Below are 144179 nucleotides of genomic sequence, written 5' to 3' on the forward strand. Positions count from 1 at the left end.
TTTAAGAGTCTATTCATACACTTTGGGGGTTGATTTCTTGTTGGCAAGCGATCTCGCGATCAGTAAGTGAATTAGATCTTCTTCGACTTTTGTTAAATATTTCTAAGTTCTTTCATTTCTACACTCTTAAAAGCTGATTTTTCTTTATCCTTTCCAATACCATTACTTTCATTAACATATGGTTTCCCTATTTATTTCTCTTTCTCTCTCTCATTCAAGAGTGTGATCGCTAGCTAAGTATTAGTTGATGGAAAAAGAGGGTTCTAGCAGAGAGGTTGGGATAGAGGCTCTCAAGTTTAAATGACGTAAGGTGTCAGCCGTTAGAGACTTTCCGCCTGGATGCGGAAGGGGGACTACATCAGATTTCGAGTTACATAGGCAGATCGCAGCCGATCAATCTAGTCAAGGCAAGTATAGGTTGTTCTTCGATAAGTAGTGGATTTATTTTGAATTAATGGCATATGACTAATGGAGTATAATGTTGAATATAGGTTCGGGCGATTATGAATACTTAGTACTCCAGGTGATAAGGTGTGTACTTTTACCCTATGATAGCTTGATATAAAGCCGAAGGTGTGTACATACACCGCACACATGTTAGATCGGCAAATCTCGAAATGCTGAAAAGTCGAAAAGCCGAAAGTTTGGCTACGATAGTCTTGCGAGTGTGCAAACACTCATAAGGGGGAAATCAATACGTTGACAAAGGCCCCATAAGCAATCTCATAGATCTGAGCCATACTTAGGCCATTTGGGCTGGAATGGGCTAAATGGGCCCGACAGGTCGTGGGCCCAAAATAAGCGAATTTGTTGATTTGGTAATAAGTGATGAACTAGTCATGTTGGTTACATGGCTTGGAATTGATTCAGGCCAGATGGGCCATATGAATGTGATTTGGGCCTAATGGGCCATATGATGAGATTGGGCCCAGTGGGCCATATATATGTATGTAGACTTGTTTGGGCTTTGTAAGGGGTTTTGGGCCTAGTATCTGATAACTACTTAAATAGACATAAAACGTAATTAATTAATTAATCGTGACTGTGGACAAGTCATAGGGTTAAAGTATGGCAACGGGTATATGCATGTCTAGGATTGGATCTAGGGAGAGCTTGGTACTTAAACGGTCTTAATGACTCACCTCCTACTCGCTGAAATCCTACCTGGCGTATAGTATCTGTTCACTTTAGCCAACAGGGACTTGTTAACGGGCTGAGATAGGTAATAAACCCATAGTAAAGAGAAATTACCGAAATGCCCTAAGGGTAAAAATGACTAAAATACCTCTATGTGTTGAATGAAAGATTTATGGATGTTACATGTAAACCTATTGCCTTCATATGATATTTTGTTTAGGTTGCATATGGGTTGGGAATTATAGAATGGAGGAAGTATTGAGGATCGCATGGTCGCTTGACGACCGTGGATCCACCGCTGGCTATTAAGCCCAATATTTGATTAGCAGCTTGCTGCAATGAAGGTAGTGCCGCAACCGGGCTACCATTGATGTGTATCGGATGGGTGGGTTGATATTTATATCCCCACATAATGTGTACCGGAGGACGGAGTTGGTGTGTAGCGGTTGGATTATTGGGGTGGGTTGCACAGCATTGCATGTATCATATTATTGTGATATTGTTGCAATGTGGGCTTCGGCCCAACTGAGGCTAATATGGGCTAAGGCCCAAAGGCCACCGTTATTGAATTGGGCTCAAGCCCAAAATGACTGATGATTGCTTTATACTCATTGAGGGTTGTACACACTGAGTTTTTGAAACTCGCCCCCCTCCTTTTAAATTTTTCAGGTGATCCTCAGTAGGCGGTTCGACGGATGGAGGGACTCGGAGGTGGCCAACTAGCAAAAAGTTTAGACTTAGTCTTTTATGTAATTTTTAATATTTTGATTTTAAAGTTTTTTTTTATTTGGGGTGTAATAAGGCATTTCCTCTAGTTATTATTTCAAATTAGGATTATTATTATTTTTATGATTTATATTTGTTAGAAGTAGAACATGGTTTTTCGAAAACCATAACTGTTTTTTTAAATACTACGTTTCTGCAACTCAATTTTTAAATGACAAGTTTTCATAGATCATCTGTTTTAAATGAAGCTTCCGCAACTGATAAGAGATTTTACAAAGTAATTATTATCATATAAGAAGGAATAGTCTTTTTTTAATATACACATCGCTTTGAAAGCAACAAATGCAAGCTGGGATTTTACTCAAGGTTTTTATTTTAAAGAAGGGTTTTCAATGAAAACAAGGTTTTCAAAAAACACTTCAATGTGACACGCCAGATTCGGCCATAACGTCTAGGCCGGGTATGGGGTGTTACACCAATGTTGCTTCATACTTCTAAGGCACAAAAACTAGTATTTTATGTACCAATCTACTATCAGAGAGACCAATCCTGAGAACCTTTACCTTGCTCACAATCTCTATCAACTTGTCCGAGTATTCTTTGATTGACTCAGACTCATTCATCTACAGCATCTCGAATTCCCTAATCAAGTTCAACACCTTTATGCTCTTAATCCTCTCATCTCATTGGTAGTTAGCATTGAGGTAATATCTTGTCTCCTTTGCTAATCCAAAAACCATAATTCTATGGAATATGGCTGGTGAAACAATAACATAAAGGTAAGCTTTTGCCTTTGCCTTCCTAGTGGTTCTTTCCATGTACAGTTTGATCTGGTTAACAGTTGGATTGTTGACAAATGAAGCCACATTATAGTCTTACTTGACAACTTTCCAATAATCACAACCCTCCATGTATGTTTGTATTCTCATAGCTCATGCTTAATAGTTATCTCCATCAAACACAAGTGGGGCTAGGATAGACAGGTTGCTTAATTCTAATTCCATTTTTCTCAATTCCTCACAAGTGTATTTATCAATTTTTCTCTTGGGATTATCACAAGGCTTCTATTACAGGTCTCTCAAGAAAAAGGGCTTCGATACCAATGTTTCACTAGAGATCTAACTAAAGCATATAAAGCAAAATTGGGGAAGGAAAAAATCATTAACCAAACTGCATTAATATATACTTAAAACATACTAACAAACTTAGGTTCCTACTCCCACTAAAACAACCCACTAACAAAGAAAAATAGCAACTCTTTTAACTCTAACTGAAGCTGAAAATATCATAAACAAACTCCCTAGAAACTAGGACTTCAACTAAAACTAACTTAATGACAAAAAAAACAGTTTGCAACCCTTGAGACACTAACAGTATTATTTCTTCATTTCCAAAATTTGGATCGTATTGTTCAAAAACGTTGATTATTGTCCTTTGTTGGTTTGTATGGAAAGCTCAAAATGAGTTGGTTCTTAATAACGAATGAGGGATCCTATTAAGGTTTGGTAAAGAGCTTTCAAGTTCTTTTCTAACTCAATAGTTGTTAATAATGAACAAGCTCAAGGCTCTGAACATAGTGTGTGTTCTAAGCAAAAACCACTTCCAAATTTTATCAAAATCAACTGTGATGCCTCATTGGATATGGATGGTGATACAGCTGGTATTGCAATTGTCTGCAAAAAATAGTGAAGGACAGGTTGTTGTTGGGAAAAAAATTAGTTCTCAATGCTAGGTTTATTGACTTGGCTGAAGCATTTGCGATATGTGTGGCTTGTAAACTGATTCAAATCAAAAATGGCTAAATGTGATTGTAGAATTCGATGCCAAATGTGTTATTGAATAAATTAATTCCACTACGACTAACTATGCTTAGAGGACAGCGACTATGATTGATGATATTAAATATCTTGCTTCTCTTATTCCATTTATCAAGTTTCTGTATATTGCTAGAGAAGTTAATGTTTTAACTGATCACATTGCTAAAAAGTTAAGATAAGGATGTTTTCCATTTTATTGGGTTTAATCCTTCCCATTTGAATGGAAAAGTTTCCTGTAATTATGACTCTAAATATTTTTTCAGTTGTTAATGAAAAAAAAGAACTACAAATTTTTAATTCATAATTACTTAAAAAAAAAGGAAACCAAGTAATGACTTTTCTTGTGGCCCAAGTCCAACCAATTTTTGATGTCTATACAAAATTTCTATTTAATTATTACTTTGGTACATGTACTATTTTTTTCAATTTGATTCTTGTACATTATTCTTTTTATCATTTTATCACCTATACTTTCATTTTGAAAATTTGTAAATTTTCAAGACTTCATTTTCTTCTAATGCACCAAATTGTTTCAAAAATGTGAGTTTCAAGACTTGCACATTAATCGAATAATCCCTAGACAACATATCTCATAATCTACCATAAAAATATAAAATAGTTTCATCTTCATTCATCCTCATGTTTTTTAAATTTGGTAATTAAGATTTGCAGCTTGGAAATTCGAATAGTTGCATTCCCTTCATGATGGTTTTGCAAGATGGTTCATACTTCTTTTGTTCACTCACAAGTGGAAATCAACTTACATTGCTCCATGTCAACTCCATTGAATATAGCAACAAAACTTTAGAGTTTGCCTGAGCAACTCTTCTCTCATTAGTTGTGTACTAATTTTTCTCCTTGGCCTTTATTATACCACAAGTTTCAATAACTTCAGGTCAAGTCCATCCAATCTCAATTGCTTCCTATGCAACTTCATCAATAGACATTATGAAAACCCCCGTTCAAGCTTTCCAACAAGCAGAGGTTGAGGAGCCAACAAGTAGTAGAGCTCGAGTGATGGAACTTCCTTCTTTCATGGCCTTCATGGTAGTAAATAGTGCTAGGATCGTTTTCAAACACTTCCTGAAGCCTACTCTAATACCACTTGTAAAACAACTAGTCTATTTTCCACTTAAACCAAACTATTGTCTAACCATGTGTTCAAACATGAGTTTGAATAGACAACTAATAGAAATGAAAACAAAAAAAATAAAGAGAGATTTGAATACAGTCGTTTGTTAACACAATTCAGAAACAATACTACTCTACAAAGTTTCACTCAATGAATGGTTATTCAACAATCAATCAAACTACCTATTGGCTAAAGCCCAACATACCTTTACAAAAAGAACAAATTGCAACCCTAATAGCTAGTCCCAACTTCTTACAACCACTCACCCAAAACTTCACATACAAAGGTTAAATCTCTTACAAGGAATGCCTACTAATTTAGTGCAAAATTACAAGTAAAAAATAGCAGAAAATAATAATGCAATACAACGCAACACTCTTTCCAAAACTTGCATCTTTACAAGCAAAATAGTTGATTGTTCATAGGCTTAATATGACAGTTGCCCTTTGCATATTTTGTGGAAATAAAATCATCAATATAATGCATAAAACCCTGCATTATATCCTCCAGTATTTACCCTAACATAAAACCATATCAACCAAGATAAATCAACTGATTAATTACCAAAAATGGCTCAAAAGATATAAGCTAAGTCAATCTCTAAGATTCTTCAACCATCCAAAATCAATCACCATTTAAAAAGGAATATTGTTAGACTTGATCCTGAGCCTGGCTAGGCTAGGGTCGGGACAATGTAAAATTTTAGGCTCGTTTTTTAGGCTTGAGTCGAAAAATGAACCTAAAATTTTATCCAAACTCAGTCCAGACAGAAATGCTAAACTCAAGCCTAGCCCAGCCTAATCATATTAATTTTTTATATATTTATTTTATATAAAAATAAATTTAAAAAATATAATACATCAAATACACTAAAAATATTAAAATAAATATTTCCCAACAAATTCAAAATACATTAAAAAAAAGTCTTTATACTTAAATAACACTAAGATAGTTGTAGCTTAGCAATCAAATGCCTCTAAAATAGTACAAAATTAAAAATAAAACAATAGTTATATGATATTCAAACAATAACAATAAAATAATAGCAATATAATAGAAAAATAATAGCAAAATGGCAACAAAACAACATCAAAATGGTAGGAAACAACAAAAAAATAGTAAAAAGTAGTGAAAATAATTAGGCAAATTTGGGCCGAACATGTGCCTAAAAATCTTACTTGAGGCTTAGTCTGTTTAGAAACAGGCCTTATTTTTTATCCAAACTCATTGTTCATGCCTATATTTTTTGTCAAACTCTTTTCACTTTTTTTATGGGGGGCTCGACCCATGATCTGGTCTAAATATTATCTAAGATAAAACATTATGATTCCAAATAAAGTCTTCAAGTCAAAATAACCAGCTTGATCCCCAAGCACAAAAATAAGGACATGATATTTGAGAAGATATTACTGATCTTTCTTCCTTTCCAAATTCGATCAACATTGTTGAGGATGAGAAAGAATGTTTGATACTCATTTTCTTATAGAGATAACAATAATGGAAGACCAAGTTAAAAAGCCAACATCTCATAACTTAGGTTGTCCTGCAGGTCTTGTTTAAACACATGTTTAAACAGGCAGTGTTCAAACATGTGTTTGAGCAAGAGTCAAGTTAGTTTTAGACATCCTTGGTCCTTACATATATTATTTTAGTAATTGGAAGAGTAAAGATGACACCGATTTATATGAACAAAGAGAAAATAAAATTAAGAGAGTGTAAAACAACAAAACAAATGAAAAAAAATGAATAGGATCAAAGTGAGCGGGCATTTAATGTTTTTTTGTGTAAAAGTTCAAAGACTAATTTTTTATGAAATTGGATGTGGAAAAATTAGCTACAAAATTCTTGGTTTTTCCTTGATGCAATTTATTTTTATATGAATTTTTTATTTATTGTTACATTTTTTTACAATTATTGTTAAGAAAATTTTTAAAATATCAAAATAATTTTTTAACTATAGCTCAAGGACCAAATTAGCTATTAATCCTTTGACTTAAGGTGCAATGTTACGGTTTTAATGGAAGTAGCCAAGTGACAAAAATGTAACAATTTGATAATGTTAGTGACTATTATGTAACTTTTAAAAGTTGAGTGATCGAAATATAATTTAAACAAAGTTTAAGGACAGTTAGTGTAGTTTACCCTTCATAATTTTATGAATTTTTTTTAAAATTTTATAGTATTTTTGGAATATATTTTTTTCATTTTTATGATTTTTTTTATATTTTAAAGAAATTTTGAGGATTTTTTACACGTGGAAGTATTTGATTGAATGGAGAGTTTTTTTTAAATGGAAAATATAGATGGATAAGGGGGCATACAGAATGAAATTATAGGAGCTAAGCTGATAAAATATAATACAGTGTACCAAAATGATAATTGAGCTATATAGTATAGGACTTAGGGACAAAACATTGTTTTTGGGGGGAACATAAAACATTGTTACTTGCTCGTTTTTTGCTAAGTCAAAAAAAAATGTTAATAAAAAGAATGAAAATATCAATACAAGCACCAAAAGGCAAAAACTACCTAAGCTAGATAAGGAGCAACATCGTATATGTGTGTCATATGACTTAATCATTGGTGTGATTCTTCTATTATCATCTTGGGGACCCCTTTAGTATTGAACTAGTTAAATTAGTATTATTATCCCATCCGATCTGTCGAATTGTGAGGTGATACATTTCCAACAACTCAATTACTAAGAAAACCATCAACAACCCTGAAATCTTGGTGGCTTACAATACATGAGAGGGATTCATTTGAATTCCCTATTCGTAGTGGGGGTGCTATCTGAATTCTTGTGTTATTTTTCAACGATAAGGGTCTCCACTATTGGCCCTACGTACCATTAACATCGTTCATGTCATGCTAGATGCCGAAGTCACCAATGGAGAAAAATAGACGAGGAAATGAAGTGCTTCACTTGTTGAGGAGAGTTGCCTCAAAATACAATGCATGGGTTTCAAGGGTTAGGATTCTATGGTTCTGAATGTTTTCTCAAATGCGCCAATTTACCCAAATTTGTTTCCAAAACGTCTAATATTACAGCCCAACTGTGTTTCTATATTATTTATTTTGGCTCAGCAGATGGCACATGATAAAAAATTTGTTATTAATTACCAAATCAAACCATATTGGGTTGCTTTTTAAGTATAAGCAATGCTTAGATGTAATGTGAAGCAGGGGACGAACAAAGGTAGAGAGAAGAAAGTAACAAGTATTCATTCCAGCGATCAAAGTTACAAAGGAAAAGTCTCATATGGGACTAAGAGGGTTACCAACTAATTGTGAACTTTAATTCAAAGTAAATCTAATAGTACAAACAATGACTAACCCAATTTTATTTGGCTGTATCCTTCTTTCTCTGACAGCTAAATTCAAACAAGTTCCCTCCATTCAAAGAATTGGCTCATTTTTATGAAAAAAATCTATTCCTTTTGGAACTTTTTTCTCTCTTTTTTTCTTCTTATTTATTATGGACTGACATTAAATCTTCCCTCAACTATAGTAATTGTTGAATTTGGCCTTTTATAGAAATGCATCCCTTCTTTTTTCCTTGGAGAAGTCTAGGACTTGATTACCCCTAAAGTTACAGGCTGAAGAGATAAAGAATGCTTAGCGCCACCGATATGGAGATTGTGAACACCAGTTGGGATTCTTCGAACCCCAGACCTATCCACAACACTTAAAAACTTGCACACATGAATGTTGATTCCTACTCGTCGTTGTGACCTTGCTGGAACATGCACTTTGGCAAAGGCCACCAGCTGTTTTTGTGGAGCCCAATGCCCAGCAGGTGGCTTCGAGAATACAAGCATGGTGTGAGTACCCTCCTTGGAACCCGTATTTTTCACGTCTACTTGAAGCCCTACCGAGAGCTTGTTGCATCTCACATGATTTACTTTGATCGCCTTCCCTGAAATGGTAGCATTCCCTGAATGGAGGTGGCCATCAAGAGGGACCGTGACAACTTTGGGTGCACTAGCAATGGTATGAACAAAGTTGGTGAAACTCAATCCGTGACCGAACGGATACACTACTGGACCTTTGTAGAACTTGTAGGTTCTTCCAGGGTAGTTTCTGTTTGGGCTTGAACGCATGGCCATGTCCGTCATTGGCAAATTTGAGACATACTCTTGTGGGTACCATGTCATAGGCAGCTTACCCTCTGGATTGGTTGTGCCATATAATACATCAGCTATGGCAGCTCCACCAGCTTGGCCTGGATAACCAGCCCACAAAATGGCACCTATTCGAGGGTCATTCTTAGCGAAAGACACATCAATAGGCCCACCCGACATCAAAACTAGTATGGTTGGACCCTTCGACGCCATGGCTACTTTAGAAACAAGTTCCTGTTGCCGGCCTGGCAAAAGCAACCCTGTCCTGTCTCTGAACTCTGCTTCAATCGATTGGTCAAGCCCCATTACTAAAACCGTAGCTTCTGCTTGACGAGCAGCATTGATTGCCCCACTAAATAACTTGTCATCGTTGCAAGCTACGTCTGCACATCCCATTTGATGAATTGTCTTTGCGTAATTCCCTATCCCTTGCAAAGGAGATGTGTATGCACATGCAACACCTAATTAATGTTCCAACAAGAACAACAAAAAGTTAATTAGGTGACCCCTTTAGACCCATTCACCAATAGAAATGAAAATAATTATCGTGAGAATTTACCAGCATAGTTTCCAATCATTGTAACAGTAGCATTGGAGTTAGGTCCGATAACAGCAACCGTGCGGTGACGTAAATGAGATAAAGGCAATGAAGGACCACGATTGTTAAGCAGAACAATGCCTTGTCTAGCAGCTTCGAGGGCGAGCTCTTGGTGAGCAGGTGTGCACACATCTTTTGGCCCCAAGTTCCCGAATGGTTGTGCAGACGGTTCACCGTCAAACATGCCGAGTCTCATTTGGACTGTGAGCGTGTTTGCCAAGGCACTGTTAACATCAGCCTCCTTCAACAATCCTCTTGTTACTGCATTTTCAGTGTATTGAGCCAAAAAAGGCCCACAATCCAAATCCAGACCTGCAATTGGATAAATCTTCTTTCCTTCAATTATTGTATGTTAATGACACTGCAAGAATATAGTCACTTTTGCCATAATTTGAGCCAGCTAGTCGAAAATGGAGCCTAATGATCACATATTAGTACCTTTTGCAAGTTCCTTCTTTATATATACCATTGGTTTTGAACAATTAATTAATAGACCATGAATTGGTAAATCATCATTGCCTAAGTTGACTTACGCCGCAATATAGAATAATAATAAGTGTACCAAAATAAGGGTAAAATAAAAAGTTACTAACCTGCTTTGATGGCATCTGCAGCAGCTTCTTCAGGTGTTGATGTGTAATGTTGGGTATTATAAAACACCCCCACTGAATCACAATCTGAAACAATGTACCCATTGAGATTCCATTGACCTCGTATGGTTCTCTTTAGGAGATTAGGGTCAGCACAGGTTGGAACACCATTGACTTGATTGTAAGAGCACATAACGCTGGCTACATTACCGTCCTGTACACACATTTTGAAGGGTACATCGAATGTATCCTCGATGTCCTGCTTGCTTACCTGCTCAAATGTGTGGAAACCCACGTGAGAATTAAAAAACGAAAAATAAAAAAGATTGCTTTTCTTTGTTTAATTGTTCGGGTTATTATGTTAAAAAAAATAAGAACAAAAAGCAGAAGTGTTTGCTGATAAGAAAGCTCTAAGCTAAAGACAAACAAGTAAAGAATCTTCAGCCTTTTGCGGCACATTTTACATTTTTTTGTCCAAATATCATCTTAATTCAAACACCGAAGGACTGCAATGATACAATATTAATATTATAAGGACTTAAAACATTTTAAAGTTTTTAACAATGAACCTCGAATCTGGGTTATAATTAAGGATGTTTGATGGAATTAAGCCGGTTTCATATTTGCAGCAATAAAATTCCCGAGTTGGATCCCCCACCTATATCCAAAACTGGAGCTACACGACACAAAATTAACTAACCTTGGCATTAAAGTGGAACCTATCCACTCCATTCCAGTTATCCAGGTCATAGGCCGTAAAGTGCTTGCAACAAGCCGCCACCTTTAACCGGTCACCATTATTTCCCTGTAAGCCCTTCACATAGCTGGCTGCATATGTACCAGCCAGCACCGGGTCTTCACCTGGAGTCTCCTGACCACGACCCCACCTTGGGTCCCTGAATATGTTTACATTTGGGCTCCAGTATGTTAGCCCAGCCGCTCCCCCATTGTACATCGCCCTTGCCTCATCTGAAACAACCTGCGACATCGGTTCCCAAACTTCTTTTATTAAAAGTGAAAAATCTTAAAGAATACAACTTGCTTGAATGACAATGATTCTACGACAGCAAGTTGATAACATATTCTTTTTCATGCCTAATCTTGATATTCTCAAATTGATAACATAGAAACACTTCCCTACAATCACAATTGACAAATCTAGTAATTTAATATCAAAACTAAAGCCATATATTTTAATAGCGCTACCCTAAAATTATTAAAAATTTGTAGGCATTGGCACACATATACAAGTTGCACACCATACATTCAAGGACCAACCAATGAAATTGTAAAGATAAAAGGTCAAGTGAATTTAGCTTAAAAAATTTTTAATGTATCAAATCTAAATTTTTAATGGTATGTGTGTAAGGCTGATATGGTTTTGTATAGAAAGTTAAGATATGAGTGGAAACAGAAAATTATTGCATCCACTTCACACTTGACAGGAACAAAATTGAAAGTTTTATCTTTACGTAAAATAACAAAAAGAAAATATATCATGATAAAAAAGCTGCGATTCTTAATATTATACCAATTTCTTTATATTATTATAATAATAAACATTTACTTCAGTTTTAAGTTGGTGATAGGAAACGAAAAAAGAAAAATGTTACCCTTCCGATGGCTTCCCATAATGTGGCATTGAAAGAAGCAGCGGTCGAGATTACTTGAGGGAAGCTGGTAGCCCCAGGGAAGGCTCCACCGAACTTGGTTCCAGGTCCCACATTGGAGACGCCATGAAGAGCTTCGGACCACCATTCGTACCCTTTGATCCCCAGCCGTGGAACTGCTGCAGCATTGTTCACCAGCAGCCTAAGCTTCTCTTGCATTGTCAACCTTCCGAGAAGGTCCATCACCCTGTTCGGTATCGGCATCGAGACCTTGCAAAACGGCAAGCTCGACGTCTTGGCATCTTTGGAGTCACAAGCAAATGGATCGCGGGCTTGGGCGAATGCACCCAAGAGGAGAAGGAAGAGAATGATGGTTTGAGGTAGTGAGGACATGGTGGTGGTGGCAATTCCCGTTTTCATTTGAGAAATGGACCAATGTGGATATTTGTAATGGTACTGAAAAAGAAGAAGAATGTATGGCATTTATATAGGTAAAGTTTGTGCCAAGAATGGAAATAGTGATGCAATGAAACTAACTTTGATCATTACATGTCCACATTAATTGTTTGTTAACTGCTTAAAGTAAAGCATATTTTCTTCTCTAGCAGATTTTTATTATTAAAATAATAACAATAAAAATAAAAATAAAAAGAGGTGTGGTGGGAGATTAAAGTGGTTGATCATAGGTTAAATAATTTAATTATGAGTTGAATATTGATTTGGTGAAATGTTTGAAAGAGGGTGGGTTTCCAACGAATTAGGTCCCATATGAGGGAACTATAAGTGTAATCAGGTGAGGTAGATCATCTGATTGACTTATAATGCCCTTCACATATACTAGTAGAACAAGATTTCTAATGTAGAAAACAAAAATATCATGTCATCACCAAGCTGGAAACCATGTCTATGCGGTGGGTCTTGATATGAAGTCAACATTTTTTTCATTATATTTAATTGATCACCTAGATAAAATGTAATATTTGTCAATTTAGCCTAGTAAATATTTGTAAGTAGTTATAAATTTGTTGTGAAAGAGTTTGTTTGACAGATTAGTCAACAAGTGATATTGTGAGTTGGGATCGAATAGCTTGGCTTTGAAGAGAAGTGAGGAGCCGGTAGTAGGCTGAGAATACCCATACTAGACGGTGAGATGGTGCATTGTTGTTTACCAATGGGAACAAACGACATTACTTCTTAAGACAATAACATTCTTTTTTTTAAATAAAAATAAAAATGTTTTTGGAGAAATCCAAACACTCATATGTTACAAATAACGTTTTTGATATATTAAATTTTGAAAATTCAATTTTAATATCTTTTAAAATAGTTCTACCTAATAATATAGTTAAAATTTTAAATTAAATATTTTATAACATATGTCAAATTAAAATAAAAGAGAGAATAATTCCGATAAATTAGTAATGTAGGATGATTAATACTAATTAATTTTTAAAAAAAATATTTTTTCCCTTACTACTTAATTACTCCTCTTTATTAAAATATAAGAATTTTCATAATTAAATTAAAAATAAAATGATATGAATTTATTTGATTGAAAAAACATAAACTTAAATAAAGTATAACAATTTAAAGGATATAAACTTATCTTTGAATTTATTACGAAAATGGTATGTTTTTGTTGAGTGTTTTTCAGAGTGTATCCTTTAAAAGGGTTAAATTGTGTATTGTGTATTTATATGATATAGTTACTGTACATGGACATGTCGTCATAGATAGGTCCCCATGTATGCCAACGCGTACCCTACTTTAAGGATAACACGTGTTTTCTAGAAGCGGGTTTGCCTACATGATGGTGCGAACCCACATCGTGCAATCTCATAAAGTATGCGAACACCTGACGTGTGAACCACGTAAAGTACAAGTCAGGACCCAATCGAGTAATTGGGTAGTGGGTCGGTAATAGCACGTACCATAACAATTTATCCTCCACCTAGCTCAAAGAAAAGTAACAATGTGGCTCTTCGGATAACTTGACTTCGCGAGGTGAGAGATTACTAAAGGAGAACTGTATCACGTACGCTTTTTACTTTAGAGTGTCACATACACTTCACCATGTGTTAGGGAATGGTACAGTTGTATACAACTGATTGTGCCTTCATTATCAGATACTTAAATCGTTAAAGTGGAAAACTCTTTTAAAAGGAGGTTACCTACACCTTAAAAGTCAAACCGTTTGAGCTTGAAAATTTTTAATATAAGCTACTATTGGGGAGAATAATCATGTTTTAGAGGTAAATTTTTTAAAATTTCCAAATTATTTTTGTGGTTTTTTCTGGGTTTATTTGGGTACAGTGGTTAGGGCGAGGGGAAGTCATCGTGTTATTCAAGGCATCTGGGGTGGTATGGGGAATGAACCTTCATAACACCATGAGATAATTACTTCGGCCGAAGCGAAAACCTTTGTTTATACCACCAAAGAGAAAGAAATGAGTCATCATTTGACTGCTCAGGGAATTCAAATACCGAACTTTGCCTACAACTTCTCAATCGCTAAAGGGTCGAATAGATTAAGTGACATTGCCGATGGAAGTTTTCTACTTCTTTTGCACGTGCTAAAGGTAGGTTTTGATCTATCACTCCACACATTCTTCTGCCATCTTCTTGATGAATACAGGATAGCTTTGGGGCAATTATCTGGTTTTTCGTAGTGGGTCACAGTGGCCTATTTCCTCGAATGTAATCGTCGAGAAGAGATGCCTTTGATCAATGTTTTCTAGAATCTGTATCAACTCAAAGCTTGCAATCGAGGAGGTTCGGTGAGCTTATTTTACTTTTCTCATCGTGAAGGAGTGAAATCGATTATCTCCAATTGGCCCTCGAATCTTCACCTAAATCGTGATAAATATATACGGGTCAAATTCAAGTTTGGAATTGGTTTTGATTTTCCAACCAAATGGTGGATACTTAGTAAGAATATGTGCTTGCGAAAACTAGATATTATATGTGAAGCGAGGTGGGCTCAATGTTAAGTGTGCCCATATTGTAGTAAACATGTAACTATTTTCTATGTATTCGAAAGATGAATAAATAAATTACACATTTCACTGTTATGTCTTTTTTATTATTGTCTTTCATATTTTGCATGCATAGCGAAATTTTGACAAGCAAATATTAGTTCATCAAACTGATGATAAGTGGCACTGTAAGAACGTTTACATTACGAGAAAGACAACTTACTTCAGTAGATAATCTAAACGAGTCTGTAATCCTGTAAAAGAATCAAAGTGAGCATTTGATTCAAATACTAAAAACGATTATTATGTCGTCTACAATTCTAATTGAGGAGATGGTTAGTCTTGGCTATAGAAGCAGTTGATTCCACTAGTAGAGACATAGATGTATTCATTGGCAAAATGATACATTGGACCGGACCCAAGATGAATTAATTTTGAATCCGTTTGTGAATTAATTCACTTGTGACATTCATGGTGTGATTTACCTAAATCATGAGTTAGTCACTAACCATGCAGATGTAACTCATGAGCTTTGATATAAGTGGAGGCTTATGCTCTAAAGATGATCAAGAGGATAACCGATATGTTAGGTACATGACTTGTGTATGGCATGACTTTACTAGTAACAGTGGAATTCATAGCTCAATTAAAGATTTAACGATATCCTCTCATTGGCTTGATAAATATGGAACATGGTCACAGGTTGCTTGTGCTCGAACAAACAATTTATCATAATCATTTGTTGACAGTGATCATATTAATCATTAAGAAGACACAATGGTGACAATGAAATAAAATAGGATTGTGTTGAGTGAACGGATTTAACTCAAAGGAATCAAGGATAACATATGAGAGTAACACACACATGACAACGTCATTGGATAAAGCAGTTGGATGAATTGCTTTCGTAAAGAGTATCTAATAAGGAGTTTTCAATCATGGTACTTATCGTGGACTAACTCCACAATTAAGTGATTGCGACTTATCGGAACGATGCTTCTAGACATAATTGTAATTACTAAAGCCTCATTGTGTATGTCTGATTAGTCCCTCCGCTAGCTAAACAAAGGCTCGATCGAACTGCATTTGAATTAGAAAAAAAAATTTACAACTTTGGAAATAATTTAATTGAATCAATTTATTGATGTGAAATTAAATTGGACGGTCGTAAGAATTGTCCAACTAGAGAATTTCATTAAAGAATTTTTTAGATATTAATTTGGAAAATCTAAGTGATTTTTGGAAAAATTAATTTTGATCAAGTAGAATTAAATTAATCAAATTAATTAAAATTAAAATGATATTTTTGGAAATTAATTTTCAAGTTAGAAAATTGACCTAGTGTGTAATTGAACTTGAAAATTGGACCTGAGATCGTAAATTGGGCTCGGGAGCCCAAAATCAAAACCAAGACCCAAAAACTGGTCGAACCGATCTTGGTATGTAAAACCAAGCTGGACCGGACCGGTCGGGCCATCACTGGTCCAAACCAAACCAACTCGGGGTGTCGGCGACTGCGACTGCGGCATTTCGGTGGCCAAAAAATGATCGGCAGTGATGGGTCTTCGGTGGTTGAGCAATGAAAGAATTACACTCCTACTAGGACTCTATCAGATAATTTGATTTCAAATTAACTATTCTAAAAATAATATTATTTTAATAGATTTAATATTAAATTTAAATATTTTATTAATTTAATATTAAAGTGATTATCTTAATATTAAATTTAATTTAGTGTTTATCTTGTGGATAAATATTCTACTAATTTAATAAGATTTAATATTAAATTTAAATATTAGATTAAATTTAATATTAAAGTGATTAAGTTTAATCGTAGTTGAATTCTCTAAACTCTCCCTATATAAAAAAAGTATTGGGCCATTATTTACACACTTGAATTCAAGAGAAAGTTGTAGAGATAAATTTCTCTAAAGAAATTATTTCAGAAAATTTATAGAGATATTTTTCTTATTTACAACTTGGCCTAAAAGTTTAGAAAAATTATGAAATTACCCCACTGGTAATTTTTGTGAAAAATTTTCTAACTTGAAGCTAGCCCACACTCGGTAGACGTGAGCTTGAGGATAGTGAAAAAGACTATTTGGTCGAAGCGTTCATCCTGGTCAAATTGAAAAGGTACAATTTTGATCAAGTGTTTATTATTTTAGATATCACAACCAAGTTCTTATTTTGGAAAAAAAAATTAAAACTTTGGGTTTTCCCTAAATTTATTTTTCGATGCGTTTTCCAAACTTGATTTTCCAATATTACCAAGGTCGCATAATAGATTTGGAGGAAGTGTTAACAGTTAGAAATGTGTTTTAGCACTATCTCGTAAATTTCAACCATAATTGATAGCGGCCAATTGATGGTAACAATGGTCTTCCAAGTTCTTCGTATTTAACGTGACTGTATGGAATCGTTTGACATAATCCTGTAAGGACTCTCCATCCTTTTGTTTCACTAACATCAAACCTATAGGAGTGCTCAGTATTGTCCTATGGGCTCCAAATCTTCCCAAGAACATCTGACCTAGCTGCGAGAAGATCTGAATGGAGCCTTGTGATAAAGACAGATACCAATCTTTCACACTTCCCCTAAAAGTCGTAGAGAAGGCTTTACACTTTGCTGCATCTGAAGCTCCCAACACATTCATACAATCATTATACTGCATGAAATAAGTTCTAGGATCTCTCCTACCCTCAAACATCTCTTTCAACACTTTAAATTCAGATGGTAGTCTCACAGCTGCTACTTCTAAAGATAAAGGGTTGTTAGATCAAAACAATCAGTCCATGTCTTGCACATTAAGGTGCAATGCTCGTACATCTTTACACAAAGCATCCATCTCATTTTGCCATGGCTTTGCATGTACCCCCACCTCTTAGAGAGGTGTGACATGATCTTGAAGATCAGAGTGATCGAACTATACATTTCTTCTAAATTCTTCATTTTGCCTTAGTTGAGTCATTTGTTCCTTCATCAACCTCAGCTGCTCTTGCAAATCAAACCATTGTTGTGGCGATGCTCCCTGATCAAAGAAAAATAATGGTCCCTAACTTAAAAGAACATTAAGATCAAAAGAATTGGAAGCATCTGCCTGGCCTAAGTTGCCAAGATTTTCTAGTCGATCAACAAACCAACCAGCATAAAGGTCCACCTCACTAGGTGGATCATTGGTGCCAGACCCTCCTGCCTGGCCTGATAGGAAACTGCTGGGAAAATTCTTGTTGGGGTGAGTCATTTTAGTTTTCTAGTTATTTAAAGATCGGAAGTTTGTTCACGCTTACTGCACCAAATTGTTGACTACACGCTTACTGCACCAAATTGTTGACTACTTTTTAAAGTGTATCCTTCAAAAGGGTTAAATTGTATATTTATATTATATGACTATTGTTCATAGACGTGACGTCATAAGTAGGTCCCCATGCATGCCAACACGTACCTTACTCTAGGGTTAACACATGCTTTCTAAAAGTGGGTTTCCCTATATGATGGTGCAAACCCACATGATGCGATCTCATAAAGTATGCAAACACCATGACATGCGAACCACGTAAAGTACAGGTGAGGTCCCAATCGGGTAACCGGGTTGTGGGTCGATAATAGCGTATACCATAACAGTTTTCTATAGTGAATATCGGTATTGTCTAACTAATTGGCGAAACCACCATAGTTTTTTAAAAAATATTTTTTATTGGTGCTTCCTAAGACAATGGCAGCACCGAACTGAAATATGATAAACCAAAATATTCAGAAACCTAATATGAAACTTTCCTTTTTGATTGAATATTGAAAAAAAAAAGAACTTAAGAGTGTCGATACTATAAGGAATAATTGCTTCATAAACTCTTATTTTTTTATTTTCTTTTTAATATACTTCCTTGCACCAATCATCTCTTTGTTGCACCATTTCCATCACCGTACAGTATAATACCCCATTTTTTTGTTTGTTGCTTCGCTCCTTATTTTGTCTCCATTTCGATTCAATTCCTAGGAAATCAATTAGAAAAGCGCTAAACACACACATAAAAAAATTACAGTCTTTGTAATTATTCCCCCTCTCTATTTCTCAAGTTTTCAATTTCACCCCACTCAGGATCTCAACTCTTCTTGCAAGCAAGCCCTCTTCTTTTGTAGAGGGAGGAAAAAGAAGCAGTGCTGTTTTACATATACTTATTTTTCTATATTTAATGATAGGGGTATACTGTTTACAAAAATGTTCTTTAATTTGTTTGGAAACAGGGAGGCTCGAAATTCTTTGTATTATATCTCTTCCTTATTATGTTTTAAGTAACTTTTATATTGGGATTTATTGAATGAGATTTTTTAGAGATATTAAAAAGAAAATAATAAGTAAGGAAGTGTTTATAAAGTAATTATCTCTTAAAATATATATGGTCCCACAATACCCGTACTCTTAAGTTTTTTTTTTCAATGGTCCATCTAAAAGGGAAAGTTTTATATCAGATCCTTAAACATTTTGATTTATCACACTTTAGTTCAATGTTACCACTGTGTCAAGTGATGCCAATAAAAAATCTTTTTTTTAAAACTATGCTGGTGTCGCTAACCAATTAGGCAACATCGATATTAACTGTAAAAAATATCTCATTTTCGTAATTAATCTGTTTCCCCCAGGAGTGAAACCAAGGGAGTTGGCAGGGGCCCCGCCCCACCCCAAAAAAATAGAAAATTTTTTATTTAGACCTTATGAAATTTTTAAAATTTTAAATTGATAAAGGTAAAATTGTACTTTGCCCCCTAAAATGATAAAATTTTGATTTAATCATTTAAAAATCATAAAGATATAGGCTATTAAAATAGCGAAATTATATTTTTACTATCGTAAAAATTACAATTTAATTTCAACCCACTTACAAAAATTTGATGGCTTTACCCTTAATTTCCCATACCATTTCTATATTTAATTATTTTTTAAAAAAGACCCAATCATTTTCATTTTATATTGTTTATATATTCTGTTCAAAGTGGAATAAAATGGTGGGTTAGGTTATATTGAGTTTAGGTCCCTTAACAAAACACCAGCAACTTTGTCTCTTCACGTAATATACAGTAAAACATTAAATTAAACCCTCATGCTGCATCATCATTTTATTAATTATATAGAATTACAAACATTAATTTTATATTTTGATGACTATCTAACGGTAAGTAGATATTGTGTAAGAATTCCCCATTTAGTATTGTGCCCCCCCTCAAGGTAATTAGTCTTTATCACTTTGTTTAACACTTTATGGAATCTGACTTTTACCCACTTAATTAAGCTTCTCTATATATTTCATTTCTACATTTAAACTTCCTTAAATTATTCCACATTTACTTCAACGTAAAGTATAGAGTCATAAATCCTTCAGTTAAAAACATTCAAATGAGATTTACAATTTTGTGATCTCTTGCATATCATTTTCTTGTTTTTCTACTCATATTTTTTCATTTCTCTTGTAATGTAATCATGGATTCTGTTACATTTTTGTACTATGTGTTTTTTTCAAGTTTTGTTGAATTTTGTCTCTTTATTATAATTTTTTTTTTATTTCTTTGTCTTATTTTTTAAATGCGTATTTTTGTTGTTGGCTAAATTTTTTTCAATTAATTTCATCAAATTATTTGATTTTATTTTTTTAAACATTAAATATTTTTTCTACATAGAGCAAAGTTTTACAAATAAATAACATATTTTTTTCAATTTTACCTTTTTTTTTAATGTGAAAAAAAATGTATAAGTACAAAGAATATTAAATTATATATGTCACATCATTATATTTTTTTTAAAACATATTAAATTATTTAATAGAATTAACAAAAAAAAATTGAATCTTAGGGCAAAAAAATCACATTTCGGAAAATAAAATTATCAAATTAAAGTAAAAAAATTAAATTCTCAAAAAGAAATACATAAAAGAATATCAGAAAAACAAAAGGAAATTTGAATTTGAAAAAGAACCCGTCGTGAGGAAAAAGAAAGGGATGTGTGTGGGGGGGGGGGGGAGGAATCAGCTACGTTTGCGTGTAAATACAAGGTTGTTTTTATCCTTTTAAGATCATCACAACCATAACACATAAAGCAGAGAAGTAGTTAGAAAGTCTGCTGAGACAGTTTGGTCCAAAATTGCATCATCCTTTTCTAGCAAATCCAGATCACACACCCCCCCCCCCTTTTCTTTTTTGCAAACTAGCATTGACAATTTTCCCTTTAACCACCTCTTTTTTTTCCAACCTTTAATGCAAAAAAACAACCTTGCTTGCATTTGCTTCCTAAATGTAATATGTCAAGTTTGGCTACAACGAACCCCATTTCTTCCCAAGTCTTTACATACAAGGCAACAGGAAGAAACTTGGCTCAATGTGATCCCCTAGAGTCAAAAAAAGCAATGAGAGAGAGAGACAGCTAGTAAGGGATGCATTAATAATGACTGCTAAGCTGTTACCAAAACAAAACAATTTTGAACCTAAAACTATGGATCACTAAAACCCATGGACCCATTTAACAAGTTGAAAGAAAGGATGTTTTAGGGTTTACAGCAAGGCTGGGGTTGGGGGGAAAGATAAAGTGGATAACCATATGACATGAGAGTATGCTCTTTTTTTTTCTTTCGCCAACAAATCACATTAGCTTCTACTCTTTTTTTTTTCTTTTTTTTTGGGGGGTGGGGAAGGGGGGAGGGGGAAAATGCTTATCCATATACTAGATTTCAGGGGTCACCATCAGGCCAATTTGCATGTTATTTAGGCGAGGCTGGGAGAGTGAGAAAGCTTTTAAAATGGATGAGTGATTCAAGTTCCCATCCCTCCATCCTCATTGGCTATACACTTTATTATCCCATGAGACAATGTGTAATTTAATGAATTAGTTAAAGATATGCTCCTCTTGTGTTGGATAAGTGGTGGAAGTAACTGGTTGAAACTACACAATGGGTTAATTTAGTTAACCTACACTTAAAAAGAAAGTAACACTTTTTCATTTTCATACCAAGCAAAGTCTTACTATTTAGAAAAATGAAATGAAAATTTTCATTTTTGGAGCTTAACAGAGAAAAAATATTGTTTATGTCATTTTTTAAATTAATAAATATTAATTCTATTAAAGTTTAGTATTAATTTATTCTTTTTGCTTGTATAGAGGTTAAATTAGGGGTGTGTTTGATTTGGCTCGATTATATCTTTTAAATTTTCCGAATTATTTATGATATTTCAATTTATTTTTGTTCTTATCTTCTGATACTAATTTTGGGGTTGAATTTTTGGATCGAATCAAATCTTCAAGGTGGAGATTATTGGGAATTATCCATATTTATGGAAAATCAAAGATATGGGTATCAAATAATGGAAAGTCAAAGATATGGGTATCAAATATTGGAAAGTCAAAGATATGGGTATCAAATATTGGAAAGTCAAAGATATGGGTATCGAGATATTGGCATAATAAAATCTGAGATATTTGCAATATATGGTCCCTAAATTGTAAAGTGACTTTGCAAGTTGATCCCTGAACCTCAACTATAAATAGGCATAACCATCTCTCATTCTATATCTCAAACTTGCCATTCTCTACTTAAGGCATTGTTTTCTCTCTCTCTATTTGTAAATTCTCACTTGTATTTTGGAGTGAAATATATTTGGTAGTGCCCAAGGACGTAGGCAAAATTTGCTGAACCTCGTTAAATTCTTGTGTTCTTTATTGTATTATTCTGCATGAATTGTGTGTGTGATTGTAGTGATTTATTGTGCTATTAAATTACGATTGAGGGATATTCTGGCTAGGAAAGACCTGGTACTTAAGCGATCCTTGTGATCCACCTCTCTTTCCTGGGAATTGAACTTAGTGTGATTTTTTAGTACAATAATTTTACTCTTTTACACGCTTCCGCACAACAATTGGTATCAGAGCTAGATTCGTACTTGGGGAATACGATCGTTCACGGCACTGTTCACGTACTGTAGTTGGGATTGAGGAGAAAAAAATGGAAAAGTCATCGTCAAAGACTACTGTGACCAATGCGAAATTTGAAGTAGAGAAATTTGATGGTACCAATAATTTTGGTATGTGGCAATGTGAGATCCTGGATGTCTTATGTCAGCAAGAGCTGGATATAGCCCTTGAAGAAAAACCTGACAAGATGGATGACAAGGAGTGGGCCAAGATCAATAGACAGGCATGTGGAACAATTCGCCTATGTTTGGCCAAAGAGCAGAAGTACTCTGTCATGAGGGAGACATCAGCGAAGAAGTTGTGGGATACACTGGAAGAAAAGTTTCTAACAAAAAGTCTTGAAAATAGGCTTTATATGAAAAAGAAACTTTATCGATTCACGTATGCACCCGGTATGTCGATGAATGACCATGTGAACTCATTCAATAAAATTTTAGCAGACTTGCTAAATTTGGATGAGAAATTTGAAGATGAAGACAAGGCATTACTGTTGTTGAATTCTCTTCCTGATGAATATGATCATCTTACCACCACATTGCTTCATGGGAAGGATATAATCACATTTGATGCAGTCTGTAGTGCGTTGTATAGATCTGAGACTCAAAAGAAAGATAAAAAAGATCACAGAGATACAACTACAGAAGTCTTAACAGTAAGAAGTCGTTCGCGCAGCAACAAATCTGGTAGAAGGAGTAAGTCCAAAGGGAGACCTGCCAAAGATGAATGTGCTTTTTGTCGTGAGAAAGGGTATTGGAAAAAGAATTGTCCTAAGTTACAAAAGGGTAAAGCTATTTCTGATGCATGTGTAGCGGAGCATGATGAGGAGTCAGACTTTAGCTTGGTTGGCATGGCAATGGCATGTCAAACGGATGAGTGGATTTTGGATTCAGGATGTACTTACCATATGTGTCCTAATAAGGACTGGTTTTCTAGTCTTAAAGAGCTAGAAGGTGGAATTGTTCTTATGGGAAATGATAGTGCTTGTAAGACAATGGGAGTGGGTACAGTCCAATTGAAGAATCACGACGGCTCAATCCAAGTCTTGACAGATGTTCGCTACGTACCTAGCCTGAAGAAAAATCTCATCTCATTAGGTGCCCTAGAATCTAAAGGGCTCACAATCACTTTGAGAGATGGATTACTAAAAGTAGTAGCTGGGCAACTGACGGTGATGAAAGGCACAAGAAGAAATAACTTGTATTTTTTAAATGGAAGTACAGTTATTGGATCAACATCAACAGTTTCTACAAAAGATGTAGATTCAGAGGCTACCAGATTATGGCATATGCGATTGGGACATGCTGGTGAAAAAGCTTTGCAGACATTGGTGAAGCAAGGCTTATTGAAAGGTGCAAATTCTTGCAAAATGGAATTCTGTGAACATTGTGTTCTGGGCAAGCAGAAGGGGGTAAAATTTGGTCCAGCAATTCACAATACGAAAGGAATTCTGGACTACGTTCACAGTGATGTGTGGGGACCTGCCAAAGTAGCTTCTTTGGGAGGTATGCACTATTTTGTTACTTTTGTTGATGATTATTCAAGAAAAGTATGGGTGTATCTAACGAAAAGAAAAAGTGAAGTTTTGGATGCATTTCTGAAATGGAAGAAGATGGTGGAGACTCAGACTGGTCGAAAGGTCAAACGACTTCGATCAGATAATGGTACTGAGTACAAAAACGATCCATTTCTACAAGTATGCCAAGATGAGGGCATTGTGCGACACTTCACTGTTCGGGATACACCACAGCAAAATAGGGTGGCAGAACGAATGAATCGAACTATACTGGAGAAAGTTCGATGTATGTTGTCCAATGCTGGATTGGGCAAAGAATTTCGGGCTGAGGCAGTTACATATGCTTGCCATCTAATTAACCGTTTGCCATCAGCTGCAATAAATGGAAAAACTCCTATGGAGATGTGGACTGGTAAATCTGCTACTGATTATGATTCTTTGCATGTATTTGGTTCCATTGCATATTATCATGTAAAAGAATCTAAGTTAGACCCAAGAGCAAAGAAAGCATTATTCTTGGGTATAACTGATGGAGTAAAAGGATATCGTCTCTGGTGTCCTGATACAAGGAAGATTGTTTTCAGTAGAGATGTGACTTTTGATGAATCAACCATGTTGAAGTACAAGGATTCACAAAAGGATGACAAAACCAGTAATACTTTGCAGCAGGTGGAGCTTGAAAAGGTTAACGATGATCCAGCTAATATTGAAGGGACAAATGATGAAGAGGTTCCTACCCAAGAATCTCTACAGCAACAAGATTCAATTGCATATAGAAGGCCAAGAAGAGAGATTTGTAAGCCTGCTCGCTTTGATGATATAGTGGCCTATGCACTTCCAATTACAGATGATGATGTTCCTTCTACTTACACGGAAGTAATAAGTAACCCTGATGGTGTAAAGTGGAAGCAAGCAATGAATGAAGAAATGCAGTCTCTTCATAAAAATAAGACCTGGGAGTTGGTGACACTACCCAAGGGAAAGAAGGCAATTGGATGCAAATGGGTATATGCAAAGAAGAAAGGATTTCCTGATAAAAATGAAATTCGATACAAGGCTAGATTAGTAGCAAAGGGTTACGCTCAGAAAGAAGGAATAGACTACAATGAAGTGTTTTCTCCAGTTGTGAAGCATTCGTCTATTCGGATTTTACTAGCCTTGGTTGCGCAATATGATCTTGAACTAGTTCAGCTTGATGTGAAGACCGCGTTTTTACACGGTGATTTGGAAGAGGAAATCTATATGACTCAGCCAGATGGATTCAAGGTTGCTGGAAAAGAAAATTGGGTTTGCAAACTGACAAAGTCGCTTTATGGATTGAAGTAATCTCCGAGGCAGTGGTACAAGCGATTTGATCAGTTCATGAAAGGGCAAAAGTACACAAGAAGTAAATTTAATCATTGCGTGTATTTTCAGAAGCTACAAGAAGGAACTTTCATATACTTGCTCTTATATGTTGATGATATGCTAATAGCATCTAAGAGCAAAGTTGAGATTGAAAGATTGAAGACTCAACTCAATCTCGAGTTTGAGATGAAAGATCTAGGAGAAGCTAAAAAGATTCTCGGCATGGAAATATGGAGAGATAGAGCTCATGAGAGAGTTATCTTGTCTCAGAAGCAGTATTTGAAAAAGGTACTACAGCAGTTTGGCATGAACGAGCAGACAAAACCTGTAAGTATCCCGTTGGCTTCTCATTTCAAGCTTTCTGCACAACTATCTCCTTCGACGAATACGGAACGAGAATACATGTTGCAAGTTCCGTATTCTAATGTAGTAGGTAGCTTGATGTATGCAATGGTGTGTACAAGACCCGACATTTCACAGGCAGTTAGTATAGTGAGCAGGTATATGCATAATCCTGGAAAAGGACATTGGCAAGTTGTGAAATGGATTCTACGGTATATTCATAAGACCATGGATATTGGATTACTGTTCAAGCAGGATACTACACTTGGTAAAGGTGTTGTTGGGTACGTTGATTCTGATTATGCCGGTGATTTGGACAAACAAAGATCAACCACTGGTTATGTGTTTACTCTTGCTGGAGGACCAATAAGTTGGAAGTCTACACTGCAGTCTACAGTTGCGTTGTCAACCACAGAAGCTGAATACATGGCTGTAACAGAGGCTGTAAAGGAAGCTATTTGGTTACAAGGTATGGTTAAAACCTTGGGATTGGTCCAGGAGCATATTAATGTGTATTGTGATAGTCAAAGTGCTATTCATTTAGCAAAGAATCAAGTCTATCATGCACGTACAAAGCATATCGATGTACGTTTCCACTTTGTGCGGGAAATTATTGATGAGGGGAAAATTCACCTTCAGAAGATTAAGACTGCAGATAATCCCGCAGATATGATGACCAAGGTGGTAACAACAATCAAGTTCGAACATTGTTTGAACTTGATCAATATTCTGCATGTTTAACAGTTGAAGAAGGCACTATCAAGTGTTGTTGACAAAGGTAGAGAGAATTGTGTGAAGATAAGATTACTCGAATCAAATCTTCAAGGTGGAGATTATTGGGAATTATCCATATTTATGGAAAATCAAAGATATGGGTATCAAATATTGGAAAGTCAAAGATATGGGTATCAAATATTAGAAAGTCAAAGATATGGGTATCGAGGTATTGGCATAATAAAATCTGAGATATTTGCAATATATGGTCCCTAAATTGTAAAGTGACTTTGCAAGTTGATCCCTGAACCTCAACTATAAATAGGCATAACCATCTCTCATTCTGTATCTCAAACTTGCCATTCTCTACTTAAGGCATTGTTTTCTCTCTCTCTTTGTAAATTCTCACTTGTATTTTGGAGTGAAATATATTTGGTAGTGCCCGAGGACGTAGGCAAAATTTGCTGAACCTCGTTAAATTCTTGTGTTCTTTATTGTATTATTCTGCATGAATTGTGTGTGTGATTGTAGTGATTTATTGTGCTATTAAATTACGATTGAGGGATATTCTGGCTAGGAAGGACCTGGTACTTAAGCGATCCTTGTAATCCACCTCTCTTTCCTGGGAATTGAACTTAGTGTGATTTTTTAGTACAATAATTTTACTCTTTTACACACTTCCGCACAACAATTGGTATCAGAGCTAGATTCGTACTTGGGGAATACGATCGTTCACGGCACTGTTCATGTACTGTAGTTGGGATTGAGGAGAAAAAAATGGAAAAGTCATCGTCAAAGACTACTGTGACCAATGCGAAATTTGAAGTAGAGAAATTTGATAGTACCAATAATTTTGGTATGTGGCAATGTGAGATCCTGGATGTCTTATGTCAGCAAGAGCTGGATATAGCCCTTGAAGAAAAACCTGACAAGATGGATGACAAGGAGTGGGCCAAGATCAATAGACAGGCATGTGGAACAATTCGCCTATGTTTGGCCAAAGAGCAGAAGTACTCTGTCATGAGGGAGACATCAGCGAAGAAGTTGTGGGATACACTGGAAGAAAAGTTTCTAACAAAAAGTCTTGAAAATAGGCTTTATATGAAAAAGAAACTTTATCGATTCACGTATGCACCCGGTATGTCGATGAATGACCATGTGAACTCATTCAATAAAATTTTAGCAGACTTGCTAAATTTGGATGAGAAATTTGAAGATGAAGACAAGGCATTACTGTTGTTGAATTCTCTTCCTGATGAATATGATCATCTTACCACCATATTGCTTCATGGGAAGGATATAATCACATTTGATGCAGTCTGTAGTGCGTTGTATAGATCTGAGACTCGAAAGAAAGATAAAAAAGATCACAGAGATACAACTACAGAAGTCTTAACAGTAAGAAGTCGTTCGCGCAGCAACAAATCTGGTAGAAGGAGTAAGTCCAAAGGGAGACCTGCCAAAGATGAATGTGCTTTTTGTCGTGAGAAAGGGTATTGGAAAAAGAATTGTCCTAAGTTACAAAAGGGTAAAGCTATTTCTGATGCATGTGTAGCGGAGCATGATGAGGAGTCAGACTTTAGCTTGGTTGGCATGGCAATGGCATGTCAAACGGATGAGTGGATTTTGGATTCAGGATGTACTTACCATATGTGTCCTAATAAGGACTGGTTTTCTAGTCTTAAAGAGCTAGAAGGTGGAATTGTTCTTATGGGAAATGATAGTGCTTGTAAGACAATGGAAGTGGGTACAGTCCAATTGAAGAATCACGACGGCTCAATCCAAGTCTTGACAAATGTTCGCTACGTACCTAGCCTGAAGAAAAATCTCATCTCATTAGGTGCCCTAGAATCTAAAGGGCTCACAATCACTTTGAGAGATGGATTACTAAAAGTAGTAGCTGGGCAACTGACGGTGATGAAAGGCACAAGAAGAAATAACTTGTATTTTTTAAATGGAAGTACAGTTATTGGATCAACATCAACAGTTTCTACAAAAGATGTAGATTCAGAGGCTACCAGATTATGGCATATGCGATTGGGACATGCTGGTGAAAAAGCTTTGCAGACATTGGTGAAGCAAGGCTTATTGAAAGGTACAAATTCTTGCAAAATGGAATTCTGTGAACATTGTGTTCTGGGCAAGCAGAAGAGGGTAAAATTTGGTCCAGCAATTCACAATACGAAAGGAATTCTGGACTACGTTCACAGTGATGTGTGGGGACCTGCCAAAGTAGCTTCTTTGGGAGGTATGCAGTATTTTGTTACTTTTGTTGATGATTATTCAAGAAAAGTATGGGTGTATCTAATGAAAAGAAAAAGTGAAGTTTTGGATGCATTTCTGAAATGGAAGAAGATGGTGGAGACTCAGACTGGTCGAAAGGTCAAACGACTTCGATCAGATAATGGTACTGAGTACAAAAACGATCCATTTCTACAAGTATGCCAAGATGAGGGCATTGTGCGACACTTCACTGTTCGGGATACACCACAGCAAAATGGGGTGGCAGAACGAATGAATCGAACTATACTGGAGAAAGTTCGATGTATGTTGTCCAATGCTAGATTGGGTAAAGAATTTTGGGCTGAGGCAGTTACATATGCGTGCCATCTAATTAACCGTTTGCCATCACCTGCAATAAATGGAAAAACTCCTATGGAGATGTGGACTGGTAAATCTGCTACTGATTATGATTCTTTGCATGTATTTGGTTCCACTGCATATTATCATGTAAAAGAATCTAAGTTAGACCCAAGAGCAAAGAAAGCATTATTCTTGGGTATAACTGATGGAGTAAAAGGATATCGTCTCTGGTGTCCTGATAAAAGGAAGATTATTTTCAGTAGAGATGTGACTTTTGATGAATCAACCATGTTGAAGTACAAGGATTCACAAAAGGATGACAAAACCAGTAGTATTTTGCAGCAGGTGGAGCTTGAAAAGGTTAACGATGATCCAGCTAATATTGAAGGGACAAATGATGAAGAGGTTCCTACCCAAGAATCTCTACAGCAACAAGATTCAATTGCATATAGAAGGCCAAGAAGAGAGATTCGTAAGCCTGCTCGCTTTGATGATATAGTGGCCTATGCACTTCCAATTACAGATGATGATGTTCCTTCTACTTACACGGAAGTAATAAGTAACCCTGATGGTGTAAAGTGGAAGCAAGCAATGAATGAAGAAATGCAGTCTCTTCATAAAAATAAGACCTGGGAGTTGGTGACACTACCCAAGGGAAAGAAGGCAATTGGATGCAAATGGGTATATGCAAAGAATGAAGGATTTCCTGATAAAAATGAAATTCGATACAAGGCTAGATTAGTAGCAAAGGGTTACGCTCAGAAAGAAGGAATAGACTACAATGAAGTGTTTTCTCCAGTTGTGAAGCATTCGTCTATTCGGATTTTGCTAGCCTTGGTTGCGCAATATGATCTTGAACTAGTTCAGCTTGATGTGAAGACCGCGTTTTTACACGGTGATTTGGAAGAGGAAATCTATATGACTCAGCCAGATGGATTCAAGGTTGCTGGAAAAGAAAATTGGGTTTGCAAACTGACAAAGTCGCTTTATGGATTGAAGCAATCTCCGAGGCAGTGGTACAAGCGATTTGATCAGTTCATGAAAGGGCAAAGGTACACAAGAAGTAAATTTGATCATTGCGTGTATTTTCAGAAGCTACAAGAAGGAACTTTCATATACTTGGTCTTATATGTTGATGATATGCTAATGGCATCTAAGAGCAAAGTTGAGATTGAAAGATTGAAGACTCAACTCAATCTCGAGTTTGAGATGAAAGATCTAGGAGAAGCTAAAAAGATTCTCGGCATGGAAATAGGGAGAGATAGAGCTCATGATAGAGTTAGCTTGTCTCAGAAGCAGTATTTGAAAAATGTACTACAGCAGTTTGGCATGAACGAGCAGACAAAACCTGTAAGTACCCCGTTGGCTTCTCATTTCAAGCTTTCTGCACAACTATCTCCTTCGACGAATACGGAACGAGAATACATGTTGCAAGTTCCGTATTCTAATGCAGTAGGTAGCTTGATGTATGCAATGGTGTGTACAAGACCCGACATTTCACAGGCAGTTAGTATAGTGAGCAGGTATATGCATAATCCTGGAAAAGGACATTGGCAAGCTGTGAAATGGATTCTACGGTATATTCATAAGACCATGGATATTGGATTACTGTTCAAGCAGGATACTACACTTGGTAAAGGTGTTGTTGGGTACGTTGATTCTGATTATGCCGGTGATTTGGACAAACGAAGATCAACCACTGGTTATGTGTTTACTCTTGCTGGAGGACCAATAAGTTGGAAGTCTACACTATAGTCTACAGTTGCATTGTCAACCACAGAAGCTGAATACATGGCTGTAACAGAGGCTGTAAAGAAAGCTATTTGGTTACAAGGTATGGTTAAAACCTTGGGATTGGTCCAGGAGCATATTAATGTGTATTGTGATAGTCAAAGTGCTATTCATTTAGCAAAGAATCAAGTCTATCATGCACGTACAAAGCATATCGATATACGTTTCCACTTTGTGCGGGAAATTATTAATGAGGGGAAAATTCACCTTCAGAAGATTAAGACTGCAGATAATCCCGCAGATATGATGACCAATGTGGTAACAACAATCAAGTTCGAACATTGTTTGAACTTGATCAATATTCTGCATGTTTAACAGTTGAAGAAGGCACTATCAAGTGTTGTTGACAAAGGCAGAGAGAATTGTGTGAAGATAAGATTACTCGAATCAAATTTTCAATGTGGAGATTATTGGGAATTATCTATATTTATGGAAAATCAAAGATATGAGTATCCAATTATGGAAAGTCAAAGATATGGGTATCAAATATTGGAAAGTCAAAGATATGGGTATCAAATATTGGAAAGTCAAAGATATGGGTATCGAGATATTGGCATAATAAAATCTGAGATATTTGCAATATATGGTCCCTAAATTGTAAAGTGACTTTGCAAGTTGATCCCTGAACCTCAACTATAAATAGGCATAACCATCTCTCATTCTGTATCTCAAACTTGCCATTCTCTACTTAAGGCATTATTTTCTCTCTCTCTCTTTGTAAATTCTCACTTGTATTTTGGAGTGAAATATATTTGGTAGTGCCCGAGGACGTAGGCAAAATTTGCTGAACCTCGTTAAATTCTTGTGTTCTTTATTGTATTATTCTGCATGAATTGTGTGTGTGATTGTAGTGATTTATTGTGCTATTAAATTACGATTGAGGGATATTCTGGCTAGGAAAGACCTGGTACTTAAGCGATCCTTGTGATCCACCTCTCTTTCCTGGGAATTGAACTTAGTGTGATTTTTTAGTACAATAATTTTACTCTTTTACACGCTTCCGCACAACAGTTAACACAATGAACTTTATTTTATAGAATTTGAACAGTAAAGTTTTAAATTCTCTTTCATAAAAATTTCTTAAAAAATAAATTTCTTTAACATGTATTTTCATAAACCGTCCAAACACTTAAGTTTGCATCGTTTTTTTATTTCTTAATTTTTCATTTGCTCAACCCTAGATTAAATTGATCAATTTAATAATAGATGGACCAATTTGAACCAATCTTATAATAGATAAAACTTGTGGTTACAACAAGTGTCGAATGCAATAGTAAAACACACTAGTGGTAGATGTTGGGACTAATTAGGGAGCTAACTGAGGAGGCTAATTAAAATTTCAAATAATTCTATGAAATTAATAAGAATTTTCAAGAACTTAAAAATATTTAATTAAATTTTTCAAAAATTATAAATAAAACACTATCATTCGATACACTCAAAATAAAAAAATAAAAAAATTGAAGCAAGATGGCGTCTTAAATTAAAACCTGAGGGTTACTTATGAGATAGAAAAGTTGTACATGGACCCATGCGTGGGATTCAGAAATGCAGTGATGAGTGGTGACTTTGAGTTTAAGATATTATTGGATGAAGATATCTTAACAACAACACCAACATGCATTTATCTTGAGGGGATATATATGCTGTGCAATACTGAAATTAATCATTAGTCTCTACTTCCACCGCATCATGCCCAGCCACTGCTGTCTTCCTATTCACGTTATCTGTTCCTTTTATACTTCTGATAGATGTTTGCTTTTACTTGTTTTTAATTTCATCCTCCAAACCATTCAATAATCAAATTATATGACATACGTTTCAGTAGAAATCCTGAAAGAATACAATGATTTGACAGTGGATTAAGTAGAGGTCTACGTGTTTACCTCAATTTACTAATCGTTTATGTGCAAATCCATACTGTATGAATTAAGTATTTTTATCTATCTAATCAAAAATTATGTTTATAACTTGTAAATCAACTCTACTGATCCTTCTATTCCTCTTATTCCTTATTTTCTACAAAACAAGGACAGTAGGAAATTGGGCTGCCTTTCGCCTTTCTTACCTTCACATATTAGATTTCTAATGGGCCTATAATTTGGATTTTTAATAGCACCATTAGTAAAACTTTTTTTTTTATTTTTATTTTGTTACACTCATATAATTCATGTCATAAATTAAAAAATATTTTAAGTATTTATTTATATCCATCGTTTAATAAAATTAATATTATATATCAAATCGATGTGAAAATATGAATTAATTTAGTAGCTGAATTATTAATCATGTAAAATATGAAACTATTTTAATTTATATATATAATAATATTTCTAATTCTTAAATAATGCTAATGTGATTCTCGCGCATATTTAAATTTATATGTGAAAGATGTAACCTATTTTATTTATACAGTACAGCGGGGGGTCTTTTCGTCAATTTCAGAATATAGCCCAGAATTTTATATCTGAGTTATAATAATATATTAGTGTTGGTGTTAATTATTTAGTCAACTCCACCTAATAAGAAAAACTTTATTTTTATTGATAGGGAAAATATTAATTATATATGTGTTAATTTCTGAATTTTATCTCTTCACTATACGGATTTAATTTTGCATAATCCAGTTTCTCCATTTTTATATTATCATTTCTTAATTTAAATAGTTAACACATTAATATATATTTAGATTTTTTTCTTAAAAATATTGCTTGCAGTATAATATATATATATCAACATGATGAGTTAAAAAATAATATTTTTTTAAAAAAATTATATTATTTTAATTAAAATAACTAACAATATTAATTATTTGGACTAATTAATAATGTTATAAAAATATTTTTACCTCATTGTCTCGTTGGGTTCAAGTATTTAGATTTAAAACCTCTCTTTATTGAAAGAGAGAATTTTAGTCTCTAAGAATAACTTTTTTCACCTTAGTCTCAAATTTTGATAACTTTTTCTCAATTTAGTCTCTAAATTTGTAATCCGTTAAAACGTAATGTTGCAAAACTCTATGATTATGCCATGTCATCACTTGATTTTTTTTAAAAATAATATTTTAAATTTCTTTATACATTTTAATGATGTTTTTGTGTTTTAAAATTTTCAACACTGTTTGCTGAAATTCAAGTTTAGAGATCAATTTTAAAAAAAAATGACAAATTCTGAAACTAATATAAATGAAAAACTAGAGACGAAATTAAAAAAGAATCTAAATTTAAGAGCTAAATTTTGATTTATCCCTAAAAATTAGTCTTCGCTGGCTAAAACCACACTTCAACAAATGCATCACTAAATCAGCAAATTGGATTTAATATATGTAGTGATTAAAAAATAAAACTAACTAAAGTGTATTAAATTGTAATTTAAATGCAGTCATCTTTGCATGTTGATTTTGTTTATTGGGGAGTCATTCTTTTTTACATGACTACAAGTAATTAGTTTTTAAATTTCAAAATATCATATAAACAAATTTAATAAAAGATTTTTGTGTTAAAATTTTTAAATCAAAAAATAAATTAATTAAATTTTTAAAAATAAAAATATAAAGACTAATTTTTAAATGTAAGAAAATATTAGGGACTTGAAAGTTTATTTAATTTTTAAATTTTTATTACACTATAATTTAACATAATATATATATATATTCATTCTTAACTTTAAATAAATAACAGCATAATTTATATCGGAATTTTAATAATATATTTAGTTTTATACTATTAGGGTTGGTGTTAATTACTTAGTCAACTCCACTTAATAAGGAATAACTTTTTTTTATTGGAGGGGAAAATATTAATTATATATAGCTCAGATTTTGGATTTCATCCCCTACTAATTTAATTTTTATATTCTAATTTTACATAATTTAATCTTTCTATTTTATAATATTATTTGTTAATCCAAATAGCTAATACATTAATATAATTATTTAATCCAAATACTTAACACATTAACATTTTTTTTTCTCTTGAAAACACTATTTCTAATAAAAAAATTCAAGCCTAGCATCAGGGGTGAAGTAAAAAATTTTGTTTAGGGGCAAAATAAAATTATAAAATTTGAGGGCTGACAGCAAAAATTTTCTATTAGAAATGTTTAAATTAAAGTATAATTTTTTCATGGTTTAAAAGGACTAAATTGAATATTTTAATTTTAGAGAGGAAGCTATAAAACAATTTTTTTATTGAACCAAAGCGGGGCAAGGCCGCTTGTCTGCTCCCTTTTGGCTACGCCCCTACCTAACACGATGAGTTGAAAATAGTATTTTTTAAGAAGAAAAAAAAGTCAAAAGTAGATGATAATATTAACTATTTGGACTAATTGATAACGTTATGAAAATAAAGAGACTAAAACAAAGAATATATTTTAAATTTAAACATAATAGAAGTTGAAAATAGTAATTTTTTTAAGAACAAAATCTACTTCATTTTAATTGAAATAGCTGACAATATTAATTATTTGAACTAATTAATGACATTATAAAAGTAAAGAGACTAAAATAGAGATTAATTTTAAGTTTGAATATAATAGAAGGATCAAAACTATAATTCTACCTTATATGTATCATTGTCTCTGTTCTTTCTTTTTGGGGAAAAAAGTGATAAAAATTAGGGATAAAGCAATATTTAGTTCTTAAATTTAATTTTTTTTATTTTGATCTTTAATTTTTTTGTCCACATTAATCTCATAACTTGATAGTTTTCCTCAATTTGATCCCTAAATTCGGATTTGTTAACGTGTAATGATGTGTCATTTGAAGATTGTGTCACACTATCACTCGAAATTCTTTTAAAAAATTAAATGTAATTTTTTAATAATTTCTTTTAATTCTATATAAAATTTTTAAATTTTGATATACCGAATTCCAAATTTAGTAATTAAATTAGAAAAAAAAAACTGTAAAATTACAAAATAATATGGATAGTCTTGGCTGACTAAAACCACACTTGACAGCAAATTGGATTTAATAGATATAGTGATTAAAAAATAAAAGTAAGTAAAGCGTATTTAAATGCAGCCATCTTTGCATGTTGATTATGTTTATTGGGCAGTGAAGCAATTAATTCTCTTAATTGTACGCAGGGATGAAGAGATGTAGGACTAGGGAAGCCTCAAAACATTTGCAATGATCAAACAAAGTTGTTCCCTGTAATGATTTCGACATACTTGTACAATGTTGTCCAACCATGGATTCAACAATGGCAGAAGGACAAATTACAGAACCTAGAACTAGCTAGCTGTTTGTTTATAGTAAGCTTCATTATTTAAAACAACCAATGAGGTACCTTAATTTTTCTCTCCACCTTCTTCTCCTTTATAGTATCCAAGCTTGGTTTCCATCCCTTCCCTGAATATTGCCTGTTCAAAAACTCCGGCCTACCTTCCACCGTTTCCATCAAAAACTCCGTCAAACATTGAACCTCCTCCTGCTTCTCCCCACCGTTTTCCTTCTTCTGCAACGGCAATTTTTGTGCCATCTCTAGAATATCATTCGCAGGGCATATCCTAGCGAACAAAGGGAGAAACTTGGAGGACGGTGAGACCGATTTCGACCTCAACACCGAGTTCGCACTAGACAGCACACGACGAGCTTCCTCGGACGACAGCGTTGTCGGCTTCCCTCGTTTGACGGGCAGCATTACGTAAACCTTTTTCACGTCGAGCTTGTGATCAGCTGGCAACGGAACCGGCCTCTTCTGGTTCACCGCCTCGTGGAACTCCACCACCACCTGTTGAGGATGCTCCAGCATCAGCTCCGCCGCCGTCAACGGCCAAATAAAATCCTGCACAGACCCGTCCCAAAGAATGACCTTCCCGGCCGTATCCGACGGAGGACATGCAAGAGCAGTAACGTAGTTACCCATATATAACTTGATATACCGATAAACAAGAAATTGAAAAGCGACTTTCAATGACGGTATAAAAAAAGAAAACAAATCTAAAAGAAATGTTTGGGTTTGTGATTCATGTGAGTGTGATTAAGAAGAGGAAAGGACTTTTATGCAGGAATGTGATGGAGATGGAGATGGAGGTGTTTGTTAAACGGCTCCATCTTGTGAACCATTTTATGGTGGACTTAGTGGAAGATTCATATAAATTTGGGGTCGTTGGCTTTTTGGAGGGACTGCCATTTTCTTTTCATCTGCATCGTTGATTTATTTTTATTATAAACAAAGATTGATCAACGTTGATGATTGCAACAGACATGTGGGGTCCCCCCTGGTGTAGCTCTACCGTATCTGACGTAAATACAAAGTCAAAGAAACGGTTCAACCGTAACTATATTATTATTATTAACCCCAATTTTCATGCTTTAATAAATTATGAATTACGTGAGGGGAGGATTTCAATTAAAATTACACCACCCTCTCTCTATGTTTTTCCCCGATAGGGCTGCAAAAAACAGTAGCATAATCTCTATTTCTTTTTTAATAGTTTAATTAATATTATATTTTTATTTTTATTTTGAAAAATATTAACTATAAATGAAAATTTTAAAATTTATAATTAAATTGTTAATGTGATAGTAAACTACGTTGAATTGGTCGAACTGATTCCACCGCATAATTCTAAGAACTTGGGGAAACGATGGGGAGGCATCGTATATCTTCTTCTTCTTCTTTTTTGATACAATATCTAGAACTAGGTATAACCCCTTCACAACCTTTAAGAGGAGGATAAAGGTACTTTAACACATTCAAACTCACGTCCTTTTATACTAATAACAATACCAATACTAATCAAACTAACACTTAGTAAACTCTATTTTTAAATCTTAAATATAAAGGCAATGGCATTTACTTTGATTAAAATAAAGACAAGGGGGGTTTAACGTGAAGTTGACAATTGGTTTGGTGTGGTGATTCCTTAATTTGTCGGATAAAAAACAATAATGGATAATCATAAAATAGAGTGCAAAATACAAAGATGTCAACACTCAACAGCAAATAAAGAAAGTAAGGGGTGAAAGCAACAGCTTAACTTCGTGAACGTTATGGTATATGTACCAAATCGGCGTTGGAAAATGTTACTAAAATGACCAAAGATTAAATGCTAAGAAATTGTTATGCAAATAAAATATAGATGATCTCTCCATCACTGTAAAAAATGTGTTTTGAGTTGGTTTGAATCAAAACATGGCTTTTCTTGAATATATGTGTGTATATATACATAAAGACAAAGAAGTGTCTAACTTGTCAATATGGAGCAAGATGGAAGGTGTTGGATTTTAAATTTTATTTATTTTGAAAATTAAATCTTATAAAACAAGATATTGAGTTAAGTAAATCAAAGATAATTTTATGAGCTTTTTCTTATCTTTATATGACCCTTAATTGTGGGTCTAAATTGGTTTTGATCATTCGTATTTAGGTCTAATTAATTAGAGGCTTTAGTGAGGGGCTCATCTAGGAATGTATAATTGAACTTAATTTAACTAGAAGAATAAAAGAGAAACTTTTTTCCCAGAAAATTATGAATACTAATGGATTTCATTATTATTTTTTACATGTTAATAGATTTGGGTTCAGAATATTTGGCTCGGTTTTGAATTATGGTTTGGGTTTAGAAGTTTTTATTATGAATTTGGATAAATTTAATATAATTATATAAAGTCGGTGAATTCAATTAATTTGGTTATTCATATAAAAAAAATTAGCAATATGTTTTAATTAAATTTCTTTTCTTACTCAAATTAGGTTGATTAATTCAATTATAATCGGATTTTAGATTAGGATTTACAATAGAAGTAAAAGGTGAAGCTGAAGATAATCTGATTTTACTATTCGCAGGTGTTAATAAAATGATTTGAGCTACTCTATATCTTTTGCGCTTGTTAAAGAGAGTAAAAGGTGCAAACGCTTTACACAAATTAATTTGAGCTACCCAAATTAATTTTCCAACTAAAGTAGCTTGCATTTTTTGTATTTGTTAATACATAAAGTTGGAGCTGTAAAGATGCGAGTATAGAAATTAAAGAGTTGTACTCAAAACTTGATGAGTCGTATCTGGAAAGATGTCAACTCAAAACTTAGTGAGTTGTACTTAGGAATGTGTAAGCTCCAGAGTTCATGCAAAGGCATGAGCTTAAAAATTAGGGAGCTATACCTGAGGAGGTGTAAGCTCAAAACTTATTGAGTAGAATCTGAAAAGGTATAAACTCAAAATTCAGTGAGTTATACTGGAGAAGGTATGAACTCAATTTTTAAGGAGTTGTACTTGAGGTGTAAACTAAAAAACTTAGTGAGATGTTCTGAGAAGGTGTGAACTCAAAATTTAGGGACTTGTATTTGGGAAGGTGTGAGCTAAAAATTTAATGAATTATACCAAGGAAGATGTAAGCTCAAAACTTAGTAAGTTGTGCCTTAGAAGATGTAAGCTCAAAATTGGAGTTGTACCTAGAGAGATGTAAGCTCAAAATCTAATGAGTTGTACACTGAAAAATGTAAACTCAAAATTTACTGAATTGTACCTAGGATGGTGTAAGCTTAAAATTTAAGTTGATATAAGCTTAAAACTTAATGAGATATACTTGAAAAGGTATAAACTCAAAAGAGGTACATCACTCATTTTTATAATACAAACATACCTTTCGTCGGGCTATGCTTAAAAAGTTTGACGATTACTATGAGTGTTCGTCGATGAGGTACATTTTACAATACTTTAAGTCGTGCAAAACTGATCACTGAGAAACTAATGCACGATACTTTAGGTCACACAAAATTATACTTAGGAACTTGAGAAAAGTATATCAGTAATTGTTTATGATATATAATTATACATTTTATCCTTACTTGCCTGAAAAAGCAAAAGGGCGCTCTCTAACTTGCTTCAAGACACATTGTGCTGAACTTAGCGAGGTGTGTATGAAGATCTAAGATTGCCGAGCTACAACATAATATAAACCACCGAGAATTGTAAGCATCACAAATAAATAAATAAATAAATATACAATTTTAGCGAGGTGATATATGTATGCGATATGGGCGATATAGGCATGTATATATTAGCAAGATGTAATATATGAGCTTGCAATGTGCATTTGGTATATATATACAAGACTAGTCACAAGCATTTGGCGAGCTTACATGGGCTCGTATAAAAATATACAGGGGCTTGCATAAGTTAAAAAAACATAAGCTAATATATGTAATATATATTATGAGCTATATGCAGTTTCATGGAAACTGGCGATGTGTTACGCGACTAAAGAGCCAACTGGCAAGGTGCTTTGAAACAATTTGACGACGAGTTGTAACAAATGTAGAAATCTGGTGAGTTGTTATACAAGAGTTGGAATGCTCACGCGAGCTATAAGTAATTAATGTCCGTACAAGTTATATATATGGGGCACTTGCACATTACCATGTGATATAGCAAGTGTGCATGGGTACTAAATGGCGAGGAATTGTAAAAGGTAATCGGATGAGGAGTTTGCTAAGCAACTTGGTGAGATACTGCCAATTATAAGAATTATTGAGGTATGCTCCTTTACTAAGTCACCAAGAATAGTAAGAATAAACGTCGCCAATGTACATACCTAGTACAGTTGTCGCTCACCAATATATACTACACAAACTTTGCCAATGATATTTACTTGCCACATGCTAAGGTATAATGTTTTCATGATATAAAACATGATGGGGCGTCTAAATTTAATATCACTATCTAACACGTTGTGAAAGGACAAGATTCATATTTGCGAGTTGTGCAATTCCCGTATATATTAAGTGAGAGCACATGAACCGATACATGCATGTATGTATACATATACACATGTCTTATAACAGCTAAGTGTATATATATAGTATACGGTGCAACTCACATACATACAACATATGTGTGCAATATATAGCTCGTCAAAAAAGCTAACACTAATCACATGAACCAATGCCTAGCTCGCACAATGAGCCAAAGAAAGGGGTCAATTATGCATATATAGCTCGCACAAACCCAGTATATATGCGTAGCTTTCATAGCTCACATATATGGCTTGCCACACCATGGAGCCAATATTTATATATGGATTAGAGAATGGCAAGTAGGTATGCCATAAACGAGGAGGAAAAGAAAATAAACGAGAGTGATCTTAACTTTAGGAAAGGATTTCATGTTTTCATCTGATTTTGGAGATTAATTCTGTTGATACACAAAATGAGAGACGGTGGTTATAGGTGGTCCACCCGACTGATTAGCCACTGGTTAGTCGGTCGGAGTGACCAAATATAGAGGAAGAGTAAAGAGAGAATAAGAAAGAAGAATCTATGTCCCATGTTGTTGGGGGAGAAGGAGCTGATGAAATTTATCTGGTTGCCCTTAGACTGGTGCTCCCATCATCTAGGGTAGGGTAGCTGTAAAGGAGACGACGTCTCCGTATGTCCTAATGAGATTTATTTGTGGATATCAGTATTGTATTACTTTCATAACCAAAATTGAGAGGCTACAAGGATTTAAAGAAAAACAGTAATTACATGAAAGAACTGGTCCTAGATTTCTTCTACCACAAAATTACAGGTTCAAGTATATTAAAAATCTCCCAACTTTTGAACAATGAATTTGGGAAATCTGATGAAGGAAGCCTAACCCAACAAAGAGCACGAGCATGGCTTCTCAAAGCACTTCAGAAATTGGTTCCAAAACAGGAGCCCAGGGCCTGTAATTCCCTTGCCGGCACCCAGGGACAGCCAAAACAGGATCTACTTGCCTCTCTTCCTCTCTCAACTCAGGCAAAACCTTAGCACCACTTTTTGCCCTTTTCTTTCCGCTACAAGCAGCTTCTATGATCGCCACATCCACATCCGTAACTTTGCGGTTCACCCTTTGTATAGGAACCAAAACGTAAGCTTTAGCCGCCAGCAGTTCATCCTCAGCTCGCATAGGGACGACGCGGCGAGTTAGTTTCAGCTCTTCCACGGAAGAGATGACGTGACCAGGTTCGTCGAGCATGAGCTCTGCTGCCTTCACAGGGAGCTTCACTTTCCTTAGCTTCCCTTGAGCATCGATTACTTTGGCCATGTCCGAAACCTGGATAAAACAGCTAGATGTGCAGTTCCCCATGTTCAAGTTGAAATTGTTTGGCTTTGTTTAACTGAAGAAGAATATGTAAAAGAATCAAAGTGGTATTTGGTAAAGGGTATGGAATATGAGAGTTGTGAGTAGTGAGTGGAGAGTGATTTGGTATATATAGGAAGAGACGGAAGCAGAGTCAAAGTGCCCACAAAAAGAATCAGTGGTAAAACTATAGGAGAAAGACGACACGTAAGGGGAAATGAACAAAGTGGAGAAGACGCTGCTAGCTAGTTGTAGAGAGCGCAGCCAATTGCAGCGTGTTTAATACGTGCAGCGTTTACCTATTGGAACGTGGGAGCCTTTGACTTTGAAACTAGCCTTTGTTTTGTGGTTCAGCCTTGCTGTCTTTGGGAGTAATTCAACTATGACTTGGTATCTTACGTTGTTTGAATCACCGAACTTTGATACTATTACTCTTAACAACGAATAATAGGAGAGAATAATAAATATTTTTTTTCCTTTTTTCTTCTTTAAAAGATTTAAATTTAACTAAAATTATTAAAAATAAGAAACAAAAATGTTATTTATCATTCTATTATTAAAAATAAATAAAAATAAGGTAGAATCATAAAATAACTTGTTATAAATTCCTTTAAGTTCAAAAGAAGTTTTAATGAAATTTTCTATTCATTTTCTCTTACTTGAAAATTAAATAAAAATTATACTTATTTTTTATTTTTAAATTTTTAATATTAAATTTTTTTTTGTAAACTTCTAAAACTCTTTCACATGTTAGTGGTGTTTTAAGGAGGTATATAAATATTTTTTAAAATTTTTAATTTTTAATTTTTTTAGCATTTAAAATTATTTTTAAAAAACCTCTCACATTTCAGTGGTTTTTTAAGGAGGCATATAAATATTTTTTATTTTATTTTATGTTATTTTATTTACCATATAAAATTATTTTTGAAAATCTCTAAAGCTGTGCCACGTGTTAATGGTCTTTTAATGAGATATATAAATATTTTTTTATATTTTTTATTTTAAATTTATTTTTTGAAAATCTCTAACGGTCGCCGTATGTTAGTGGCTTTAGAGGCTGAATCCCTTACAAACTAAACAAGCTTAACTTTTTAAGCTTGTACTTTTGTTATAGGATTAAACTATAAATTGATATTTAAATTATACTATATTTTAATATTGGTAGTTAAAATTTTTTTGTCACAAGTGATACTTAAATTACATTTTTTTTTTAAATTGGAGTCAAACTGTTAAGTATATTTCAAAAGAGGATTAACCTGCAATTTGGTATTTAAACTATACAATTGTCCCATTTTGGTACAAACATTTTTTTTGTTGGTCACAAAGTCCTTTTTTTTTAGTTGAGTCATTAGTTGAACAATTATATCTATTTAAAAAAAACTAATTAAAAATTGACATGTGCAAAAAAAAGATAAAAAAGTATTATTTTTTCTTATATATATATATATATTCTTTTTTTCATTCTTTTGAATTAGGTCGGTGGTTGAATTAGTCAAGCCACCAGTTCTTAAAATTCATCTGGTTCAATCAAATAAATTATTAAAAATTCATAAAAATAAAAAATTCAAAATAGAGAAAAATTAGTTTAATTGGATTTTTTTATCTTTACTCAAATATTGGTCTGTATTGGTTCACAGGTTAATCGGTTCAACCCATATCTTTGTACTAATACCATAACCGATTTCAGGTTTAGTTCTGCAAACACTGATTTAGATCGATGAAATAATTTTTTTATTCTCATTAATTAGAGCAAGTAGGTGGTGATGTTCAAAAATAAAATTAATCATTGGTCTCTCAACTTCTGAAGGACAAATTTCGAGCATTGCTAATATTACCAATTTGACTATTGGTTCAATTCCAAAACCATTAATGTCAATATAAATTATTAATTTATTATATATTAAGTGAAATTTTATTGTAATGAAATATTTTAATTATATTTTCATTAAAAGTAATATTTGTTATTGTTAGTTGTTAGTATAAAAATTATAAAATATTATTATATAAAATCAATCGTGTTAAATAATTTTTTGTTAAAAATATAACATATTACAAGTTATTTATGTTGATTTTTAAAATAATTAAATAGATGAACTTGATTTTTAGAAGTTTGAAAAAAAAAACTAAAGAAAGAAAAGGAAAGAAACGAAAAAGATGCCAGTAAATTAAAAAATAAAAAAAAAAGATAAATAATTTGATAATTCAAATTCTGTCATAGTTGTACTTAATATATATTTAATGATTTAGGTCAAAAACTCATTTTTCAATGTAAGTATCGAGTTGACATATTTAATAGTTTAAATTTATTTTTATCAGTTAAATGGCTAAAATCATTTTGGATCGTATTGAAATCGCATCACTAAAATTCGCACTATAATTACCACCTATATTTTTTTAGGGAAACTAGAAAAAAATATTACTATTATAAACATTAAGGAAAATTCAACCAACTTATTTACTTGTTAAATCAATTTTATTGGAGTTAAACTTAGGGTGCCCTGAAGTAAGCTCCAATCTTACATATTCATGACTACATCAACAAGTCTGATATTATTGTTTCTAATTTAGATTTTATTTCCAATAATCTTGGTAGATTCATAGTGTAGAAGTACCTTATAATGTTTGAATAAATGAACCATAAAAATTAAAGAGGTTGTACACAGTTGAATTCGACTTCATGACTTGTATGATATATCTCTTGACTTGTAAACTTATGGGACTCTCAATAAGAGCACGTCAACACGTTAAAATCAAAAGAAATTTAAATCACACGAAAATAAATTGAAAAAAATAAATAAATTGAAAAAAATAAATTTGGATTGAAATCACAAATTAATAATGATGATGGTTTGATTCTGCTTATCCATCCAATAGTCAACAATCACAAAGTCATACCTCCATTGTTAAACAAGGATTGAATACATCAAACTCCACCCACTAAAAACATGAATTGAAAATGGAAAAAGAAGAGCCCATGAAAACAGAGGATTCCTGCACTCAAAATATTGAAACACAACAAAACCAGGGAATTTGTTAGTGCAAAAAGGGGATGGGTTAGTTTAAGCTTTTGGTTAGTGCAAAAAGGGGATGGATTAGTTTAAGCTTTTGGTTACCTTAGAGTAGTAACGCCATAAATAAAACCGTTCCACAAGACATAGTTTTGGCTACAATTGGAGTTTCAGACAGGCACAATTCACATCCTCTTTGCCTTGAATTTGGCTTTGTATGTCACGCCACCTATATTCCTTTGAAACCATTAATTAGCGTGCTTTTTAATTTTCCTTCGTTGGGCGTTGGGACTCAATCCTGTCTAACATGCCCTCCAATACTATATTTAACGAGTGCCAAGCATTATGACCTTTAAGCAATGTCGAACTTGATCACTCAAAATTTCACAAATACTGCTAATTACTTAATTCAAACTGCTTCAGCTTTAGGTGTTTCAGTAAAAGAGATAGAGCAATCATGTCAACAAAATTTTCTCATTAGAAATGCACTGTACAAAAATGCTGGTCAGCTCATTTCAACCTTCTAGCTACCAACTAATATGTTTTCCAATTTTCTAGCCCACCCAAACTTTACAAAATGCTAGATAGCATATTAGTCACAATCATATTCACATCACTAACTCTCTCCGAAAATGAATGACCCTGGGAAAATTACAATTATTACATGGATTCATTCAATCAATGTTGATGCAGAAGCATCCTTGCCCTCTGTTGAAGTTGAGTCAATGACCTAATACAAGTGCCCTCCTCGCATGTCTTTAAGCGTGTAAGGCTGATCAATTCCCGAATAAAAACTACCATTTCGTCAAGGCTACTTTGCATTGGCAACTTGTCTTCAGATCCCTCACTTCGGTGTTTCCCGTATACAGCCTCAAATTCTCTAGACTTACTGGCAGCTGTTCGTAGTACAGAGTCAGGAAGACCTGAAATGATTACCAGTCAGGTGACATTCATCATAGCAGATGCTAAAATATTGCAATTCAGTAGATTCTCTATAAACAAAGATCTAGATAAATACAACAAAACACATCTACGTCTTTTTGTCCTAAAGGTTCTTAATAACAGAAGATATTGATTAATGCACATTTCAATTATATGAGAATATGAACTAAATTCAAGGAAAATTCAACAAAAAGCTAAATCTTTTCCTAGTAGGTGAGATATGCTCCATGGAATCCTTAAAGCTATCATACTCTAAACACTCTAAACACCACATCCTTCAATGGACTTCGAAGGTCCTTATAGTTTCAACCCACAGTACACATTACTCAAGTTAATCTCCATATTATATTTATACATATCAAAGCATAGAAGCTAATGAGGGCCCATTTCCCACAAGTCCACATGTAGATCCTCAGCAAAGAGAAAATAAAGTTACAAATAACTTTACCAGCTATTCGTGCAACATTCACTCCGTAACTTTTTGGACAGGCACCAGGAGTCAACCTGTAAAGAAATGTAACTTCTTCAGCTCCTTCAACTCCATTTCCTACTTGGCACGCCATGTGACAGAGAGAGACCTGTAAAATTTTATTAAAGACAAATAATAAATAACTTGAGGAAATTGAACAGACACTAAAATAGCCACGAGCCCTGCATTTTACAAATTTTCACTCAACAAATTGGCAGATAAGACTTCAAACTGATGCTGTACAACTCAAAATATCTCATTCTCTCTTTGCACCTAATATAATTTGCCAATTATAAATGCTATAAACTTCAGTTTAAAAAATATATTATCCAACAGAAAGCAGACACACCTTGGAATTGTTCCTATAGTCCACAGCTAAACGGTGGTAGTGTGTTGAAAACATCCCTCGGCACTGCACCTTGTGTACAAAATGTTCAAGAACCGATTCCCTGTCAAAGATACTGAGTAATGAGAAACCATAACTAAGTCAAAAGTACCAGATAGATATGCAAAGGTGTTTAAATAGGAAAGCAACATACGCAATGGCTTGTCCATCAGAAGTTGATGTTCCACGTCCAAGTTCATCTAACGCCACAAGTGAATGTTGAGTTGCAGAGGACTGCATTAACCATCATGAATATGTTTTCACAGATATTAAAATTTTAGAAATAGCATTTAGCGCATCTACAAAGGAAAAGATTAGTTTGGACAAGACTTAAATACTCTGGATAACTGAAATAAATAAAACACTGTTTCTGCTCATGTAGATTGTGAAATTGCACTGGCTTGTGCCAGTGAAAACAAACAAAGATGTGAGAGATGACAAGAACAGTTGTGAAGAAATATCAATTACGCCTCTTTTGAATTTTTTTAATTTTTGAAAATTCAAAGTAACATAGATGGATGTGAAAACTTTCACATATAAGACATTTGCTGCAATCAGGACATAGACATATAGGGGTTGCTTTAGATCAGAATGAAATAAGTTACCAGCATTAATGCAGTTTCTGAAAGCTCTGTTAAAAATGTACTCTGTCCAGCCATAATATGATCTTTGGAACCCATCCGAACAAAGATTCGGTCAACAGGAGATAGTTCAAATTGTTCTGCAGGGACATCAGCTCCTACCTGGGAAAAAGGCAACATTAAGGCCAATGAACGCAATGAGACACTCTACAATGAGCAGGAAGCAAAAATTTACCTGAGCCAAAATCACAGCCAAGCAAACTTGGCGAAGAAGAATTGATTTTCCACCCATATTAGGCCCAGTAAGAAGAATAAAACTTGCATGGCCAGAACCAGCAATACTGATGTCATTGGGGACAAATGCACCCTTGCCTAAAGAATCACTTCTGAGAATAGGATGTCCTAAACCTTTTGCAGAAAAGCACGGCACTTCATTTGAGCATGAAGAGCCCAAGACACGAGGACGACATGTAGGACCTTCATAAAAATCACTTGCTATTGCTAGACTGATCAGTACATCCAGCTCTGCAAAGTTAGACCAGTTCAGATATGCTAAGTAAATTAATCTGTATTGCATTATCTTTTATAATTTCTGTAACTACATGCAGTCTCGGTTCTAAATTAAAGTATTTGGCTAAAATATAAGCTTAGATGTATGCACTATATCCAGGGAACAAAAAACGTTTAAACCAAACCAGCTCTAAAACAAGAAACTACTGGATTAAATTGGCAAAAAATGATAAATAAATAAACCAAGCTTCAGTGCAGATTGCATAAAAGTGAGCAAGCATACCTGCTGTTGTTGAAACTAGTTGCCTCCATTTATTGTGATCCTCGCAGAATCGTCCAATTAACCTCAGAAGAATGTTCTTAAAAGCCGTCTCCTTTTCAGATTCAGCTAGCGAGAGTTCTCCCAGGAACTTCTTGATAGATGGAGTCCAATACCGGAAGAAGCCCTATGCATGTCAAGCAGGAGGTACACAGCAAAATTATGAGTACTTCATTGCGCAACTCAGGCAACGTACAAAGCAAAACACTTAAAACAAGTAAATAACAAGCATAACACATCTGCAGCCTCTGGCTAGATACAAACAGCCTACTTGAAAATTGCAACTGAGGAAAGCATAATCCATCTGCGTAACACATATGACCAAGCAAAAAGCTTGCTTGCAGCTGTTATAATCAATACTTGATAACATGACAGCTTTGTAACAAAAGATATCTACCACCAATTGGATAAATATATCTTAAGTTTAATCCAAAAAGGTAACCCCAATGAAAGCAAATTACCTTCTTGGATGAACATAACTCATAATCTCGAGCGACACTCCCGCGCAAGCTTTCTGGCACTTCCAATAGATACGAATCTTTTCCAATCGTGACATAGGTTATCTATGGCAGATATCAATCCAAAGTTTAGTAAAACATTACAAGAACTAAACAACTACTTATATCATTGGAACCTCCAAGAACTTGTTAACAAAATTCTTACTGATGAATCTCCAAGTAACTTCTGCTGCTCCTTGAGGTGTTTTGTCAAACTAGATTCAATCTCCTTAACTCTTTCACATGCTGAGTCATATTCCAGATCAACTCCTTTGTGAGGTATTATACGTCCAGAATTGTTGGCATCAACCCAATCAAAGGCATCTTTGAAATGCTTAAGAATGGAATTGATATTTGGAAGACCTTTACCTGTGCAGCGTTAAAAACATAAGAGGCCAGATATCTTTGAGTAACTATATAAAAAGATATACTTCACATTACCAGTTGTTAACAAATGATGAAGCTGTGTAGATTCCACATTTTTCAGAATAACACTAAGGGAAGAACATGCTTGAACCATTAATTCACAACCTCGTAGTGCTGATATGAATTGCTGAAGTTGCTTCTTTGCCGCATCTTCATATAAAACAACTGTATGTGCATTTCTTCCATTAGCCTCACTGCATTCAAGCACAACAACAGTTTAAATATTATTAAGGAATGCTCAATATATTCTCCACACAAGATGAATGGGATACACATGAATGAGCTGCATTTTCATCCAAGGTTTACCTGCTAGCAAAGATCCGTGCAAGTAGCCTCTCCATGTCAGGAAGCCTGGACAATGCCTTTCGAAATTCAAGTGCATGTGATAAACTTTCACCCTAGATAGAAGAAAAGACAACATTATACACAAAGCAGTAAATATCAGCAAAAGAGACACTCTGATGAAGACCTAACACTAATCAAAGATTAATGGAATGCTTGAAAGTTGTGTAATTAGTTATTCAGGCAAATTCAACTGAATGCTTGAATCAATGTTGATGTAAGTCACAACTATAATGGAAAACTCACCTTTAGGCCTGCTACAGCATCTTGCCGTTCCTTAATCAAATCAGTATGATATAATGGTCTAGCAAGCCATGTTCTTAGCAACCTTTTCCCGAATGCTGTTATACAGTGATTTAATTGTGCATAGAGCGTCCTATGCATATAAAAGAACAGACTAAGCATAAGACTGGCACTTGCAAGTAAAACAATTAAGAAAAACCTACAAGTGTGTGCACACATACCCAGAAGAGTCTCCATTTCCGCTGTTTTCAAAGATCTCAAGATTCTCAAGGGCAGCAGCATCAAGAAGCATATAAGGTGTTTGCGCAATGCGACTGAAGCCAGAGGATGGAAGCAACTCATACTTTGCAAATCTAAGTAATGTCACATCTAGAAAAGCCTGTTTTAGGTAATAAAGAGTGCCTCCAAGAGCTGAGAGTGCTAGGCTTCCATTACCACCAGCTCTGAGTAGACTGGAAAGGATAGGTGGAAGGCAGCCCAGCTCATCATCCTCATAAGTATTAGCAGCATCTGTACCCACATCAACAGATCCAGCAGCTGATTGATCATTAATACACTTGTAGATAGTTTTGACTTCGTGAACAGTTTTGTTTGCATCCCAAAATTCTGTGGTAGGGACCAATTCATTTACCAAGGGAGTTCTTGTATGTCTCAGCATTGCCCTCTCAGTTTCAAGACTGAGCAGGTTAGTGGGTTTTATAATTTCTACTGGCCTTAGCTCAGCCAATAGACAACACAACGCACTGCACTCAGAATCATCCTCAAACTGGAAAGTGGAAGCAAGAGAGTAGATCAGTTCTTTTCAACTTAAAAAAAAAAAACAAGAGACGATAAGAAAAAGTAAATCTCATTGGATAAGGACACATACTATTCAGAGGAATAAGACTAATGATTAGATCTGAACAAAGAAAGGATAAAAATTAAGCAATTATCATGCAAGGAACAATCCCCACCTGTCCAATAATAATCCTGCTAGTTGCAACATCAACAGCACACATGCCAAAAACCCACTTCTCATTCTGGTTTGGTGAACGTTGACAGCTTTCAGTAACTGCCATGAGGTAAGAAGGGTCAGGACTTGATGACAGCATTTCTCCATCAGTTAGGGTTCCTCTGGTAACCACAGCACATATTTCACGCTTGACAACCTAAACATATTGAAAAACATCAATAAGTTATACAGCTCCATATCATCCCATACAATTAACAAATTATGGAAAAGAATTCTAAAAAGCATACTAGAAAACAATGGATATAGGGTTAATAAAATGACAGAAACAAGCCATCATATGACCTGGCCAGAATCCAGATGGAAATGGCTAATGGTCCTCAGCATCACATCTAAGAATACTTGTACATTTACAAATGCTATTAGGACCATGACAATTAGATATTACACAAAAAAAATGCATGGAGAAAAGCATACTTATTAAATTGCCAATCTAGGGGAAATGTAAAATATGGAAAACCAATAAAAATAGAGCCAATCTTCTGTAGTATCATGCATAGTACAACATACCTTATCCTTGGCACCTTTCTCTTTCCGACGAAGCTCCAGTTGTTCAGGAGTTTCCGTTTGCTCTACTACAAGAACTCGATAACCCTGTTTGAGTCAATAAAATAAAGTAAACTTTCCTCCATAGAACAGATTGTGCTTATCAAAAAGATCTAACCATGGCAAAACACGCATGGAAACTACAACTTGGAATAAAAGCACATCAGACAAACCTTTCGAGCTAATTTCTCCACATTCATAGAGAAATTCTTCTCAGGAAATCCACAGTGAGGTTGTTCCCCCTAAAATCGATAGTAAATGTAAGAGGAATAGTGAAAAAAAATAAGACCATGAAAAAGGAGACAGTTTATAAACATGGGGCTTCTGCCTTATTTTCTATCTTTCTCCTGGCTGTGAAGATGGCCTAAGATAAGATAAAAAAAGGCAGTCCACAAAAAAATAAATAAAATCAGTTTGAGACTTTGAGTTGAAGGAACTTGGATAGGACCATACCCTCATGTATTGCAAATTCAGTTCTTTTGCCCCAACATGTGCATCCATTTCAAAAAGTTCATAAAATTTACCCATCTGCTTAAACAACAATGATATGTCAAATGATATCTCAAAGTACTTGAGAATCAAATGCCCCTTACCTGGCAACCTGATAGGCTCTTTAAGAAACCAGGAGGCAAGTATAAAGTCTTTGGATTGTAGTTTGCATCTCCAGGACGCTTCCTATTTGCATCTCTACGCACCTCACTTTAAGACAAAGAAAAAGAAAAAAATTCAGAATAAAAATACATGGCATTGGATATTTACATCAGAACTAACAACATGCCTCAATATCCAAAGAAATTATCTGTATGGCAATGCCATAAGCCCACATTTACTAAATAATTGGTAATCTAATAGTTCAGATGGCAGGTGTACCAGTTAGTTCAAGATGCCAGATGGCAGAATTAGTAAAATATTGCAATTTAAAGAAAGCCTGGATGCATGTTTTCAAATCCTCAAGATATAGTAATTTAAAGAAAGCTAGATGCCATAAACTTATATTTTTATGGAATCAATGTTACAGAAGGAAAATTAAAAGAATGAAGCAAGAATTTACGGTCCAAGGAAGTGCAACTTCTCCGCTTCACGCTTCCCAAACCTCTCTAACTCATCAGCCACCAAAGCCTTGTCAGCAGCAGTAGATGCCTTATCAGCTGCAGCAAAACATGCTCATATTCAGACCTCAAACCATCCATTCAGGTAAATTACATAAGAACAAGACAGACAGGAACATAATCTGCTATATATCCAATATTTTGAACGACATACTAGTTAAAATATGCCAGAGCAGAGTAAATTTCCATGTAAATTGCACCAATAACAAATAAACCACATAGTTAGAACATAAATAGAGGGACATTGATAAAAAGAGGAAGAAAAAGAATCCTCTTAGAGGTGATAATTTAAGGAAAATAAATAACAAAACATTCAATATAAGAGGAATACTTATTTTTCAAGGAGAAAGGAATTTCGTTATCTAATTTCCCGTTTCAAAAACAACCAACTAAAAAGGAGTGGCACACAAAAAACCCCGTTACTTACTTTCAATCTTCTTCACCGGTTCCACCGAAGGCACCTTAAACTCTTCCTTAGTACTACCATTCGCACTGGTCTTACTCTTTTTACCGAACTCCGGTTTTGCAACGCCATTCGCCTTCCGTTTCTTTGATTCAGTCTTTCCACCGCCCTTTCTTTTCGATATTTTCATTCCCACCTCCTCCTCCTCCAGTTCTTCTTCCTCCTCTTTCTCATCCTCCAAATCCATATCTTCCTCATCAGCATCCTCGCTCACTTCCTTCTCGGCGTTCTTCCCCCAATCTTCATCACTAGAATCATCATCGTCGCTCTTTTCGTTCGCACTATCCGCCACGTCATCATCCTCATCGTCAATCACCACTTTCTTAAAAGCCAAAGAACCCCCTCGCCGCAACCGCTTAAACCTTCCCGTGGTTTCTTCAACCCACTCAATCTTCTCCTTCCCCAAATCCAACTCCTCTTCCTCAGAATCATCATACTGAATCAAATGCTTACCCGAGACCTTATCGAAAGACTTGACAACGCCCTCGTACCACGCCTTATCCAAGGGCCAGTGAACCCTTAGCCTCTTGTCAACCACTTCATCGCCAAACGTTATGTTGAGGGGAGAAGAGGGAGTGGGGGCAAGCGATTGGCCAATGACAAGGAGAGGCTTTTTGAGCTTGGGTTCCCCAGGGGAGGGAGTAGTAGGGATGGGACTTCTACTTGGATTAGGTTTAGGGCCAGGGATTGGGTTAAGTTTAGAGGTATGTTTGGCAAGAGGAGGAGGAGGAGAAGGCGATGGAGATGGGGAAGAAGAGTTTTTCTTGGAGAAGAAGGAAGTAATCTGGCTCTGTTGATTAACAAGGGGTGATCTGCCATTGCTTTGACGACGCGACGGTGCCATTTTTACCGATTAATGATTAAAAATTGAGAGGCGGGTGGGAGGGAAGTTTGGAAGGTGAAGTGTGATCACTTTTCTGTTCGAAACGGAAGAGTAGAAATAAGGGAAGAAAATAAAGAGTGAAAGATGGCGGGATATGCCGGTAAAATGTCCTCAACGGGGTTTTCTTTGGCGGGAATTCCACCAAATTTGCTGGGCAGTGTGTGCGCTCTCTGAACTGTAATTCACATCCGCACTCTCTCTCCATTCCTTAATTTTATTTATAATTTTTGAAAAAAAAAACAAACAGGCCAAAATTATTCAGAATTAGGCCCTCAAAACCCAAACATATGGGCCTAGCGATAAATTATTAAAAAATCATAAAATTAGTTCGGCCAATCTTGAAAAATTCACTCAAAAACCATTTAGGAGTCAGGGAAGATAGATTGTGGGATTCGCCTGATGGACGGTACAAGATCAACACTGATGGTGCAGTACGTATAGGTTCAAGTGCTGTGACAACAGGTGGCGTCATTAGAGATGTCAGGGAAGACGTATTGTTGGATTTTCTAAAGTTATCGGAGTATGGTCTGTTTTAGAAGCTGAGCTGTGGGGAGCGCTTGAAGGCTTGCGTCCTGCTTGGGGGACTGGTTTGGCAAGGGTGATATTAGTAAATAACGTTGCTTTTGTATAGATGATCAATGGGGAGGATCGGGAATTGCATCATGAGCCAGTGGTGCGAGTAAAAAATATGCTTCGTCGGACATGGGAGATTAAAGTCCAGCATGTTTACCGAGAGGATAATGCTGTAGCAGATCATATGGCAGCATTAGCACGAGGTATGGAATGGATTTACAGATATATCGATCACCACCGGTAGAACTTATGAAGTTAGTGACTGAATAAGGTTGAAGATGCTGTAATAATTCTTAATTGCTAATCTATTACTCTCTTATTCTACCAAAACAAAAACAATGTCTTTCTTCTGTCCGGACGAACCGGTGTTTTAGGTGGTTCCAACAATAATGGAATTTTGAGAACGATGATAATAATATAAAAGAATTAAAAGAAAAAAAAAACATTTTGTTTTTAATGAAATTGCCTCTCTTTTTATAATTAGAAATGACCAGTTATTAAAAGTAAGAAAAAGGGGCTAATTATGGGACTATTTCTAAAAGTCGCTACGCCCTTCTGCTACTGTAACATCAGGCATGGGGCATGGAGGCTACGGAAATGCTTTAACAACAGGTATGGAGCCTCATCTTGGTAAAATATCCGTTGAATGCAAAAGAACCGATTCTATGTTCCATACCCAGAAATGGAACAATGTTTTGACTGATTCTATGTGAGCTTCGTACAATATGTATCATGCACAAGCACGGTTGATTTGAAGGGTAATAATAAAATTATAGAATCCCAGAATTACAAAACACATTTTAATTAAATAACAAATTTATCGGATGCAGAACAACTAGAAAATTATGCGAATCATTTCAAATGTAACTGTTTTCCAACACAACGCTAAAAGTGGTTGATTCATATATAACACCAGAGATTGGAGAAGTTAATAAAGTAGAAGAATTCCATACCTCTTTTGGGGTTCTATGGAGCAATCAAATATTAGTACTAACTAATTCATCTTTGTTTCTTTAGACTTGACATTAGGCTTCTTGGGTACTTCATCATCCTGGGATGAGCATTCAACTAATTCATCAGGGACATGGTTGGGATCATTGTGTTTGGTAATGAATTCCTTCAATATGCACTTCCTTCTTCCATTGAAAGATAGACTCTCTTTTGCGTTCACGGTATAAAATTCAACTGAAGCTTTAACCTGGGGTTAACTGCCTCCATCACCACAATCTCTACAAATTTTGTAGGCAATTATAAAGCTAGAACTTACCCATGTCAAACACAAATTCCGACCCCATATTCATGCAATCAAGATAATTCATGTTGGATACACACTCACACCTAAAGTACAGGTGACATAGCTGAATACTACTTCTGCGCTCTCATATTCATCATAGGAGATAACCAGTCAAATAGTGGCACATAGAAGAGCATGAATGCATGTAATGCGTACAGCTTGGCTAGATAATAATACTTTCCAACAAACAAAATAAATACATTCTCAATTAAGTTAACCTGGTAAAAACAAATAAGCCAAAACAAAATTGGATACCCCTACTGCCTAAGGAAGATGAACAAAACCTTTCAAAAGAAAAAGCATGGTTGCATCAGGAGAAGTGTATGCCAGCCTTGTTGAACATAGAGAGTAAGGTTAAAAAGCTTTCCTGACTAAGCTTGGATGCTCTCTGCTCCTCAAATTTTCCTTCCTTCAACACACTTATAACCTTATTTTTAAACTCAGACACTTCTCCTTCTCCTTCTGCTTCATCACATTCCATATCCATGTCATCATCCATTCCATCTTCCATTTCCATACTCTCATCCCCTAATCTTGCAATCTCCATATCATCATTCCCACTCAAAGAAACATTTTGTGAGCCTTGCAGCGCCTGCAAGGTCTTATAGTTCTTCTCCAAGAGTGACAGTACGTTTTTCTGCTTGAAAATGGAACCCAGTGTCTTATTCTTCCTTATGAAACAAATCCTTATAAACCCATCCCACTCCTTATGATTCACTTCAGGGCGTGGTTTCCTCGGCTCGATCCTTACTACAGAAGAATCAACCTTAGGTGGAGGCCGGAAATTGTTCTTCCCGACTTTGAGGAGATGGAAAACCCGAGCATAAAATTGGGTATTGACGGAAAGCCGACAGTAAAGATTATCACCAGGCTGAGCAACGAGTCGCATTGCGAATTCTCTCTGGAACATAATAATAGCACACCTAAAAGCAGGCTGATGAAACAGTAACTTGAATGTAAGAGGAGAAGATATTTGATACGGAATATTCGCCACACATATATCAAAATAGGGCAAATCCGTCTTCAGTACATCACCTTGAATAACCTGAAAAAAAATTAAGCATTTTATACAACATTGTCAAATCCCCAATTCTAGAACATTTAAATTCATCAGGTAATTGACTATTAAAGCTCCTAAAAGTTGAGAATTTGGTCAATTTTTTTTTATAAAAAAAGAAGAAGGGATACCTTTAAGCGATTAGAGAAAGGAGTGCCTTGAAAGCGGCGTTGAAGTTCGAGGACCATACGAGGATCGAGTTCGACGGCGATGACCATTTTACCGGTTTCAAGAAGCTTCTTGGTAAGGTTACCAGTACCGGGACCGATTTCGAGGATGGTATCGGTGGGTTTGATGCCGGCCTTTTGTACAATAGCGTCGACCAACATAGGGTTCTTAAGGATGTGCTGGCCTTTGGATTTGTGGAAAGTGACACCACCTTGGTAGTGATTGGAGGGGCTCTCGGCCCTTTTTGCTTATCTTTCTTCATCTTCCCTCCCGCCATCACAAATATCACCTATGAATGTAAATTGATTCGCAGAGGCAAGAGTGGGGAATCACTCAAATCAGTACGAAACTCGATTTTTAGGGTTTTTGAGTTTATGACTGCAAATATATCTTTTATTAAAAATATAAACTACAAATCTAGAGCTAGGGTTTTGATTGGCACAGGCCCGCTCTATTAGCCTATTAGGCTTGCAATTGGCCCCGATAGACTAATGAATGTGAAATATTAGCTATATTTACTGGCTAAATTCGCCGAATATGTCAAATTTTAAAATATATATATAATTAATATTTTAAATTTTTTATTATTAAATATCAAAATTATCCCATCTAATTTATATTTGATAAACTATAAAAATAGTCTTTTTTGTTTAACTCAGATTACATTTTAATCATTTATATTTGAAATGTTATGTTTGTCATTTACGTTATCGTTTTATTACGAAGTAGTCACTCTATCGTTAAGTTTTATTACCTCCCTAACAGCGATCCTACGTGGCAATCAAATTAAATTTTTTTAATTAAAAATATAATTTCATCTCAGAAACTGGGCATCCAAATTGGCATTTAAAATCTATCTGGATTGCCACGTAGCACTATTGTTAGAAAGGTAACAGAGTTTAATGGTAGAGTGATCATTTTGTAACAAAACGATAACGTAAGTGACTAAAACGTAATATTTCAAACATAAGTGACTAAAATGTAAATTGAGACAAACAAAAGTGACTATTTTTGCAATTTGCCCTTTATCTTAAGCATATATGGTAAATTATTTTTTGATTAAATTACCAAAAAATACCATTTTTTTAAAATTACAGGAATAGGCTAATTTTTGGAATATTTATGGGTATGGGTCGACTGGAAGCGTTTTCCCCCCCCCCAACGGATACTTTTCCAACAACTATTTTAAATAGTCATTACCCCCAATTAAAAAAAACTATAAATATTCATTTCTCATAAAATTCTCTCAAATTCTCAAACCACTCTAAAAAATCTAAATTATATTTTCTATTAAATTTTTATTAATGTTTTCTAAAAATATTTTTTAAGTTAATTTGTATTCTATATAATTAGCAATGGTCGGTTTTCTAATCTGTCATTATGACAATCACATTTTTGTCATTCAATTACAAATGGTAAGAATAATTTTTAATAAATTTCAGTTTTATTTTTTTTTAATTTCATTATTATATATTAACTTAATACTTTGTATTTTTTTACGTAAATAGGCGGAAGATCGAATTTTACAATGTTATATTCGTAATTTACCCAGTCTTCCATCAACGTTGATTGAACCATACTTGAGGAAAGTCGATTTTTGGCACGTGGCCCTTGCAGGACGGGTGTGTAAGTTGGACCCAAAACTCGTAAGCGCGTTGGTGGAGAGGTGGAGACTCGATATGCGCAGATTCCATCTTCCATGCGGCAAGTGTGTTATCACTTTGGAGGACGTGCATTTACAGTTGAGGTTACCTGTGGATGGGTCAATAGGCACCAGGTCTATTTAGTCTGATGATCGGCGAGGCGTATGTGGTGAACTTTTAGGCTCAATTCTAGAGACGATTTACGGAGGTCAGATCGAAATAGCTTGGTAAAGAAAAACATTCACGGCGCTAGATGAGGATTTGACTAAAGTTGAAAGAGAACGGCATGCTCGAGCGTGCATCCTTCAGATCATCGGGGTTATCCTGATGCGGAACAAGTCACCAACACTCATCCATCTAAAGTGTCTGTTGAAACTCATAGATTTTAAAGGAGCGGGCAAACTTAGTTGGGGGTCTACCGTGTTGGCAACATTGTACCGGGATATGTGTCGGGCAACGCAACTAGGAAAAATCAAAATTGGTGGTTGCATTTTACTATTGCAATCTTGGGTGCAGTATCGATTTCCATTTTTACGTCCTCGAGCGAACTACCCGTATGTATTCCCACTCGTAATAAGGTAAAATTCAGTAGATATTTTAATAATAAAATTTATTTAAATAAATATTATTATGCTAACAAGTTATTTAAATAGGTGGAACCATGGGCCAAGTCATGTTGGGTTACCTACTGAACTTTAATATATACAACTTCTATTAAACCAATTAGGTATCTATTTATTTAAATTTGAACTATATAATATTAACATAGTCGATTTCTATTAATGTTTTTATCACATTAATATAGTTTGAATGAACACCATACAAGGATTCGACAATTCGAGAAGTCATCCCCAATGAATTCTTTGTGAACCCCAACATCTAGCATGTGAAGGTCCCATTGGTAGTGTATGTGACCATTGAGATGCACGATATTGATAAAGTGTTCCAGCAGTTAAGATTTCAGCTATCGATTCTCGTGGCACCTCAAGACCTTGACAATCTGCATCCTATCGACTTGCAACAGCAGAATGAAAATTGGCTGGTATTCCACTCCCAACATATCAACATGTGGAATAATCTGTATGATTTCTTACCTACTCGCGAACCTATTATCGTTTTGGAGTTAGCATGCGATCTAGAGTACATACCATGGTTTACGATCCATGGCAAGCAATTTTTGTACGGAGAAGAGGCAAGGTGTCATCATCCCCATACGAGTACGCCACGATACCTCATTTAAATCCAAGGACTGACGAAGTGGGTCCATCATTAGCGCCCAAGCAAGAACTGACATTGACGGCTGCAGAACCAATGCCCACACCACCCACTAGTCAATATGTATCGTCTTATTCTAATGTGTATTCTAACACTATCATCTTTACACAAGCATCATATAATGCACCACATTTTTCTGCTTCTAGTCCTATGTCAGGTTGGAGTGTAGTACATCTGTCCCCGATGTATTACACACCTATGCCATCGGCACCTTTAACGACAACGATGTCGATGACAATGTATAGGCTGTCTATGTTTCAGGCACTGACGAAAAGTCTGCTCATTATTCCATCGATGTATGGGACTTAACGTGGTTATGCTTTTTCATTGTTTGTGATGTAAATACCTCTAAGATCTTTGTTCTACCAAGTTGGGTCATCTTCCCAACCACCTATTCCTAGACTGAAGGATGCATGATGGCAACCAAGAATGCAAGGACCGCAATCAACCGAAGGCGAAAAAATGAGCTATCAAGACCACAACCTCACTCAAAGACACAATCGTCGACCACCCAGATGTGGCACAGATTTTGACCGACATTTGGACTGATTAATTTTATCATTGTATTGAACGTTTATATTTATTTGATTATGTTTTTAAAGGAATATTTTTATCATTTAACAAAATTAAAGTTGATATTCTTATCATTTCACAAAATTGAAGTTGTAATTTGTTACCATTTCACAAAATGAAAGGTGATATTTGTTATCAATTCACAAAACCGCGCATTTACATATTACAATGGAATTGATATTTGTTTTCTACTTTGCATCGTCCTTGGTTGGTTTGACCTGTCCTGAATATCCATATTTTTTAATAAGGTACTTTACAAAGGATTAATCAACTTTAGCATGACAGGCCGATGGGACTAGCTGATTAGCTCAGCTAAATTACAAATATGTATATATAGTTATACTATATTAAATAAAATAGTTATGTGAAATAAATTGATAGCTATGAAAACATTTGAAATAACATATGTCTATTTTACATTTTTCCTTAACATATATGTGTCTATATAAAATCGTTATGTGATGAATTGTTAAGTAAAGTGTATATGTGAATGCACATTACATGAGGGAACTATAAAGTTTCATATATGGATATGAAAATAGTATAAGTGAAATATGAATGATTTATAGTAGTGGAGTTAGAAAAATTTTTTGGGGGGCCGAAATTAAATTGTATATTATTACGATAGTAAAAATGTAATTTCACCATTTTAATAGACTATATCTTTATAATTTTTAAAATATTAAATCAAATTTTTATTATTTTTTGGGGGTCAAAGTACACTATTACTAATTCAAAATTTATAAATTATAAAAGGTTTAAATGAAAAATTTTATATTTTAAGGAGGGATCGGGACCACTACATGCCCCTTGGCTCCACCACTGATGATTTATATACGAAGAGAATTGGAATTATGATTATATTTGTATTTTGAAATTGATTTGGAAACATGAGTTATGAGCTGTGAAATTTAATAATGTGATGAGATTGGGATTATTATGGAAACATGAAAGTGTTATATGTATAATGATTAAATTAAAGGATGATGTGTATTTTCTCTATAAATTTGGTAAATAACAATTGAATATGATTAGCATGTCAATAGAAATGTATACTTATTAAATGACACATGAAATCTTATATAGCTAAATTTAACATGAAAATTTTAAATAAATAGAACATTATCGCATAACTTTTAAAAATAAAAAAATAAGAAAGAAAGAAAAAAAAACAAACAATAAAACTTAAGTAAAAATTTCAAAAACCTCAAAACTAGATTTTTGGGCGTATCACTTAATAATTAAATGGAAGATTTTTATACTAAAATGCCTAATTGATATAATCTCGATAATTTAGAATAACTTAAAATTTTAAGTCAATTTAAAATGGTTATTGTAATAACATGGAAAATAATATATTTAGTACCTCAGTATTAAAATAAGTTACAATATCATCAGTATTAACCTAGTTCAATGTATATTGAATAAATAAATTTAAGACATTACTTTATGAAATATCATTTTTATCCAAGGAAAAAGCCTCATAATTCATATTTTTTTTTTCATGAAATTTTTTGAAAGTAAAAAAAAAAAGCTCAATAACCCAAATATTTTTATTAATATTATTATAAATAATATTAAAAAATTGCCAACCTTCAAACATAAAAATAATTTCATTATTGATTCCGATGATATCTAGTCTTTTTGACACAATGCTTAAAATTACTCGTAATCTTTTTTAACTCATAAATAAGAGAATAGTGAGCTATTAAAAAATTAAAAATAAAGTTAAAAATATATCACTCTTATCTGTTGAGTTAACATTACTATTGCAACAAAAAGTATATTTTATTAGTTCAATCACAATAAAACGTATTTTTTTTTCTAATTTAAGAATTTAAAAAGTTACTGTATAAAACAGAAAAAATACAAAAAAGTTAAGAGCAAAAGTAAATCTTATAGAAAATAATAATATATGTTTAGCATTGCCTATGTTAAGTGCATTGATAATTCAAAAAATAAAATCACACATTTTCTTTAAAAAATGCATTTCTTCTGACCAGTTGAAATTAAAATGTGACAATTGATATATTAGTATTTTATGTACATTTTTATATCATATTTTTGTTCACAATAACATATTTATATAAATCATAACGTTCGTGCAAATATTCTTATTAGTTCATCTTATTTTCTTTGTCATATTATTTATGTATTTTCTTTTACCGTGCCAGGTCGGTATTAATTTTAGATGGAACAGTCATGAATCAACTATTCGAAAGTTCCCTTAAGTCCTTCAACCTTTAAAAAATTTTAAAATACTTTTTTCCAATAAAAATATTGATTAAAATATTAAACTACATGATAATTCACGTAAATACCATACAAAATACAACATAACAATATTTATCTTATATATCACCTCAACAAATAATTTAAAAATTATAAAATATTTTAAAATTCAAAAAAATATAAAAAAAAGTTGATAAAAATTAAAAAAATAAACACACATATATATATTATCATACGAGCTTTCATGTTTAAAAAATTAACATTTAATTATATTTCTGTTAAAAAAACAAGAAGTTGATTCTTTTTTGAAAAGATAATGATCAAATTTAACTCCTTTTTAGGGTCAACTTTTTAACTCAATAAGTATAAAATTGACAAAAATTATAAACATTAAGAGCCAATTTTTTAACTTAAGAATAAGTATCAAATTGACAAAAATTATAAACATTAAGAGCTTAATTTATCATTATGACAAAAAAACCTATTTGACAAAATACAAAATACTTGACTGAATTTGGTATCATACTCGGTAAAAAAGAACTTAAAACCTAAACTAAGATCACAATGATAAAATAAAATAAACCTAAAAAACTAATTTCATACATTTATAATTATAATTTTTTAAAAATATAATTATTTTCACATATGAATTCTAGTTATAATAAAAGTTTCACACATGGACATTTAAATAACTTAATATTTTAAAATTCCAGCATTCGCAGATCACTCCAAAGTCCAAATCAGGACAGAAATTATAAAAACACAGCAGCAACATCAATTAGCAATTAGAAAGCAGCATTATTTTTATATTAAAAAGAAAAAAACCTAAAGGCAATGTTTTCTCAAATTAGATGTGACATTTTCTCTCTCTCTTATAACTCATCAAGGATATGCAGGACCTATAAATGAACCAATATTTAGAACAGAATTGCAAGCACCCCTTTTCCCCTTTGTAACTCCATTCATTCCTTTTTATCAATGTTCAGTAATATGCCTAAAATTGGTTTGTTTTACAAAATTGGACCCATGAGTTGTAAGAGATGTGAACTAAAATTTAAAAAATAGAAGAAAAAAAGAATACCTTTACAGCTTCCTACAACCTTGACAATGTCTTGGTAAACCAGTCTGATAGACGCCTCATCTTTGAAGATAGGTGAGCACTTCTAGCGAAATAACTCTCCGCATTTGAAAGCATTATTTTTATGTCATGCTTCACTCCTTCCAATGTTCGATAATAGTTGTTCTCTAACCTAAGCCGGATGAAATCGGGATACAATGGAACTGGAAACCTGTGAGAATTCCATTTCAAAATGTTACCTTTAAGTTTCAGTTTTTATAGGCTCGAAGAGATTCTATATGGAAACAAAATGGTCAAATTCGGCTATTAGCATCTATACTAACAGTAAGGTGCAGATTTAGTGCATGTACTCTAATTTGATCATTTAGTCTCTATACGTTTCGAATTTTGAAATTCCAATCTTGATCTAAATTCATTATGTTAAAATTTTTTTATTTCCAAAACCTTATGCTGTAAATATATTATCATATGTATAATGCTATGTTAGCTTGCTATTTTCTCATAACACTCATAAAAGCACCACCTCATTTTAGTTTATGGATTTAAAAGCTACTGTTTGAGTCAATACTTTTAAAATTCGAAAAAGTATAGAGACTAAAATGATAGAATTAGAAAATAAGGACTAAATACACCGCTTACGCATGGTATGGGACTAATAGCAAACTCTGACCTGATGGATGGAAATTTCAAATTTCAAAAAGTACAAAGACTAAAATTGATCAAATTAGAGTACAGGACTAAATCCATAACTCATGCTAATACAAAGATTGATGGCAAAATCTGACCAAACAAAATGTACAGAAGATCAATTAATATCTATTATGGCAATTGCTCCATTCCTATACATAAAGTGTGTAATAATGCATGCCAGTTATCAAAAGAAGGGTACAATCTTCACTCTCAGTCGCAGCGTGGCACTACTACACTTTTCCTATTGATTAGTTTCAGGCAATAATAAATGCCAAATATGAAGATAAACTCAAGCAAACAAATGGAATTAACCAGTGTCTAGTGAAGTTTTAGATAGTTTGAATACCTGAAATCACAGTTCTTTTCAGCTTTCCTAATTAAAGAGATTTTTAATATAGCCCATAAACCAATAAAAGACATTTCGTTTTAAGTGAAGATATGTATATGAGCATGCATAAACACACAAACCCCATTTGGTAATATTTCTAAAACAAGTGGTAGGAAGAGACCGTATAAACGAAAAGAAATAAGATGGATAGTTTTGAAATGGGAATTTGGACCTGTTAAGGAATTCTGACTTCTGAGCAGCTTCGTTCAGTTTCTGGAATCCATAAAAATCCTGCAACATTTGAAATGCAGAAATAAAGTAAAAAATACCATTTTCTTCTACAATTTAAACAAAATTTTCACAAGCAAAGTCCTTTAGAATTTGAGGAACGGAAGTAGTTAAAAGAACCTGATCTCTGACTACTGAACGCTCTAATTTACCAAAAGCAGACAAGAGCCTATCCCTGATTTCAGAACCAATATGTGGGTGCTCCCATGTAAAGTTAGGGTCATGCAGTTCCCAAGCACTGTGCCGATACTTACAGCCATCTTTGTAAATAACTTCATATTTTTCCCAAGGACTATCAGGGAAATCCATAGATTTGGGCTGTGAAGTAATGATTCTACCATCCCACCAACTTCCACCCTCCTCATCGTGGTTCTTCCACCATACTAGGCATTTATCCCTAGTAGTCCATTCTCTGCTCATTGCAGCATCATATCTTGTCTTCTCAACAAGAAAATCAGGAAGACCTATCAACTCAGGCAAGGTCAATATAAATACCTCGCCAAATGCACATGATGAATGATCAGTAAATCTAAGTGTGATTTTACAGCAACTCTCTCCAGAACCTGGAACGTGGGAATAAGCAAGGTCTACAACCCTGCAAATTTCCACCGCACTCAGGTGTCCCCTTGAGCTCCATGGACCAGTCCCCTTCATGAAACCTTCTTCAATGCACTCTTGATGCCCCTGCAAAATAACAGAACCAATATTCAAGTCTTGTGAAATACTAATTTTCAAGTTTCTACTAAAAAACATGAGGGAAAAACAACAACAGAGCAAGCATGGCATACCTGTCTGAAATATACAACTTCATCGCCCAGCTGAGGTATATAACGATAACCCTCTTCCTGTTCCGACACCATCAACCATGATAATTTTCTAACAGAAGGATTTGACTTCCTTCCACTTGAAAATTTTAAGTCATTGTCATGGCCACCGCCCCGCTTGGTTCTGCTGGATCTTGATCTGTCTCTATGTTTGGAACTTGACATCCATTGTTCAGATGCAATACCATTATATGTTTTCAAAGAGGTTTTTTCTTCATTTTCTGATGTCCCTGCTAATGAATGATCTACTCTTACCCTCAAGTTATGGTTCCAAGCATTCTGCTCTAGTGAAGTTGCCTTCATCTTCATGGACTGTCTTCTGTTAACTGCATCAGCTGCTGCTTCGGTAAACATAATTTCTGAATCATGATCGTTGATGACATTTAAGCCTTCGGAATTAGTTGTATCTTTATATGGGTGTTCCCCATCATACATGTTCAACTTCAAACCTGAGTGCAACAACTGCAGAGAACTTGATCTGTCCGAACCTTCACCCATTTCTTGCCTGCTGTAACTTTGATTTTGTTCTGCAGGCAAAGTGTTTCTGGGCCTCACATCATGTTCATTGCAGGTTGGACCATTAACTACAGTGAGGGACTTCTGTTTGGAAGGACTTCCCAGGTCCCCTGAAATTGCCTTTGTCCTTATTCTTAATTTCACTAATTTGAGTGGGGTAATCTCGTTTGATTCATGAGATTGTTTAACCTGATTTGTTTGCAAAGAGTCATGATTACCATATTTATCACAGCTAGACTGATCCATATCTCCCTGGTTGAGGCTGATATTAGAGTAAGATGCTGAAGCACTACCATTCAGTTGATGGTCACCTAAGGACAGTAAAGATTTGTGCACCTCATCAGGAGCAAACTCTTCCATCATCCCTCCATCCAGATCTTGCAATGTAGGAGCAGTTAACTCTCCCTCTTCCCTGCAAGACAAAACATATCCATAAACATGGATTTCATGTTAAGAGTAAAAGTTCCAATTCATCCTAGATTTAACATACCTATTCACAGCAATAATCCTGTTTCCATTGGGGACATCACTTGGCAACAAATCTCCTGACCTTGAACGCTTGGATGTCCGAACTTTAACCTCTCCCCATCTGATTTTGTTATCCTTTTCCCCCACAAATTTCTCTAAATGGTCCTCAGTATTTAAAGATTGCCTTGTATCTTCCAGATCAATCCTGTCATGCTCAGAGAGCTCCACATCTGCAGTGGTTAAGCCAGGGTCTTTGGTGCGGTCATTTTTATTCTCATCAAAAGCTCCTGAAGATCCAGATGAAGGGTCTGGTATATTGATATGATTGCCAGTGTTCAATCTGGTGGCCTCTGAAGCACCTGGCTTCCTAGAATCACGTAACGAGAACTTTAAGACCAATCTCTTCCTGTTCACAGTATCTGATTGAGATTTGGGGAGCTCATGAGACCATACTACGCCCTCAGACTTTTGTTCCTTCTTTATAGACTTCAGTTTTACATTCTCCAAGTGTCTCTCAGTTTCACTGTTTGAAGAACTTGAATCCTGAGACGACTCACTATTTGATGAATCACCTTCTGAGTCCACTTCATCATCTCCATCCGTAGATGTCCCAGTGATTCTAGACATAATGCTTCGAGCATTACGTGCAGCAGTTCTCTGAGGTCTCAATGTCTTTCCCTTGGAAGACTTTCTCTTTGAAGCTTTTCTGCCACTTTTTGATTTTTTAGTTTTACTGGTTTTGAGTATAGTTCCATCACGCTCATCCAAATATCTCTTTTTGACTCGCCTCCCTGATGAAGTCTTCAACTCAGACTGAAAATGACAATACTTAGTTTAGAACATAGTCCAAACAATAATGAAAACTGGTAGAAGGCTAATCCCACTTACTTCAGGGCTGCATTTTCTTCTTCGTGATCTGCGAAGGCCGTCTTTGTGACTGCATTCAACCTCACTGTCTTCTTCACCGCTCTCTGTGCCTCTAGAAGAGCTGGAACACAATGCCCCCTGTTCACCTTCTGTAGAACATTCCTCAGCAACATTGTACTCCGAATCAGTGTCATCACTGATAACTTCGTTTTCAGGTTCCCAATACATGGCATCCATGAAATCAGGTAGTGGTTCCATCACTCTTTCCAGATCTTCTAAGAGTGGCATTTCAAAATCCTGGCCTAAACTGATATCTGGACCAATAGCCAACTTTGTGGAGGATGGATGCCACTCAATACCCAGCGCACCAAGTCGCCGTTTCTGGTACATACTCTGATAAGGTTCTGGGTACGGAATCATGCCTGGAATTTCCATCAAAATCATTTGCTAAATCATATTAGGATAACATATTAAACAATCAACAGAAGCAGGAGTTATAGTCATACTGGAATCACAAATAAGATCTTGCATGTTCCTACGATGCGGAGTAGACTGTGTCTCCTGAAACAAAGTTATATGAATAGCACATCAGTTGCAAAATGATGAACAAGCATTGCATAGAAACAATAATGCTTCAAATCTCTCCTGGTTGTCTATGTATTTTGGAGCAATACATACTGAACTTTCTGGACTACCATGAAACCTACCACCAGTTAATTTGACATGGAGTTGCGATATACCTGATCAAGAGCATTTCCAGCAGAATCCCAAATAAGGGGGCGATAGTCTCCAAGAAAGAACTGCCAGAAAAGCATACACAACCTCATAAAGCAATTACATGACACAACTAGTATTACAAGGAGAGAAGGGGAAAGAAAAAAAAGGATAAATAGCTAAATAAATAAAGAGGCAAAGGGGAGATTCAGGCTCTACAAGTAAAGTTTTCAGCTACCTGATCATACTTGGCATCCTTTTGAGATTCACCCTGGCCAGTGTTAAGCAAATGTATCTGGCCAACTTCATCTGAAAGTACAATTGACGTTCCATCCCTATCAAAGAAGGGAAAAATGTTACAGCATCTTCACAAGAAAAGCTCTTGAGATTCAATAAAATAGTTCAGATTTGAAGTCCATACAACAAGAACCAAAAAGATTTTTCAATAAAACCATCACTGGTGAAAGCTACAAATATAAACCACCCAACATAATAAAGTATTCTTGGTCAGCTTCTTGCATTCAAAATTCTAAGCACATGTGCACCTCCCTCACAAGGACAATGTGTCAAAGTCAAAAAGTTATGGAGACATCATAAAATACATGATTTAACATTTTGACTGTCCACAACTTTTTCAATAGAATATCATGGGTGATCAATCACAAACAGACTAGAACAGCTGGAATATCAAGCTAACAAAATTGGAATATCGTACAATTAAAGAGGCAGAGCATATCTAATCCAAGTTTTGCTTACTGCAAAAATTTATGCGCTGAGAAACTTTCTAAAAAACCTAAGCCAGCGTTTTGTGTTCCTCATGAGGCATAAACTACCAGAGAACTAAGCATCTGATGTGAAGACAATAATACTATTGAAATATGTATATATTTTAAATTTATTTAGGTAAATAGATCTTATTAGGAAGATAAATTTTATTCATATTCTAGGAATATTTTTATTTTATGTTTTAGTAGTTTATTAGAATAAGGGAACTATTTTCCCTTATGTTTTAGTAGTTTATTAGAATAAGGGAACTATTTTCCCAATTAGGATTAGGACTGTTTTCTCTATTTAAGTTCAGTTCTTTAGTTAATAATAACAGAACAGTTTTATTAAAAGCTCTCTTGAAAACTTTCATGGCATCTGAGTTAGGTCAAATCTCTAGTAACATCATGGTTAAACCTTGGTGCGATCACTGCAAAAAATATTGGCACACTCAAGAAACGTGTTGGAAGCTCCATGGAAAACCGACAAATGGAAGGAAAAAGAGTGGCAATGATCGTGGTTCACAATCAGGGGATAGCAGAGCTTTCCAAACAACTAATGGAAATTATGAGAGCCAAAGTTCTCTGGAAGGGTCTCCATTCACTAAGGAACAATTAGAGCATCTACACAAGTTTTTTCAATCACCACAATTTTGGATGAATTCTTCTATTCCTAACTTATCCAATAATCCGTCTTCCTCTTTTGCCCAATCAGGTATTGATTTTTCTATTTTTCTCAATGTCAAGCCTTGTAAAACAAACACGTGGATCATTGATTCTGGAGCTAGTGATCACATGACTAGTAGTCATTTTCTTTTTTCAACTTACACACCTTGCGTAGGAAACAAAAAGATCAAAGTAGCAGATAGGTCCTTCTCGGCAATAGCCGGGAAAGGAACTGTTAAAATTTCGTCTTCCTTGGTTTTACATGATGTTTTACATGTGCCGAATCTAGCTTGTAATCTCATATCGGTCAGTAAATTATCCCAGTCCTCAAATTGTCATGTTATATTTGACTCTTCTATGTGTAAGTTTCAGGACATGGTCTCGGGGAGGATGATTGGCAATGCTAAAAAAGTTGGTGGAATTTACTTTCTTGAAGACGACCATCTAAGTCAACCAACAACTACTTTATGTTTAAATTCTGTTTCTGATTTTGATAAGGTTATGATTTGGCATTATAAGCTTGAACATCCTAATTTTTACTATTTAAGATATTTGTTACCTAATCTATTTAAAAATAAAAGTCCTTCTTCATATCATTGTGATTTTTGTGAATTAGCTAAACACCATCGATCATTTTTTCCACCTCAAAAATATTAAGCCTCCAAACCTTTTTCGTTAATTCATAATGATGTTTGAGGACCTTCAAGAGTCTCAACTTTTTCAGGAAAACGTTGGTTTGTCACATTTATTGATGATCATACTCGAATTTGTTGGGTGTTTTTATTAAAAGATAAGTCTGAAGTTAAAAATGTGTTTCAGTCTTTTTATGCTATGGTGGAAACACAATTTGGTGTGAAAATAGAAGTATTTCGGACTGACAATAGTGGAGAATTTTTTAGCGACCAATTAGGTGTTTTCTTAACCAAACATGGAATAGTCCACCAAAGTTTTTGTACAAATACACCACAACAAAATGGGATTGTAGAAAGAAAAAACCGACATCTTTTGGAAGTAACTAGAGCCTTGATGTTCACTAGTCAGGTACCGCGTTATCTTTGGGGCGAAGCCTTGTTAACAGCTACATATCTTATTAATAGAATGACCAGTAAAACTCTAAACTATAGAACTCCTTTTCGTCTCTTTAAAGATAACTTTCCAAACTCTAAATTAATCACAGATTTATCCCTCCGAGTTTTTGGGTTTAGTGTTTTTGTTCATCTTCACAACCAAGGTAAACTAGATCCTAGAGCAAAAAAATGTGTCTTTGTTGGCTATGCTTCTAATAAAAAGGGTTAAAAATGTTATGATCCAATTGATAGGAAGATTATTGTTACCATGGATATCACATTTGTTGAAACACAATCTTATTTTGATTCTAATCTTCAGGGAGGGAATTATACTAAGGAAGATTCTATAATTGATCAAGAAAAGACTAGGAATATACAACATAGAGATTCTAATAATGGGGAAGGCGAATTTATGATTAACACAGAAATTAATGATGTTAATGTTAATGAAAAGGAGTATGAAGGTGTAGAGTCTGATCATGAGAATAAAGAACAAATAAAGGAGTTAATTGTTTACTCAAGAAGAAATCGAAATCAAGAAAGTGGAATCCACCAGATTCATCACCAAGAATCCGACCCGCAAGATCCTGTCAAAAATCCAGGTAAAGCTCATAATCCAGCCAATGAATTTTCTAATTTAAATATTCCAATTGCCAAAACAAAAGGTGTTAGAAATATCGTCAAATATCCCATGTCTAACTTTGTATCCTATAAAGCCTTGTCTTTGACATTTTCAACCTTTGTTTCGTGTCTCGATACTATAAAAATACCCAAAAATGTAAAAGATGCTTTACAGGTTCTTGAGTGGAAGGAGGCTATTTTAGAGGAGATACGCGCTCTTGAAAAAAAAAGTACATGGGAAACAATGGAATTACCTGTAGAAAAAAAACAGTGGGCTGTAAATAGATGTTCACAACCAAATTCAAATCAAATGGATCTTTAGATAGATACAAAGCCCGGTTGGTGGCTAAAGGGTACACTTAAACATACGAGATAGATTATCTTGAAACATTTGCTCCAATAGCCAAACTAAATTCCTTTAGTTCTTTTATCAATTGATGTTAATCTTGATTAGTCTTTACAGCAGCTAGATGTGAAGAATGCTTTCCTAAATGGGAAACTTGAAAAAGAAGTTTACATGGATCCTCCTCCAGGTTTTGAAGAAAAATTTGGAACTCGAGTATGTAAACTCAAGAAATCTTTGTATGGTCTCAATCAGTCTCCTCGAGCTTGGCTTGAACGGTTCACTCAAGCTGTTAAAAAATAAGGTTACTCACAAGGGCAAGCTGATCACACAATGTTCTATCGACATACACAAAAAGGTAGAATAGCAGTTATTATAGTTTATGTCGATTATATCATTCTTACAGGAGATGATGTGGATGAAATAAGGCGTCTCAAGGAGCATCTAGTATTGGAGTTTGAGATCAAAGACCTGGGTCCTTTGAAATACTTTCTTGGAATGGAAGTTGCTCAATCAAAGAAGGGTCTTGTGGTCTCTCAGAGAAAATATGTAATTGATCTTTTAAAAGAGGCTGGGATGAGTGGTTGCCGCCCAGCTGACACAGCAATCGATCCAAATGTAAAATTCGGAAATAAAGAAGGTCGATTAGTTGATAAAGGGCAGTACCAAAGATTAGTTGGTAAGTTAATTTACTTATCACATACAAGGCCAGACAGCTTTTGCAGTGAGCTTAGTGAGTCAATTTATGCACTCTCCAATAGAGGAATATGAAGAAGTAGTGTTTCGAATTCTAAGATACTTGAAGAGTTCACCTGGAAAGAGCTTATTCTTCAAGAAATCCGAACACAGAGGAATTGAAGCTTATACAGATGCAGATTGGGCAGGCTCAATAACAGATAGAAGATCTACATCAGGATACTGTATATTTGTTAGGGGAAACCTTGTGACTTGGCGAAGCAAAAAACAAAGTGTTGTAGCAAGAAGTAGTGCAGAGGCTAAGTTTATATCAATGGCTCAAGGAATTTGTGAAATGATGTGGTTAAAAAGAATTATGGAAGAGCTGAGGAAACTAATAACTTCACCAATGAAGTTGTAATGTGATAGCAAAGCTGCCATTAGTATTGCTCACAACCTAGTCCAACATGACAACTAAACATGTTGAGATTGATAGACACTTTATCAAGGAGAAGATTGAAGAAGGCCAAGTGTTCATGCCATTTGTTCCTTCAAAACAACAGATTGCTGACATACTCACCAAAGGACTCTCTAAGACAAGCTTTGATTTTCTTATAAGCAAGTTGGGCATGATTGATATATATGCACCAACTTGAGGGAGGGTGTTGAAATATGTATATATTTTAAATTTATTTAGGTAGACAAATCTTATTTCGGAAGATAAATTTTATTCATATTATAGGAATATTTTTATTTTATCATTTAGTAGTTTATTAGAATAAGGAAACTATTTTCCCTTATGTTTTAGTAGTTTATTAGAATAAGGGAACTATTTTCCCAATTAGGATTAGGACTGTTTTCTCTGTTTAAGTTCAATTCTTTAGTTAATAATAACAAAACAGTTTTATTAAAAGCTCTCTTGGAAACTTTCAAATACTTCAGCTAAGCATTCATATACAAGCGTACAATGAACTTGGGTACCATATCAACAGGCCCACATAGCCAAAACATTGAAACAAAAACAATAAATAGTTTATTCGCTAATATAACCAATCTGCTAAGAGCATAAGTGCAGTCAAGGATCATAAAATGAATGGAGCCAAACCAAAGTATGAAATGATACAGGGATAAAGAAGTAAATGTATGGCTACGAAGGATCAATGCAATAATCCTTGTCTTGATATATGAATTCTATATTAATGTCGTCTCTCCAACTAAAGAAAGCAACAAAAGAAATTAAAGGGCGAACATTTTCACTTACGGAGAAAACTTCCCATCAACCAACTTAAAACGCCCAATTTCATATATCCGGATGGGTATGCCCTCCCATATCTGGAAATATAGTTCCCAAAGAAAGTAATAAGTAAACAAATAATTTGGCAATAAGTCAAGAGATCAACAAGAACAAGAAACTCACATCCCAAACTATTGTTTTTCCATCATATCCAGCACTCATTGCAATTCGAGGATTGAAAGGATGGACATCCAAAACATAAGACTGCAAAAAATTCAACACCAAAGTTAGGAACTAATTAAAATAGTAAATTTTTTCCAACAAGATGTCAACCAGTTGACAAGGAAATGGATGTCTGAGAATACCACCAAGAAGCATGTGAAGCAATATCGGAACAAAAAAAATATATATATATACATATATTTGAAGTGTGAGCCAAACAATATTAATTGCAAGACATTCATCTCAAATCAGTGAAGAAAATCTAATTTTAGGTAAGGAAGTGCATCATGTTAATTGAGAATACTTCAACAGTTCAGATTAAACCAATGAAGTTCACTCAAGTTATCCTCTGAATTAAAAAGAAAAATACTATCAACTGAATTTAGAAAGAGGTGAACAATAATGAGGAAGAGTTCTGGTCAGTTGTAACCTAAGAAGGAAATCATCTCTCTCTAATTGTTTTGTCATTGTCAAGAAGAAAGAAAGAAAAAGGAACAAACAAATCAATACGATGATCATATGAATCTATTGAGAAGGGCAGGAAAATGCTAGACACAACTTACTGATGCAACGTGACCAGTCAAAGAATGTACCAAACTACCATCAACAGCATTCCACACGCATATTCTGCAATCTGAAATAACAACAAATAGTTCCAAATTAGCAATTTTAAACCAGAAGCTCAAAAAGAAGCAAAGAGCATTACATCACAACCTCGACAATATAAACGGTAACATTTGATATTTTAAATGAAAAAGAGAAAGAGAGAAAGCATAAAAGCTTTAGCAACTATACAATTGCCTAAAATTACAGAAAGTCTAACGATTAAAAAGAAAACACAGCTAGTACCCAGTAAACTAAAAAAGCACATAATCTCAACAGAAAAAACCTGATGAAGGTTTTATATTTTTTAACAATAGTATCTATTAGCATTTGGTTTAAGTAGAGTAGCAGGAAGATTCAGCATGCTACAATTTACTGCAGAAAGATTAATATGAAGATAGGTTCCATGATACAGTTTTATTTATGGTTAAAGGGACTTGGACGCATCTCAAGATATGTACATTGCCTCTTACAACTTCCAAGTACATATATCAAAAATAGGAGTCTACACACACATTACGAACCCCAGCAAAAAGGTTAATAGAGTTTAACTATAAGAACTTTAAGAAATAATTATAATGACAATAGCACAAGACCATTTCAATCATAGAGTCTGCAAATTGCTTTGCACAAGACTATGTTTTCCATCTTCCTTGTACTTTTTTCCTTCACAAATTTTCATAGTTAATTTTAAGATGATAAATCATGACTTTATGAGAGCAGAACAAGATTAACAGATGCCTTTCAAAGAAGTATTAGCAAAAAGAGAAGTGCACTTCTGGAGACCCTCTTAAGATGCAATTCACAGTAATTTCAAAATAATTAAAACAACACAGACAAATAATATAGAGCGTATTCCTTACAGACATTACCAATAAAGAATTTTGTGATGCCATTGATTACCAATAAAGATCAAAGGACAAACACTAAAGGACACCGATAGAAACATAATTTACAGTAATATACAGGACATACAGAAACCAACACAAGAAAAGTCATTATAGACATTATTCATTTTGATGGAATAAACATTTTAACTTAATGCTAAGTCTGCTAATTTTTAGATAAACTTTAATGTTTACAAATCACTCCTTTACCCATTATAGCTGCTAGAACAAAACGATTATCCAGGCTCCACACAATCATATTGACACCACGAGGAGTAGGGAGAACTCCCTGAAGTGGCCAACCTCGAGGAGGTTGAGGAGGTAGCGGAGGAGGTGGAACCTTAAGATGATAAGCCTTTGTCCAACGTCCTGCTTTTCCCTGTGGAAGTGGAAGGATTGTAAAAGGTATCAAACTTCATTTAATTTCGTATTGTTGAACTTCATTACGGCAAATGAACTTCATGGAATTTAAGTTCAGCATAACTCCAAAAGGATATATCTCAGTTGAAGGCATTCCCTGGAACTTGATTGTGGTTTATCAAAACAACTTACATGAAATCTACGTGATCTGGGAATCCATATTATTGCACTACCATCACGAGAACAGGTAACAATGTTGTCCTGACAGAACCTAAAAACATTAAAATTGAAGGAACTGAATCTAAGAAGCTAAACCACAATATTGAACACTAAATGATAAATGGCTGAAGAAAAAAAACAACTGAAGAAAACTTTAAGATACGATATATAACATGACTTAAGAAGAAGATATCACGGACCAGGAATTTTTAAATTTTGGAAGATTGTCCTCCTTTATGATATCAGACATTGAGGATCTAGAAGGTACAGCACATCCACTGCAAACAAAAACAGAAAGCTGAAATGATATTTTGTAGAAAACAAGGATAAAATAAAGTAGAAACAACATAGCCAACATTCTAACTGACCAACCTAAATTGAACGTAATTAACATCATTTTCATGGCCAGCCAAAACATCCAGCTCATGAACTGGTTGTTGTGTATCATCTGTATTAGGCTTACAGGCACTCCACACCTGCAAGTATCTAGCTCTTACTAAAGAAATCAAAATCATATAGATTTATTGAAGTTAAAGAAATTTAAGTGAACCAAAACATGCACTTGACAAATTCACATTGTTTTAGACGCACCCTGGCAAAAGTGTCAGAGCTACCAGTGACAAAAACTGTCCCATTGACGTTAAATGCACAACATAATATTTGATGGGTTTGTGGAACATTACTTGAGGAAGGTCCATTATTAGATGGAAAATTGCCACTCCCTGCAGAGAACTTATCAGTTGCAGAGTAAGTTCATAGCATATACAGTAACAAAACAATCAAGAAGCAATTCTCCAACCAGTGGCAGCTTCAGAAGGCTTCGGCAGGTATATGCGTGGGCTACAATGTGAATATCTGGCCTCCCAGATTCGGCAAGTCCCATCATCAGATGACCTACAAATGTTAGCACAGAATATAATAAAATTGAAGATCAACTGAAGAGCCATACATTTGTGATTCGGTGTTCCTAGCCAAGTATGATCGAATAAAGTGTCAACAATAAAGACACTATCAAGAACTTTCAGAAAAAGCTTCTTAAAATTAGAAGAAACACCTAAACATAAATGCTTCCACATGAAACAAACATAAATTAAACCTAAATAGAAGACTATGGCAGATCAACTGAGAGAAGCTACAACAGGAAACTGCAAATGTGGAAACAAGACTCACGATAAAAGCTGGAAAGCAAAGGCAGGCCTGGGATTAAATGCAATAGCAGTAACAGCTGCCGTATGCCCTCGTAGAACTGAAACAGGTAACCCATCTGGCAAACGCCACTGTAGATCATAAAGAACAATTTAGTTATCCAAGAGTAGAAAGGAGCATCTTGTAAAGCACGGTTAAGCATTCTTACAACTCGAATCACAAAATCATTTGAAGCGGATGCAACCAAAACATTATTTGAACTAACAGCCAGGTCCGTTATGTCACCCTAAATTGCATGTAACAAGAAAATTAATTCAGCTATGTAGAGAAAGAAATATAATATTACAGGCTAAACTGATAGATTAAGAAATCATATGTCAAATAAACAATATGAACCCACCTCATGTCCACGGCAGCTGGCCAAGCAAAATGCAGTTTCCATAGACCAAATTTTGACAAGGCGATCATCGGAACCAGTAATGACATATCTCCCGGAGCGATCAAATATGGCTGTAGAACAAAAACAATTTAATCCATTATCTATTGAAGCTTGAGCAATTGTACAAATTACACATAATCTTGGCTTAACATAGAGTTTCATAAGGAGAAAAGGATAAGAAATAGAGTAACATTAGTTCTCCTCCAGTGAGAAGAAAAGCTAGTAAATTTTTTTTTTATTATCTTAATAATAAAATCGCATTTAATTTACCACTATAGATCTTCCAAGTGGTGAACTCGGGGTGTAAAAGAACATGGAGGAAAAAACATGGCTTAGAAAGAGTTTTCATTAACTAAGATCTTAAAGGAATTTTATAGGTGCCAAAATAGCATTATAAATTAGGGGAAGTGGCAACGAACAGAACATCAAATAAGAAAAATAATTCTTCACAAATTTCAGGGAATGACTAGTTCACACAAAAATGAAAACTATTCAACAACATATGAAGTCAAAGTCTTTCCCCCAGGTATTTGAAGTGCCAAATGCTAAAAACAAAAAAATACCACATATAATATTACATGCTATACTCCAAAAATAAAATAACAAATATAATCTCCAAAATCCTATTCTTAAAAAAAAAGCAAAATTAATTAATATATGAAATAGCGTAACTTAGTAAAAAGGGTCACAAGTAAACTCATTAATATTTGAAAGGAATGAATGGCTGCTACAAACATAAAGGATAGTTTCAAACTGTGACATGGACAGACAATTTGAAGCAAAAAAAAAAAAAAAAAGAGTAAAAGAGACAGACATATATCATCTTCTTTTAAAGAAGAACCCTCATGCACTATCAGACATGCCAGGAAATTGACTACACCAATTTTTACTAATGCTGTCAAATTTCAAGGGTTTCTTTAGATTCTAACAATACTACCATAGGAGGAAAATCTACAGAATAAAATTCTCTAAAAGCAGACCCTAACTATAAGTTCAGTTGATCGTACCACAATAGACAGCATTCCGGTGCCCTCTCAACTTCTTTATGTTCTGCATCTTTTGCACCATCGTTGATGGTTTAGCAATAGCATAGCATGCAGACCGAATAGAGGGAGCTCGGTGGTGCTTCCGGAAACCTCCCCCAATTTCTCTTATACTTAACCCTCGAACTTGATCAGCTTGCATATGAGGCCAACGAAGATAGGCAGGCATAGGCTTACCTTGCCTATTCCTCATACTCTTGTCAGCTACGTAATAGAAAGGTAACATTACGAAATTAGAAGACAGATTATTCAAACATCCAAGGGCATAAATCAAGGAAGTGAAACAAATGGATAGAGCACTACTTTGATCATGTTTCATCAAAAAATAACCATCCCATTAATGTTCTTAACATATTTGACCAAAAAATATCAACTACCTTAATTAGCAATTCCTGTCTGCAGAATATAATCTCAATGGAGAAGTTGCAGGGGGAGGGGGGAAACAGACAAAGCATAAAGCAAATTACTATGGAAGTACCACATACAATTCAAAAGTGAAAAGGAACCAGATCCCAATAGCGTAGGGACATCAGCAGCATTTGGAGGATGGGCATCTCCTACAGATTTGCTGCACAGAGTACAGATTAGTTGCTTCAGAAGCTTTACCAAGTGATCCTGCTCAATATGAGGATACCTGCAAGTTATACGAGGCAGAATCAGTATCATGGATATTAAACCAAGATCAAACAATTAATGAGAATATATAAAGAAAATTTTGCTTCAAGGAAATCTAATCTATCATGGCAGATTTAAATAAGATGTGGAGTTAAATATAGAAATTCCCTCTATCAACTTGTTAATCTTAGTTTCACTTTAGATAACTTATTAAATAATCAATTAAAGGAAATCAACCATGTCTAATATCTTTCAGGTTTCCTTAGGGGAAGGCTATTCAAGACCTGTACTGTTCATCAAAAAAAGAAGAAACAACTAACCAGCAGGGAAGTACAGATTTGAAGGAGAAAACATATAGATAGGTGCATTAGGTAATACAGTATAAAGCTAGTATAACAGAACCATGAAGTCCAAAACTCTTGTTTAATGTTGATGATTAACACCGAATAATATAAGAGGCAGGTATACCTCTCAACTAAGTTGTTATAACTTAATGGGAATGAGATGCCATCATCATCACCGTTTCCAGTATGTTCACCATTTCTAGAAAACCAAGCATGATATCTTCTTGGTAGAAGCTGGTGTTCCAAAAGTTCCTTCGAGAACTGTTCAAAAGTTCTCTGGCAAGGACCAGCAGACAGGAATTGCATTATCAAGAAGTAAATTTCTCGAAGATCAATATCAACGTTAGTCTCAACCAGAGCCTTCTCCGGCATTGCAGTCGAGGCATTTAAAGGCGCCTTGCAAAGAGAAGACGCAGCAGCAGAAGATGAACACTTCCAGTCCATGTTTCAGTGCAACCCAACCTGAGGCATCCAAAAAAAATCATGCAAAAATGAAATCATATGATAGGATATTAGTTGAATAGCATCAGAAGTCATTGCCAGAAAAGGAAAACCCTAAAAGACTCACATATCGAGGATGTTCCACGTAAGAGACAGGGCAGCTAGTACTTCAATTCATGGACAATTACAGCCTAATTCTCACCAAATTTATCCTTGTAAATGTTGTCACAGCTGGAATCTAATAACGTATAAAACTAATACATAACTTTTCAAGGATATGCAACCAAAAAGAAAAACCTAAGACAAGTAAAATCCTAGGAGGTCTAAAAGGTTATAATTATAAAAATAAAAATAAAAATAAAAAAGCTTTCTTCTGGTAAAATTAAAGGCCCAGACTTCCTTAGCCATTTGCATGAGCAAATAATTCGACAAACGGAAGAGTCGGAAGAATAAAAAAAAAAAGAAACAGCAAAAACAAAGCTAGCCTCAGAAAGGAAATAAGCAGCAAAATGGAAGGTATTAACACAAGAAAGGACATCAAAATTAAAATTTAAGGGTTCAAGATCCAATCTAAAAGCCACGTGCAACAAAAAGCAGCAAGGGAGAATCTAAACCTAATATCGAATTCATTATCTAATTGAAAATAGAAACATCTGATTACCTTAATTAAAGTCCGTTCAGGTAGCAAACATCGAAGGAGAACTTTCTTTACTTTGGCAGCACTGATTTTGAGATTGAAACACGAAGGAGAAGTGAAGAGTTGAGAGGCAAGACAACGAGAATCGAGAAGTAGCCAAAGAGTTGCATTATGAAAATTTGGGTTTTAATTACTGCTGCTGCTGTTTGTCTCCTGGGAAAGTTAAAAGGAACCCCCTCATAGGATTAAATGAAAGGAAATGGAGGGATATTAAAAATGTAAATTAAACCAAAAAACATTGTTCGAGAAAAAGAAAATTTTAGGACAAAGCTTGAAGCTGTATTAATAAGATAAAGAAAATAATAATACTAGTAAAGTAATTGAACAGGGGAAATTAGATGCTATTTGGGGTGCTTCGAGTTTTTTCTGATGTCAAAAGACAAACCAGCCCCCGTGTTGAAGACGGCCGAGCTCAAATGGCTTTTCTAAGGAGATAGGGTTATAACAGACTTTTCATACAGGAAAAAGGAAAAATGAAAATTGCTTTTTGAAAAATCAGAAATTGATTTGTTAGATATTTATTTTTGGATATTTAGTAGCATATACTATTTTGTATTTCATTTTTTTTAACAATCTCATTATAGTTTCTAAGTATATTTGTTTTCTTTTACACAATATTTAAAACTATTCATAAATAGGAAAATAATGCGCTTCAGCGCACTCGAACCCATGCTATGAGCTAAGATTCAAATGAACTAAAGTAATTATTTTCCATCTTCCGACTCAAGCTATTTCATATTTCTTTATATGATTTAACTACCATCATTTCACATCTTTATTGTTGTTAAAAAAAAAAGTAATGATACCAACAAAATTAAAACTCAATTAATAAGTTGTTTCAACTTAAACAATTAAAATATATATACCTTAATCGTGATGAATATTCATTTATTTTACAGAAGTTGGGAAGTTATAATCTCTTTATTTAATCTTTATACCTTGTGAAAATTGATGGGTTCAATGATCTGTATGAACATAATTAATAAAAATTAACGATTTAATATTTTTTATACAATAAATGCGTTATAATCAAATATTTAAGTTCATATATTTAATAACAAATTGAATAATTTTTTTAATTTTTATAAAATGAATATTAAAATTATAATCATACTTAGAGTTTATGATTAATGTGTTAAAAATGTATAAGAAAAGACATACCATATTTATCAATTAACTTCTATTTTAACATCCAAATAAAATCGACTTACATTGTTCCATAAGAATTACAAATGGATTGGTGTTGTTCGCTAAGCACAAAATTTCATTTTCTAAGGTTTAAAACAGAAAATTTTCACCAAAGCTTAAAAACTCTTATTTTCCATGAGGGGTTGGCATTAACGAGCATCACTATATGATTTTCTCTTTGATTGGAGGAAAAGTGAAGGGCTTAACACCAAAATTATTTGTAAATTACGATACTTTGTTTAATGGAGAAAAATTAATCTTAGCACCTCAAATTCCTCTTAAGAATGTTATATAAGGATAGTTTTTCCAAATGACTATCAATAAATATGATTTAGCCTTCAATGTGCTATACAAAAGTTTAATTACAGAACCTTAAGGACTAATCCCCGTCAAACAATAAAAAATGTGCATGCACAATACGTGGATTCTCTTCAATCACATTGAAACCTACGTGGGAGTAAGACAACACATCTTTTAGTCAATTCAAAAACACAAATTAAACGCCTTCCGTGACACATTTGATAATCTAGTTTCCTATTCATACTATGACAGAGTCGCAAAAAGGTGTAAATAGTTTGACATAAAAATCTCCTACTTCAAAATACTTTCATATTGAAACTCTGCCAAAATTTTCTCCAAACCTCTAACCTCGAAGTACTCATCTCCTAAAAACGCTCTCAGACTCTTTTATAACCCAAATTTAGTATGATATCAACAAATTATCTATATTATTATAATGTGTTGAATTAAGTTGGTAACACCCATAACTAGGTTTTAACTTATTTGTAAAATTACCAAAAGATTATTCCTTTTATAAAATAAAAAATATGTTTTGAGCGTATTTATGTTATTTTATATTTTAATAAATCTAGCAAAACACATACACATAATAAGAATTACGGGATTTGAATTCAAAATACAGTAATTTTTACTATTTTAACTAAAACTATATTTTCTTTTTATATTAATTTTATTCGTAAACTTGTTACATAATTTTATTCACACGTACATAAACAATTAATAATTGTTCAGTTTGAGTTTAAAAAATACATATATATATAATTTTTTATTATTTAAAATAAAATTAAGTCGAATTGAATAGTATATATAACTAAATCTTTTTCAGTTTTATCAGTTTTTTTAAATATATTTTAGAAAATTTCACTAATTTGAAAAATAAAATGTTTATATCAGTATGAAACTAATTAAAAATAAAATTTAATTCAATTAAAATAATTACAATTTTTTAACTAATCAACTGAAAGCGAATCTAACTTTGAATGTTTTGTAATTTGTTGCCAAATCGAAGAAAAGAAAGGTAAAATAGTTTTAAGAGCCAAACAAAATCAACTTACATTGTTTTGTCATAATTACGGATGAAATGGCGTTGTTTGCTAAGCAAAAGATTTCATTTTCTTCTGGAGCTAGAAAAATAAAAAAGAAAACAGAGAAAATTTTCATCAAAGCTTAACAACTGTTACTTTTTGGATGATGGGTTAGCATTTAGCTTCGCCCAAAAGAATATCAAGGTTTCATTCACCACCATTTTGATTAATTAAAAAATTGGTTTAACCATTTTTACACAAAGGATGGTCTTAGCATTCAACTTAAAAGGATGGATTCACTAAACAATTATCTACAAATATGATTTCACTTTCAAATTATTAAACAAATTTCTAATCATAAAATCTCGAGCACTAATCATCTTCAAACAATAAAACAGTGTATGCACAACGCGTGGATCCTTATCAATCACATTGAAATTCACGTGAGAGTAACATAGCACATTTTTCTATCACTTTAAAAAACACACATTAAACGCCCTCTTTGACATTATTGGTAGTTTTGTTTCCCATTCATACTATGAGGGACTCCCAGAAACGTTATAAATAGTTTGACACAATCATCTTCTACCTTAAAATATTTCCATATTAAAAATATTGTCAAAATTTTCTCGAAACATCTAACCTCTCAATACTCATCTTCTCCTTAAAAAGCCTTTGGTATTGCTCTAAGAACCACCTTTCTCTTTTATAAAAATCTAGCACGACATCAATAAATTGATTGGTTGATATTTATTTTTGGATATTTAGTAGCATATAGTATTCTGTATTTCATTTTTTTTAACAATCTCATTATAGGCTCTAATCATATCTGTCTTTTTTAACGCAATGCTTAGAACCACCCATAACCTCCAACTCATAAATAAGAGAATAACGTACTTCAGCATACTCAAACTCATGCTATGAGCTAATATTCAAATGAACTAAAGTAATTATTTCCCATCTTCCGACTCAAGCTATTTCATATTTCATTTATATGATTTCAGTACGATCAATTAACATCTCTCTTCTTGTTAAAAAAAATTAGTAACGAAACCAATAAACTCAATTAATAAGTTGTTTGAACTTAAACAATTAAAAAAATATATACCTTGATCGTGATGAATATTCATTTATTTTACGGAAGTTGGAAAGTTATAATATCTTTATTTGGTCTTTATACATTGTGAAAATTGATGAGTTCAATTATTTATATGCACATAATTAGTAAAAATTAATGATTTAATATTTTTTATGCACTAAATACGTTATAATCAAATATTTAAATTCATATATTGGATAATTTTTTTTAATTTTTATAAAATAATAACAAAATTATAATCATACTTATAGTTTATGATTAATCATAAGTGTTAGAAATATATAAGAGAAGACATACCACATTTAAATCAATTAACTTCTATTTTAACATCCAAATAAAATCAACTTACATTGTTCCATAAGAATTACAAATGGATATTGGTGCTGTTTGCTTCCATTTTCTAAGGTTTAAAACAGAAAATTTTCATCAAAGCTTAAAAACTATTATTTTCCATGAGGGGTTAGCATTAACAAGTATCACTATGTGATTTTCTCTTTGATTGAAGGAAAGGTGTAGGGCTTAACATCAAAATTATTTGTAAATAACGATACTTTATTTAACCACATTAGAGAAAAAACAATGTTAGCACTTCAATTTCCCCTTAACAATGTTATAAAATGATAGTTTTTTTCAATTGACCATCAACAAATACAGTTCGGCCTTTAATTTACCAAGCAGAAGTTTAATTATAGAACCTTAAAGACTAATCCCCATCAAACAACAAAAATGTGCATGCACAACACGTGGATTCTCATCAATCACATTGAAATCCACGTGGGGAGTAAGACAACATATCCTTCAGTCATTTCAAAAACACAGATTAAACGCCTTCCATAACATATTTGGTAATCTAGTTTTCCATTCATACTATGACAGAGTCGCAAAAAAGTGTAAATGGTTTGACATAAAAATCTCCTCCTTCAAAATACTTTCATGTTGAAACTCTGTCAAAATTTTCTCCAAACCTCTAACCTCTCAAAACTCATCTCCTAAAAATGTTCTTGGAATCACAAGAACTACCTTCCTCTTTTATAACCCAAATTTAGCACGTCATCAACAAATTATCTATATTATTATAATGTGTTAGATTGAGTTGGTAATATCCATAACCAAGTTTTAACATGGTTATAAAATTACCAAAAGATTATTCCTTTTACAAAATAAAAAATATATATAATTTGAGGGCATTTATGATATTTTATATTTTAATAAATCTAGAAAAACACACACACATAATGAAAATTATGAGATTTGAATCCAAAACACCATAATTTTTACTATTTTAACCAAAACTGTGTTTTATTTTTATATCAATTTTATTTATAAACTTATTACATAACTTTATTCACCGGTACAAAAAACAATTAATAAATGTTCAATTTGAGTTTAAAAAATACATTTATAATTTTTTATTATTTAAAATAAAATTCAAGTTGAATTGAATAGTATATGTAACTAAATCTTTTTTCTGTTTTATCAAGTTTTTTAAATATTTTAAAAATTTTCACTAATTTGAAAAATAAAATATTTATATTAGTATAAAAATAATTAAAAGTAAAATTTAATCCAATTAAAATAATTACAATTTTTTAACTAACCAACTGAAACCAAATCCAACTTTAAGTGATTTGTAATTTGTTACCAAACCCAAGAAAATAAAGGTAAAATAAACTTTAAGAGCCAAACGAAATCAACTTACATTCTTTCGTCATAATTACAAATGAACAAATTTTCATTTTCTTCTAGCGTTAGAAAAATAAAAAAGAAAACAGAGAAAATTTTCACCAAAGCTTAAAAACTGTTACTTTTTGGATGATGGGTTAGCATCTAGCTTCGCCCAAATCAATATCAAGGTTTCATTCACTACCATTTTGATTAATTAAAAAATTGGTGTAACCATTTCACACAAAGGATTATGTGTAAGAATGATATTAGCATCAAACTTAAATGGATGGATTGACTAAACAATTATCTACAAATTTCATTCTACTATTCATTTATTAAACAAATGTCTAATCATAGAATCTCGAGGACTAATCCTCTTTAAACAACAAAACATTGCATGTACAACACGTAGATCCTTATCAATCACATTGAAATTTACATGAGAGTAAAACAACACATTTTTTAACCACTTCAAAAAACACGCATTAAACGCCATTTTTGACATTTTTGGTAGTTTAGTTTCCTATTCATACTACGAGGGACTTCTAGAAAGGTTATAAATAATTTGACACAAATATCTCCTACCTTAAAATATTTCCATATTGAAAATTTATCAAAATTTTCTTTGAACATCTAACCTCTCAATTCTCATCTTCTCCTTAAAAAGCTCTTGGTATCGCTGTGATAACCACCTTTCTCTTTTATGATCAAAATCTAGCACGGCATCAACAAATTATATGTACTATCGTAATGTATTTGATAGAGTTAGTATCTCCGATTAGCTAGGTCTCAACTCAATTGTAAAATTAGCAAAAACTTATTTCTTCTACAAAGTAATATATATACATACATATACATATTTATAATTGAGGTTACTTGTCTCTTTATATTTTGATAAATCTAAAAAAATGCATACATATAAAAAGATTTATGGGAGTTAAATCCAAAATATCATAAATTTTAATATCTTAAATTTACTATTTCAACCAAAAATATATTTAATTTTTTTTATAAACTTATTATACAATTTTTTTTTCACTGCCGTTATAATTGTGCCATAATCTAACAACTATTAATAGCCTATATTGATCTTTAAAAAACATACATACATATGTACGTATATGTAGTCTTATTATTAAGAATAGAGCCCAAGTCCAATTGAATATTGTATATAACTAAATTGATTAAAATCATTTATTTATCAGTTTTCTTAAATTTTTTAAAATATATCTTTATTCTATAAATTAAAAAATATTCACTAATTTGAATATAAAATATTTATTTTAGTATGAAAACTAATTAAAAATTGAATTTGGTTGAATTAAAATAATTGTAATTTTTTAACTCATAAATCAAAATCGAATTCAACAAAATATATATTATGGGCTGACTTTTTAACGGTTAATTGACATGTTTTTCTAAGAAGTCTATCTAATAGAAATTAAACATAAAGGATTGTCACTCCTCAAAATAGTGTCTATTGAGTGTATATAAATAGAGGGTCTATGATGCTCACAAATCACAATTACAATCAATTCTATTTTTCAGAAATTAAAGTAAGAGCTAGGGAATTTATCGATTTTGTTAATCAAAGGAAATTCAAAAACTTCATTGTATCCCGGGAGGACATTTGTCTTAACCCACTAGCAACTTTGTGTGGAGACAAATAGTTCTCTTTGAAAAATATTAACAATGTGAATGGCTTAATTAAATTTTTAATTATTTTATCCTTTGATAGTGTTAATCGATTTGTTATTATAATATTAAAATTAATCAATTTAATTAATTTAATCTCTTTTTAAAATTTAAATTTAAATTTTATATTTTCAATTTAAAACCAAATCAAATAACTCATCTTTAATAATTGTCTACGAAGCTCAAATTTCTTTTGTGAAAAAAATAAAAAATAAAATAAAATAAAATAAAGAACACACAGATTTTTACGTGGAAACCCTTTCAGGAAAAAATCACGGGCAGAGGAGAAGAAAATTCACTATGTCGAATTCGAATTAATTACAAGAGAAATAGACTATGTCTATTTATAGGCTTGTAAAGTTATATTCTAGTAAGACTGAAATACCTTATTCTACTCAATATCAAATAGATGGAATTTAATAAGGTTTAAAAAACCTTATTCTAAAATAAAATAAAAGAAGTGTAATTCTATATGGATTCTTCTTTTATTTTATTTTACCACTGTATTTTATTTAAATAAGCACTCCACCTTGACACGAATTCTCAATGAACAAGTTCTTCATCGCCAACTCTCAACGAACAAGTTCTTCACCTCTTCCATAAAACCCCTTAAGGGTTTAACTTCAACAATGAACACCAACCAAGTCTAAGCAATGCTCAAACTTGGTTATAGGAAGTGACTTAGTCATCATATCTGCAGGATTTTCATGAGTACTAATTTTGTTCACAACAATATCACCACGAGCAATAATATCACGAACAAAATGATACGAACATTAATGTGTTTTGTTCTCTCATGAAACATTTGATCTTTTCTAAGAAAGATGGCACTCTGACTGTCACAAAATATTGTGTTGACTTGAAGGTATTCATTAAGTTCACTAAAGAGTCCCTTCAACCAAATAGCTTCTTTACAAGCCTCAATAATCGTCATGTACTCAGCTTCAGTGGTAGATAAAGTAACTGTAGATTGCAAAGTGGCTTTCCAACTGATTGCACAACCTCCGATTATAAAGACATAACATTTGAGAGATCTTTTTCTATCAAGGTCTCCAGCAAAATCAGCATCAACATACCCAATGACTCCATCTCTAGTTCTACCCAATGACTCCATCTCTAGTTCTTCCAAACTGTAAGCAAACATTATTAGTACTTCGTAAGTATCTTAAAATCCACTGAACTGCTTTCCAGTGTTCTTTACCGGGATTCGCCATGTATCTGCTAACTGCACTGACTGCATATGATAAATCTGGACGTGAACAAACCATAGCATACATGAGAGATCCCACTGCACTAGAGTATGGAACATGTGACATGTACTCAATCTCATCATCTAATTGTGGAGACAAAACCGATGAAAGTCTGAAATGAGCTGCTAAAGGAGTACTAACAGGCTTAACACTCTGCATATTAAACCTGCAAAGAACTTTCTCAATGTACCCCTTCTGACTTAGGTACAATTTACTTGCTTTTCTATCTCTGAGAATCTCCATTCCAAGTATTTTCTTTGTTAGTCCTAAATCTTTCATCTCAAATTCTTTACTTAGTTGGGCTTTGACCTTTCTTATCTCTCCTTTATCTTTTGCTGCTATCAATATGTCATCAACATAAAGAAGTAGATACACAAAAGAACCATCACTGTTTTTCTTAAAGTAAACACAACTGTCAAAACTACTTCTTTTAAAATCATGAGAAGTCATAAAGGAATCAAATCTCTTGTGCCACTGTCTTGGTGACTGTTTCAAACCGTAAAGGGGCTTTTTCAGCAAGCAAACATAGTCTTCATTTTCTGAGACTGTAAAACCCTCTGGTTGTTGCATGTAAATATCCTCCTTAAGTTCTCCATTCAAAAATACAGTTTTTACATCTAATTGCTCAAGCTCCAAATCATGCATGGCCACAATACCAAGCAAAGCTCGAATCGAACTATGCTTCACAACTGGGAGAACACATTTTTGAAGTCCACTCCTGGAATTTGACTGTAACCCTTTGTAACAAGCCTTGCTTTATATCTGGGTTCTTCAACTCCTGGAGTCCATTTTTTCTTTTTAAACACCCATTTACAACGAACAATCTTCTTACCTTTAGGAAGTTTCACAAGATCCCATGTTTTGTTTTTGTGGAGTGATTCCATCTCATCTTGCATAGTAAACATCCATTTTTCTGAGTCTTCACAGCTAACCGCCTCAGAATAATTAGATGGCTCTTGATTCGCATCTATATCTTTAGCCACATTTAAAGCATAAGCAACTAGATCAGCCTTGGCATACTTCTTTAGAGGTTTAATTTCTCTTCTAGTTCTACTTTTGGCGATAGAATATTGTGGTAAAGAAGCAACTCTATTCTCAATTTTTATACCGGCTTGAGAAGTTGACTCTGTATTAATATGATACTCCATATACTTTTGATTTTCTTTATTGGAAAAGTCTTTAAGAGATAAGTTAGGTAGCATAACAATTTCATCAAAAACAACATCTCTGCTAATCACAACTTTTCTATTTTCAGGACACCATAACTTATACGTTTTTACACCAGCTTTATAACAAAAAAAGACGCATTTAATGGATCTCGGTTCCAATTTTCCATTATCAATATGAGTATATACAGGACACCCAAAGACTTTTAAATTAGAATAATTAACAGGATTACCAGACCATACCTTTTGTGGGGTATTTTTCTCAATGGCAACGGATAGAGATCGATTGATCAAAAAACATGCAGTAGAGGCTGCTTCTGCCCAAAACGACTTCGGTAAGTTGGCATTTGACAACATACATTGAACCTTCTCCATGATCGTTCTGTTCATTTGTTCTACAAAGCCGTTTTGCTGTGGAGTATGACGAACTGTCAAGTGTCACACGATCCCTTCTGACTTGCACAATCTATTAGACTTATCAGAACAGAACTCTAAGCCATTGTCTGTGTAGAGGTATTTTATTTATTTTCCCGTCTGTTTTTCAATCATAATTTTCCAATACTTAAATGTGGATAACACATCGCTTTTCTGCTTTAGGAAGAACGCCCAAACTTTTCTGCAAAAATCATCAATAAAGGTTAGCATATAATTAGCTCCACCTCTCGAAAGCACTCTAGATGGCCCCCATAGATCAGAATGAATATACTCCAACGTTCTCTTCATGTTATGGATTCCTCTAGTGAATCGAACTCTCTTTTTCTTCCCAAAAATACAGTGCTCACAGAAATTTAGTTTGCAAATTCCTTGCCCATCAAGAAGTCCTCTTTTGCTCAATTCTACCATGCCATTCTCACTCATATGCCCTAGGCGCATATGCCAAAGTTTAGTAATATCATCATCTGACAATGAAGAGGAAGCGACAGCTACATCACCAATAACAGTAGAACCTTGCAAAATATATAACTTGGCAGTTTTTCTTTGCCCTTTCATTACAACAAGGGAACGTTTGGAAATCTTTAAAACCCCACATTCAGCTGTGTATCTGTACCCTTTTGAATCAAGAGTACTCAACGAAATTAAATTTCTCTTCAATTCTAGAACATGTCGTACCTCACTAAGTGTTCTGACAACTCCATCAAACATCTTAATTTTAATTGTTCCAACACCTACGATTTTACACGAAGCATTATTTTTCATTAAAATAACACCTTCAGGCACTATTTCGTAAGTTTTAAACCAATCTCAATTGGGACTTATGTGGAATGTGAAGCCTGAATCAAGTATCCACTCCTTGCTCACTTTAGAATTGTTGACGGAAGTGACTAGAAGTTCACCATCGCTGTAGTCTTCTACAACATCAGCTTCACCGAAATTTTCTGGTTGTTTTCCCTATTGATTCGCAGCCTCCCTTTTAATCTTATTCTGTAGCTTATAACACTTAGATTTAATGTGCCCTTTCTTCTTGCAGAAGTTACAAGTTTTACCTCTGTTTGAAGACTTCGATCTACCCTTAGATTTACCGCGAGGATTCCGGTCCTGTGTCATTCCATGATCATCATCAGTATTCCGATCTTGTCTCCCACGAACAATAAGACCCTCTCCTTAAGAGTCAAGTTTAACCACAAGATGCTTCATCTTATCATACGAGGTCAAAGAATCATAAACCTCATCAACTGTGAAAGTCTCGCAGCTATATAGAATCGTGTCTCTAAAGGTTGAATAAGACGGGGATAATGAACAAAGTAAAATCAATCCTAGATCTTCCTTATCATACTGAACCTCCATGACCTCCAAGTTTGAGAGAATTTCTTTAAACACTGTTAAGTGTTCGTGTACCGACGCACCTTCCTCCAAATGATGAGCATAAAGACACTACTTCATATGCAACTTCCTTGTTAGAGTTTTCGACATACATATTTGTTCTAGCCTCTTCCATAATGCAGCGGCGGTTTTCTCTTTCATCACATCCTGCAAAATTTCTCTGGACAAATGAAGATGTAATTGTGTTAACGTCTTTCGATCCTTACTCTTTTTCTCTTTATCTGTTAAAGTCGAAGGTATCTTATCTATCCCTAGCAGGGCATCCTTCAGATCCATTTGCACAAGAACTGTTTGCATCTTAATCTGCCACAACACAAATCTGGTATTGCGATCCAACAGTAGAATTTCATACTTCAAAGGCGCCATTGCCGTGATCGAGATGAACAACCTAGAAGCTCTGATACCAATTTGTGAAAATAAAATAAAATAAAATAAAGAATACACAGATTTTTACGTGGAAACCCTTTCAGGAAAAAATCACGGGCAGAGGAGAAGAAAATTCACTATGTCGAATTCGAATTAATTATAAAAGGAATAGACTATGTTTATTTATAGGCTTGTAAAGCCATATTCTAGTAAGACTGAAATACTTTATTCTAATCAATATCAAATAGATAGAATTTAATAAGGTTTAAAAAACCTTATTGTAAAATAAAATAAAAGAAGTGTAATTCTATATGGATTCTTCTTTTATTTTATTTCACCACTGTATTTTATTTAAATAAGGATTCGGGTCACTTAATTCTAACATCTTTTAATTATATGATCTTGAATTTTTCATACTAAGCTAAAAGCAAAGAAAATTCTTTACAATTAATTTAATTAATTAATTTTATCTTTCATGCCAAACAAAACACAAAATTATTTTCATTGCTTCTTTACCCAAACAAAAAATTAGAAATTAATTTAATTAATTATAAAGAATTTTTTCTTTACTTTTAGTTGAGTATGGAAGATTCGAGATTATATAATCAAAAGAAATTTATGTTTCATAGACAATTGAAAAATATGAGTTATTTGGCATTGATTTCGTTAAAGATGATTTGGAAACATAAAATAAAATTTTACAATTTAGAAGGAGATCAATTTAATTAATTTCAATATTATAGCAACAAAGCGACTGACATTATCCAACGATAAAATATTGAACAATTTATTTAATTGATTTTGATGTTTTGAAATTTTAAATTTCAATATTGAATTTTCTTTTTAGAATTTTTGACAAAAGGATAAACAAGTACAAATTGACAAATTATTAATGCATTATTTTGATTTCTACCACATTTTCACTTTAATCCTTAAATTCTTTTTTACTCGAATTAAGACTTAAAAAATTTCGATGACCAAAATGAAACCAACTTAGAAGTTGGGTGACCAAAACGAAATTGTAAACATGATGTGGACATGATTTGACATGTACAATCAGCTAGGGATGAAGCGAAATTTTTTTTTGAGGAGGCTAGAATTGAATTATAATATTTTAAGAGATCAAAATATAATTTTACAATGTACTAACTTATAATGCCATTATTTTTGAAGGGACTAAATAGAATTTTTTTCATATTTAGGGGGTAAAGTGTAATTTTACCACAAAATAAATTATAATTTTACTATTTTAAAAGGGACTAAACTATAATTTTTCATTTTGAAGGAGGCCAAGGTCCCTACTAGCCCCTTAGCTTCACCTATGTAATAAGTTGTTAAGGATTTAATACTTGGGCGACTAAATTGAAAACTTCCTAAAAGTTAAGTATGAATTTGCAATAAATTTTTTTGTATGACCAAAATAAAAGCGTCCTAAAAATTGAGTGACCAATTAAATAGTTTACCCTGACTTTTTCAATTTAATCACTAAAATTTTTAAAATTAAATATTTTAGTCATCGTTGTTAGATTTTAATAGAAAGATAATGTTTTTCGTATCCTAGTCTTTTCGCCTTTTTTGCAACATGTGTTGAGGTTAGATTCTTAGTACTAAGGGTGAGTAAAACTCGATTTGATTCGAAAAAATCGAATTTCAAGTTAATCAAATCAAGTTTTTTTTTTGAGTTAACTCAAATAAGTATTTCGAGTTAACTCAGATAAGTAATACAAGTTTTGAGTTCGAGTCAAGTTCAATTTTACAATTCAAATAACAAATTAGTGTAAAAATCCCTTTAGTCCCTATCAAATTTGAAAATGAGCATATTGTTCTCTTTTTTAACAAAAATTACAAAAAACAATTCAAAATAATTTTTAAAATTTACATTTTTTAAAAAGTATAAAAATTTTTAAAAAATTATAAAAAATATATAAAGAGAGTAAAATTTTTAAAATTTTCTAAAATAATAATTTAGAGACCTAAATAAGTTAATTAATGATTCAAGTTTATCATACTACAAATATCTTATTCTTTTCCTTATTTTGCTTTGGAAAAAATTTCAAATATATAGTTTTAAATTTATGTGTTTTAATATAAAATTAATTATACCGTAATAAAATTTTAATTTAACATGTTTATTTTTTAATTTAATTTGATTCAATTTGACTTAAATTTTATTTCATTTGACTCAATTTAAAAAAAATTCAAATCGAGATAATATGATAAAATAAAATTCATCAATTTAATTAACTTGAATTTTTTTTCACTATTTGGATCGAACGCGTAAAATACCCTTTTTGAAATTTTGAGTAAATAGGACTGCAAGAACGTGTTGAATGCATAGCTGGCGGTGACACCGAACGCACTCCTTGTTTCAAAAGCTAACTAGTCAAAAGACTAAAATACCCTTCCATCTCCATTACCGTACTATTTTTTAAAATTATTTTTCAACTAACCTAACCAAAGCAATGGTAACCAGAAAGAAAAACTAACCAAAGCAACCAACCCGTCACTCCACTCCTTTGCCTATAAAAACCCTTTCCCACATCCTTTTTAGACCTTCTTTCGTTTCGCTTTTGGTAGCGTGCGTGTCTTCTACTCTCGCTCTCTCTTCGCGTTCCCTTTTCCATCCAGCTAAGTATTCTCAGTTTTCTTCTTCCTTCCTAGCTTGCTTGCTTGTCTCCGTTTTTTTATTAAAAAATTCTTCGTATAGATCTGGTTTAGATCTAGGGTTTCTTTTGGTTCTTTGTTACTGCTCGGCTGTTTATGTGCATGTCCGATCTGCAGTTCGTAAAACCGTTTCAATGATTTTAGATTTTCTATGAACTCTATCCTCATGCGTCGAATCCGTATTCTTCACTCGTTCTCGGTCGTCTTCCTTTACTGGTTCTACGTTTTCTCATGAATTAGCATCTCTTTGTTCATCGATCTTCTTATCTTGATCTAACCCGACTATTAAAAACTTCAAATCTCTAATTGCCATTCAATTTGTTAATTCCAATTTAAATACTCTTCCCGGATATAAAAAAACTTTTCTTCTATGGCTGCTGTGCAAAGGCCAGCGAGTTCTTCTGATTCCGACGAGAGGAAAAGGAAGAGAATGCTGTCGAACCGTGAATCCGCGAGGCGGTCGCGTATTAGGAAGCAGAAGCAGCTCGAGGATTTGGTTAATGAAGTGAGCGCATTGCAGAAAGATAACAGCCAGCTCTCCGAAAAGATCAACGTCACAACTCAGCGCTACGCCGAGATGGAATGTGCCAACAACGTGTTGAGAGCTCAGGCAATGGAATTGACCGAGCGATTGCGGTCCCTGAACTCGGTGTTGTACATTGTTGAAGTCAGTGGGTATGCCGTTGATATACCGGAGATTCCAGATCCTCTGATGAAACCGTGGCAGATCCCTTGTCCAGTACAACCAATTATGGCTTTGGCCGATATGTTTGAGTGTTGATGGAATAAGTAAAGCTGTCTTCCTTGTTGGAGCTAATGTGAGTCCGTCCTTTTGTTGGAGTCAGTTTGTGCTGTTAATTAGATTTATGTAAGGGTGTCCTAATGTTATGTGGAGTCTGCTGAATTGGGATTTTTGGTTTTGTAGAAACCCTTTGGTGTGTTTCCGTTTTCTGTACTCGTGGATTTCTACTATGGAATGTTAGTTTTGGATTTCAATGCTTGCACTTTTATTGTCAATTTCTTTGTGATTTATGTGTCGATTTTGGAATCATAAACATTGTGTTTAGCTGAAAAGCTGCTATGATTCTTCAGTGTCGATAAGGGTTGATCCATGCCATTCCTTGGTAGAGTAATTGAATATTCAATAGTCGAATGTAGCAGGTTTTGGTTGCATCGGCACGTACGCACCGTTTCCATAATAAATTGAAACAGTCATTTCTCTTTTCTGGGTAAACGAAAATTCCGATTTCTATCAGTTGTATTGGTTTGTTCGATTGTATTGACTGTAACATTATGCATGAATAATATAAAAAATATATAAATTTATTTTTGTTACTAACTTCAATTTTTCTTACTATACTAACTTTAAAATTTAAAGTCTAATTAAGGGAAAGTAAATTTTAAAATTTAAAGTAGATAAATTAATAAATAAAGAATTTATATAGCAAAAAATTTAATTAAAAAAATAATTTTTAAAAGTTTCATGAACTTGATATTATTGTAGATTGAATAATTTAGTTGTTTAAATTGATGATTATTATATATAATTAATCAATATTTTTATATTTTTAAATATTATATATATTAAATATTGATAAATTTGAAAATAAATTGATATTAATATACATAAATTCTATCTATTAATACAATACTAACTTCCTAGACTCACATGGGAGTTTCTTCCTTCAATTGTGTGAATGCTGGAAATATTGTTTTGTTGATAGAGATAAATTGGTAAGGGTTGGGATGATGGATCCATTGCTGTTTCCTACCGACTTCTAGAAGGCTTTTGTATTTTGTTGACTGATTCAATCAAAAATGGGTGACCCAGGTTTGGAGGAGGAATTGGCATATTAATCACGTTTGATTGATCCACCCTCCATTATTTATACGATACGTTAGGTCAACATAATAAAAGCTGTTGCGTAGGCACAAACAACATAAGGCAAACCTTAATTAATACTGATATAACCTCTATATCTATAACAACCCATATTACCTATCAATTGAGTCTTAATTCTTATCCCTGAATTTATCCGTTATTGGTATCTTTATATTAACACTGTTAATTGTGCTAACGTAGCATTGCTAGTTAATTCGATGTTGGCTGTCACATGACAAATATAAATTAAAAAATATAAACATATAAATTTGCTTGCCATGTAGCATCTTGATATATTTAGCAACACCAGATTAACTAGAAATTTCATGTCAGCACAAACTAATAGTGTTAGCGTGAAGAGACAAACCTGATTGGCCGAATATAAGTTTAGGGAGCAAATGGAAAATGAGGGGCCAACTTATATATTATATGATTATGTGGATGTTTTTATCTTTTTATATTTTTATAAATCAATAAAATTTTGTCTATAACGAGATTAAAACCAAGGACACCATAAGTGTAAAGCTTTTTCATTTACCATTTTAATCGAAACAATTTTTTATTTTTATACGAAACTTTAATAAGTATATTTGTATATATTAATAATATTGTTGATTGAGTTAGAGTCGCAAATGAACTCGATACCAATTTAGGTTTGATGATAAAACTATAATAAACAATTGTATTCATTTAGTATTCTTAATATAATATGTTTGTATTTAAATTTCATTTTATTCACAATTTAATCTATTTTTATTATTATCTGTTGTATATTATTTAAACATACTTTTATGTTCTAAACATATAATAAAATTTCTAGTATCCTTTATAAAAATATTTTATTTTTTATATAATAAATCAATAAAAATTTATAATCCATTTACAATAAAAAAATCTATTAATATAATTAAATAATCAATTAATTTTTATTTATTTTTTAATAAATATATTTATTACCTAATAAATAGATAGATTTTACGGTTTGCTGTAGAACCTTCTTTTCATCATCATGCATCTTAATTTGGATGACTGTTGCCAGTCCACGCGCCGCGTTGAAGTTGGAATAAATATGAGATTAATCGGATCAATAAGAAAATGATTTGGCTAACGCTACAAAAAGATTGAGTCTTTATGTGCTTTCTTTCTTTCTTACTCTGACTTTAAAATGAGAAATTCAACTTTATTAAATATATAAAACCTTATCTATGGAAAGATAAATGCATTCAGAACAAAGGAAAATGTATTATAATAAAGTGTCCATTTAGATAACATGATATTGATAAAGTTTCATGATATAAATTTACGATTAATTTTTTATGCGTTTAATGGATTAAATGTATATTCTGTCACGTTATATTAACGGAGACCTAACTACAGCAAAACAAATTTTTAGTGGCTTTTTTTAGGCCTATAACGACACTTATTAAAGCGCCACAAAAAACACTGTTATAATTAAAGTCGCTAAATTTTGCAGCATTTTATCGTTAAAGAACATAACCTTTAGCAGCGCTTTTCTCACAAATGTCCTAACAAACGATGAAAAAAGGACCGATCTTTTAATACTCTAAAATTATTTTGAGCAATTGTTTTCTTGATCAACCTATTCTCTTGTCCTTGCTTTGACTTTCGGCTTCTTTGAGTGAATTGGCTTCCGTTACACTACCTTAATCTCTTCATTATGCCACAAGACTAGAACTTAAGTCTAGCAAACCATGTGGCTTTATGTGATTTCTTAGCATCAAATCTGCCTAAGTTAGCTTAAGTCTCGAAAGATGAGAGTTCTCACAAAAAATTCTCTAAGGTATTGAGATATAGTGGAAACAAACTCAAAAGACAAAGGAGCACGAAAGAACTAAAAATCCACAATAAAGCAATGCACACCAAGTTCATCTACAATTGAGTTTATTTGAACTCTCCAAATCCAACTATACAGATTGAATTACATCAACAATTGAGATTAGTGTCTATCTACAAGATGAGAGCATTAGGGGATTTAAACTCTATACATTTTTATCTTTTAAATTTTACAATAATTGCCCTGATAACTCTAATTTTACTGAAATATTTTACTAGGCCATCAACACTTCAAATAAATAGATTTATCCATATGTTCCACAAATTGGACAATTCAATTGGATTAAATGCACTCCATTAATCAATTAATCTTCATAAGAAGCTTTGTGCACATTCATCTCAAGCTTTGATCCGCAATCCGTGGCACTTGTTCCACCTTGTCTTACTCCCTTATTGAACCTTTTATCAACATATAATGTTTGGCAAAAAACGAAAATTCTAACAAATTGTTTTTTTTCCTTTACTTTTCTAAAAATATTTCTAACAATTTTATTTGATATAAAAATTCTTTTGTTAAATATATATTAATAATGATTATATTTTTAATTGATATAATAGAGATATAAACTATTAATTAGTTTACGTTTTGGTCTCTCAAATTTTAAATGTTACAAAATGGTCATTAAACTATTTGAAAGTCTTTATTTAAGTCACTTGGCTATTGATTTTTCTTTTTAAATTCTGACGAGTGAGCTCTAAGCACTAATTCAACTATCAATACAGTGGATTAGTACTTATTGACAAGTAAAACATACTTTTAAATTTAAGTCGATTTGATGATCAATGTTAAATATTACAAAAGAAAATTGTTAAAATTTTAATTCGTAATTTTTTGGCATTTGAAGTTGTTTCATAAAAAATATATATATATTGTAGAAGAGAAGGAGAATAAGAGAGCGAACAAAAAAGGTTATACAACAGAAATTTTAACAGCCTAATAACTTAAATAAAAATTTTAAAATAGTCTAATAATCATTTTTTAACCTTTTAAATTTGAGTGGCGCAAATGTGTAATAATTTAGTGATAACACCGTTGGCTGCCAATGTCGAAACCGAAGCTTGCTGCAGCACCTGCTGGCTGCCGCTGAAGGTCTTGATGCTATTGTTTTGTTTGGGGATATCACGATCCCGGGATCAAGATTTGTAACAAGAAAAAGAAACCTATTTCATGAATTGGCATTTTGGGGTGCTGGGTGCGATCTTAGCTAATAACCCTTCCTTTTTCTCATCTTGCATACTGTTACATATTTAATCACCTTAACTATAAATATTTAAATATAGCTGGCATCATCAGGCAGTCCCAAGCACTATGTTAAGATTGCATCTGCAAACACCACAAAAGTTCATGCAATCCAATAAAAAGAATACATTCAGTTTCACATAAGAGTAGTCTTACACCCATATTCATCATCTAAAACAGAAGGATCTTCATAAACTTAAAAAAAAAAACCCATAGTTTCAATTATCATAAGTTTTGCATTCATCTGTCTCGGGGTTGTCTTGGCAGTAATTCTCGAGAGGATCGTTATCTTTCAGCCTATCCCTGGCGTGGCTGGCTGCTGCACTCAGTTCTTCCACCTCGTCCCAAGCAGCCACGCACTCTCCGCTGGCCGGGTCATCCGAGCACGCCTCTTGTGCTTCCTTGATGCTCTGCTCCACCTTCTCCGATAAGCGATCAGGTGCAGCTCTCACCTGCATCCGCCTGGATTCCAACGGGGACAATATCCTTTTCCATGGCTGGTTAAGGTATGGGACCTTGATGGGGCTACCCTTGGTAGAGTCTGGTAGGCTGGCGATGGCTCTTGGGGTTACGAGGTTAAGAGTGAACAGGGTCGCCATTGTAGTTCTTGTTTCGTCTGTGATGTGAAGAGTGAAAGGGTGTGCAATGCAATGCTTTCCGGAAATAAAACGATAACAGGAAGAAGATCTTTAATTGGGAACTCCAATGGTCCACAAATTTCTTATCATCTTGGAACCAATAACGTATTTACACGTTGCTTGAAATTGGAGATATTAACAGAAAAAAATTTAATCTCACAACTTTATTCCTCATCCATTTTGGGTTTTACTTTAACCTTATAAGAGTAAATTATTTAATTTAAAACAAATTAAAAATGAGAAATCATTATTTGGGCTACTAACTTCATAATAATTCTCTAGATTTTTTTTTGTCTAAGTTAATCTCTAAATTTAGTAATTATTCAGCATAACTTAGGCCGTTATTTTCATATTGGGGTTTAAATTTTTTTGTTCAAGTTAATCTTTAAACTTAACAATTGTTCCTATATTGAGATCTAAACTTGAGAATTGTTCCATGCTGAGATTTAAACTTAAAGATTTTCAAAGAAATATTAAGTATTAACTTGGACAAAAAAAAATTCATGTTCCAATCTAAAAATAATTGTCAAGTTTAAGGACTAACTTGTAAAAAAAAAAGTTTATAAGCATAAAATTTTAGTAAAATAATTAACTTGTGATAACAATTCAATCAAATACTTCTAGTAAAATAAATATGCACCAACTCAATAAAAAAAACCAGAAAATAAATATACAATTACAAGCATGGTTTTCTAAACTGAACCAGACTAGCCAACCGAACAAAGAACCAACTAAGATATTGGTCCAAAAACACCTTTAGACTAGTTGAGCTACAAATTGATATGGCCGATTGAACATGGCTAAAAACCAAATGAATTGACAATTGAACTGATATTTTTATTTTTATAAATTTTTAATGATTTATTTAATTGAACAATCCAAACTAATCAAATCAATGATCGAACCAATTCGACCACCTAATTCTAAAAACCTTAATTATTAGTAAAAAAATTATAAAATATTACTAAATATAGAAAGTAAACTTAAAATGATAGTAAAAATGTTAATGATTTATGAAAATTAAAATAAAATAAAAATTAGCTCCCTCAAATCAAAATTGACAAATAGTTTTAAAATTTATCCCTAAATTAGACTTTAATTACATTTTATATTATTATTAAAAGAAATACAAAAACAGAAGCCAAAAACATGGCGGCTCAGGGGGCACAATATCAAGAAACTGATTGGATTTGTTAAGCAAATATGTGATCATCAAGAACTCAATACAACAATTTTATTCCTAAAGGAAAAAAAAAAAAAAACCAAAACCGAGTTTGCTCATCTTGCATACAAGAGCCAAATGCAGGGATCGCAAAGATCAAAATACAGCCAGAGCTGCCCACAAATTCACAAAACATAATAACATTTATTCTTCTGCCACAACACTGATTTCACCTTTCTCAAGCATGTCATAGAATGCTCTCACTTTCCTCTGCTCATTCCAGTGATGCATCTTCCAAAGCCCACCAGCGCAAAGACCGAGTGTTATCCCAATAACTATCTCCTTAACGACACTCGGTCCTTTCAAGGTGGCATGAGCAATCCTAGATCCGGCCATTTCACTTCTCTAGTTGTATCTAGTAAACCAAGAAGCAAAAACAAACATTTTCAGTTTCCAACAGTACAAAGTATGGGAACGAACGACTCAATTTTATATGAAAAACCAGAAATGCAACCAGCAGAGGTAACAAATGTTCATAACCAATAGTGATAACATAATGCAATTAACAAAAATTTGGGTAACATAACTGGCAATTATCCAAACACTAAGTCAGCACATAGAGGGACCTATCCAATTTTAATTTATAACAGAACATATGGCTTTACAAGCAATGATTTCAAACTATATTGCTCCAACCAAGTGGAGGGAAGATGAATGGCATATGCAGATTTGTTCTCAAATATTGTTCCTTTTCACCCAAGATGGTATCTAGAATCTTATACACATTGCTTATTTCATCTATATGCTTTGGGACCGACATAGTTTGCACTTACATATTTCGTTAAATAACTTCCATGTTAGTTCCATAGCGATTACAGGCTAAAATCTAGGACTAGACCAACTCAGATTATTGCTTGATGACAATCAAGGCATTGAAACCTGACTATAGTGTCTTCCCTATTTAACGATAGGACAATTCAAAGCCTTCAATTACTACGTTTTACTTGTTACTTAAATTCAACAGCAGTTTTATGCTGTGTAAATCACATAATATCTCTTGGGTCTAAGCACTCAAATCAAAGACGTGTAGCTCGAGATTCTCATCTCTTAGTTTTCCAAACAAAACAGCCAATCCCCTTTCAAATGCGATTTCGAATCTCGGTTGGGTGTTCGAAAAGATAATTCACCCATAATTTCAAAGCATAAATGAGATAATCGTAAAACGAAAAACAGATATTAATTTAATAAATTTCGAAGCTGTTAGATGCCTCAAACGGATCTCAAGATCTTAAAGGACAATAACAATAACAAATAAAAAAAAATTATTTCCCAGTATAGGGATAAGATGGAGAGGGTTAAAAATGGAGGAAAGTCGTCAAGAAACCCCAGAGAGGAAAACGAAAGGAACAACGGAAGAGAGAAATTAGGGTTTACCTGAACGAGGCTGCGATGAAGACTAAAGGATCCAATTGGATGGGGATTCAAAATTGAAGAGGATTGGGAGCTTCAACGACCTATAATCTTCTACAACATTATTTGGAAATTCTCTATTTTACCCTTGTCAAATAGTGGGCTCAGTTTAGGATGGGCCATATATCCAACATCTCTGTTTCTTTCTCTAAATATAGCCAATTATTACTATTGGTTAAAAAAATACTAAAAATATTATTTCGTACATGGATTTTTTTACTGCATTTTAAAATAAATGAAACCCATAATTTTTAAAAATAAAATATTTACATGATAAAATACATTGCATTTTTAAGGGATGAGAGATACACATGACCATAAAACACAAATAAAAAATATTTAAAAATAATGTCAAGTTAACTTAGAAAGTCATGACAATTTATCAAATTAGAAAACTAAAGCAGACCAATAAAAACCATCAAAGATTAAGAAGTTGTCAAGTTCAAGGACCATATCTCTTAAATTTTTAATCTTGATCCAAATAATAGTATTTAATTTGATCATTTTCATTTTTTATATACTTTTCAAATTCTAAAATTTCATTCATAACTCAAACAATAAATCTATTAACTAGACATTTTTGTGAATATTATATGAAAATAAAAAGCATATAATATGATAGCAGCATAAGATTTCAGAAATTTAGCGCACAATTTGATCAAAGCAAAATACATATTCGCTAAAGACTTCACCTATATTTCAAGGTTTAATATTGTCATATAACTAAAATTAAAATTCATATTGGCACTCAAAGAGACACAAAGCAGGCAAAATCATATTTCCAATTATCTCAAAATAGTAAATGTAGACAGCCATGTCATTGATGGCAAAGTTAGCTAAGGAACAAACAGTAAACACCAGGAGGCCTATTCATCACTATCAGCAGTAGCAGCTAGAGGCTGAAGAGCTTTGAGAGGATTCATAATGACACCATCGATAAGTCCATATTCTTTTGCTTCTTTTGCGCTCATGAAGAAATCACGGTCGGTATCCTGGTTAATCTTCTCCAAACTTTGGCCGGTATGGTAAGCAAGATACCCGTTTAAGTTTGCCTTATGATGCAGCATTTCATTTGCCTGAGATTATCATTCAGGTCCAATCGTTGCATTATGGTTTAACAACTGAACTAAAAACGAAACTACATGCTAAGCAAGCTTAGTAAAAAGACATGTTTGCTAACGCTTGGTTGTCTTGTATCATAAACATCAAGACGCGAGATACAATTGAATGTATTCGATATATCACACGGGCTATGAACCATGGAAGGCAAAAACATAAAATTTAAAAAACATATGAGGTTTACCAAGAAAAAACCATACCTGAATATCAATATCAGTTTGACCACCTTGAGCTCCACCAAGGGGTTGATGTATCATTATCCTTGAATTGGGCAAACTGTATCGTTTTCCTAGAGTTTTGAAGAAAACAAAGGGGTGCAAGCATTTAGTAGACCAGAGGAAACAACAACAAACATCAGAGCTATAAATGGTACAAATCAAAAGCCTTGTATACCTTTGGTTCCGCCACTTAGCAGAAAGGCTCCCATGCTGTTCATGGAAAAATAAAAATATATCCATTACTAAAAAAAATAATTGCATTCACATGAAAACAGAAAAATTTAACCTCTGAAGCATCAATAAACATCTTATTTTAGAATTGCAAGTCAAATACAAAAAGTCTACGATTACCATAAATCAATATCATGTTACTTGTTCGAGAAACTTTATTTATCATATAATTAACACAAGCAAAGATTAAACTAACTGTGGCTTTGAAATACAAAGGTCAGACACTGAGGAGGGGAACATAAGAAGTAAAACAAGTCTTATCACTACACCTCCTCTATCTCCAATAAATTGAAGTATTACAGCCCATTTAGCCAAAAGAAAACATATATTACACATATTGTTATTGATGTTCCATATTTGAGATTTGAGAATATAATGACAGCACTGTAAGCAGAAACAGTTACATCAATGAACTTGTACCTAGCTGCAAGTCCAACACACACAGTTGAGACATCGGGCCGGATATGCCTCATGGTGTCAAATATAGCCATACCTAATATAAAAAATTCAAAACCACGCAAGTTAGACAAGTCAATCCCTAGCTTTCTATTCAAAACAAACTAGATCAATTATAAATACATCATTCTTATTAGATAGATACATTACCAGCTGTAACTGACCCTCCAGGGGAATTGACATACATGACAATGTCCTGTTGACAAGATTAAAATGCACAAGTAGTAAATAAAATACATGGTGGCATTGAAGGTTCCTAATTCTTTTAGGGAAAAAAGGGTGAGAATGAGTAAGCAATAAGCATAGAACCAAAGAGACCTTCTGAGGATCAACGGCATCAAGATAGAGAAGCTGAGCTACAATAATGTTTGCCATATCATCATCAACGGCTCCACCACAGCGAACTATTCTCTAACGAATGGAAACAACCAACCAAAATAAGAAGCTGAAACGAGAGGACAAAAAACTAAATTTGTTAAAGCCAAAATTCACATCCAGGCCAAATCCTCACATGTTGAAAAAGTTGGCTGACAACACTTTGAAATCTCTCTTGCACCATGGGAGGTGGCCCCTGCCCTTGTGCATAGGCAAGTAAGTAAGGTGATGCCGGGACTTGCAAATCATCCCTGCATAGTGACAAAGTAAATTTTTTGATCTTTTATCACATATTTGTCCATTAAGAAAAAAAGGGTTTTAGTTCCATACGAGACTTTTACCTTATTGACCAAATTCCCTGTCGAGAAGTTGTCGGAGGAGCCCAAAACTCACCTGTGTAAACAGCTTTTGGCTGATAATTCACCGCATTCTTTTGATTACTGAGAAACTTCTTCAATTTCCTGAGAATAAAAATAAATATTTTACTTTCAAAATTGGACCACCCATGTTGGACCCTCTAACGTTAAGACAAAAAGAACACGGGTTCTATTCAAGATTGGAAATTGGAAGAACGGAAAGACTACCTCCAAGGTCCCAGAATGTCGAATTAAACAGACTTTGAACTTAAAGATGTTTACATCAATTTCCTAGTTTGGGTAAAAGAAAGATGGAACAAAAAAGAAAATACCTGGGACGAAGGGGATGGAAAGGAAGAGACAACTTATTAGAATCGACATTGGTGCTTGAGTTCGGAGAGAAGAGGAAAGAACTGAATCGAAGAGACGAGGGCGATGTCGAAAAGCACGCGCTTGCCATTCTTTATCTATGAAACCAAAACTGAAGTAGCAGTTGACTTTAGAGGCGTGAGGAATGGGAGGAGGGTTTGTCAGGCGCGGTGGGGTTGGGAGGCCGATAAGGGTAGTGTGGATGCCTGTAGAGGAGGAGCGGTGAAGTGGAACAACAAACTTAAACAGCGACTTCCTTTGAATATCTTTTCCCCAACCCAAGATTAATCTTCTTGTTTGACCCGAATTTGGATTACGGACGGGTTACGACCCGTAAGCCAACCGAATACTTTTCATTTTTTTTTAAACAAAAATACTTCTATCATTTCACTACTCCCTAACTTGGGATAAATTAGTAATAACCCAAATATAAAATATTATAAAGTAGTCACCAAATTATTAATAAATTTCATTTTTAGCCATTTAACTATAAAAAATTACAAATTAGTTATTAATTATTTAATTTTATCTTTTTTGGTCATTATTTGGCTAACTGTAGTAACTTTTAACATTGACATAATAGTAACTTTAACCCTCAATATTTATGCATGTGTCAATTTAATTTTAATTCTAAAAAATATAACCCTTAACATTTTACATATTATGTAATTTGATATTTTTTTATATATAATTTTGATTGAAATAATAAAATTGAAATAGTGAAAATTCTTGAAATAATATAAAAATCAAATATAACTTCAATTAAAATGAAAAAGTTAAAATATAGAAAATTGTGGTATATCGCATTCAAATCTTATAATTGTATTATCTAATTATAAAAGGACAAAAAAACATTAAAATAATACTTGTGAAAAGAATGATCTTTTAACAATTTTACAATTAAATTGAAATTTGACCTCAACTGAGTGTAACTCTTGATATATATATTTGCTTGATGAGATCCATAGGCTTTTAGAATTAGGAATAAAGCAACATTTAACCTTTGATAACATTTTTTAACTTACTACTTAAGTTTTAAAATTTAATAATTCTTTTTAATTTGATCCTAAACTTGATTCCAGATTGACGTACTCTTAAAGTGCAATATTCTCACTTAGAAAATTTTAAAATTTTTATGTAAAATCTAGAAAATTTTCAGGTGATGAATACTATTTAAAGATTAAATTAAAAAAGAAGCAGCTAAGAGCCAAGTGGAGAAAAAAATTCAAAGGGTGGGACTGAATATTGCTTTATAGCTTAAAATTATTAAGCCAAGAAAGAAAGAATTTGTAGCCTCTCTGGATTGGAATGGAGAGGAATTCTTTTATTTATGGATTATACTAAAATAAACACAACTAAGATTTTCTTGTACCTGTAATAATTACATTAATATTACTCCAAAAAGAAGTTTGCATTTGGCTCTATTTTCTAATCCGTCCCTGGGTTGAAATGGAACATAAATGTGCAGAATTTACCACATGCACAAGAGGGAAGTGCTGGATTTTCAGCAACACTAGCAGGTAGTTTCAGCCATCTGCTGTTTTTGAATTGCCTTGTAGCACTGCAGACTACAAAGAGGTAGCTTCGACTTTGAATCTCGATATTTGTATGGGTTACCACACGATGGACCCGCACAGTTCTCTCGAGGAGCAGGGTAACTGGATATTCATACCAAAGACATTTCCAATATCAGAAAACTAACATTTGTTAAATTGAATCAACTTAAAGCATTGGAATGGGGAAAATACCTAGAGGGTTTGGAGTTAAATATACTAGGGAAACCCAAATCCCTGGGAAATGTTACTGTTGTTCCTGCAGGACCCATGACCAATCTGATGGTATTTGATGCAAGCATCTCCGCTTTAACAGCCTTCTCCTATACATACATATATGTATGAAAAGATTAGAACAAAATGGTATTAATATACGACTTGCCAAAAGCAGAATTATATTTTGGCGAACTTTTGTTTTCATTCCAACTTCGAAATACCTGTGCCATCTCTTCCTGACGCTTTTTGATTTTTTCTTCCCGCTTCTTCCTGCTAGAGTCTTGGCCAAGTATTTTTCTAATAGCCTCAGCCTACATCAATTAATTCAAACACACTCAATTTTTGCATTGTAGTTCTAAAATCCATATGCAAAGACATTGTAATCCCGAAGCAACAGAAACAAACCTCAGATTCCCTATTGGCCTTCTCAACTTGCATCCTTCGTCTCTGAGCAGCCTCTGCCTTCTTTAGCTGCTGCTCCACTTCCGAGAGTTTCTCCTTTTGCTCTACAGTCAAAACAACAATCACTGTAAAAAAGGGAGGAAAGCAAATAAAAAATTGCATAAAAGGTTATGACAGAAATAAATGCTCACTTCTTGATGGGGCAGGTGGTAGACCATTTGGAAACTCGATTAAGCTTGAGCCAGGCGCAGAAGAGGCATCTTTGCTAGACTGAAGAGCCCGTTGACGTGTTGTGAGAGTTATTTCCCTCTTACTCTCCATTGATGGCTCAACAGATTCTTTCCTTTGCTTCCTTTTCTTCTTACCTTCAAGCTCACTATCAGATACTGGTTCATCTTCCTCCTCATAATCGGTATCCTCAGAAACCCTATCTGATCTATGCTTCCTTTTCTCATCTTTGGCAGAACTTGAAGTGCCAAAGTTTTCTACGTTGGAAACCCTGGAGAGTTTTTTCTGTTTCTTGCCTGGTTCATCATCATCTTCCTTATATGCTGGACTAATCTTCGAAGTTTTAAGTTTTTCCAAGTAACGGATCTCATCATCATTGTCATCTTCACTGAATTCCCCATCAAGTAGACGTCTCTTAGGGGCCCGCTTGCTTTTACGAACCGTGCCGGAATGGTCTCCTTGTTTACCAGAGGCATTCTTTCCAGATGTCTTTCCCATCAAAGAACCCTCCTTCCCAAGTCTAAAACCACCTTGGGAGAAATCTTTCCAGGGTACACCTTGCAAACCACTCCTACCTGGAGGTGAGTGCCCATCATTGCTACTTCCCTGCATTAACAACATAATTAATAATAAGACAAAGCTCACTAATACATAATCTTCCATACGAGTATTAAGACTTTGAAACGGATCATTTATCTCACAGAATCTTCCAGATAATGCTAATCTATAAGAACCCCACATCAAATAACAAAAGAGAAGACTTATTTCAATATAAATTTGCTATTATTGAACCAAATGCTCACTACCTGGAGACTGTTCTTCCTTGCATAGGACCCAGTCCCTGGCAATCCATTAACTGTCGAGTTTGCATGAATTGTGCGCGTAACTCCACCAACCTTGAGCTTAACCTTTTTAACCTTGCTTTCATTATTATCAATAACAGCTTCTTGTGTTGAACTCTGAATCTCCGCATCTCTTGACTCTAATTCCGACCACTCTTTCTCCTTGGTACTGCTTTTCCAATTAGCAGGGGCAAGTACACCCTTGCTAGAACGCTTACTATTTGACCCACTTCGCCCTGGCTCATTGTCATAAAATGCATTGAACCCTCCATCTTGTTTCTTTCTTTTATGGGATTTGTCAACTTCAAAACCAATGTCAGGAGAAATCCTAGAAACATGTTCATTACGATTGAATTCTTTCCGCTTCGAATTAGCATCGACAACAGCATTCTCATCACTGGAGACTTTGCTCACATCATCCGAAGGTGGTGTCGATGACAATGGAGAGTGATTCTGGCTTTCAGTATAAGATAGCGAATCAGGACGAGGCCGACGAGAACTCCTCTTCTTCCTCACAGCATTATTTGCACCGTTAAACCGACTACCCAACTCTTCCATGGTGGTAAACAACTTTACCAGAAGGATAATCTAGCAAGACCACTAATCCTAAAAGAAGGAAAATGAAAACATGAGATTTAAAACGCATAGATCCCAGAGCATAACAAAAGCAACAACAATTCATCACGGGGTCAAATCAGATCAAACAAGATAATGGAAAGAAAAAAAAAGGCTCAAGAATCTCATAAAACATCCTTAAAATCCTATAAAACACAAAATGGGATCAAAATTAAACACATCCCCTGAAAACCGGTTGAAGCATGATCATCAAGCTAAAGGAGTTTCACCAATGTAAGCAACAGAGAGGCCAAACAATCAATGACTTCAAATTTCATAAGCAGTTGATCAAAATATCAAAGATTACCCCAAACCCAAAAGATAAATTCCAATAATTCTATAAAATTAACCCACAATTCAAAATGGGTCAAATCAAAGCAAAGCCGAGATTAAAAAACACCCAAAATCACAAGAACCAACCCATCAAAAACCCCTAAAAAATCAATAATCGAAAAGTAACCAGAATTCAACCCCCATTCAAACCCATAGATCAAATTAGCAAATAGGCACGAATAATCGACCATGTACCTTCTTGAACTAACCGTGCAGAAGAAACCGAGGAAATCAGGGAAGAGAAAAAAAGAGAGAAGACGAGGAAAGAGAGAAGGAGAAGGCGGAAGGTAAAATAGATTAGGTGGGAATGTGAAAAAGAATAAAAGGATTTTCGTAGAGAAGGGGAAAAGAAAGAAAGGGAAGAGATGGTAATGGAAGGGTTAAAAAGAAAAAGAGGCTTTAGGGTTAGAGAAGGATAGGCAGATGTTGTTATAGTAACAATTATCTGCTGGTTCACCATTATTTTGCTATTGCCACACCACCCCTGTGTTTTCCTTTTTATCGTTTGGGTGTGGGCTGGAACTTGGAAGGGTGGGTTTTGAGATTGATTTTTTTGGATATTTGACTCGGTCACTCGACTCGCCGAACCGACTCAGCCCCCTCCCCCTCTCTTTCTCGCGCTTTTCTTTTTTCTTTCATTCCGTTCGTCCTTCTTCGTTTCTTAGTCTTAACGATTTTAATTTTTTTTTTACACGGTTTACGCTGCAAGAGCGTGCGTAGGTTAAATCCCTGCGCACAGAAGGATATATGATAGTAGGAGTCCATTCTTTTATTTTTAGCCGTACTTTGTGTTACGTGTCTCTAAGTTATTTGGTCTACTTCTCCCCCGTTTGGGTGGGATCGTCTCCTTCCGTATTGTGAAATTTATGAATGAACTGTTCAATAGTTATTCTTGATCGGTGTTCATATCTACTTCACTAATAGGGTTGAGATTTGGGAATATATGTTTCAATTTTTACTTAAATTCATATATAAATTAAGTATTATGATCTTATTTTTATATTTATTTTATGTAATTAGCCTATTTAAATTTTTTTATTAATAATATTAAATTTTATTATAAATTGTGTAAGTTGTGAATTGAGTTATTATAATTTAATTTGATTAATTTTAATATTTTTATTTTTTTTAAATTGAGATTTCAATCATAACCTAAATGAGAATAGTTAAATTGGTTAGATCAAAATTTACTATTGGTCTCATAAATTGAAGATTTAATTTTTTTTTTTCAATTTATCATTTTTAATCCCCATACTTTTCAAATCTTGAAATAATAACTATTAAATCTATTAATTAAAATATTGTGATTTTTTTAAGTATTATATGAAAATAGTAAACCAACATAATATTACACATTTAGCAATATGTTTATCGCATAAGATTAGAAAGATAGAAATTTCTTACTTCAACAAATTTGGTAGCTATTGATTTGTCGAGATTTAAATTTTAAAAGTTAAAAAATATAAAGACTAAAAATGACCAAGTTATAATACAATAATTCAATCTGTGCACATAATACAAGAGTTAATGGTAGAATTCAGCCAAGGATAAAATAAATAATAATGTAATTATATAAATTTTGGCCCATGAACTTGGCAATTAGTTCCACTTTTGTACTTGTATTTTTTTCACTTTGGTACCTAAACTTGGTAATTAGATCTATTTTGGTTGCCGAACTTAGATTTCGTCTAGGTTTGATAATATGGCTAGTGTTTCTTGAAACATTACTGGATTGGTCAGTTGAATTAATTGAATTGGGAACTGATTGGTATATTGGTCCAAATAAAGAGGTCAAACCAATTAAATTGAAAAATGCTCAAAAACTAGGATAAAAACCAATAGCTAAATAGATTTAGCAAATTTTTTAAAAATTTTATGAAATTTTAATTAATTATTAAATTATGTTGGTTTAGATCAAATTTTAATGGTATAACGGCCCATTATTTCATCATATCGGACTAAAATTTTAGATAAAATTATACAATTAATTACTATATTTTTATTTTTTTGAATAATTTAATTTTTTATTTTTATTTCTTTATTTTCCTTCTCTTTTTCCTCTTCTTCTTTATTTTTCTCTCTTCTAATATACTGCAGAATATTGTGCCTAAAAGTTAAAGGATAAAACTAAAATTTTAACCCTATCATTCCCCCCATCTTTAGAGAATTTTTCAGTTTTGGGGGTGCTGAAATATATACCTATCTTTTTTTTTTCTGCAGTTAAATTAATCATGTTAAAATTTAACAACTTTAAAATTCTATTGGTGTATTAGCTCCCCATGTTTGGCAGCTAAAGAAAATTTAGAGTAAAATTAATAATTACACACAACAAAAATTCTTAAGTTCAATCGAAACTTAATCTTGACTAGTAATAAAAAACTGAAAGTTGAAATAAGAGAAATAAGTAAACAGGCAATAACATGAATCTAGATTGAATGCTAAGACTAAAAAAACCATAAAATCTACATTGGGAGAGCTAGGCAACAAACTAAAAAGTCTGCTAAAATCAAATTAAGGTCTTACATAACAAAATATGAGAAGCCTGAATGCTAATTCGATGAATAAAAATAAAATAACACAAAATTCAAACAAGAAAAAGAAAAAAAAAACAATATCCATGCCCAGCTAAGGAAAACCCTACACAAATTTCTAAGAAACTAAAAGGAAGAACTAGGGATTATGAGGTGAGACAAACATGAATTGAAACATTTAAAGAAAAAGTACAAAGCAAACAAAAAGGAGGACGAAAAAAAGAGAAAAATCAAAAAGTTTTATTAAATTTTCTTACTTTGGATTGAATAAAAATTGATGAATTGAAATTTGATTAAAATTTTAATTTTATCCTTTAACCTTTAGATACAATATTATGCATTGAAGAGTTCGAGAAGAGAGAAAAATAAAGGAAAAAAAGAATAAAGAAAAAAAGAAAAAAAATTAAATTGTTTAAAAAATAAACAGTGATTAATTGTGTGATTTGATTTAAAAATTGAATAACAGGCATATCAGATTACCGTTATACCATTAACAGTCGTTAACAATTCAATGGCCATTTCGTAACAAAATGACAATATAAATAACTAAAACGTAACAATTCAAACATAAATGACTAAAATATAACTTGAAGTAAACAAAAGTGTCTATTTTGATAGTTTAACCAAAAAGTTCAATATAAAAATAAGAAAGAAATCTAAGAAACATATGTACAAAATTTCATCGAGCACTACATGCATGGGGGAAACTTAAAAATTGGCACAATTAGGAAGAATTTACCCATTCTCCATCCCATGCAAATTACATTTCTAAAAATCCTATTTCCAATTTTATCATTTCCTACCAAGTAAATTTCACATTGTTGTATTCAGTTCCAAGCTTCGGTATGAAGGATCGATTCCGCTTCACTTGCTCAACCTTGAGAATTGTTTATCGTCCTTCATGCAGATCTTCTGAGGAAACCGCTGTCCGTGAAATGTCATTGTCGAAAGCACTTAGACCAGAGCAAGGACCAGAAGAGAACATTGAAGACATCTCATCAGACTCAAAGGTAGTTGAAGATTGCCTCTGGTTGGGCCGGTTATTGGAAACAGTCAACATGGAATCCTGATATTCTGTAATACGCTGCACCATTTTTAACGACTGTACTACTTCACCCATTGTGGGCCTTTGACTCGCCTCAGGAGCAACACAAGCAGCAGCAATTGTGCAAACTCGTATGAAATCTTCTTTCGGGTACTTCCCCCCGAGCCCTGGATCAGAAAGCTCTTCCAGCCGATCCTTGTCTCTTAGGATTGGCCTCGCCTGAAACCAGAACAGCCAACTTGAGTTATCTAGCAGATCAAGTGATTAATAAAGGTTCAGGTCCACCAATTCCTAATCGCATAAAATCCGTATATAGAAGCATTAGCAACAGTGAGGCTAACTCTACGTTACTACTCACCCAAGTAACAAGGTTTTCCTGTCCTGATGGTTGTGACATATCTACAGGTTTCCTTCCTGTGAGTAACTCAAGCAGTACGACTCCATAGCTGTAAACATCACTTTTTACGAGTAGATGTCCAGTCATTGCGTATTCAGGAGCTACATACCTAAAAACCAATCCCGCTCTACCTTAGTCTCAATTTAAACAAGAGAAAGCAAGATTTACAAGGGTAGTGTATGAAAACCAACCCAAATGTGCCCATTACACGAGTAGACAGGTAATTTGTTCTGCCTTCAGGTGCTTGTTTTGCAAGTCCAAAATCAGCTACTTTAGCATGAAAGTTATTCTCAAGTAATATATTGGATGCTTTGAAATCTCTGTGGATAACACATGGTTGTGAGTCCTCATGCAGGTATGCAAGTCCTCTAGCCGCATCAAGTGCAATCTTCATTCTGGTGTCCCAGTCCAAAGGACAATTTACTCCCAAGGGGCCTGAGGCAAAACAGAGTAAAGTCAGCATAAAGTATCACAATTGACCGCAGCTAAAACGATAACATCAACAAATGAGCTGCACACAGGGTCGAATTTAGAGGGGCAAAATACCATGGAGCCATGATTCTAAGCTTCCATTTGGAACAAGCTCATAACAAAGTAGGTTTTGTGAAGAGTCGCGACTACTATAGTAACCTACAAGTTTCACAAGATTACGATGATGCAACCTGCTAAGCATTTCAACTTCAACCAAAAACTCTTTATCTCCTTGTGGTCCTCCATTGGTAAGCCTTTTAATTGCTACAGCAGTACCATCACTTAAAACACCCTTGAAAACCCTGCCGAACCCCCCTTCCCCCAGTATGCTCGCAGGAGCAAAGTTGTTTGTCGCCTCTTTGAGTTCTTCATACTGTAGAAACCTTGTACTGCTTGGGTGGGGAAAAGATCCTGCTCGCTCAACTACATCTGTTGTCCTTGGCTTTACTGAAAAAACAATGCAAGGGGATTAGACCATTTATAGTGTCAGCAAGAATCTGAACATAAAACAATACCACAAAATCAATCTGCAATCTCATTCATAAGGTGTGACTAGATGTGCAAAATCAGGCACACTAATGTTTTCTGAAACCTTTTTCTTCCTCTCTTCTTTCAGCTCAATCACGAGATCCGGTTAGCAATTACAGTCATCCTACTTGAAAAGGATAGGGAAAAACGAGTTTTCTTATTCCATATTTCATCAACGTATAACTAGGGACGAGATCAGTGCCAGTTCCAAATGTTATTAAAATAATCAAAACATTTATACCTTAGGCCAAGAGAAAATTCATAGTTTTTTGCTTATAAACATACCAGATTCCTTGGGAAATGCTTCTGTCTTTCCCTTATGGAATGTGCACGAACAAATTATAAGCACTGATATTATAGCAAAAACCAGTATGCCAGCAGAAATACCAAAAATAAGAATCAAATTTGAATGGTTCCCCTTGTTTGAAGAGCCAAGTGATGTAGAATTGGAGGATAGATGTGCCGGTGCAGCTCTAGGTCTAGAAACCACGATGGGAGCTGTGAACAAGATGCTGCTTTGTTAGGAAAAATAAAATAAGATAAGGTAATTCCCTATATAAAATTACAGTAAGCTATGAGATGCCAAGAAAACTATAGCATATAAGAACTATATCCATTATCCAATCAAGCAAAACATTGAAGTTATTTGATCCTAGAAGAATTTAGGTTGCATCATAAGTTACCTGGGGCAGGCGCTGGAGGCTCAAACCAGGTAAAATTAAGGATTTGGTAATCCCCAACTACATTTGGGTCAAAATGAACCCTATGCATCACAAGTGAAGAGTTTATCTTAGATGCATCACTGGCAGAGAAACTGATCCCTGTGTGCGGAATAATATCCATAGAGATATTTAATCTTGATAAACTGAGCACATAAAAATTGATAATCTCGATTTGGTTAGGCAGCAAATCAAGCTGAGAAGTTAACTCCACTAGAAAAGCATTACGATCAGGGTTTTGGGAAACATTTAAAAGGAGAAGGTCAAGCTTTATGGGATACACACAATGACAGCCATGAGTCCCAGGTTTCAAAATTGAGTCTGGTTGGCAACAATCTGGCCAAGTGAGAAAATTCTCATGTAAGCATCTTATACAGAATATAAATATAAATAACAAATGCTCAAGATGCTGCCTTCTAACTACATCTTGCATAGAAGAGCTGTAAAAGATGTAAGAGTTGCAATATGTAATGAATGCCTAAAGAAGAAAATATAATAGAGCTGGTAATAAAATGATTTAGAAAATATCTTACTGGACACTTCAGGAGACAATGGTGGTTGAGCTAAACCAGCTGGAATTGGACCAGCACTGATCTGAGTAGGGGCAATATTTGGCAAGCCCATACCAGGAGGCACCAACGCACTCCTCTTCATCAATGGTTTTGACAGGCGTGAACTGATAGGAGGGTGACCAGCAGTTATCAATGGACCACGAAGAGGAGATTGGGCTGGTGCGACAAGTGTTGGTGCACTGCGAGGGGCAAAATGTCTTCGGCTTGGTCTATGAACCAATGGCAGATTGGAAGGTGAGGGAAGATCAGAAACAGCTGGTGCACCCTCAGCTGCTGTGGTGGGAGATTGTGCTGGCACTTGAAGATTTCCGGAAAAATCAGCATTGGTGATGGAAATTGCACAACACAGAACAACAAGTTTCACCAAAAATGAACAGACATTTCCCAACGCTCCTGTTATGTTATACAAAGAATACATTCAATCAAGCAAGGAACCGTATATATATATACATTCACACACATAACAGATAAAAAAAAAAAATCCAGTGTCTACGCGACAATGCATAATAACTCCAAAAATTAAATGTGAATCACAAACGTGACTGGCCACAAAAAAAATGTAAACCTAATGCACTGAAATGCAAGTATACTTCTTTATTTGCAAAATAATCGACCTTCTTTCTTTCAAGGACCTATATAGCTAATGTCGACAACTATTTCGTGAAAATAATCTATCTACTGAAAAAATCCTTTTTACCTTTAGAACTCTTTCTCTCTTCTCTCACTCTTAAGGGTTCTTCTTCTTCTTCTCCTCATTCTTTGCCCAAAACATAGTAAGCATTATAGCATAAAAAATAACTAGTAGGCAATTCACAGTCCCAAAACTAAGTTTCCAGCTAAACCAAAACATCTGCATGAATCAATGAAAGCTTTCCTTTCTTATATCTCTAAGTGTAACAAGCAAATTGAAAATAAAAGAATACAGGAACTTGTTGACATAGCTGAATCTATCTCTTTGTCTAGGTTATCTTTAATCGACGATGAGAAGGAAAATGAAGATATAACTTTAGTCTTCGTCCTAGATTTTTGTTCAAGCAAACCAAATTGGAAACCATGAACAGTTAAATTTCAAAACAAAAATGGCAAGTTATATTCAGTAAATTACCCCTGGGATTTAAGAGGGCAAGAACCGACATCACCAACGCCGTTGATTTTAACCGGGGACAACTCAGATCTGGGGAAATTCCAACAAACCAAAGCCGAGATCACAGTTTCAAATGAGCATTAACACCTCCAAAGACATAAAAGCAACACTAGGAGAACAACTTATTTGCGACAGGCAACAAGGGAGGATTCAACCGTGGAGACAACACCACAAGAATCGGAACTCGTACGAAATGACTCAGAGTCAGAATAGCCATTTCTGAGTTTCCGAGTCGAAGAACTTCAGCTAAAAGAGAGAAAGAAGGGGAAAGAAAGAAATAAAACCCCTCGAGTTTGAAAATGAGAGAAAAAAAAATGAAACAGAGAAGTAGCTTTGACTGTTGGTGAAAACTGAAAGCAGTTGTGGCCTTTTTTCACTCCATCTTTTTGGTACTACTTTTCTCCTTCACTTCGTTATACTTTTGAGTTACTCTGTTATAGGGGTTTTAGTTTTTTCGTAAAACTACAACAATAGTCATCCAACTATGCATAAATTTTCGTTTTAGTCACTTAAATAAAAAAAGTTATAATTTATCACTAGCTTTTTCGAAAGGCTTAATCCAAAAAATACCCCCTAAACTATACCCGTGTTCTCAAAACGGTACTTAAACCTTTTTTTGTCATACACAAACTTAACTTTCCGAAAAAAAATTTAACCAATCAGGGGTTGCCACATCAATGGTATTTGACTTTATCCTTTTTTCCGGAATTTGAAGGGGAAAAAGTAAAAAATATTAAATGTAATAAAAAAAAGTAAAAGGTGAAATTTACTTTACCAACTCATTTAACTGTATTATTACTCTCTCATTAAAAAACGAAAAAGAAAAACGACGTGATCCAATCACGAAATAATACGTGGCATGCCAAGTAAATAATTTTACATAATTATTTATATCAAATAATTCAAAAAAATAGAAAAAATTATAACTAAAAGTTAAAAATATTATAAACAAATAATCAATATATAATTAAAAATATTAAATTAATATTAATATTAAAAAAATTCTTTCCTCCCACCGGCCTTCTCCCTCTCCCTCTCCCCCACCGTCTCCCTCTGGAAATCTGAAAACAGGCCCATGAAAACAGAAAAAAGAAAAAAAAACCAAGTCCACTGTAGAAAACCCAAAAACATAACACGATGTAACAAACATTCATTCTACCGATCTTTTCTTTTTTTCTTTGATGGATGATGATGATGGGAGGGAGAAGAGACGGTGGGAGAAAGGAAAATGTTTTTCTTAAATATTAATATAATTATTTTTAATTAACATAATATTTTTAATTATATATTTATTTATAAACTTTTTATATATTTTTAAAATTTTTATTTCAGTTTAGTCAGAACTCAGATACAAATGTTGTTTCTTGAGTTAGGAATTTTTTTTCTCTTTTTTTTATTACATTTAATATTTTCTAGTTTTTCTTTTCTCAAATTCTAGAAAAAAAGGGTAAAGTCATATACGTTTGACGTGGCAGCACCTGATTGGTTAAATTTTTTTCCTGACACTGTTAACTTTTGGAGTAAAATGAATAACAAACGTTAAGTTTGAGTACCGATAAAAAAAATTTAAATTACCATTTTGAGAACACATGTATAGTTTAGGGGTATTTTTTAATTAAGCCTTTTTTAAATTGTCTTTTTTTGGTCATCTGTTTAAGTGATTAAAGAATCATAATGTTACATTTTCTTTTAATTTGTGAAATAATAAATTTAGTCCATACTTTTATACCTTCTCACTTTGACCTTAATTATATATAAAAATTATAAAAAATATAGAAAATTATAAAAAATATATATAAAATTTTATCAAATTGAAGTATTATGGTTAATGCAAATAACACTAACACCAACCAAAATTACAGACAATTCCTTCAACAAGTCGAATAAGAAGGCTTTCATGGAAAGAAAAATTACCCTAAAATCAACTCCACTTGACTATATTATACAAAAAAAAAATACAAGTTAGAGTAAATCCCAGATTCCAAATTAAATTTCAGTACAAAAATTGGAAAATTACTTGCAGAAATATCAAAATCCAACCATTAACACCAAAATATAACTTTCTGTGGGCAGTTTCAACACCCCATTTTCTTCTCCCAAAACAAAAAATAACTATAAAAGAAAAGAAACAACACCAAAAAGACATGGATAAAAAAATAACAACATAGTATACAATTAACAATATAAAGGAAAAACATAAAGTAAGAAATACGATGCGAAGTATGACTTATCACTTCATTAATGTATGTGGTAAATTGTTGGATTTAGTTTTTGAAGTGTATTATATTCCCCTTTATATATTTTTATTTTTTAAACAAATAGTTTACATTAATATTTATTGTATATTATCATCAACAGTTTTTGCACGTAAAGTAAAATGGAAGCAAATATTGGCCCATTGGTTATTTAACGTTTAACTAATACTAAACGATATTATGTAGTTGAATTGTAATATGAAAAGACTGCTTATATTACGTACTAAATGGTCGATTAGTCGATTGCAATTTAAACTAATGAACCTATACCGATTATATTGTTCGCCACTCTCTTGGCTAAGAATCTCCTCTAAACCTCATCCTAGACTAAAAGATACAACCTAAGCTCTCCTCTCGGTCTCACTATTCGACACAATTATATCGAACTATCTAATGATAAATTCTCATTTTAGTCTCGTTTATCTAAATTTTCCACTAGAGGCATCAATTCTAGCTAATGAAGCATTTTGATATAAAAAAACAACCAAACAATCAAGTATAGACATGAACTTAATCCACTAATTAATTCATCAATTAACCAATAAGCAATATTAGCACATAATAAAGCTTACTACCCAAATAGACATTTCATCGAATAATTGATACACACAACATAAAGGTAAGAGTAAGAAATGCTCATTTAGATGTGGAACCAATGACATAGGGGTGAAACTAGGAGGGCTGGCAGGGCCTCCCCAAAAATGATTTTTTTTTCATTTAGGTCCTTTAAAATTTTTAAAATTTTAACCTAACATTTAACCTAATATTGACAAATATGCTCTGTAACACCCTCAACTCGATTCAATTTTTCGAATCTGGATCTCGGGAATTACCACACGAATATAAATAAGGCTTAATCTATTTATACAAATTAAAATTTTATTGACACGTTAACTTCATACAGATTCAAACTAAATTACATAAATATATATACAATGGATAGATACAACTACGGCACATGATAATCTAATTATAAGGATATCTAAACTGAAACCTTAATCTATTACAATTACCCCAAAATATGGTTTCCTAAGTAACATTTCATACTTTGAACACGCCACCAAACTTGCTCTGTATGCATAATAACCCAATACGTCACTTTGTTCAGTGTAGTCCTGGCATCGTCCCTTTTGGCGCATACTTATAATCAACCTGAAACGTAAAGTGTAACTCATGTAAGTTCATAAGAACTCAGTGAAAAATAATCTCTTATACCTTAGCCGTCATTTCCGTAAAGTGCCAGTAGTTCATCACCATCAGCTTCTCTTCTTTCATCATTCACTATCTATCATAATGAGTGTCACACAAATTTCAAAACATTTTCTGTAACGACTCGATAGTTGTGGGACCGGAAAATGTACTTTTGGGTCTCTATTTTCGTAAAACGAATTCGTAAATATTTACTAAAAATATTTACGAAGTTAGTTGTGCGGTTAATTAGGTTTTGTCTAGGTGAATTAGCTTGAATTAAGGGTAATTAGGTGTAAGGATTAAATTAAATAAATGGATAAAGTTCAATTATAAATTAGAGAAAAGTGAAGGGACTAAATAAGCAATTAAACCTAAATTGACAAGTGGATGGTGTAGATGATGACATGTGTTAAAATAAAATTAATATAGTAAATTATATTATATATATTTACTTATTATTTAAGTAATTATTATTATATTATTATATTATATTAGTATAATTAAATAAATGAATAAAAAATAAATAAAGAAATGAGAATAGAAAATGAAATAGAAAAGACTAGAATAGAAAACGAATAGGAGAGAAAAAAAAGAGAAAAGAAAAAGAGAAAGAAAAAAAGGAGAAATTTAAGGATTTCAAGGGTTCAAGCTCAATTTGTTAGTCAATTTAGTCCCTTTTTTGTAAATTTTATATTTTTAGAATCCTAGTATTATATACTACTTAATCTATGTTGAAATTTTGGAAAATATTGAATTTTTAGATGTTATTCATGTTGAATAATTTAAGTATTTGGGACTAAATTGATAGAATTTTAAGTTAGAAATGAAAAAGGGATTGAATTGTAAAATAAAGTATAAGTTTTGATTATAGGTACTAAATTGAGAAAATTTCAAAATTTAGGGATTTAAGTGAAATTAGAGAGTTGAATTTAGTCTAAAGTGGGAATTGAATGAAAATATGGAGTTAGTCTCAGTTTAGGGACTAAATTGGAATTTAGGTAAAAGTTGAATAAAAAAATTAAATATTCAATGTGACGTTGTGTGTATTGATGGTTTTTAATTGTTTCAATTTCCATAGCTAACATTGTGCCTAAAAATTCGGTAAGGAAGGGAAAAGAAAAAGTCAATGAGGAGTAGCTCGAAAAATTATTGTTTGTACTTCTATAATCCGAATTTAATTATTAAAATTATTGTACCTTGATTTCTTGTATATGGTAAGTATGGAAGGTGAGAATTATTGTGTTTACAATTCAGATGGATTGATTTGATGTGTGATGAAATTGATATGAATATGTGATTATTGTGGAAATTGAACATTGAATATTGTTATACTTGAAAAGTGAATTGAAACCTTATTAACTATATCGGGCTGAGTCAGATATAGTTGGTATGCCATAGGATTGAAAGAGTTCAGGGATACTTCGACTTCGAATCAATGAGACATTGATTGTCAATTTATTACTTCGGATAAATTCGATGAGGTACTGGGTACCAACTTACTTCGGCATGCCTGATGAGACATTGGATGTCAATCTATTACTTAGATCTATTCGATGAGGCACTGGGTGCCAAATTGATGTGTTTTGGTTGGATCTGTGTATCCGTCTGAGTCCGAGTTGTCGAAACCATTTTTTGAAAACGGGAATCGACTTTTGAAAACGAAAGTTGGGAATCGCCATCAATCTTTTTTGAGGTGTAATTGGGCCACCTTATAAAACATTTTGGTCCACGAATTTTAAGAAAATGGGTTCGGGAGTCGGTTACGTACGAGGAAGGATTAGCACCCTCGACACGCCCAAAATTGGTACTTAATCGATTAATTAGTGTCTTAAATGTCGAAAATTAAAGATTTGGACAGAGTTCAAAATGCAATCCTCCTTTTATTGGCTTTTAAAACATTCAGGTAAGTCAAATGTGTATTAAAGACCATCTCACCTTGAGGTAAAACATTACATCCAGTACGTTAGGACACAACATTTTTTACCCTCAAATGTGATCTTGCCTTTAAAACGTGCATTTTAGCTTTAAGAGGATATTCGAATATTCAAAACAAACAAAGAAAGCAAAACACAGTACGTTAGGGCACGATCCTTTGAATTCTTTAAATACCGAACATTACCTTTATTTTGAAAAATTTTGAGAGTGAACCGGTAAAAGGATATTCTGATATTCAAAACAAACAAAGAAAGCGAAACTCAGTACATTAGGGCACGATCCTTTGAATTCTTTAAATATTGAACATTGCCATTATTTTAAAAACAATTGAGAATAAATCTGTGAATAAATGAATTTGGGCAATTAAAATTAAAAAAAAACAAAAATAATGGTATGTCACATGCAAATAACATTACCATAATAAACTAAACGATGCATATTAACAATAAAACATAGTAGCAAAAAAGGTTTAATGACAAATAATAAAAATAGTAGTGGTAACATGTTGATAATGGTACAAACAAAAGAAATAAAAACAATTATATAAATATATAAAACAGAAGATAATAGGAAAAAGGATTCCTAATAATATACATATTAATAATAAGAAAATAGTCGAAATAAACAGAGTATAATTTTAAAACGGGATCTTAAAAAAATAATAACTGTATACGTATAATTAGGAAAAATAATTTTAAAAAACAAATAATAAATACACAATATACAAGTAGAATAATATGGAATCAATAATAAAATATATATATATGAAACAATTAATAATGTTGTGCGTACATATATAAAAATAATTTTAGAAGTATTTGAATTTAATACTGTAGTAATTTTAAAACAAAGAAACATAAGTCTATGGTAAAACCTTGGGAAATTATATGCATAGGTAAAAAAAATATTTATTTAATATATTAATAAAAACAAATAGTACGAACTATTATAATAGTAGAATATAATAAATAATATTAGTAATAAAATAATATTAACTATTAACAATAAAGTATAATAAAATAGTAATAAAAAAATAATACTAAAAATAATCAATTTTATGGTAAAAATGTCCAAAATAATCGAAATAGGGCATAATTGAATTAAAAAGATGAAATTCTGGGGTGAAAACATAATAAAAAGGAGATAAGGGGACCAAAATCCACACGCGAGTGAGGGAGGGGTCTGAGCGCAAATTTCCCTACCCTCCAGTGCGCTGCGTTTAAAACGGGACTAAAACGCGACCAAATTAAAATATTCGGGCCCAATTGTAAATAACAAAACTCGAAGGGGACCCAATTGTAGACGGCCTCAAAAGTGGAAGGACTGAGGGTGAAAATAGACCCTCAGTCCAAAAACACGCGGATCCTAGGCCATGAGTCGGGTCAAAATCGGGTCGGCCCCAAAACGACGTTGTTTTGGGGCCATTTTGAAGGCCATGAAACGATGCTGTTTCACCTAAGTATAAAAGGCAAAAAACTTTGAAAAATTTCATTTCTCTCTGGTTTTTAAAAAAACTAACCCCCTCTTTCTTTGTTTTTCTCTCTGCAGGTGTTGGAATTCCAACGAGGGCTCCGGCCGGCCACCTCTGCCGTCACCGCGAGCCACTGTCGTCGGCCGCCGTACACGGCGACCGAAAAAAGGTAATTTTTATTTTTTTTAAAGTATGTATACGTATATGTTAAAAAAATGAATAAATAAATATAGTTAACAAAACGGGAAAAAGAAATAGACCTTAGAAAATAAGGTCTTTGCTTGGTTGCCTGGATTGTTTGGACTGTTTCGATGTGCTCTCTTGCACTGTTTTAGTATTCAAAATACTGATTTTGTATTCTCTATTCGTAGACAAAAAAGGTCCTCTTTACAATGTTTTTCGAGGGCTTTTATAGCCCTTTTTAAAAATGTTTTGCTGCTGTACGTTTGTAGGTATGGCGAGGATCACGGAGCCCGTAGGTTGCGCGAGTAACGGCGTACGATACGGAGGTGGGTAGCAGCGTGTGGGAGGGGGCTGCTTCGGGTGTGCAGCGCTGGAGAGATGTTGCTGCTAGGGTTTTTTCATTAGGTTTAGGTGGGTTTTGGGGTATTGGGTTATTGGGTGTATTGGGCTTAGAGATTGGGTTAGGTTTAATTAGTTAATTGTTTTGGGTTTTAAATGTATTGGGCCCTGGGCATAAATTGGGCTTAAGACGAGTAATGTTAATAAGAGTTATTGAAATAAACAATGTTATGATTGTTATTGAATGGTGAAATGAGATATAGATAGAGACACATGAATCGAGTATTTATGAATTGAATATGAATGATCAATATTATGGTTCAAGTAATATGTGTTGATATTGTGAAAAGCTATCTAGGATAGCAATTGATAAGAATTGAATGAATTATAAATGTTTTGTCTATAAATTGATTAGTAGTGTGATTAAGGTTTTGTATGATTTAATGTATATATTTATTTATTTTACTTTAAAGTATTCGGATTATAGAAATACCATTGAATTTATACACAGCGACGGTTTTTTTTTCGTGCGCAGGATAGATAAAGTCAGATTGCCAATTCAACATCCATCCAAGGTCCCGAACTTAAACGTGGTGAAGTATATATATTTTGGTAGTGGCATGTAGTTAGGATGTCTTATTTTTGTCATTTTGGGAAATGAATGTAAATGATATTATAAGATGATATTGGTTGCTTATATACAAGATTATATGTGTTATGTTGAGGTTTAATATGAAATATTTGATTTGATGCATAAGTGAGTATGATATAGACATATTTGGGTTAAAATTTACAAGATTTTAGAATTAGCTTAAGTGAAGTTTCAACATATTATTTTAATAATATATGTGAAGTATCTATGAGGGTACATGGGTTAGGTTATTAGGCTGATTATTTAGATATGTTTTAAAGATATTTGATCGTGTTTTTTTTAAGCATTTTAATAATTGGTTTTTGAGTTGCTTGATGTTCAAGATTGTAGGGTATGGTAAACTTGATTTATAAGGTTCATTTTGAGTCCACACTGCTAGACACACGGGCATGTGACTGGACCGTGTGAGACATACGGGTAAAATATGGGCGTGTGGTTTGGTCGTGTCCCTTGCAACTTTAAAATTTCAAAACAGAATGCCCAGGTAATTTCACATGGGCAGAGACATGGGCATGTGTCTCAGCCGTGTGCCTAGCACAAGGGCGTGTGGCTGGCCATGTGGCCTAAGTCAGAGAGTTACATGAGGTCGGACACGGCTTGAGGCACGAGCATGTATAATGACTACATGGGTGTGTCCCTTGACCACACGGGCGTGTAACCCCTGCACTTAGGAAAATTTTTGAAATTTTACTAAAAATTTATAGAGTATCCGATTTAGTCCCGATTTGTTTCTAACACATATTTTGGGCCTCGATAGCTCAAAAGAGGAAAATATGATTAAATTTTTTAGATGATCATAAAATATTTGTATTTGATCTAAAAAGTTCGGTAATGCTCTATAACCCTGTTCCAGCGACGGATAAAGGTTAGGGGGTGTTACATTTTCATTTCCTTTTATCTGCTATATCATAGTCTGAATCCATTATCATCATATGTCAATAATTTCATTCTCTCAGGAATCTCTTTCGACTGATCTTGATCATGGATCCTTACTCGTATTCTTTGCAAACCATTGTTCAAAATTTTCTTTTCATACCTAATCTTAACTTCTACTACTCTTTTCTATTATTGTATATAGACATACGCCTTTATTCGAATTATCAGAGGCAACCTTTAGTCAGATTTTTTTTCTTTCAATGAAAGCTAATTCATCTCGATATTTCTTCATATTATCATCTTCAATCGTTTCTTGAATTTACTAGGTCTTTACCTTGAAATCATCAAACACTCTAGCTCATTCTAGTCTTTCTGATCATGATTAAAGGTCATACAGGATACGCCATATCACTTCACACGGAGCCTGCCATAAATGCTTATCTTTCATAGTTCGCCACAAAGGTTTATTTTTTTCGTAGTTCGCCACAAAGGCTTATTCTTTCCTAACATGTTTACGACATGGATTTGCCTAAACTCACAATATGTGAGGTTTGTCCATCATTATCTTAGGACACATAGAGAACCTCATTGGGTAATCATAATCCTTTAGTTCCTTTCCAAGGGTGTCATGGCCATGGACTTTTTCTTTAGAGTTTCATTTCAGAGTTCGTTTTTAAAGTCTCAACAGACTTCTTTTAAACAACTCCACGGAGAACAAACACAATCTCTTCATGCATTGACACAATATAAATTCAACCCTTTAGTTCACTAATATTCACCTAAATAGAACACACATCTTATAGCATATATTTTAGACATATACATACTCAACCATACTTCAATAATTCAATACTCGTACACCAATCTTCATATACTATACTCTTCATGACTTCAGATCCATAGTTCAATCAATTTTCTATAAATGACTCACACTATGAACAGTACACATGCATGAATCAGTATAAAACTCACCAGACTATCACGGACAAAAGCTTGAACTCCAAATTCAACCTCCAACAATTAATTGCAGCCACCACTACTTAAAAACATAGGAACATCGTTAAAACTCATTCAAATACTATATATTATCATTTCAAGCACTGATGACCCCCATGCAAAGCCTTATTTCTTCATTTTACTATCCAATCACATAAAATAAGCTTACTTTTTTAGAAGTTAACATGCAAGATTATAATACTTACCCAAGTTATGAAACAACTTTCTGAATGAACTCGGATCCTTAGTTTCAACTTAACAAAAGAGAATTATACTCATCTCCAAGGAAATCACAACAATATTTTTAAATGGAAGAAAGAAAAGAAACTCTCACTTTTCTCAAGTCCATATCATAATGTATATTTATGATCTATGTTTTTATAGTGGAACCTGGCATGCGTCACATCCTTACTGAATTGTCTTTTCCAAAGGTTTACAATTTTTGAGAAACCTAAGTGAGTACCCCCTTTATTTTAGTTACCCTAATTTACATCCAGTTGGTTCCTAACCAGCTTACCTTACAACTTAACTTGCACAGTGCTATAGATAAAGGGCGCACTACCCTTCAAGCATGAACTCATTCCACAATACCTTTTCACTTGTCTGACATCATACTCTAACAAACACGAAAATCTGATATTAAACTACTATTAATTTACGCACATAATGGAATACACTCACTTTATACGCCAAAAAGATGTACTTGGGAGAATACTACCTCGCCAATCAAACTATTTCAAGACTTCATGCCAAACCTTGTACCTGTTAGAACTAGGATGTTACATGCCCTTAAATGAAAAGTGATTTAAGCTTATTTGGACTCAAAATTGCCTCTGCAATTTTTCACCCGTCAAGCTTCGATGTTACAACAACCAAGCTTTAGTATCACGACATCTTCGACAGTAGGTACAACCTTAGCTTGGGGGTTCTCGATGTCGTGAAACAAACTAGCTGATGTAGCGACACGCTCAGTAGTAACCTTGGCTCCTTCACTTCAACCATTAAAAGTGGTATTGCGACCTCAAAGGCTTGGAGTGACGGCCTCGAGCTTGGTGTCGTGACACAACACCCCTAGTGTCACGACATATTTGGTAGATTGCTCGATGGAAAATTGTGTGAAGTTTAGAGCCACACGGTCTCTCACATGGGCATGTGGACCACACGATAATATGCCTTGTAAATCTTAGGCTAGTTCATGAACCACACGGCTGTGTCCCTCCTGTAGGGTAACTTTTGCATTTTTCACAGGCCTCAATTTTCTACATAGTCAAGCAACCCTTCCACAAGGCCTTAATCATCTCACACGGCTGACTACATGGCCATGTGACCCTTGTTTTATAGTTTTGCCCAGAATTTTATGAATTATTCAGTTTAGTCCCTACATAAGCCTTGAATTGTTTTTAAACTCAATTGAGTCCCTGACATATTGAATATGTTGGAATTTGTGATTTAGTGACTAAATAGCTATGTTATAATGTATGATATGTGAATGTTACATGTCTACTGTCACTATAAATTTGATAAATGGATATTGTTATTACTGCTTCTACCTTATTGAGTGTAACACCCCTTAACCCTAACCCGTCGCCGGAACATGGTTACGAGGCATTACCAGAATTAGACGCTAATAACAAACAACATCGAGTCATAAATTTATATTTCAATTTAAAATTTCTTAAATTCCACCTTTAAGACCCTAATATGGATCTACGAGGCCTAAAATATACTTAGAAAGTATTTTGGGATTAAACTGGGAACTTTGGAAAATTTTCCTTGAAAATAGGGGCACACGCCCGTGTGGCCTGAGACAAGCCCGTGTGACCTGGAACATGCCCGTGTGGCCTGCCTGTGGGCAGATCTGATTTACTCACACGACCGTGGGACTAACCTGTGGGCAAGTATGACTTTGCCGCACGGCCTGGGCACACGCCCATGTGACTTGGTCCTATGAAAACATGATTTTCCATCTTTTTAAAGCTATTTTCACATACTAAACACACCTAATTCATGCACAAAACATTTTCTTATAAATCTTGATCAAATAACATTCATCAAGCCTTTCAAGCTTAGCAAATTTTCATTCATTCATTTCATTACCTCTTAAGGATTATGCACCACATTTACATTCAAAATATAAAACATTTACAAGTGACAAACACCAAACCTAGTACATGCCACATTTTTAAAAGATAAATACATCACCAAAATTAGGCTAAGGTCGGGATTGACTCGGATGTTTGACTGAACTTCAACTTTACCTAACCTGCGCACGGGAAACAACCGTACGATGAGTATTGGAAATACTCAGTGGTATTATCATAATTCAAATTATAACAACAATAAAATATCATAACCTACATAAATAATTAGCAAATCATACATACAAATCATATATAAATTCATACCAAACTATCATATTTCCATTATATCATTTCCAATGATAGATCCAATAAATCATCAATGAGATTTCAAATAACTCATGAACCTTTGATTCATCTCTCAACCACATAAAATTATTCAATTCACATTTCAAATATAAACACTTCATGAAACTTTGGTTCATGCATTCAATCTCTTTACAAATTTCATCTCACATTCCATCTTACAATATCACTTTCTCATTTCATTCGATAGCTCAATTAATCAAATTCATTTGATTTTATTATTTCACTTATTTTTCCCTGTTAACATGACTCGGACTTTGGCGGATACACGGATCCAACCAAACACACCAGAATGGCGACCAACGCCTCATCGAATAGTTCGAAGCAAATAAGTGACGACCAACTTCTTATCGGCTAAGCCGAAGCAAAGTGGCGACCAATGCCTCATCGAATCTATCCGAAGCAATAATGACACACCAAGTGTCTTATCGACTCGAAGTCGAAGTATCCCTGAACCTTTCCAATCCTATGGCATGCCAACTATATCCACTAAGCCCGACTAGTTAATAGGGTATCGGATTACTTCCTCTATTTCAGTCAATTCACTTCAGTTGCACTTTGACCACATTTTCTCACATATTTCTCAATTCAAATTCATATGCATACCAACATTACTCAATTCAATCATATAATTCAATTTCACATACATATATTTATTCATCAAATAAATCTAATTCACATTCAACTTAAATATCAATATTTACCTCATATTCAAATTCCATACACATATATTAAAATTAAACATTTAATAAGAAATAACTTGAATTATGATAATACGAACCGATATTTTTCTCGAACTATTCCTCGATCACTTTTTCCTTTTCCTTCGTATTCAACGTCTCGGTTTCCTTGTTTGCTACGAAAATTAGCACAAGTACAATTAATTAATAATACACATATTTTATATAAAATAATAACTTTTCATGCAACTTTTACCTAAATCCCAAATTTGTCCTAACTATTTTCATATTCTTCCTTTTTACAATTCATATCATGTTCTTATTCAATTTCCATCAAAAATTCAATATAACTATCAAATTTTCACCATTTTTCCATAATTTCGAATTTCTTCCAATTTAACCCCTAAAATTCAAAACTTATAGGCTAGTTTACAAATTAGTCCTTTAATCAATTTTAATCAACAATTCTATCAATTTGATCCCTAATTTCATCATTTATTCAACATAAACTCTACTCAAAAGTCTATCAACTTTCAATATTTCCACACAAATTCAAGAGTACTTTACTCTAAGACTCCAAAAACATCAAAATCACAAAGAAAGGGACTTAATTGACTTACCGATTTAACTTCCAAGCTTTCAAACCCTAATTGCTCCTTTTTCTTTTCTTTTCTTTTCTTTTCTTCTTTCTTTCCCAAATTTTCGTGACTTTCTCTGTAACTTTTCTATTCTATTTTTTTATGATTTGTTTATTATTACTTTCATTTACTAAATTAATAATTAATAAAATATCTAATTTAATAACAAATAAAAATAATACATGTGTATTTATACACACATGTACACATGTGTTAATCCCACACCATACATTTGTCACCATTTGTAAATTATAATATGACATAATAATAATAATAAAATAATAATAATAATAATAAAATAATAAGTAAATATCTTTTACTTAATTTATAAGTAAATATATATATAACATACATTTGTACTAATAGTTTAAATACACATGTTTTTATTCTCTATCTTACACATGTTACTAATTTAGTTTAATTACTAATGTAGTCTCTTGTCATTTTTCTCTATTTTAAAATTAATCTTTTATGCTCTATTCAATTTAGTCCTTTTTTAATAATTACTTCTAATTAAACTAAATTCACCTAATCAAAATCTAATTCAACCCATAACTACCTTTGTAAATATTTTTAATAAATATTTATGGACTCGTTTTCCTAAGACAGAGGCCCTAAATTCACTTTTCCAGTGCCCGTGAAATATGGGTCGTTACACTGAGTGCATGTTAAGCATGTCTACGGCTACTATTGAATTAAATACATGTTAAGTATGTCTATTATTTATGTATTGTACTGTTACTAGCATGCCATATTGCATTGCATGGGGTGGGACGGTTGAAAGGAGAAAGTACTGACAGTTTAATAATCTGTAAACACTGGTGGTTTATCCACAACTTACCGACAATTATCTACAATCTTTTTATTTAAAAATAATGGTGGTTCATCCCTAAATTTTTAACTGGTAGTTTATCTACAAATTACTAGTGGTTCATCCTCAAAATAGAGTGTTATCGGATGGATGAGTTATGGGGAACTCTTACTGTGGTGTGTAGCGGAGTATAGGTAGGATCTTTCATATTATTATTGCATTGCATTGACATTGACATTGACATTCATAAGCATGCCCAAATGAACTCTGGAATTCTACTTTGCTATACGACTGTGATTGTTTTGAGAATTGTTATTTTGTATGCTTTATCTACTGTTTTGTACTGATTTTCTCGTGATTGGACACATTGAGCTCGTAAAGCTTACCCCCTTAATTTTCATATTTACAGATAACCCACAATGTTAGGACACAAACTCGGCATCTAAAAGGTCTTGACTCAGATTAATATTTTTTTTCATTAAAAGTTTTTTAAACTTAATATTATAATTCCTATTATTTGGAATTGTATTGTTTTATTTGAACTGTGGCATGAGATTTAGACTTTGGGTTTATTTAGTATGCATGACATTTAATTTAATTTTAGGTTATTGAAACATAGAACTTGGTTTAATTTTGCATGAAATCCGGTTTTCATTAAAACTATGTTAAAACATCACTTTTCCGTTGCATGATTATGTGAATGAATTTTGAAAAATATATTTATATAAAATTGGAATTGAACTTTTGCAAAACAATCATTAGGATCAACCGGTTTTTGAAATTATATTGTACCTTTTGGAAACACACTAAGTTTTTTTACTAAAGTAAGCAAATGTTTTAAAAAAAGATTGTTTAAATAAAACTCTAATAGTATACTAGGCCATTTCGGTAGCCAATGTAATCTTCCGAATTCGGCCATAACTTTTAAGCAAGGTTTGGGAGGTTACAAAATATTTTTAAAAAATAAATAAAAATTTTAATGTAAAATATTTATAGAGAATAATTTCAATTAATTCTATTTTATTTTATCTATTTTAACATTATATTATTCTATAAAGAATTTATGTTTAAAATTTTATTTTATTTTATTTAGAATAAGATGGAATGGTTAATAATTAAAGATAAAATATAGAATAATATTTTTCATAATTTAAAATTAATATTCATCAAGCCATATAATCATATTCCGTACTTATAACTTACATTCAATAATTAAATTTTTAGTGCTTAATTTTATAACATTTATTTTTTTTAACACTTTCAATTTATCAAACAACGCATTAGTATTGATATTTCATGCCACCATTTTTCTCAAAAGCATCTCTTGCTTTTAAAATACGTACTATTATTTAAAAAAAATATACATAGTAGCATGGTTTTTTATCCACGTTTTACGTTGGGTTAATTATTTTGGGTTAAATAGTTAAAATTTAAATGTTATAATATGTTTCAAGTTTTTTTATTCTCTATATATTTAAAATTTAATGTCTCGTTTTTTATTTTTAAGAATTTAGTCTCTTTTTTTAAAATTTAAAAATTTAGATCCAATTGTTAACCCCATTAAAATTCTTTTGTTAAATTTATTGGTGTGATAATATAAAATTTTTTAAAAAAATGTTAATAATTATTTAAATTTAAATTTCTTTCAGCATTTTAATTAAAATAAAATATTGAAGGCATGGCAGAAATTAAGGAGTCAATTAGTTAGAGTTAATTTAGGAGGTTGGTTTGAATGCTAAATGGGAATGGCATATTGAGAAGGCGTTAAGCTTAGGGAGTGGTTTGGCATTTTGTATTATTGTAATGGTGTGATATTGAGAGTGGGTGTGTTGTTTATGGTTTGTTAGTGTTACTGTCTATTTGGTTATGGACTGCTTCTTTAGGTGTTTTGATGCTTTGTATGTTACGGTGTTTGCTCCAGCCAAACACCCTTTAATTTCTAATCAATTTTATTTCTTGATAATAAATAATGATATTATAAATGTTGAAGTATTAAATTGTATAAAAAATTCAAGTGTAAAGATTAAATCTCAAATTTTAATAAAATATAAAGACCAAAATTAAATTTTAATTATTTTTATATAATTAAAAAGTAGAAGAACTAGTTAAAGAATTGTGATGTGTTGAGACAAACCCTAAAAATTTTTCTCTTTTTTTTTCTCCAAACTGTTTACTTTTTATCTTTTGTTTCATTTAGCGGTGGTGCCAGTCTCCAGGATGGCTATCGCCCGTATTTTTCTCTCCCATCAACATTTTATTTCTTTTTTTCTTCTCATTCATTACACATACATTCTCTCTTTTCAGTTTGTAGATCTATTTTGTAGTATCTTTGTTGTTTCACAAGTTATGATGGATAAATGACGACGTCTATCGCTCGCTACCAGTAGTTTTTCTTGGAAAGTGGATGTCTCTTTGTCAACATCTTAATCTGTTTTTGTTTGGAGAGTATTTCAAAATAATAAATTATTTCACGTGTCAATTTAGATCCATGTTTTCTTAAGTTATATATATATATTATTTATTTTTCATTGTCTAATAAGTCTTCAGTGTTAGAAGTTTTTGTCTGCTCTTATAGCATATTTATTAGTCTTGCTTATGCATGTAATCTTACATTTATAAGTGATTTTAAAAATGATTTTGTTGTCATCCTCTCTAGTTTGGTGAATACTCTGATTCTTTTGTCGACGTTTGCTTGCTGCTTTGGATCATCCGGGGTTGATTTTCTTATCGTATTAAGTGTTTGCAGTCGCTCCATATATGTCGTGCTTGAGTTGTGACAAAACCAATTGTCAACATGTCATAATGTTCTATTGATACTGAGGCTAAAACATTTGTTGTGTTGGTGGAGCTTGTCCTTCACCATTTAGGATGACCGTTTGTTATTTTTTTCTCTAAATTATATAATTCTATTTATTAAATAAATTAATGAATTTACCTTTCTAAAAAAAATAAAAGAACTAAAATTGAAATGAAATATTATGTTAAAAAATGCAACAACAATAATAATAATAATAATAATAATGATGATGATGATGATAAAAGGCAAGCCAAGTGTCAAAGAAAGAAGTACTTATGACCTACCTTCTATATTAATGGTATAGATTTATGTAGTCATATTAGTAGTAATATTTTGTGTTTTTGAATATATGACATAAAAGAATAATAGGTGTTTTTAAGGAAAACTGTGGCACAAAATATCAACACAAATTGGAATATATGTATATATATATATACATGTGTGCAATATATAAAGTTAAATTTTATTTTATTTTCAATATCGCGTGATATTTTGATGTAATAGATTAATTTAAATTCCTTTTCTAGAATTTTTATAAGATTTTTATAAAATTTTAGAGAATTTTAATAATTACTAATAAATTTTATAATATTTTGAACTACATTTGAAATGAACTTGAACAAATTAATGTTCACAATTAGATGATTTTGGATATTCATTTATTTAGGTTTATTCTAGACATGAATTTATAGTAACTTTTTTATTATTTTTTTAGGATTTTTTTTATACTTGTTGAAATACATGCTAGCGTGGCATGCCAGGTCAACACACTTGTCTACATGGCATGCCATGTTGTCTACCTGGCATGTCATGTGTCAGCTTCTCGATGCTTTTGTTAGTTTATCAATGTCTGTTAACAGTTAAATTGGTCAATGACAGTTTTTGTTAACAGATGGACCTAATTGATTTTATTTTTATTTTTTGTCATTGAGGCATTAATTTAGGGATGAAACCATAAAATTTATCTAGGAGTCGAAATTAAGTTGCATATTTTTATAAGAACTAAAATGTTTTTTCATCATTTTAATAGCTTATATCTTTTCAAATTTTAAAAAGATTAAATTGAAATTTTATCATTTTTAGAGTCAAAGTATAATTTACTACTTACCAACTTAAAACTATATGAACTTTAAAAGGCTAAAAATTAAATTTTGAGCTGAATTAAGTGAATTTTTTTCTAAAAAACTCTTAAAATTTTTAATTCTATACTAAGTTCTTTTTAGACACATGAAATAATTAAAAATATATAATTTTGAATTTATTTTAAATACTATTGAATTAATTTTAATTTATATTAGAATTTAAATGTATATTAAATGTTTAATTTTTTAAAAATTTATTCGCAGATTAATTTTGAGAACAAATGTATTTTTTTTTTTAAATTTGTGTTTTATTTGACGGTGAAAATTTTGGAACATAGTACTGCATTTTTAGTGAAGTGTTTATTTATATTATTTATAAAGAGTTTGATTGAATTGGTTTTTTTTTTAATTTGTTAAATTACTAAAAGATTATTTGAACATATTTTTGTTTTTATTCATATAAAATCTAGAAAATTTTATCTATATGAGTGGGTTTGAACTGAAGATTTTATAATATTCATTCTGAATTGACATTCTTAATAAATTTATAACATAATTGTTTTCAGGATATACCATAATTTTAGTAAAGCGTTTATGAAAATTCTTTCTTGAATTTTAACTAATACTTTCTTATGCATATTGATGTTGCAGCCTGAAATTTTGATTTTCAAAAATTGCACTCCATTGAAACGTTAAGAATGTTTCTTATATAATATGGTTACAACACATTATATTAAAAACTTCCTTCTTCAATCAGTTATTAGCAGCAATGTAATTTTCAAGGACCATTAAATTTAAGTGATTTTACCTAAGAAAGTTAAAAGTTAGGACTTTCCATAAGAATATTGGTAGTTAATGCTCTGCTACTCCTTATAATATTTACAGAAAGCCGTCAAACATGTGATGTGCTCAAGGACATGGAGGAGACCACTCATCAACTAAGAGACAAGCTTCATCAAAAGCAGACACATAAACTAAAACTAAGATTTTTTTAATTAAAAGAATAGTAATTAAGTGGGAAGGAATTCATTCAAAGTACAAACTCAAGCTAAGGCAGTACAAACACAAGCAATAATAGTACAATCTCTAACATGTATGAGAAGCTCAAGCTTAAACTCGAACTCGATTAATTGTACAATGGCAGACTTTAACATCCGTAGTCTAAAGATTTTCCATTGGTGTGAATGGGATATTCTTTGGTCTTGAAACCTGATACGCCACAAATATAGCCACACAAAGAGCTGCTACTGAGAATAAAAGAGAAAAGGCAGATGCAGCATCCCAGGAGCTGCTTGATTTCGCAGACTTGGTTAGCTTAGAACCACCTGAAGCAATATCAAACGACACCCAATCGCAGTTAATAGTATAGTGTCCAGATCCACTCCATGGATTCCCGTCAACCGGATACCAGAGTGCAACCGACATCTTGCTTGATCCACCTATTGTGAACTGAACATCCTGCAATGCAATATAGAAGTTACTCATGTCTGGCTGTTATGACAAGGTAAATAGCTTTAACAGAAATGAACCAAAGCATTACCATTTATGTTTTGACATCAGAATTCTAATATATTTTATTTTTATTTTAAACACCGGCCTTCTGTTGAGGAAGGTAGCATAGAATAGGAGTAAAGTGAGCATACTGTTTTCTTTTTTGAGAAAAAAACAGATAAACTCAGCTGAAAGCAAAAGTCCATGTTGGGTGCATGGGGTCATGAGGTCATCTTATACAAGGAGCTTACAGTATTATGCGATTAAATGAGAGAGCCGAGGTTTCCTTGCAGTGGGTTTACATGTTTATTTGCTTTGCCTCTTAAGTAAAGCAAAAAATAGTCTTAAATTCACATATAAAAAATTAACTAGAAGCAGTTACACTAATATGATCTGAGTGAATTCTACTTAGAAGAAGATCTTAAATCCTAAACCATAAAAACTTATCAATAAGCCATTTAGTAGTTCCAATATCAAAAATATCCGGGGGGGTTTTGGGGGGGGGGGTTGGGGGAGGTGGATTATGAGATGGGAGACAGCTAACCCTTAAGCAGCCCAGGGTCCATTCCAGTATATGCCCAAAAAGAAAATTAGAAAATATGGAAACATTTTTCAAAAAAAGTGGATCTTAGATCCTCTGGCAAGGTCAATGGGAGAAGGGGCTCCAATAATCCATGTTAATCAGCCTATAGTAAGGCCAAACAATTTTGAATCCATGATCCATGATCAAGTTTGTTTGACAAGCAACAGAAACAACAAAAATACATCATAATGTACATGATTAAAATAATTTAGCCATAAACACAAAAAATGGGGCTTACATTTGTTAACATTTAATGCAAGTAGTTAAATGCCTAACGGCAGAAGATTATTGTCAAACCTGTTGAAGACGATCCATGGTTCTTAAAGGCCTAGAAAATTCGAAATAATACGTTCCCTTCTGACCTCCCGTGGAAAAAGGGCTGTCATCCTCCACAAAACCTGTTAAAAGTAAGTTTACCATTGAGAATTAGAAAGATGTATTCACACCGACTCCCTAAGACACTAGAGCACAATATTGATTAAGCATACACAACCAAAAAAAAAGGAAACTAATTGACCAATAGTGACTATGCTAACAAAAACACAGTTGAGAATAAAATCATCCTCTACATTTAGAAAATACAATAAACCAAGTTCATTTGTTATTTTGTTGCAGAATATATTGCTCAACTTGATGCATGGAAATTTTCCTATCTAATGCCTAAAAACATGCAAAAGGAGCAATCACAACCCAGAAGGTTTGAGGACATTGAAACATGCATATGGACCACTGGCTTGTAGAAATGCATATCAGCCTACCTAACCATTCCATTTTTGTACCGGATATGCTAACTTTCTAATATATATCACCCAGCAAAAGTAAGTCAACGCATCTGAGCTGATTTTTGAACTTATGATATCAGAGATGTAAAACCAAGATCTTCAACTCCATTAGTATATAATCACAATACTTCAATTACCTGAATGAACTGTGAAGCTACTGTGCCACCATGCCCCTTTCCAGTCATTTTGTGCACTAGAATCATTTCCTAACAGTGAAGAAGGATAAATCTTATTAATTTAAAAAAATGAGGAAATAAAAACTATATTAAAAACCAATAGCTTTTAAAGGGGGCAGGGGTGAAGAAAGGACAAACAGAGCCGGAAGCCATCATCAGTTAAAGATACTAAATAAAGCCACAAGAGAAATATAAGTTACTAATTTTTCGTTTGTCTAGTACCTATCTCAAAGCCAATCAATAATTAAAAGCACCAATAAGAATCCACTAGCTTTCTTGTAAAGCATACCCCTAGAATAGAAAACTAATATAGAGTTCGGCAGGAAGCAGGGAACTATTGCAGGCTTAGAAATGCAGCATTTAGACTCGTAAACCAGCATAGTTTGCATAAGGGATCACAAGTTTTCAAAGTCAAGACAAACCATCTCCTTCTAGCTAGAGTGGATCATGAGATTCATGTATAAAGAAGATAAAAGAACTCTTATATTCGTATGCAATGGTTCGAAAAAGAAATATAATCTAACAGTAGGAATTTTCAGTCTACTACCAAAAGTCATTGAATTGAGAATCTGACAAGCCAGAAATGCGTGGACACGGTGATACGAAAAGATTAAAATAATATCTTAGGTAAGATAAAAAGGGGCATAATTTGTTCTACGAAGTTATGAGTTGGAAATTGGAAGAAACTTAAAACAATGATAAAACAACTAGATTATCCTATCCCCATAATTCTTTTCCTTCTCAAAATAACACAAGATAGGAAAAACAAGCAACAATTGGAATGAGTAACTTGATCCTAGTTGAAGGTACTTAAAGGAGAAGTTGAAGGCAACAAAGAAAAGTACAGAGAACGATAAAAAAGTATTTCAACACTTAAAGCAGTATAACGGCAAGATGATTGCTATCAGAATGCATTAAGATAATAGACAAGCATAGTCAATCAGATTAAAAATAATTGTTGATTGCCATCTTGATGATTTAATGTCATTAAATAAGTTATTAATGCTTCAAGATCTTCAAAAAGTTCCTTCTAGTGAGTGCCATATCCATTAAAAAAGCAATCTAATGTCTCATAAAAGATAATTTTTTGACTTTTGGGAGTTGTTCTCATTCTATGACAACTTGATGACCCTTGTAGTCACTTTCTTTAGTGCCTCATCCCACTTTATTTTGCTGTGCTCAAAGGAAGTCCCATCATTTTCATCTCAAAAAATCAAATATAATACTAAAAAGCAGGCCAATAAGATTAGAGGATCTTATAATTTACCAGAAGGTCCCATTCCATCAAGGTATCTACAGTGCGGGTTCCAAGCATACACATCAACCAAATGACCAAACCTGTTGGCAACTAAAAGTATTATCATAAAATACTAAGTTCCAGAACATTTTGCCAGAAAAGTACATTGTTTCACTTTACTATTGTGACGGCTAAGGATTCATTGTACTACTCCAAACTATGTTGTACTACATTACCTGTCACCTCCATTTCCATCTCTGTTATCTATGGGGTTGCCACCGTAAAGCCTTCCAGGTATAGCATTTCCAATAGAAAAGTGCATAATGTCAACTTCATGACCTTTGCAAGTCTTGTTAGTACAAGAGTCCCTTGGTTCTTTACAGCCACCCATCTTGAACCACAGTAAACTTTCTCAACTTTCATTCTTGCAACAAAGGAGAAACTAACAAAGAATAATAAAGTAAGATAAAAATAGCAGAAGATATAAAAACTTACATTATGATACGTAGCATCGTCACCAATTTGAAACATGAGAGCTACAGATGGACATTTCGAGTTGTCCCTGCATTGAAGAGTGAAAAACTGGTTAGCCATAGGGATTTAACATAGAAAAGTCAGCGCGTGGCTACAGATTCAGCTAAAAATGCTCGCTATTCAATTTACACAACAGAGAGGAAATAAAATTAAAACTAAAACCACTTATCTTGATGCATAAAGCAAAGATGATAATTTAATAAGCTTCCTTTTCTAATTATTCGCGTGAGGCACCAGCTATCCAACTTTATTGGACATCTTAAACAGTATCAAAAGACCAACATATTCAGGGGTTCGAATCATAATGGCTAACCCGTCCAAAAAGAAAGCAAATCTAGTTCTAATAATAAAGAAGCTTACCCTTTGGTGTATGCATAGTCCCCATCGACTTGCAACAAGAAGAAGACATCATTTCCATCGTGTACAGCCTAAGACAATCCCCACAAAAGCGTTTGCATCAAAACTCATGGTCAAATGTTGTTCATTTGTTTTGAAATCCAAGCAATAGCAATACCTTGACCGTCATTTTCCCATCTTTGTACTCATGATCCTCGTGTGGGTCAAGAGCAGGGAGGAGAGAGAAGTCGAACCCATCAATGTCTTTCCAGTCATCGGCGTGACCATCGAGGGTGATGACTCCAGGGGCGAAGTCCGCCAGGACTTGGATCTCCGAGTTTGACTCGCAACTCCACTCTCCAGATTCCTCGTGCGAGGTGACTCGTAGGGTTAGCCCGGATCCCAATAGTACCAACAAGGTTAGCAGGCTGAATCGAAGCATGGTCGTTGAGCAGGAAATTTCGTTAAGGGAGCAAGTGTCTGAGTTGTTGTTGCTTGGTTTACAAGCTCGCTTCGGTCCACATTCACTAGCCGACTTACTAATCAAATTCGCACTTCACCTTTTATTATAACAAAATTATAAAGAAAGTTGTTCCGTCAAATTTATCATTCCAATTTCCAATTTCCAATTTCCTTCTTTTTTCCCCCTTTTAAATATATTTACTACTACTTTTAATCATGTTTTTCTAATGTATAAATTTTCTTGGTAAAAAAATCTCTCCACTCCCTCTCAATTTCCAACTTGAGCAAATTAATCCCTCTCAAAGCAATTTGAGTTTAATGTTGTGAATAATTTTGATTGGTTTAATAACAAATTTAGCCCTTGATATTTACATATTTTGTTAAATTGATCTTGATTAAAAAAAACAAATTTAGCCTTAACACTTACACATTTACAAATATATTGTGGGCTAAATTTGTTAAATTATGATCAAATTGATAAAATGGGTAAATTATGAGAGCTAAATTTGTTATTATCCAATCAAATTTATGTAAAATTGATGAAAAATATTAACCTTGTGACTAATTGTTCTTAGTTGCTTGTTTTCAAAATTGACAATAATTAAATTACTTTGATTTCTTGAGAAGGATCAATTTGTTCGGTATCAAATCTGAGAGAGATTGGAGAGGTCTTTTTATTAATTATATTCCATGCTCATTTTTTGGTTGATGAAAACTAAATTTTTTGAAATTTGTGTCTACTCTAAAATTTTTAAAATCAAACAAATGGTCAAAACAATCAAATCGCTAATTTTCAATTTGACCGGTTTAATTGGTTCGTGGATTAGTCAATTCAATCTCTTATTTCGGACCAATACCTCAACGGGTCTAATTTGATTTTGAAAACAGTGGTCTATCCCTCTTATCCTAACTTTGAGAACAATATGTTTTATCATTACATTTAACACTCGTTGGTCTATATATATTGGTACGTGGATTTAATATTTTTAATTTAATATTAATATAATTAGATCTAATATTTTTGCTTTGGTATTAATATATATTGGTATGGATGCGTATTGGTGTATTATTTATATTATATACATGTAAATATATTTTAATTATATATTTTTTTAAAATTATTAACTAATTTCGATAACTTAATTAAATTATTATATCTTATTTTTAATATAATTATAAAAATAAAAAATAACTTAGATAAAAAAATTAGTTTAAAATCAAAATTTTGTACTAACTCATCATTAATATTGATCAAAACGTTTGAAACGCAATGAAACTTTAACCATGAGAATGTTTAAACTACTTGGTATTGATTTAAAATTGAAATGGCACATACTGGTTGGTACTACTAATGTCGACTACCGTGATTTATATTGTTATAATCCACCTAACCAAATTTTATTCTATGAGTTAAGTGACACCAATCTAATTGATAAAAGTGTAAAATTATAAACAACATCATTATAATATTATATTATATATTTTAAAAAATTAAGAGTAATAATGTTATTATAATTTTTAAATTAAACTACACTTGTCTTAAATTATTACGTTTTTAAAATACTTGTACAACTATGATCCAAACTCAAACTATTCTTAAGAAAGTTGAAGACTAGACTAATAAATTTCAAGTTGAACTATATTTTATTTGTTATTTACTCATCACATTGAGATTTTTTAAATTTATAAAATTAGGATATTACAATAGTATTGTAATTTTTACACACGACAGAATTTATTTATTTTTTCTTTTCTATTTTATAGTTTATATTCAAAATTCATAATTACTTCATCTCTACCTATTCTCCTAAAATCCTATGTATTTAACTTTGCTTGAATTGCAAATAGATTTTTTTTATTATAATTGTAAACTGTTGGCTAAATTTCTTTAAAATGTACAAAAATAAAAGAAAATAAATATACTAAATATCTTGGTTGATAATTTCTTTTTTAAAATGTCAACTAAAGAATAAGATTAAATTTATTTACATATTTTATTTTTTTTATGCAATTTATAAATTACGTACTCATCATCCTTTGAAACCGTTAAATTAAAGGATATTAGTGGTTAAGTATTTTTTAACCTCAAAATTGCCAGATTAGCAACAATGTCAACTGAAATAATACTTAGTTGAATTATAACCTCTTACTTTTAAAAAATAAGCTAAAATGTTGAATAAGTACTCATAAAATAATTTAAAAATAATTAACTTTTTTTATCGAAACAAGTGAGCCTTTTGAATTATGAAATGTTCTCAATTGAACCCCTTAAATTCATTTTTTGATCAAAATTCTTAACAAACCATTAA

At 33.2% G+C, this 144179-nt stretch overlaps 13 protein-coding genes and 2 long non-coding RNA genes across 20 annotated transcripts; 3 read left to right on the top strand and 12 right to left on the bottom strand.

Moving 5' to 3' along the window:
* Positions 1-8012: 8012 nt before the first annotated feature.
* LOC107953041 (probable beta-D-xylosidase 2) lies at positions 8013-12251 on the bottom strand. The gene is made up of 5 exons (XM_016888268.2): positions 11738-12251; positions 10825-11103; positions 10128-10395; positions 9496-9846; positions 8013-9397 (listed from the first exon to the last, which is right to left on the bottom strand). The coding sequence occupies exons 1-5, from the start codon at positions 12215-12217 to the stop codon at positions 8382-8384; spliced, it is 2394 nt and encodes a 797-aa protein (XP_016743757.2). The 5' UTR covers positions 12218-12251; the 3' UTR covers positions 8013-8381.
* Positions 12252-36085: 23834 nt separating this feature from the next.
* On the bottom strand, positions 36086-37031 carry LOC107909989 (uncharacterized). The gene has a single exon (XM_016837718.2). The coding sequence runs from the start codon at positions 36821-36823 to the stop codon at positions 36224-36226; it is 600 nt and encodes a 199-aa protein (XP_016693207.1). The 5' UTR covers positions 36824-37031; the 3' UTR covers positions 36086-36223.
* A 4319-nt stretch (positions 37032-41350) lies between these two features.
* On the bottom strand, positions 41351-42176 carry LOC107909990 (uncharacterized). Its single transcript, XM_016837719.2, has one exon. The coding sequence runs from the start codon at positions 42012-42014 to the stop codon at positions 41568-41570; it is 447 nt and encodes a 148-aa protein (XP_016693208.1). The 5' UTR covers positions 42015-42176; the 3' UTR covers positions 41351-41567.
* A 3300-nt stretch (positions 42177-45476) lies between these two features.
* Positions 45477-53940, bottom strand: LOC107909991 (DNA mismatch repair protein MSH6). 2 transcript variants are annotated; one of them, XM_016837720.2, is made up of 20 exons: positions 52822-53940; positions 52337-52433; positions 51879-51984; positions 51739-51813; positions 51459-51527; positions 51250-51333; positions 50684-50878; positions 49952-50496; positions 49734-49863; positions 49452-49543; positions 49161-49339; positions 48886-49088; positions 48684-48785; positions 48187-48349; positions 47629-47918; positions 47418-47555; positions 46967-47046; positions 46777-46876; positions 46407-46536; positions 45477-45939 (listed from the first exon to the last, which is right to left on the bottom strand). In XM_016837720.2, the coding sequence occupies exons 1-20, from the start codon at positions 53699-53701 to the stop codon at positions 45695-45697; spliced, it is 3903 nt and encodes a 1300-aa protein (XP_016693209.1). In that variant the 5' UTR covers positions 53702-53940; the 3' UTR covers positions 45477-45694. The 2 variants fall into 2 exon arrangements, with proteins under 2 accessions (XP_016693209.1, XP_040973804.1); XM_041117870.1 differs by having other exon boundaries at positions 46777-46888.
* A 1728-nt stretch (positions 53941-55668) lies between these two features.
* Positions 55669-57270, bottom strand: LOC107909992 (ribosomal RNA small subunit methyltransferase). Its single transcript, XM_016837722.2, is given in 3 exon segments — positions 55669-56652; positions 56796-57070; positions 57073-57270. Coding segments are annotated over 3 exon segments (1047 nt in total). The 5' UTR covers positions 57110-57270; the 3' UTR covers positions 55669-55917.
* A 6226-nt stretch (positions 57271-63496) lies between these two features.
* On the bottom strand, positions 63497-81101 carry LOC107909993 (PH-interacting protein). Of its 3 annotated transcripts, XM_041117871.1 has the most exons (25): positions 80679-81101; positions 79701-80038; positions 79103-79251; positions 78582-78821; positions 77536-77645; positions 77344-77421; positions 77160-77266; positions 76789-76883; positions 76581-76711; positions 76362-76465; positions 76190-76267; positions 75963-76041; positions 75621-75789; positions 74484-74554; positions 73882-73962; positions 73726-73796; positions 68567-68663; positions 68355-68414; positions 68121-68175; positions 67636-68036; positions 66770-67560; positions 65728-66691; positions 65060-65623; positions 64884-64942; positions 63497-63844 (listed from the first exon to the last, which is right to left on the bottom strand). In XM_041117871.1, exons 2-25 carry the CDS (start codon positions 80018-80020, stop codon positions 63649-63651), a joined length of 5070 nt encoding a protein of 1689 aa, XP_040973805.1. In that variant the 5' UTR covers positions 80021-80038; positions 80679-81101; the 3' UTR covers positions 63497-63648. The 3 variants fall into 3 exon arrangements, with proteins under 3 accessions (XP_040973805.1, XP_040973807.1, XP_040973806.1); XM_041117873.1 differs by lacking the exons at positions 78582-78821; positions 79103-79251; positions 79701-80038; positions 80679-81101 and having other exon boundaries at positions 76673-76711; XM_041117872.1 differs by lacking the exons at positions 78582-78821; positions 79103-79251; positions 79701-80038; positions 80679-81101 and having other exon boundaries at positions 76362-76475.
* Positions 81102-94834: 13733 nt separating this feature from the next.
* LOC107909994 (bZIP transcription factor 53) lies at positions 94835-95949 on the top strand. Its single transcript, XM_016837726.2, has one exon. It carries the CDS (start codon positions 95324-95326, stop codon positions 95732-95734), a length of 411 nt encoding a protein of 136 aa, XP_016693215.1. The 5' UTR covers positions 94835-95323; the 3' UTR covers positions 95735-95949.
* A 4086-nt stretch (positions 95950-100035) lies between these two features.
* On the bottom strand, positions 100036-100740 carry LOC107909995 (calvin cycle protein CP12-1, chloroplastic). The gene has a single exon (XM_016837727.2). The coding sequence runs from the start codon at positions 100526-100528 to the stop codon at positions 100148-100150; it is 381 nt and encodes a 126-aa protein (XP_016693216.1). The 5' UTR covers positions 100529-100740; the 3' UTR covers positions 100036-100147.
* A 999-nt stretch (positions 100741-101739) lies between these two features.
* Positions 101740-102144, bottom strand: LOC107909997 (cytochrome c oxidase subunit 5C). Its single transcript, XM_016837729.2, has one exon. The coding sequence runs from the start codon at positions 102123-102125 to the stop codon at positions 101934-101936; it is 192 nt and encodes a 63-aa protein (XP_016693218.1). The 5' UTR covers positions 102126-102144; the 3' UTR covers positions 101740-101933.
* Positions 102145-103954: 1810 nt separating this feature from the next.
* On the bottom strand, positions 103955-106727 carry LOC107909996 (ATP-dependent Clp protease proteolytic subunit 5, chloroplastic). Its single transcript, XM_016837728.2, has 9 exons — positions 106287-106727; positions 105940-106059; positions 105735-105849; positions 105542-105634; positions 105374-105419; positions 105188-105260; positions 104712-104746; positions 104519-104607; positions 103955-104275 (listed from the first exon to the last, which is right to left on the bottom strand). Exons 1-9 carry the CDS (start codon positions 106412-106414, stop codon positions 104066-104068), a joined length of 909 nt encoding a protein of 302 aa, XP_016693217.1. The 5' UTR covers positions 106415-106727; the 3' UTR covers positions 103955-104065.
* Positions 106728-107622: 895 nt separating this feature from the next.
* On the bottom strand, positions 107623-111244 carry LOC107909999 (triadin). Its single transcript, XM_016837730.2, has 7 exons — positions 110708-111244; positions 109529-110170; positions 108686-109328; positions 108498-108598; positions 108314-108403; positions 108072-108199; positions 107623-107981 (listed from the first exon to the last, which is right to left on the bottom strand). Exons 2-7 carry the CDS (start codon positions 110120-110122, stop codon positions 107837-107839), a joined length of 1701 nt encoding a protein of 566 aa, XP_016693219.1. The 5' UTR covers positions 110123-110170; positions 110708-111244; the 3' UTR covers positions 107623-107836.
* Positions 111245-113636: 2392 nt separating this feature from the next.
* LOC107910000 (probable serine/threonine-protein kinase PBL23) lies at positions 113637-118394 on the bottom strand. 3 transcript variants are annotated; one of them, XM_016837731.2, is made up of 8 exons: positions 117881-118394; positions 116737-117168; positions 116168-116539; positions 115770-115982; positions 115032-115403; positions 114677-114920; positions 114447-114594; positions 113637-114307 (listed from the first exon to the last, which is right to left on the bottom strand). In XM_016837731.2, the coding sequence occupies exons 1-8, from the start codon at positions 117909-117911 to the stop codon at positions 113933-113935; spliced, it is 2187 nt and encodes a 728-aa protein (XP_016693220.1). In that variant the 5' UTR covers positions 117912-118394; the 3' UTR covers positions 113637-113932. The 3 variants fall into 3 exon arrangements, with proteins under 3 accessions (XP_016693220.1, XP_040973809.1, XP_016693221.1); XM_041117875.1 differs by having other exon boundaries at positions 115872-115982; positions 117881-118323; XM_016837732.2 differs by lacking the exon at positions 116168-116539 and having other exon boundaries at positions 117881-118323.
* Positions 118395-124408: 6014 nt separating this feature from the next.
* Positions 124409-125565, top strand: LOC107908296 (uncharacterized). Its single transcript, XR_001686960.2, has 2 exons — positions 124409-124940; positions 125224-125565. It is a non-coding gene; the product is annotated as an uncharacterized lncRNA (long non-coding RNA).
* Positions 125566-137244: 11679 nt separating this feature from the next.
* LOC107910001 (uncharacterized) lies at positions 137245-142056 on the bottom strand. Its single transcript, XM_016837734.2, has 8 exons — positions 141587-142056; positions 141433-141500; positions 141034-141100; positions 140775-140929; positions 140569-140639; positions 139263-139331; positions 138641-138741; positions 137245-137727 (listed from the first exon to the last, which is right to left on the bottom strand). Exons 1-8 carry the CDS (start codon positions 141848-141850, stop codon positions 137431-137433), a joined length of 1092 nt encoding a protein of 363 aa, XP_016693223.1. The 5' UTR covers positions 141851-142056; the 3' UTR covers positions 137245-137430.
* LOC121232247 (uncharacterized) lies at positions 137688-139267 on the top strand. Its single transcript, XR_005930594.1, has 2 exons — positions 137688-137773; positions 138959-139267. It is a non-coding gene; the product is annotated as an uncharacterized lncRNA (long non-coding RNA).
* Positions 142057-144179: the final 2123 nt, after the last annotated feature.

The sequence above is a fragment of the Gossypium hirsutum genome, chromosome A07 (assembly GCF_007990345.1).
Source record: "Gossypium hirsutum isolate 1008001.06 chromosome A07, Gossypium_hirsutum_v2.1, whole genome shotgun sequence".
Lineage (NCBI taxonomy): Eukaryota > Viridiplantae > Streptophyta > Magnoliopsida > Malvales > Malvaceae > Gossypium > Gossypium hirsutum.

Bases quoted from the DNA above. Each gene is read 5' to 3' on its own strand.
- LOC107953041 (XM_016888268.2), bottom strand. From the start codon at position 12,217: ATGCCATACATTCTTCTTCTTTTTCAGTACCATTACAAATATCCACAT. The intron at 11,104-11,737 runs GTAACATTTTTC...CCGATGTCGCAG, and splicing joins TATGGGAAGCCATCGGAAGG to GTTGTTTCAGATGAGGCAAG. The intron at 10,396-10,824 runs GTTAGTTAATTT...ACATTTGAGCAG, and splicing joins GGTTCCACTTTAATGCCAAG to GTAAGCAAGCAGGACATCGA.
- LOC107909989 (XM_016837718.2), bottom strand. From the start codon at position 36,823: ATGGGTAACTACGTTACTGCTCTTGCATGTCCTCCGTCGGATACGGCC.
- LOC107909990 (XM_016837719.2), bottom strand. From the start codon at position 42,014: ATGGGGAACTGCACATCTAGCTGTTTTATCCAGGTTTCGGACATGGCC.
- LOC107909991 (XM_041117870.1), bottom strand. From the start codon at position 53,701: ATGGCACCGTCGCGTCGTCAAAGCAATGGCAGATCACCCCTTGTTAAT. The intron at 51,334-51,458 runs GTTTGTCTGATG...TGACTCAAACAG, and splicing joins TGGAGAAATTAGCTCGAAAG to GGTTATCGAGTTCTTGTAGT. The intron at 47,556-47,628 runs GTAAATTTTTGC...CCTTTTTCCCAG, and splicing joins TGGCTGTGATTTTGGCTCAG to GTAGGAGCTGATGTCCCTGC.
- LOC107909993 (XM_041117871.1), bottom strand. From the start codon at position 80,020: ATGGACTGGAAGTGTTCATCTTCTGCTGCTGCGTCTTCTCTTTGCAAG. The intron at 75,790-75,962 runs GTAAGTTGTTTT...CCACTTCCACAG, and splicing joins CCAGATCACGTAGATTTCAT to GGAAAAGCAGGACGTTGGAC. The intron at 68,176-68,354 runs GTATATCGCAAC...ACTTTGTTTCAG, and splicing joins CTGGAAATGCTCTTGATCAG to GAGACACAGTCTACTCCGCA.
- LOC107909994 (XM_016837726.2), top strand. From the start codon at position 95,324: ATGGCTGCTGTGCAAAGGCCAGCGAGTTCTTCTGATTCCGACGAGAGG.
- LOC107909995 (XM_016837727.2), bottom strand. From the start codon at position 100,528: ATGGCGACCCTGTTCACTCTTAACCTCGTAACCCCAAGAGCCATCGCC.
- LOC107909997 (XM_016837729.2), bottom strand. From the start codon at position 102,125: ATGGCCGGATCTAGGATTGCTCATGCCACCTTGAAAGGACCGAGTGTC.
- LOC107909996 (XM_016837728.2), bottom strand. From the start codon at position 106,414: ATGGCAAGCGCGTGCTTTTCGACATCGCCCTCGTCTCTTCGATTCAGT. The intron at 105,420-105,541 runs GTCTCTTTGGTT...TCTTGTCAACAG, and splicing joins ATGCCGTTGATCCTCAGAAG to GACATTGTCATGTATGTCAA. The intron at 105,261-105,373 runs GTAATGTATCTA...TTTTTATATTAG, and splicing joins TGGAGGGTCAGTTACAGCTG to GTATGGCTATATTTGACACC.
- LOC107909999 (XM_016837730.2), bottom strand. From the start codon at position 110,122: ATGGAAGAGTTGGGTAGTCGGTTTAACGGTGCAAATAATGCTGTGAGG. The intron at 108,404-108,497 runs GTTTGTTTCTGT...TAATTGATGTAG, and splicing joins AGGCCAATAGGGAATCTGAG to GCTGAGGCTATTAGAAAAAT. The intron at 107,982-108,071 runs GTATTTTCCCCA...ATGAATATCCAG, and splicing joins TTTAACTCCAAACCCTCTAG to TTACCCTGCTCCTCGAGAGA.
- LOC107910000 (XM_016837731.2), bottom strand. From the start codon at position 117,911: ATGTCGGTTCTTGCCCTCTTAAATCCCAGGG. The intron at 115,404-115,769 runs GTATGTTTATAA...TTGTTTTTTCAG, and splicing joins AGCATTTCCCAAGGAATCTG to TAAAGCCAAGGACAACAGAT. The intron at 114,595-114,676 runs GTTGGTTTTCAT...ATTGGTTTTTAG, and splicing joins CGTGTAATGGGCACATTTGG to GTATGTAGCTCCTGAATACG.
- LOC107910001 (XM_016837734.2), bottom strand. From the start codon at position 141,850: ATGCTTCGATTCAGCCTGCTAACCTTGTTGGTACTATTGGGATCCGGG. The intron at 141,101-141,432 runs GTAAGCTTCTTT...TCTTCAATGCAG, and splicing joins GACTATGCATACACCAAAGG to GGACAACTCGAAATGTCCAT. The intron at 140,930-141,033 runs GTAAGTTTTTAT...CTGTGGTTCAAG, and splicing joins ACGATGCTACGTATCATAAT to ATGGGTGGCTGTAAAGAACC.